At 39.5% G+C, this 105,951-nt stretch overlaps 4 protein-coding genes across 7 annotated transcripts in view; all 4 read right to left on the bottom strand.

The window, feature by feature from the left end:
• Window positions 1-848, bottom strand: part of HSD17B10 (hydroxysteroid 17-beta dehydrogenase 10) — a 6,694-nt gene extending 5,846 nt beyond the window's left edge. The window contains exon 1 of the mRNA XM_026711298.2: window positions 775-848. Coding sequence (XP_026567083.1) covers window positions 775-801 — 27 coding nt within the window. The 5' untranslated portion in view covers window positions 802-848. The remainder of the gene's footprint in view (window positions 1-774) is intronic.
• A 3,129-nt stretch (window positions 849-3,977) lies between these two features.
• Window positions 3,978-10,560, bottom strand: LOC113443229 (uncharacterized). 2 transcript variants are annotated; one of them, XR_015741988.1, is made up of 7 exons: window positions 8,559-10,560; window positions 8,123-8,200; window positions 7,615-7,726; window positions 7,379-7,524; window positions 7,143-7,222; window positions 6,771-7,044; window positions 3,978-5,101 (listed from the first exon to the last, which is right to left on the bottom strand). XR_015741988.1 is itself a non-coding variant. In XM_026711296.2 (7 exons), exons 1-7 carry the CDS (start codon window positions 9,321-9,323, stop codon window positions 4,992-4,994), a joined length of 1,404 nt encoding a protein of 467 aa, XP_026567081.1. In that variant the 5' UTR covers window positions 9,324-10,560; the 3' UTR covers window positions 3,978-4,991. The 2 variants fall into 2 exon arrangements, 1 of the variants encoding a protein (XP_026567081.1); XM_026711296.2 differs by having other exon boundaries at window positions 6,771-6,883.
• Window positions 10,561-17,593: 7,033 nt separating this feature from the next.
• On the bottom strand, window positions 17,594-46,670 carry GPR173 (G protein-coupled receptor 173). 3 transcript variants are annotated; one of them, XM_087925815.1, is made up of 2 exons: window positions 45,835-46,670; window positions 17,594-24,044 (listed from the first exon to the last, which is right to left on the bottom strand). In XM_087925815.1, the coding sequence occupies exon 2, from the start codon at window positions 23,952-23,954 to the stop codon at window positions 22,842-22,844; it is 1,113 nt and encodes a 370-aa protein (XP_087781941.1). In that variant the 5' UTR covers window positions 23,955-24,044; window positions 45,835-46,670; the 3' UTR covers window positions 17,594-22,841. The 3 variants fall into 3 exon arrangements, with proteins under 3 accessions (XP_087781941.1, XP_087781943.1, XP_087781942.1); XM_087925817.1 differs by having other exon boundaries at window positions 46,222-46,670; XM_087925816.1 differs by lacking the exon at window positions 45,835-46,670 and adding an exon at window positions 25,799-26,007.
• Window positions 46,671-54,067: 7,397 nt separating this feature from the next.
• Window positions 54,068-97,024, bottom strand: PPP1R3F (protein phosphatase 1 regulatory subunit 3F). Its single transcript, XM_026711653.2, has 4 exons — window positions 95,839-97,024; window positions 72,687-72,742; window positions 68,928-69,004; window positions 54,068-57,153 (listed from the first exon to the last, which is right to left on the bottom strand). The coding sequence occupies exons 1-4, from the start codon at window positions 96,942-96,944 to the stop codon at window positions 56,050-56,052; spliced, it is 2,343 nt and encodes a 780-aa protein (XP_026567438.1). The 5' UTR covers window positions 96,945-97,024; the 3' UTR covers window positions 54,068-56,049.
• Between the last annotated feature and the right edge of the window lie 8,927 nt (window positions 97,025-105,951).

Raw genomic sequence — 105,951 nt, 5'->3', positions numbered from 1 at the left:
CCCCATCAAAACTACCTGGCATCTGTCTGTATGAGACACAGAAACTAATTCCATAACTCCTTTTTTTTGGGGGGGGGGAGGAAAGGGGAGGCTGTTTTTATTTGCATTTGTTCATCCAACAGTTAAAGGGCAGAGAAACTCACATAACCTTCAGAAAGGTACAAGAGGTGGTTTCTTCCATGTTTTATCAAATAAGTGTTCAGCTGGAAGAACACTTCTTGGCAGCGGCAGTATTTGATCCTATGGAGATTTTCAATCATCCAGGTACTGGTTGTCCCAAAGGTGCTTTTCCAATCCCAGAAGAGAAACGTTTTCAAGGAAAATACCAAAAAAGGCCAGTTGTCTTTTGGAAAAGCACCTTTGGGACAATATTTGATCTGACTAATATTACCGCTGTGCTAGATTAGGAAAAATGCTTGAAATTACTCTACAGTTGAAAGTAATCTATGCCCTATGTATTGTATTTGCTTTGATTGTACTGCACTTCCTACTCTACATTATTTCTTAGGATAATTACATAGAAAACTCCGACTTCTAAAATGGAATGTATCCTTCAGGATCTCCTCTCCGCTCCCCGCGACGGGAAATTAATCCCTCTGGTCCCCTTCCCTACTCAATGATGATGGGGGGTGGGTTCTCCCCCAATTTCTCCTTCCCTACCTACCGCGAACAGAATTAGATCTCCCTCGGTATTAACATGGATCCTCGCCCCCCCCGCCTCCTCCATGCCCAAGTCCAGTCGCGGCGTCCCACATAGTATTGCCTATTTATTACCTTCAGGCTCCTCATTGCTGTCGCCATGCCGCTCCGCAAAGACTCAACTTTCAAGTCCTACCTCCTAATGAGGCGGAGGCGGAAGCGGAAGAGGCGGTTTAAATTTGGTTGATGATAAGGTACGTTAGGTTTACGAAAGTCCTCACTTTGATTGGACTTGTACTAAGCGCTGCCCTTAGCCACAGAAACCCGTTTTTTCTTTGGCTTTATCTCCAAATGTTGATGTCAGGTCAGGTCTCGATGAAGACCCTCTTAATTTGGCAAAAGGGCTGTTTTTACTCTGGTTCTGGACGTTAGGGCGCAATCTTACATAGGCAGCATTAGGACGCTGTTCTTTTTTGCAAGAGTGCCTCTAAAGAGAGAGTTGCGACAGTATTCAGCTAAGCTCAATCGCTCCCTTGGAGTGTGTAAAATTACAGACGTTAAGAACTCTGAAAAAAACAGGTAGGTGGTTATGCTGATGATTGAAGTGGACCTATTCTGATACTATGCAAATCGAGAGCAGTTAGGTATTTGGCTGGGAAACTACAAAGCTAAACTATGGTTAAAAAGTCCAAAAAAATACCCTATAAAAAGGTAATAGCAATCTACTTGTATATTGGTGCTAAGAAAACCACATAGATGAGCCCCAAAAGTAACCAAGAGCGGAACTTACAAGTTACTCTCCATTGAATCCAGGATTATGGATGTGTAAATATTTTCATTCAATTGTATTATTTTTCTCAGCAATATTAATGCTTAATAAGCTTATGGCTAAAGTTAACATAGTAGAAGCCATGATTTTCTTTTAATATATTTAGGTGGTTCTATTGCTTGTCAAGTGAGCATAAATGTGTAACCCCATTTTACATTAGGTATCAGAGAGCAAAGATAACCTATAAATGTCAAACATGCTTTTAATAGCAAATTCAGATTTATGCAAGTATGTTCTCCATTCTGATATCTTCCAGCTATGTGAGGAAGTATGAGACATGAAATTTTAGAATTATGGGAATTCAGGATTTGGGAAGGATGGTACCAGTATTATAAGTTTTAAGAAAAATGTATGTAAAACTTTATAAAAATGTATATTGAGATATTTAATGTATTGTAAACCTAAATCAGATTTTTTTCAGTTTTGCTTCATGACTCCTTGTAAAATTAAGTATTTAGTAGCAATATTCACTCTCTAATTTGCTCAGTTGGAAAGAGGGCAATAGAAAACAACTAAGATTGGTTCTAGAAATTACTAGGTTTAGCATTAAGATAAACATTTGGTTATCAATTTTACGATGATGATGTAAATTTACCACGTTAAAAGAAAAAAATCCATGGTCAAAGTTGCTAATATATACAATTAGTTATGCTGATGGCTATGAAAGAACATAAAAAAGCAGAAAATATGGATAGAAATTCAAAAGTCTTGACTTTGGAAAATCAATATTTGCTCCTAAATGTTAATTATATGCAATATCTAGGAGACCATAAATAAAATCATTAGTTGGGGTCTACAAATTTCAATCTGGATCACAACAGAGAAAAATATCCAATCCAGAGGAATTGTATCACTTAATGGCAACATAGAAATTTTTCTTTCCAGTTTGCTTTAAGTTGTTGTTTGTGTGGACTGAATGTTTTGTATCATTTTATTATCCTACCCCATCACTCTCTAGATTAACTGGAAGTAAAAACAGGTACATCAGTCACTGGCTATTAGCAACTGGCAAAATTTATAACTATAATCCAAATCATTCATGAAGTAGTGTGATAGCTGCAGCTTTCATTTACAATGAGTTTGACCTATGCAACAGATTTCAGGAAATATAACTACTGTATAAATGACAGCTGCTAAATGTAATTGGTAAGCTACAGTATCTATCAATATAGAATTTTCTAGTCATGTATGCATCAAGTTGAAATTAACCATTATAGAGAACAGGATGTGCCAATAATAAATGCACTTAAGTATTCACTAGCCATGAAGCTCCAACACACACATGCTTAAAAACAACTCTGTATTCATAAATATTAACATAAATTACAAGATAACCTTTCAAATGGGAAAAGTGTATTTCAAGGTATCGAAAAGAGTAAATTTATTATTTTGCTTTGTAACCAATTTTTGAATTTTCAAGCAGTCAGATGTGTATGTATGTATTTGTGTATATAATCTTCAGTTCCTCTACTTTATTTCCAAGGTGAATCATTTCAGAACACAGAAAAAGGACTGCATGTTTAAATGCTTCCCATTATCAACCTTCTCATATACTATGAGAAGTTGAAGTTACAATAGTTTGTCCTAATGAGCTAGTCTCCACACCTTTCTCCACACATCAAAAAATACATAAGCATATTTAGTTTGATGCTTAAGAATGATTGGATTATTTCCCCCCACTCCCTTTAAAGATGCTAAATGCAATTTATTCCATAAAAAAGCCACACTGAACCATTTTTAAGTTATTAGGTCCGGACTTTTTACACGAAGAATGAATTTCTCAGTATTTCTTTTTTAAAAGTACTGTTCTAGAATTTACTAATATTTTTTTACCATCAAGGTTTCTGGTGTTCTGCGATTATAAGCGTTTCCAATATAATGTTTAGATTTTTGAGTTCTTTAGTATTGTAGAAATGTATCAGCATGAAGTACCAACAGCTCAAAAGAAAAAATTCTAGTTATATACAGTTAGACCCAGACTATGCTTAACAACTGGCTATTTAGCAATTGTACAAATTTACAACAGCACTGAAAAAATAATTTTATGACCAGCCTGCAGTAATGTGAAAACTTGAATGTTGCACAACTGGGAAGGTATTTACAATTGTCAGTGTCCCACTGTCTTGTGATTGACATTTGTACGCTTTGCTACTAGCTTATAACAAGTAGAGTCAATGGAGAAACCAACAGTAAAATTGCAAGTTGCTGTGATGCAGCTACTTGTCAAACCCGCATTGATTTAACAACTGAATGGGAAGTGACATCATAATCCCTCATGGATGTTTCATTTAGTGATGCAAAATATCATATTCACATTTTTTCTTTCATAACTCATACTCTTCATTATTTACTCCATGCCAGTTCTCCTGAACAGAAACAAAACTCGGTTACACAGTAAAGCATATATAGTATAACTTGTCTGCATACCCTCACTTACATATGCATTATGAGCACAGAATATGAGGCTTTAGATGTCCAAAATAAAAGTCACACGCCATGTTGGAAAGCGCTTTGTACATTAAGTGCTTTTTTATAATAAAAAAAGTACAAAGTCCTGATACGAAATATACAAAAAAATCAGCCAAGGAAAATGGTTGCCTTTCTACAAATATCAGTAGCATTGCATAGAACAGCCTCTGTGGGGTATAGGGAATGGGCAAATCCAACCGGGTATGCTGCTTTAGGAACATTGCTAGGAAATTGTCTGCAGTTATACATAAAGTACACCAGAGCATAAAATCACATATACACACTGTTGCTAGAAACATCTTGCCATTGCTTTCATGGACTGGAGCATTGGAGAAAGTATCAAACACAAAAATAAGCCATCATCACAGCCCTTTTCCTTGCATTAATAACCTCAAGGAAAATACTGTACAACCAGAGAGCTATTATTGCTTCAGCTAAGCCAATGGGTGCAAGGTTGCCATTTAGAACAACAGGAGCTATTACAAAGTGAGTTTGAATGGCAGAACCCTGCATTGGCAATGGATGAGTCCCAATTGATTAGGCCCTACCCTCAATGTGAGAAAAGCAAGGCTGGGATTATGTTTTGATGGCATGAGGCACTGGTCGGCCACTAGCAGGCATACTAAAGCTAAAATATATACAGGGGGAGTCCAATCCTTATAAGCAGAAGTTCAGGGAAGGTGCGAAAAGCCAGCAGCTTAATAATGCTGAATGGAAAAAGGAAACCCTGAGCTGTTTTAAAAAGGCCTCTGGGCAGACAAGACCCTGAGTAGCCACCAGGGGACAGGGCAAATAAGCGTACAGCCCCCACACAGGCAGGTAGGAGAAGATGCTAAGCATCAAACAATTAAGGAGGTGCTTGCACATAGTGCCCCCAGAAGGGCAGAGAGAGAAATGCAGTCAATACAATAAATAAAGATACAAAATAATCTCTGTGACCGCTGCTGATACCCCCCATTTTTGCCATGTCCAAGTGCAACTGGTCAGCATCAAAGTGCCACTGAGGTCCCCATAGGAAAGTCCAACCAAACACATTGTTCTTTTATAAGCTAATCTAGCCATCTTCTTCCACCTCGGAATCCTTCCCATCTGGCTCCTCTGGGGAGGACTTGGATCCAGCATTATCATCTTCTTGGCCACTTAATACTTCTTCCACTACTTCACCTGTGTTAGTAAATAAGATATGTCAATATTTGAAGCAGCTGATGAAAAATACTCCCTCTTTGCCCATGTTTCCAGTATTTAATTGACTGAATCCCAAGACCTCCACTATAAGATATAATGATGTGGAGGTGGAGATACATTGCTCTTCAGTAAGTTGATTGGGAGAAAATCTGGAAATCTCTCCTCTGTGAAACATCTTAGACTCTTCTCCCCACTTTCCTTTAATCTACATGAAACTGCTGGGACAGGTCATTTACTGAAAGGAGATTAGGCATCTGTTGTCTAGTTATATACAGATACTGTATCATCAAACAGATGATGCCATAGAAGTGCTGACTTGATGCTTCGACTTTCTCAAGGAAGGAATGGATTCTGAATTCTTCATTTGAGTCTGTAGGCCAATGACTTCAGGACATTCTCATCTTTGGCTCTGAATTAAGACTATGTGTCCCTGCTCAGAGGTGGGGGGCAAATTGGTAGTCCTACTGAACTCAAAGCTTTTGCTCAAGTAGCTGGTGACAACTCTAAAAGGAAAGGCTATTGCCCAATTAGGGCAAATTAGGAATCTTTGCTCAGTCACCCATTCTCCAGTCACCTCTACTTTGGATTACTGTAGCGCATGCTACATGAGGCTGCTTTGAAAAGCATTCAAAAGCTATTGCTGCTGCAGAATGCAGCAACCTAGGCAGGCATTTATCATTATACCTCAGTGACCACACTGCTTCAGGACCTGCATTGGCTTCCAATTAGCTTCTGGTGGGATTCAAGGTCCTGACCGTCACCTTTAAGATCTTTTATCATTCATCATCTCTATTTGAGATTGCTAATGATGAAACCTAGAAAATGGGCATTTAAGTCACTGTTCCCACAATTTAAAACTCCCTTTCTACAGAGAGATCTGCTCTACATTTTCTTTCTGGATTTCAGGAAAATCCCATTTAGCCCAGGAAGAAGACATGGTTTGAATACAGTATAGGAATGCATTTATGGGCATATGAGTTTGTATGTTTTTTCTTACTTCTTGTGGTGTTGAGGTTTTTCTTCTTTTTCTATGAATGTATTTTTACTGAGTTTTTTTACTTTTATGAAGTCCCTGATTGTTAGCCGCTCTGAACCTTTAGGACTGAACAGCAAAGTAAGCTAGTTCTCAACTTACAACCATTTGTTTAGTGATCGTCTGAAGTTACAATGGCACTGAAAACAGTAACTTTGTAACTGTTTCTCAGTTATGACCGTTGCAGCATCCCCATGGCCATGTGATCAAAATTTGGCCACTTGGCAACCGGCATGTATTTATGACGGTTGCGGTATCCTGGTGTTATTGATCACCTTTTGCAACCTTCTGACAAGCAAAGCCAATGGGGAAACCAGATTCATTTAACAAACGTGTTACTAATAACTGCAGTGATTCATTTTACAACTGTGGCAAGAAAGGTCATAAAATGGGGCAAAACTCACTTAACAACTGTCTTGCTTAGCAATGGAAATTTGGGCTCAATTGTGGTTATAAGTCAAGGACTACCTGTATCAGGCATGTATTTATTTACCTGCTTAAACATTTATATAGCTGCCCATCTTATAACAAATTCTGGATGACTCATAATTATTCTGCATTTCAGATCCAAAGGCTGTATCATTTTATGAGTAGTTGTAGTTCACCATTACTTACCTTGCCCAGTCTCTTCTTCATCTATGATCTCATGGACATCTGCCACCCCATCTTCCTCATCTTCGCCATCATCATCCACAATCACAACAAAGTCATCACCATTTTCTGTCTCACTAAACATAAGGGAAGGAGGGAGTGTATCACCATTTATCTATCATCTTCTGCAGACTTCCCAGCTGTATACCACGAAGCCCTCTCTTCACGAAGTCCACTTCTCCTACGTCTCTTTAGTTCTCTCCTCCTACGTCCTGCTGCCACAAACCTAGACAAAAATCTATATCCACACACAATGGCAGGCTTAGATTCTTGCCAAAAATATCACTTATACTATAATCTCCATAACAAGGAACCAAGCAACTGCCTGATTCTTACCTGTCTTCTTCACCATTTTCACCACCTTCCCCCATCAGGTAGTACTGAAGTGGATTGGGCCACAGGTCTTCTTTAATGATCTAGAGAAAACAGAAGAATGTGACAGGTAAAAAGGCATAAGGATGCAACAAACATTTTAGAGGGTGTGGCCCACCAGTGCTGACAATGGCGGATCCTGAGGCTTGAGTAACATTTGGGGTGCAAGTTTTCATCAATGATACGCAGGATAGTCCCACCTCAGCAATGCGATCTCCTGCAGGAAAGCTGTGGTCACAGAACCAACTGAAGAAGCTGCGGCTCATTTCAAAGTTCTTCTGGCCATGAGCTAGTGGATCCTGGCCACGCCACCAGCGAATTGGTGTAGAATGAGAAACTAATCTCCCTGGAAAGGACGGGGAAAAACCATACAGCTGTAAAGAAATGCATGTCAAATCTGACCTTTCATCCCTCAAAACTATCTCCTTGTGCATACCAGAGGAACCACACTGGAACTCCTTCACAATGACTTCATTCTGGAAATAGGGATTGCTGCTGAAGTAGAACTTGATCTTGCAGCCTGACTTTGCATGGGTGAAATCCATAACCTATGTATCAAAGAACACTATAATCATAACACTAGCAAGGTACTGTCAGAGTGTCTGGAAAAGTGTCAGGATGCAAATAATTACACTACAACATTAGCCTAAGAGTTCATCACCATAATACTAGCTGGAAAAGCCTATACTGACAGAGTAGCAAGTTACAATTTACTACCCTTGACTCACTATGGGGACTTTCAAGTGGAAAGAATTCAGAAATCTCAACAGCAATTTAATTGCTTTCATTGATAAATTCAATTTCAAGCTAGTTTCTAGACTTAGTCTCTTTAAATGTACACTAATTGGCATACATTAAAATGAAATTCATTGCGTACAACTCTCAAAGGGTCACCAGCTCCAATATATACTACATAAATATAAGCAAAACTTTGTTGAAATCACCTGCAAATTAGTCATATAGCTCAAAATGTCCTCATCCCTGTCATTGATCATGGCTGAAAGCTGAGGATGATTGAGAAACTGCAAAATTAATGTCAAGGAAAAAAAAACCATTCTAAACTGTTCAGAAAGAGGGCAGGATACACATATAATGCAAAGACATTCTAAACCTCTATGCAGCATTGCCATGTACTAAAGTACATTCCCAAAGTCCACACATTTAACTTTCCCCCATTATTTCCTCGAGTGTAGAGCCCCTAATAAAATATTTTATAGAGGAAAAATGTGGCATTAGCCCATTACTACATGGATTAATGACCAACTCAGCATAACAGAGCCTCAAAATGTGGTTCATATCCTTTGCAATACTGGATTGTACTGTATTTCCCTCTCATCTCTAGCAACCCTTCCCCAACAGCTAGCAGCAATGACAGGATACAGCAGTGACCCAGAAACCGGGGATGTTTTGGATGATGATGTTGCGCCGCTCCAGATGTGGACGCCGCATGTGACTGAACTTTGCTTTGAGGTGGGCAAAGGCACGGTTGGCCTGCTGATTTACAGCTTCCAGTTCCAGCTGCACAGCCTCCAAGGCTTCCAAGTACTGCTCGGTTTTGCGAGTGGGTTGCTGTTTTCCTCCCTCCTCTTCCTCCTCTTCCTCCTCCTCGTCGTCGTCCTCGTCCTCTTCTTCCTCCCCCACCGAAATGACGGAGCACTCGTCCTCGGCTGCTACCTCAGCAACCCGGCGCCTCTCCTTGGCGTCCTTCCTCTTTCTCTTGGTCTCCCGGCCATCCTCATAGTCGTCGCTCGCCCCGACGGCGGCTTCCGCCTTCCTCCGTTTCGGCCTGGCTGGTTCCACGGCCCCCGCTGCGCTTCCTTGGTCCTCGTCGGAGGACGCCCCCCCACCTCCCTTCGCCCGGCCGTACCGAGTCCCCAACCCCTGCCCCGCCGAAGCGCTTGGCTCCCGGACAGCAGGGCTGGTTTCGCGCGCCCCCTGCGGGCCGGCCGTTTCCAGGCTCCTCGATTTCGCCGCGGAGCTTCCTTGCGCCTCCTGCTGGTTGAGGATTTCAAAGCTCCCGCCGCCCCAAGCCGTCATCTCGGCCAGAGCTTGGGCTGCCTCCGTCTCCTTTTGCAGCTGACAAGCCGGGTCTAAGCGCCGCTGCTTAGGGGATGGGGGGGCCCGGTCCTCACCGCCCTCGCTCATGGTAATTCAACTCCGGTCCCCAACGACAGAGGCAAATCCGAAAGGGGCGGGCAAAAAGCCTCGAGTCTGTCCAACCGTCGGCGGCACGACAGGAGGAGAAGGAGGGTGGGGGAAGGGCGCAGGGAAACGGCCTCTTCCAACCGCCTCAGCGCGAGAATCCTGCGCAGTTCCTCCTGATTGGTCAGCGGCGATCGAGGTCTGGCCACTGGGACAAAAGCTGCCTCGCTCATTTGGATGATCCCAACGCGGATTGGCTGGCTCAGGGAAGCAATCGAAGAAAAGATCCCGCCTTATCTTAACCCCACGTGGGAGAAGTAAGGTTTGATAGGCCCGCGCTTTCTAGATTTCATTCGTCCGCCGTCTGTGGCCTGCTTTCCTTTTACCGACCTTGTTTCGGTCGAGTCAGTCGCAGAAGAAGCAGTGACGCGGTCGTTCCCGGAGTGATCGTCCGAGCGGCGCATGCGCGGCAACATTTCGCCCGCTCTTCACCCCTTGGGGCATGCGCTCTGAGAGACGGGTGCCGCTATCTGTCTAGCATATGGCGAGTGGCTAAGCAAGGAATAGGTGGTGGTGGAGGATTTGGAGCAAGAGGTGGGGGGCCTCCTATACGCTTCTCTCCAAGATAGCAGGATGCGTCAGCAGAGATAGCAACGCCGGGAATTATCAGCCGGCGCCGCCTGGGTGTGGTGTGCTTACAAAACTCCCCAAAGAGATTGGTGGGCGGGAAATTCAGAAACCATTTCGCCATCAACGTGCATGCTAACTTAAAAGTATTAACTACTGGATGATATGCGGGTGGATGTCCCCTTAAATTGCCTGAGAAGCGGGGTAGGCAAATTCGTCTGGTCCTTGTTTACAATACCTAAATGAACAGAACAGAATAGAATCCGATGATAATGCCATCGGCATAGACAAAAGCTCACCAGTCAATTGCAAAAGGCAGCTTTACCTGGAACAGCTTACATTATGTGACTATAGTTAACATCATTAAATAATGTCGAAGAAAAATTGCAAGTCACAGTCATGATTTTTTTGCTTCACTTAATGTTTTAAGAGTAAGGATGTAAGCCCATTGCAGTGGTTTAATCTAGTGCCCAAGCACTTAGCAAATGAGTTGCCAGTCTTAACGGTAGTTCCTACGTAAAAACCACCTGTAATCCAGACCATGAGAACAAAGTGGAGACTATTTGTGCAATTTACCATTTACCAAAAAGAAAAGTATTTTAAAAAAGAAATATGTCCATCCAAGAAAAAAAAACATTAAAAAATACCCAAGGAAAAAACCCAACAGTCTTTGAATACTAGATCTGGAAGAAGATCCAGGCCTTCAGAGACTTGTGGACCATTTAAAGCAGCAGTTGCCAACCTTTCCAGATCTAGAGAGGCGGCGGCGTGGGGCAGAGGGGGGATGGTTTCATGCATGTGAATGCTACTTGCACAAATGTAGCTTCATGTGATCACATGATTACCTGCACCTGTGTGAGGTCTATTCCCACCAGGCCCTGGTTCAGTACCAGGCTGTGGCCTAGGGATTGCCGACCTCCGATTTAAGGGTGGAAGCCATATGTATCTCCAGGAGAAAGCTGTTCCACAACAGATGAATTACAATAGAAAACAACACATTTGCCTTCATTCGTGAGAAAAGACATACTTCCTAGACTTGTAATATGACATTTAACTGAAGGGACCAGAGCATGCACACACTATCCAATCATACTGGATGAGCAGAAACAATTGGAGAAAGGTGCTCCTTCAAATAGCCTAGTCCAATGCCATAATGGACTTTATCACTGAGGATCCGCATCTTGAATTGTACTCAATTCAAGCCAATGTAACCTATACAACTTGGAAACAATGAAGGCACATGAGCATAGTTATAAGCCTCCTTTACTGCCCAGACCTTTCAATCGTTAACGTTATAGTTTCTGAATTTCTTCAAGGGCAGCCTCATGTACAGCACATTGCAGCAGTCCAATCATAAGGTGATTAAGGCATGAGTGATCATCTGAAGGGTACTCTGATAAAAGGATACAGCTGGCACCAAGATGGACTTATACAAAGGGCCTCCTGGTCACAGATGCCACTTACTCTTTAAGGAGTAGTTGTGCGTACAGCAGGAGTTCTAAATTATATCCAAGACCAAAGATGAGAATATTTCAGAACCAGAGGCCCCAGAATAATCACAGCCACTCAGTTTTGAGCCAGTCTATTCCTTCATCTGCACAGACTGCGGTTGAGATGGGCACCATAAACTTACTGGTGATATGTCTAAGAAGATTCTTAATAATCCAAGTCATGGTTGTCCCAAAGGGATTATTTTTTTAAGCCAACTTAACTGTTTTTTTTGGGGGGGGGGGAATGTTTCACTTGTCAGGTTCTGGTTGATGACTGCAAAGAATATAGCAAACATCCTGCAAAAAATCCAAATCCAAATATAAATATAAAAACAACCCGTGCTAGTGACCTGGTAACTGCAAAGAATATAAATTCTTCCTGTCCCCATCATTTAGTCAGAACTGAAAGTTTCTTGGATGAAAAGCAAAACATTTTCAAGAAAAAACTAAGGAAGTTCAATTGCCTTTTGAAAAAAAAAACACTTTAGGGATATACTGGTGATCCTGAACCTTTACCTTCAGATGACCTTACTGAGTGTTTTTACAGATATGTTAAACAGAAGAAGCAAGCATCTTGCCCTAAGTCCTCTCTTGCATGAGGAGATGCAGGTGCAATCTCCCTGTACTAAAACTTACCACTGATGAAGGAGATAAGACACTGTAACAAAGTGCCCGCCACCCGAACACAACCAGTTCAGATGGATACTATGGTCACCATTATTCAAGAGATGAAGGAACACAAGGATGGACACACCATCCTCATCCTGTTTCCGCCAAAGGTCATAACAATTTCAACTAATGTCTCAGTATTGTACCCTGGCTTAAAATCCAACTGAAATGGCTCCCAAGAATTATTGTAGTTTTTGGCATGAAGTTTGGACTATGCAAACATAGGAGGCTCTGAAGGTTGTCCATTGTAGTAAATACGGTAGTACCTTTAGTTAGGTTCAGGAAAAGAATGATAATTAGAAAATGCAAAAAGCCATAATTTCAGCTTGTGCCCTCTCCTGCAAGAAGGTCATTAAAAACAGAACTGGGAGATTCAGCTTTGTTGGATTGTAATCTCCTGAAATCACAGCCAACATAAAGTCCAATGGGGAACCCTGGGCACCAATCTACATCATGAATTCTACAGGAAGCAGCAAGAATTTGCTGTACTGCTGAATAAGAATAGGATGACCTGCAGGCTGACAATACACTATTTCCTATCACTGAGTTGCTATCCATTTTTAAATTTCATGGCATGAAATTGATTGCCTTCATTGCCAATCCTATTATTCCCTTTGTACCCAAGACATCACCAGCCATCTGATTTCCAACATAATGGTGATAAATTCAAACAGTTTTTATACATCTGATTGATGCTTTTGCTAGAATAAGGAAGAAAATGCTACTTTAACAGGATGACTCATGGGCTGGGAGTGAGATAAAGGCAATGTCATGGGAATATGGTAGGAAAAAAAAGGTTGCCAGGCTATGTTTCAGTTGAAGTTAGGTACAAAGAAAGGATAGGCAAAATTAAAACTATTTCCCCAGTGCTATCTTTCTGGTTTCCTCGTGATGAATATAATTGTAAGCTAAAGTATTTCAAGGCATGATGAAAACTGCACATTGAAATTAGATAATTTCTTGTTTCTGACTTGTGGCATACTTACAGAAATGGCTGTCTGCCAATGGCACATAGTTCTCTGCATTTGCTTAGTGAAGCTTTTATATGTGCAATGGAATATGTGGATGACCTTGGGAGACAAGAAGAAGAGATGCTACCTAGGAAACAACAAGAGAGGCAGGACCTCCAGTGGATTAACAATCAGAGGAAGAACCTTAAGAAGGGTCTGCCCTAGTTGTTCAGGCAGTTAGTGGCAACAAGAAGTCTGCACCTTCAGACTTGCAAGATTCTGTCAATGTAGCCTTACAATAAAGTAGATAGTTCATCTAGTCTTGGTTTCTGTCTGGTTCACCCAGGATGTCTGACAATATGCCCAACTGAGCTGTAACAGTTGTCCTGGGGAACCTTGCCCACTCCATCTTACATTTACCAGCCATCAGCTGAGCTGCAGGGAATGTAATATATTTGTTAGGGCAGCTAAAGAAAACTACAGTTTCCCTTCTGCAACTCTAAATGAGATCATTGAAAGAGAAGATGTGAACCTTACTCTCCGCAGGTTTTCAAAATAATGTGAATGGGGAAAAAATGGGAGTCTAGTGTGTGAGGGTAAATATACAATGCAGGTTTATCTTAGCTGCACTGAACATCTGTATCCACTTGTGCTGCTCCTAAAGGGATCCATATGATTCATTGTATTTGCTTAATGATGCTATTCCAAAGTGGATCAATATTAAGAAAATGACAAAATATAAAAACAGGATGATCTATATGTTGACAAGCATAGTAAACCAAATTCTTAAAAGCTGGAAAAGGCATTCATATAGAATTGGTCAAGACTGAGGGTTTAGTTCTGCCTTCCTAACAACTAAAGTGGAGTAATCAAGAAAGGAATTTGTTTGGGCAACAGAGTCCACAAGATGGCAATGTGAGCCCAGGTTGCTGAGGCAGCTCATTTCATAGTATTGTAAAACTTTTGAAACAAATGCACCTGTTGAGAAGATCACTTCTTTGGGACACGTTGTAGAAGGGCAAGGGAGAATGTAGAAATCAAAAGCAATTGACCAGATTCAATATACTGCTTTTGTTTCCTTAGAGAGCTCAGAATTTATTATGCTCATTCCCAGAGGATTTTTTGAGATAATATATGAAGAGCACAGAGCTTTCAATCTGCTAAATATAAATTATTAAACACCAAATAAGTATGGTATTATTTGAAACAAAACGTCTATATGCCCTAGTCAGGTTATAAGTATTCAATGTATGGAGTTCATATTGAAATCGGTATAATTTTAGCCATTTTAAATGTTTTGAAAGGCAGTATTTTTCGCTATTAAGACACTACCACTTGGAATGGCTTGAAAATGAAAGCTTTCCATCTAGCAAAAATTGTTTCATTTCTTCTCAGAATCACTGATGTCTTTTAAGCTATGTTTTGGGGCAAGGCAAAGAATTGCAAAATAGCAAGCCAAAAGCTATTAGGAAATTCAGTAGTACTGATCTGTTTTTGAACCCTGAAGAAGTGACATGTAGGAAATTATGACTGGAGTTGAGGAAAGGTTGAGGTGGCATATATTCAGTCTTCTGTCCTGTTGATTCCTCAAGCACTACTCTGCTAACTGCTCCTAGACCTAGGTGGAATACGTTAGACAAAATGGCCAAAGTAGTTCAGGATATTATGTATTATTTTGCATTTTGTATTGATAGTTCTCAAAATTTGAATTTGGGGCTCATATGCTCAAAGTATTGAGGATTACTGTTTAATCTCTCTGCCTTCCAAAAACTATACTGGTAGTCTTCAATTTACCACCTTTCGTTTATTACCATTTTTCACACTTTTGACCATTGCAGCATCCCCATAGTCATGTGATCAAAATTCAGAGGCTTGGCAATATTTATGACAATTGCAATGTCCCTTTTTGTGACCTTCTGACAAGCAAAGTCAAGGGGAAGCCAGGTTCACTTAACTGTGTTACTAACTTAAGTATAGTGATTTGCGTAATGATAACTGAATGGCGAGAAAAGTTATATAATAGAGCAGAACTCACTTAATAACTGTCTCAGCAACAGAAATTTTGGGCTCAATTATCGACATAAGTTGAGGACTACCTGTACTTTGCAAAACTATCTTGCTATATCCTTACAAAGACTCACATTTTAACCACACTACTAAAGACCTTATCTGAAAATTGAGCTGTTTTTTTAAATTGCTAAATAACCTTGAATAATTTATCTTTGTTGGTGAAAATATTTTTTCAGTGATCACAATTTAACCCATATTTGATCAAAAATTAAATTATATTTGTATAAAATATAACAGCAAATCAGATATTGATGCACTCATTTAGTGCTTTTCATTTCAGGCAGGATATCACATTTTTTTCAAACAACATTAGTACACATTCTGCGGAAATACTATTATTAGATGGAAATTATGTACTGTCATCATACTTGCTTCCTGATTTCCTATTCCCCCACCTCCCTTTTTTTATGCCAATATTGGTTGGTTAGCTTTACAACTATGTACTGGTATTCCTAGTGTATACTCTCTCAACTTGCTATTTTTCATGCAGAAAAATACATCCCATATTACTTTGGAGCAAATGAGGAAAGTTGGAAGGGCAGAGCCATTAGGTGGATGCTAGAACAAAGGGAGCTAGTCCAAAATGTTTAACTCTTGAAGCAGAACATCTTAATGGCACACCTCCATGGTGAATAGCACCCCAAATCTGCTACTTGAGATACTTACTTAATTTGTTTCACAGTAGTATCAAGCATTTATTCCTGGCCTGAGAGGATATAAGAATGCTGGAACCCTTTCTTATCCTTTTCATGCTGGATTCCCTTAAGATAGGGGTCCCCAAACTTGGCAACTTTAAGACTCGTGGACTTCAACTCCCACAATTCTGGGAGTTGAAATCCACAAGTCTTAAGGTTGCCAAGTTTGAAGACCTCTGCCTTAAGACAATCAACACTTCTGTTGAGGTTTCCTGGGTTAATTAAATCAGATTGATCACCATAGCACCACTAGGAAACTAGAAGCCCATTTGCCAGGACCAGATGTGGAACTTTCAAGGTTTTCCAGAATGTTAATGGTGTGAGGGGTAGGGGGAAAAATAGCATATTGGTTCAAGGTACGGTATTTGGCCCATGTTCAGTGTAAGATGATCACTCCCTTCCCTCATTTATTAGCAGGTTCAGAAAACTAAAAAGTTAGAAGAAAAATATACTTTAATGGATTAAAGGATAGTTGAATAGGAAGATCATTGTCCTGTGCAAAGGAGAACTGCCTTTAGTGTAGTGTGTGAGAAAAAGTCTTTGGGATGACCTACATAAAGCAAATTAACTCTGGTTACTTGGAGAAAAACAGCAATCTTTTTACTTGCTTTTTAAAAATTCCCCTTTGGAGAGCATTGGAAGTAGTGGGCTTCCTGGCTAACTGCATTGCCGGCAGTGCCAAAATTGGTCCTTGTCAGTTCAGATCATTTGAAGTTTACTGTCAAGTGATCCCTGAAATCATTCTGAATGCATCCAGTTATCATCTTTTCTAATTGTGATTATGGATACATATATCCATAAATACAGATTGCATTTTTTGTGCTTTTTTGCTATTAAGTTTAACAAAAAATGAATTAAAAACATGAGTGTATACGAAGAACAAGGAACAGGGCAGAAAGTAAAAAACTATACAGTTCACAGCCAGATGTACTGAGGATTCTGTATAGACCTCAGTAGAAATACCTGTATGCTTTTCTTTATGATGAATGGAATTCCCTAGAATGTGCTTCCACCTCACATTTCTCATATTCTCTTTTACAGGTAGTCCTCAGCTTGCAATCACAATTGAGCCCAAAATTATCTTTGCTAAACAAGACTTGCTAAGTGAGTCTGGCCCAGTTTATGACCTTTCTTGCTACAGTTGTTAAGTGAATCACAGCAGTTGTTAAGTTGGTAACATGATTGTAAGGTGAAGCTGGCTTCCCCATTGACTTAGCTTGGCAGAAGGTTGCAAACGGGATCACATGATTCCAGGATACTCCAACTGTCATAAATATGAACCAGTTGCCAAGTATCTGAATTCTGATTGTGTGACCATGGGGATGCTGCAATGGTCATAACTCTGAAAAACGTCCGTATGTCACTTTTTCGATATTGTTGTAACTTTGAACAGTCACCAAATGAATGGTTGTAAGCTGAGGACTACCTGTATTAGGATTTCAATGTTAAGACTTCCAAACAGCTGGGCCTGCTATTACAAAGGATTGCCCTAGGTAGCAGATATCATGTTATCCTACACCATTTCCTGGGCTTGCCTACTGCCTTTAGGTGGAGCAGAGGGCTCTTGATTAAAGGTTTACATGCCAACCCCATTAATGTTTTCATGTGGAATGGAAGAAAATGCAATTTTTCCTTGATCTTAGGCAGGAGATCTTGGGAAAGCCCTTGTCTCCCCACTCTTAGTCTAAGGCCGCATCATACTAAGCTACACTCCTTATTGTGTAGCTCTGAAGTTAAAAACAAAGATACACAAACTTTTTCAGGCTGTGGTGTCAGAGAAAAATTTGATGTAGTTTAATATCAGTTAAACACAATTCATATGATTACTTTCAATATATTTAATAACTTTCCCCTTATATCACATGAAAAATTTTGGAAAAGCTCTGTATGCTGAAGGCTTTGTGGAATTACATGCAGATCTGGAGCCACACTAGTTGTGTACTCCTTGCATAAATATGGTGGGCATATGGTGGACATTTCCTTATCACCTCAACATAGAGCAGCAGTTGGCAATGTTTTTGGTGCTGTGGGGGGGATTTATAATATTGATAATATACTATCATAAGGACACAGTCGAAGCGGTTGCTTTCTCACAATCTCAGTTGGATTCTGGGTGCTTCCATGTAAGAATCTTGTGTAGTTCAGCAGGTTCATATGTGTGTGATCCATGCCAGCAGCTGTATTTAACAATAAACCAATTTATTTTTGCTTCAGCTGCGGATTCTCTGAAATTGCAGTGAAACTAATCCCTCCAATGCTGTAGCTCTATGGAGCTTGTGGGTGGTCATCTCCCCCTTTGTGGGAGCTCCTCTCTCCAGTTCCCAAGATCTTTCAGGGAGAAAGATGGTGTGAAGCCCATCATGTTCCTTCCCTTCCCCCAGGAACTGTTTACATTTTTTGCATATGAACAGACAAATATCACATAAAATAAGAACAGGAATGGGGGTTGGGTGAAAGACATTTTAAAAATTTCCTTTTGCATAGAGTGCAAGTAAGGGCATTTGTATTTCTCCAGGACCTCCAATAAGTAATTCAGGGGTGGGCAGTGATTTCTTATCCCTTGCTCTCAGTTTGGCAAGTCCAGTACAAAAAGCAGGAATAGTGGAACGTTGTGAAAAGAATGGCAGTGTGGAAGTCCTCATGGATATTTTTTATATAAAAAAAAATTAAATGGGTGTAATGGGCTTCAAAGAGAGCCAAAGTGAAGTCAGATAAAAGATCCTCACAGACAATATAAAACAGCAGAGTTTTTCAGGAACGGAATCTGGCAGCAATGTTGGCAGACTTATCAGGCCTAGGGATGAGACATCTTGCCTAAGCATGCTAAAAGGCTTTGCAGCCCTGATTGTACTAGTGAGCATACAGAATTTGGTTTAACTAGTTGGAATGCTAATATAATGGAGCATATTTTAATTCTAGTTTCAGAATTGGGTGTAAGCAGTCTGCCTCTGTGAGAGAAAAGACAAGAAAGCATGTTAATGTAAAATGTTTGTCCTTTCAGAGCTTACGATATATATCTTCTGTGTCTATTGCAATTTTTGTGGTAAAATGTATTGATTTAGTTATTAAATTTATATGCCATCCAAAATGTTCTAATGTGTAGAATAGGACTTCATTATGATTTTCCTCTGTAAAATAACTTACCTAGAAAAATCTATACATATTAAAGATGGGCAGCCAGATCTCTGGATACCCCAAAAGTTTTCCTTCTAACTCTTAATCAAAGTTATTTCTCTCCTTCCAAACAGGCACATAATTAAAGATATCAGACTTTTTAAAGCAGGATGTTGGGCCAAAATGTATTTCAAAGAACAAGAGTAGCTTTAAGAAAAATCTATCTTTACAATGCACCTGGGCAATCATTACCATGTTTAAACTGCCGAAGCTGGGTTCATACATCATATTATTTCAAAACCAACCCAATCCAACTACATAATGGTTAGTGTGATGTGAGAATCAGGTTCAAAGAGATATGAAAGGAAATGGTTGTGAATGCCAAGGTGCGAAGAGGTTTGCCAAAACTACTATTTACTCATACTGTAAGAATAGAAGAATAGAACAACTTTTGGGCATGCTTTGACAGATGATGAAGTGAGTCAATAGAGAGGCCCATCTTGCTAGATCTATTAAATAGTGGAACTCATCTTGCTAAGTCTATTAATCTGAAATGGTTATATTTTTTCAATGTACTTCCACTGATTTTTTTTCCTTTCCCATTTATGAAATGAGATTTAGAACTAAAATCTTCCCTGTGATAATTTTGTCATCCAAACCAAGAATCTAGTTATAAGGTGAGAGGAAGATAGCAGACACTCCTCTTCTACCAGTGAATATCCATGCAAAGATCATTAATATAATTTGATACATATATTTGTTCCCTAACACTGAAATCAGATGCACAGGTTAGCAGTGACAAAACTGTTTTGTTTTTTTTAATTAAAACATGTCTCAGACTGCAAAATATAGTTCGGAATTCATTTTAGAGCTGTCAACTTGCCAATACTTACTGGTGAGCAGAATTGTATAGGACCAGGTAAAATTAGAGGAAATGTTGTGTGTATATAACTTAGAGCAGGGGGCACTCAACTCATACAAATATTCATTCTGTCCGTAAAGGATACTTTTTCAACAAAGTCAGAAGTACAGTACTTTGCATTTTTTTCAACCTTGCTCCACTCTGTATACATTCGGTCCATATAACAATCCTAACTTTCATGTCTTCTTTGTTGACAATAGTGGCAATGTGTTGTTTTTAAAAACAACACAAAGTAATTTTTTTCCAGGATCAAATCAACAAGGACCTTCACTCTGGGGGACATGGAACATTAATCCTTGCCTCATAGTACCACCTCGCTTTTTGCCTCTTAGCTACAAAGAGTGAAAAGGGTGAATACCTGTTTTTTCATGTTAGGGGGCTATTTTCATCAGAGAAACGGTGCTAGGTGGAAAGAAATCTCCTACTTTCACAACTGCCATTTAGATTAAAAGTAGATGTTAGGAACTTGGATCATGAATTTCACATCTGGTTTTTCTTTGTTTATATTTGGTCTTGCTTTTCATTAAAAAGAACCACCCAGGAATTTTGCATTTCATTGCATTTCATATGTATATTTAAAAAACCCAAACCAAACAAGAAAATCCCCAGAAAAAAGGGAAGTGGAAACAATTTTTGACACAAAGGGGATGGTGGTGGGGTAGGATCAGTCTGAATCCTTATCCCAAATCTCAATTTCCACCCACAGAATTAAACCCCCACCCCACTATCCCAAGCCGTCCCATTGGAAAGAAATCCAGAAGCATACATTGCAGGGGACACACATCCATCTGTCCTGTGCCCCCACCCAACCCTCCCTCCCCTTGCTGTAGTCTCAATTTCTTTATTCATTTCCCCTTTAAAAAACAACAACAACTTTGTTCATGTCTCTTTCCAGAAAAAGCATTCTGGAAATCATCTGTTCATCTGCCATATTTTTCAAATATGGTTCTCCATGGGGTGGCCGTAATGCTGGCCAGTGATTAAGGCCATACTGTGGTGGCAGGACTGGAGGGTAAGACGAACAGTCTTCTTCAGAGGCAAAAGTAAACATCAGAGTCCTTTGGAGGGAAAAAGGTGGGGAAAAACCCAATCTCTGCACTAAATTCATCTGGTTCCCCATATCCTGCCCCCAATCCCAGGCTCTGACTCTTCCATCTCCTGAACTAATTTTCCCCCAGTTCTTTCCCTGACATGTAGCCCTCTTCAAGTGTCCCATTTGCCTTTCTCACACAATACTGGCAACAATGCCTCTTCCAGGAATCACTCTCCAACATTTCCTTCCCCCTAAATCTTTTCTCCCAGCCCATGCCTCCCAATCCCATCCCATAAGGAGCATTTCATTTGCAAACAGTAACCATGTCCATCTCAGCAGGATCAAACTATATGGCTAGGAATTGGTCAGGTTGAATTTGGAGAGCTCCTGCTTCAGAAAATGCAACAATGGGGCAGGTGGGTCATATAGCTAAGTATGAACTCAACCAGTCACAGTTTCTCCGGTTCCAAACCCCAAACTCTATTCATATTTTGGGATGAAGAGAATCAGGAATTTTGATTCCTATATTTCCACTGCCCTTGCTACAAATTAGGTGTAACCTTTTCTCCTCAGTTTTGAAACCAGTACACCCATATTTTATTTTACAACTGCTCCCCGCCCCATTTTGTCCTAGGTCTGATTTCCATTTTAGTGGTCAGCAGCAGAACTACGGTGCCTTTTGTCCTCTTTCTATCAATAATCTAAAGACCAATAGCTCGTCTGCTGGAATAATCCTGAAATATGGGATACTAAATTTGGGCAGGTTAGCTTCTTAAACTGTAAACATCTCTCAACAGGAGGTGCAGAAAATTTTGTCATATGTGGCAAGGATAGGATTACTGATGTTTCACGTGTTTTGAATGTTTGCAAGTAGTAAGGGGAGGGGCTACAGAAATACATAAACCTGGTTTGTTGCTTTTCATCTTAGCAGACAGAATATGTACTATGATACTGACATCATGCCTTATGATTGCCACGTAGCCACTCTACATTTATCTGCAGCCCTGAATGCATTCGGCTTTGCCTACGGATATATCGTTTCCCACTCTTAAGGGAAAGGTTTCTCCCCACCACAGCTACAGGCCTCTCCCCACCAAATGCTTCTCCCTCCTTGCATTATTCCAAACTGACATGGTCTACAGGGTCTTGGATTGGTTGCTGCCATGGCAACTGAGGTGGAGTTTCCAAAGCTCCCTGGCTACTGCTTCCGACAGACAAAGAGCTAAGTCATGGCTGGCTCCATGGCATTCCCTTGAACGATTTTGTCCGCTGCCTCCTTTCCTCTGCCCTCTCTTGGCCCATCCTCTATAGCCCCACAAATTCTGAGATCACGGGGAATTTATTTCATTGATGGAGTTACTGGATCAGAAAATTAATCTTCTTTAAAAGTACATTCCATCAATAGGGACCCCTTTTCATTGTCACCCTCTAGCTGTAAAACCAAACAAAACCACTGAATGCAAACTATTTCTGCTCCAATAAGTGGAATAGTTTTGGCTTCGCTCTGGGAGACCAAACCCCAAAATCTAACTCTGGCCTACTTTCAAAGCAATAATGGGTATTAAGAAGCTAGGGATAGAGTTTTATAGGGACAGTCTTAAATGATTTGATAGAGTTTGGGGATTATAAAACCAGGAAAGCATAGAATATTTTTCACCTCTTCTGAGAACTGATGGAATATTACTAGGGACCAAATACTGTTGGCATATGACTCTGGATTTACCCCAGAGGAACACAGACCAGAATCCAGCTCTGGTCTCATAGCAGCTAATGGATGGTTTTGATAATTGCCCTTGGACAACAGAGAGATCAGAGTGTTTGTGATACAAGTACTCTGGGAGACAATGACCTGTTGCAGGGGAAGAAAAACCTCGTGTGACGTATAAGGAAAAAGAAAAACAAATTCAGTTGGCGTGGGTGGGGTGCATTCTAGCCAACCTTTTAGCATTCCTCACATCACACAGTAAGGCTCTCTGGGCAATTCAGGCTCTGTCCTCCAGCAGGGAATGTGGGCAATCAAGCCTTTCTTGAGGTCTTTGTTGAGTAGAAAGCAAACTATGGGATTGACAGCAGCTTGGGCAAAGCTCATCCAAACAGCTGTGGAGAGGTAGCGATGGGGGATGCTACAGGCTTTGACAAATACCCTCCAATAGCAGGCCACAATGTAGGGTGACCAGAGCACCAAAAAGAGCAAAGTGATGACGTAGAACATCCTGCCTAGCTTCTTCTCAGCCTTGAATTCTTCCATGCCCAGCAATCGCCGATTGGCAGCATGGGCGTTCTGCCGTATGCCCAACAATGTAGGAGGCATGGGACCACGGCCAAAGCCAGCAATCCAGTTGGCTGCAGCTTGTCCAGTGGCTCCAGGTCCATGGAACGTCCAGTTCTGGCTGATAGCTGGGACCATTTGGACAGGCTTCATCTTACGATGGCGGTACTCAAAGAGCAGTAGCTTTATATAAACCACATGGGTGGCAAAGATCAGCACAGCTAGCATCAGCATGAAGCCTAGGGTGTCATTGGCTTTGAAGTAGCGGTGCTCAAAGATGCACTGGTCTTCTTCACGAATGAACTTGTAGGTCCCAACATCAAAGACAGGTGGAAAGGCCATAGCCACTGACAAAGTCCATACCATGCAGATGACAGCAATGCACGTCCAGAAAGTCATACGTTTGGCATAGAAGCGGTGGTGAGCCACAGCCATATAGCGAGTGACGCTGATGCAGAAGAGGAGAAAGGCAGCATGGAAACAGAAGAGAACAGCCATGAAGGCCACAATCTTGCAGCTCAGTACACTGTAGGTCCAAGCAGAGCCATGGCGGATAGAGACGAGAACAAAAGGAAAGCAAACAGCTGAGCGGATCACATCAGCCAGGCACAGATCCAGTAAGAAGTAATAGGGGGCCTTGTGGAGACCACGCTCTTTCAACACCAGCAGCGAGAGAGACAGATTCCCTGCTAGACTCACACAGATGATGAAGCCCAGGAGTAGCAACTTAGCGTAAGTGGAAACTGTACTGGGTGCTGAGCCATGGCCCTCTTCAGTCTCATTGGCACTGGCCATCTTTAGGCTGGGGAAGAAAAGGGGGAACCTGGGTCAGCGGCAATGCGCTTGGTGATGGCCCATGTCCCCGGTACTAAAGGGAGGCATTGTCTGTAAGGGAAAAAGTAGGAAAAAATATGGAAAAGAAAGAATTAATCAGTTGTCATAGACATATCGTAACTTTTTCTCACCATGCTGAAATCAAGCCCTAATAACTGTATTCTGGAATAATCAACATCTCATCATTCAAATGAAAGATGACTCAGTCTTTAAAGGAAAAAATTGGGGTTTGTGAATTGGGGTGGGGTTGTTGTTGTTGTTGCATAGATCATGAAAATATCTGCACAAATTCATATTAAAGTGATTTCCAGAACATTTTAATGTTCTGAAGATTTGTATTTGGGGGGAGGGGAGACATTGGTACCAGATGCAACTAGCAACATCAAAATGCTATTTCTGGCCTGCAGAGGAATCAGTCAGTTGTGCCACCCTGAGCACAGTGAATTTTCACACACACACACTCCATTTCTCTCTCCCTCTCTCTCCCTCTCTCTCTCTCTCTCACACACACACATTGTTCCTGCTCTTCTTTTAAAAGCTTTTTATACATAATATCCTCCTTTAATTTCACAATACTGCAATTAAATTTAAAATAGACAACTTATTAAGCCATGTCATTAATCATAGTTCATTGCATGTCATAAACCATGTGGTCCCACATAACTCTAATATATAAATCATACTTTATCAATTGAAATGCTGGGTTCATGTCCAGTTAATCCATAAATACTCCTTTTTAAAAGCAAACCATGGCTTAGTAATATGTAAACCCCGTCATTGATTGGCTGAGTAAGGTTTTACATATAACTATAACTTTACACATTGATTCCTCACTGATGAGGGACCCTCCCTGTCAGCTGCAATTTCTTATTTTATAGATTAGAAGAAGAATTTCATCCATTCACTGTCACTTTAAGCCAGTATTGGGAATGAACCTCATCCTATGTTTATAAAATGAGAAGGATTATTTCTATCCTGGAAGTATTTTGCATTAGAATTCATCTGAGATTGATCAATATTTCCCCCAATATTGATCAATATTTTCCCCCAAGTCCGACCCCATTTCCAAACTTCCCCAAAAAGCCAAGCAGCCTTCAAAACTAGCCATTAAGATAGGCCCAAATGCCTGGTACAGATGCAAAGTGTAAGAAGAAGACTGAGAAGATCTAGAATTTATCCACTCCACACATAAGGTTACATCAAGAACAAACTAATAAAGTTAAGAGAGAAGGGAGATAAAGAACAGTCAGAATTCCCAGGAGAAGCCATAACATTTAAATTGGTGTGGAATAAATATCTGTTTGTAATTTTGGAGTACTCTCTGCATGGTTTTTGGGACATGTAGTTAAAACTGTAGAGACCAGTTTCATTGGATTTCCCATTCTATTGTATGAAGTTAGCACCCACACCTCTCCTAGAAATTTGAAATATCCTGGGAAATATTAAAAAGGCAGAATATTTCCTCTAAAAACAGTAGAAACTCAGAAGCAGAAACACCCCTCAGAAGCAGAAACTCACCCCCACCTTTGTTAATGGCTGGGCCATTAAGGCCTGGGCCACAATACTTTACGTAACAAAGATCTCCACGTAAAACTATAGCAATTGCCCAAAGCCCTTTCAGTGCATCATCATCCAGCAAGGCTCAACCAAGCCCGGAACTCAGGACAGCCTACAGAGTTGCCCCTGCATGGCCCCATGGGAGTCTGACAACCAATCAGAATACAAGTTCCAATTCAAATCCCAACAAAGGTTATAAAACTCAGGCACTCTCAGCATATCAGGCCTTTCTTGATCTCCTCCTTCACCTTGAAGCATGTGATCGTCCTTCCTTTTCACTCTGGAGCTCCAGGCCATGTGGTCCTGCCCACCATTAAAGCTTCCAAACAGCCTCCATGTTTCCAGTGTCTTTTTCCTCACTTGGAACTGAACCCAGAAGGATATTTCTTCCAACACTACCAAGCTGCTTCATATATTTTGAGCTGCATGCAGTCATTAGAAACATAAAAGAGAGGTGTTTTATGTATTCAGATCTGTCTGGGAAACAGTTAAATCTTTATAAATGCAAAACTAGTAGTTAATATATGTTAGAATTGTTGGGCAAATTCCCAATAATTGGAAAGACAATTAAAAGCAATGTCATTAGTCAGTAACAACAGTTTATAATTCTGAGTTTTCTTCCAAATTCAAACCCTTTTTTTCATTCACAGAAGCTCATTTTTATGGTACCACTATAAATAAGCATAAATGGACATGTTCACAGATCCCCCCCCCTCCGCATGTGGGAATTGATCATTTCCTTGGCCAGTGTTAGATTATTAGACAGAAATATTAAGAGGAAGACGGAAACCTGCCTTATATTGAGTCAGATCGTTCCTCCAGCATTAATGTATTAAGTTAAAATTGTCTTTCATAATAATTAGCAATAAGTCAGACAGGTGCCTTTCCCTACCAGTAGAAGATACAATTGGTACTGTTTGAAGTTAAAACCCACCCTTCTCCTTGAGAAATGGAATATTTTAGGATGTACTAAAAAGGCAGAATATTTCCCCTAAAAGAGAAGTAGAAACTCAGAAAGGCAGAAACTCAGTCCCCCTACCTTTGCTAATTGGCCATTAAGCCTGGGCCAGTCTATTCTAAATAACAAAGGTCTACCTCCTTCAGGCAGACCCATAATAGGAATCCCAAAGCCCTTTCATTACATCCTCATCCAGCAAGGCTCAACCAAGCCTGGGACTCAGGACACAGAGTTGCCCCCGCATGGCCCCATGGGAGTCTGACAACCAATCAGAACACAAGCTCAAATTCAAAGCCCAACAGAGGGCATAAAACCCAAGGACTCTCAGCATCTCTTCCCTTTTTGCTCAGGAGCTCCCAGGCATGTGATCCTGCCCACCATTAAACCATCTTTCCAAACAGCTTCCATGTTTCCAGTGTCTTTTTCCCCACTTAGAACTGAACCTAGAAGGATATTTCTTCCAACAGTACTTTGGTGTAAGGAAGGAATTTTATCAGGAACTGCTAATACATGAAGATTTTATTTATTTACTGAAATGCATTTTCTTAAGCAATTCTGAATGAAAATCAGAGGCCAATCCCTGTTCATAATTGGTCACTCCAGAAACCGATTAAATATTTAGCTTCCTGTGAACCCTAAATGTCTGCTAATACATGTGGCTTCCTTTTACATGAGGAATGTATAATTTAAGTTGGCAGTCTTGATGCTGAGGCTACCCTTGAAAAAAATCGATGGGGTCAGGACAAAAGCTAACATTTGTTTTATTTCATTTCCATTTATATTGTATCTGTGTGCGCGCATTTGTATCTCCCCCCCTCATTAAGAGACATACAAAAGATTTTGATGACTTTTCTAATACAAATTTGAAACCATCCAATTGTTATAAAGGGCCAGATCAATCTCTAAAGGATCAGTAATTAGTGAGATGAATGGTTGCCTTTTAAAATGCTTCTTACATAGTCATAGGTATGTACATAGTAACAAAACCGTCAAAATGCCCACAAGTGGAAAAATCAGGAGCCAGGTAACACCTGTCCCAACTAACACCTTTTATTAAAAGACCTAAGTTTATGCTTTTAATAAAATGTGTTCATTGGAAAAGGTGTTACTAGCCTTTTTCTGATGTAAACTCTTCCTACAAAGCAAACAATTATTGACTTCACCTGAAAATAACTGAAATTAGATCTAATTTTTAAGAAATAGGATTTTTTATACACAGCAGATAGCTGCTATGCACTTTAATCCTAAAAGGACATCATATTTTTCATCTTCACTCATTGTTTTATTTTTCCCTCTCCCTCCTCAAACCTCAGTCTTGTCATGTCCTCTAATGGCATATGGACTGCACTTTTTCTAGTACATAAGTACTAAACAAATCTATTTATTTATTCATTAGGGCAGGATGGGGAGAGTTGATGATAGATAGAACTGTGAATCTCCCACATTTTATTTACTTTGCTGGTACATGGAAAATATGAGGACAGGTGGTCTTTGTTAGTCACATTCAAGCCTAGCAACTACAGGTGACAAAACTATGGATAATGAGATCTTGAAAAAAACATATTTTGTGCATGCCCATCTGCTATTTTGTGTGCAAACTAAAAAAACAGCCCCAAAACAAAGATACAGGAAAACATTTAATATGCATACCAAGCTCTGGCCTCTAATGAAAACATGGATAACAAGGGTCAACAATATGTCTCCCTGGGTATTAAATTTTATATATATATAAAATTTAATACCCAGGGAGACATATTGTTGACCCTTGTTATCCATGTTTTCATTATATATATATATAGCTTTCCAGAAGTTTGTTAAAACTTGCCTCCTCCTGTTAATGCCAGGGTGTTAGGAGAGATCAATACAGGTAGTCCTTGACTTATAATAGTTTGCTTAGTGACCGTTCAAAGTTACAACAGTACTGAAAAAAGTGATTTATGACAATTTTTCACACTTATGACCATGGTCAGCATCCCCATCAATGGGGAAACCAGATTCACTTAGCATGTTACTAATTTAAGAACTACAATGATTTACTTAACAACTGTGGCAAGAAAAAAATAATAAAATGGGGCAAAACTCACTTAACAAATTTCTTACTTATCAACATAAATTTTGGGCTCAACTGTAAGTTGAGGACTACCTGTATATATGTGTCTCATGAAAGCATTATATAATGTCTTTTTCCCCTTTTATGAATTACGTTTCTTATGTATCGCTCACTACCCAAATTATATATTCAAGTGGCTATATACATTTAATAAATAAATAATTAAATAATCAAATATTAGATTAACAGATTAATTGTGAGTAATTGAAAAACACAGAATTCTAATGAAAACATTTCTATTAAAAAATTCTTGGCAGTTCAAATAATAATGCCTGCCCACCTCTGTGCTGTTCTATTACTATATACATCATCAAGATGAGCAATGTTATGTAGAATGAAGAAAAAAATTAGAAGTACTAAGCAGGATCAAATCAAGCATGTGGAAACAAGAAAATTAAACGTTATTTCGAATAACACTTATTATATTGCACCATATACAGTATTTCTATTCTTCTTCCAAGCAAGCCTTTTCTCCATATCCATACATTACTTTATAGGTTGCTTTTTATTCTTCAAACATCTTAGCTTTTTTTAGGATCTCATCAGTTCCATCCAGCTATAATGTCCTCAGTCTTCCTATTCATCTCAAAAATCCATTCTTCTTCATGTATTTATTCATACGAGTCTCATTTTTTTATATACAATCAAACCCTCTCAACATCTTCAGTTACTAAAGACTCACCTCTGTATTCAATTCACAATCACACAGCATTAATTCTGGATCCTATTTTGTTTACCACATATGCAATTTTTAATGTTTTGCTTCTATAAGGTAAACTCTCACCATATACCAAACTAAGTAGAGGTACAAAGCATCAAATAGTTACAGTAATAGAACCTTGCAAATCTGAATGTGCTTCCTCTCTCGCTAACTTCTTGAAAACTAGGGAGGCCTTGTTGGAGACATTGTTCAAGTTACAGATCTGGCTAAGACTCAGATTTCTTTTATCTGACCATTGTCTTGTTTGTGACTCTTTCTCCTGTTGCTCAAGATTATTCCTTCTGCCTATTACATCAACTAAAGAACCATTACACATCATTTTCTTGCTTTGTTCAATGTTGAATAATTTGCCATTTATTCATGTAGACTTCACTGCCATCATAGACTATTAATTACATTCTGCAACCAACCTTCAAAATTTAAGCCTATTCACCTTATGTTGTGCTTCCTGTAAATCAACAATCTTGTGCTGTCAGCTCTACCCCCTACACATATAATTAACTTTCTCATATTCTTGCATTTCTCAAAGACTTTAAGTACAAAAATATGATTTGTACATGTTATGTCTAGGATAAGAATGCATTGCACTTACCAAATTTGTTCACTATCTCCTTGTGCCATTTCAACTGGAACTGTGTCAAATGCATTTCTCAAGAACATTCAATAAATAATCTTGTATTTCCCTTTATATAAGGAAAGAATAATGGCATTCTGCCAATAGTCGGATGCAATATTGACACACATGAAATAAGACATAAAGCCATTTAACAAATCATTGATATTTTAACATTGCACCAGTTATACCTTCTACACCTGCAGCTTTATCATTTTCCAATATTTTTTCCGCATTTATGACCTTTCATAATTTTTTGTGAATTCTAATTTTAAAGCATTTATTTCAATTACATTTTCCAACCTAGCACTTTCTTTCCCATGCAAACCTCTAAAATACTTCTTTCAGTATCCCCTGGTGGAGAGTCAGTTTGACATAGTGAAAAATGGTGGTATACAAACCAAAGACTAGGCCACCCTTAGTCATGAAAGCTGACTGGCTGAGTTTGAGCCATTTGCTCTCACTCACCCCAGCCACCCCACCTCCCTACGGTTTTTGTTGTGGAGAACCTAGGAGCCAAGAGTATTAGATGTCAGCCCTGGAGCCATCTTTAATGGGAGTCTTCAGGGCTGCCAGTGGTGGCTGGGCAAGCTATGGGAACGGGAGGGGGGAGGTAGAGATAGTGTGGGGTGTGTAATTGTAACAACATTCTTTCCCTTTGGAGTGAAGGATGTCTCGCCAGCAGCTGGGGAGAATGACTGGAAGGTAAATGGAATTGGGACAGTGATGGGGTGGACCATATGACTCATATGTGAGTGGAGGGGAAGGAATTTTGACTTTACTTTGGGTGGGGAAAATGTGGAGCTTTCAGATTCAGGTTTTCCCAGATGTGCCAATAGGACATCTCTAATAAATTTATACTTTGAGGAAGATGCCTGACTCAGAGTTTTGATTCTGTTGGGGGTGTTACTTGGGACCCTGATATTAGGTACGTTTCTGCCCTGAATTAGAGATAAAAAGGTGGGATATAATAATCATCACCACCATCTATCAACTGAACAAAATCATCATCTGTCAACTGCAGCAAAATCACCATCCATCAATTGCAAAAGGCAACTTTATTTATAACAGCTTACATCCAAGAACAATGATAACTAACTCAATAGATGGATAAAAATGCTAAATCCAATCTAAGCATCTGGCTGACTATGTGATGAACCATAATAATAATTATGTTTACTCTACTGGAAACTTCTTGTGTAGACCTTTTAATTCATCTCAAAGTAATTTTATTTCCATCAAAATGGCTGATTTTCTCTACTTTTTTTAATTAACTGTTCCTGGGTACTGCTGGACGCATTCTCTGCAGCTACCTTTTTCTCTCCATATTTGTTATATAACATTTTATCGAATCCCTTGTAGAATGAGATGAGCTGCATATAAATTTAATAAATAAAAATAGACATTTTTCTCTTCTAATTCTTTCTAATTAATCTTGATCTCACATGCATTTTTTTCTAATCCATAGATTATTTCAGTTCATTTTACCATTCTTTTTGATATTTCCCATTAGTGTAACTCCATAAATTTCTGAGGAATCTCATAGCATAATTAATTTCAGAAAGATTTCATATAATGTTTCCTTTTCACTATTTATCATTTGTGCATTCTTATATTTATTTATTAAACAAATAACTGCCCAACAAACACAATGACTCCAGGCAGTGTACAGCATTAAAAATCCAGTTAAAATAATTATTTATGAAACAAATTTATATAGCCATCCAATGGTTATTGTAAGGATTGTAATTGCAATTACACTGTATTGTATTGTAATCATTCATATTGTAAGGAAATTAATCTGATTTCATTTTTTCATGTTGTACATTCCCTATAGTCGCCTAACTTTGACTTTTCTTTCATTTCTTTTTCTTTCATATTCACTTTGTTTCCTGAAAACATTCTTCATATATCAAATTCACATCCAGAGTTTGTCATCTTGTTTGTATCTTTCATTAATTCTCTTCACTTTTGATTGTAAACAAGTAAATCAATCATGTTTTGCCTTTTGTTCCTTTATCATGCATACATAATAGACTTTCTTTGGCAAATAGGTACAATTTAGTACCTATTTTTCTTTCTTTAATTTCATTTATTTATTCATTCATTCATTTTCTTTTCCATTTGCTCCTTTTTCATGTCAAGCCACAATTTTCCAGGTGTCAATGAATACTGATTTCCACCATTATCTTCATTGTTTCATTCAATTTTCTCCTAATACTTTTTAGTAGCATAAAGTGGATGAGGTTACCAATCTTAGCCATACCAATATCACAAGCAGCATTCCCTACCAACAGTACTAGTTAATGAAATAAGCCCAGCTAAAGCCCACTTTGAGTGCAAGCATGTGCATGCTCTTGTATGCAATCTAGAATTTTCTAATTTGGGGATAACTCTGAGACTAACGTATAACTGCTCATGACCCACCAATTGGGAGATTGGTGCATGTTGACCTACTCAGGATATCAATCATTAACTCCTTACTTATATAGTACAATAAAAGCAAACCTCTGGATAGTGCGTCCTGCATAAATGTACAAGAAGTCCCTCTCATTTATGAAGTTACATTTTTTAAATTCGGTTTTCATGGGGTGAGACTTTTATAAGATAATCTACTACTGTTCAAGTCACTGATCCATCTTTTTTTTTGATAGGCAGCAGTTTTAAGAGTCTCCGGCAACAATATTTTCCATCCTTTGGCAGTTTTTTTTTCCACTTTAGAGTCTTCCACATATATAGCTTGAACTATTTTACCACTGAGAAAAACTACCTCTCCAAGATACTTGAGAACATTCACATTCCTAAGACTCCCAAGAAGTCACCAAAGCCTAGATAAAAAGGGAGAAAGGAAAACAGTCTTTTAATATAAGGACATATAGATCTGTCATTCTTTATTCTGGTACCTTATCTTGGTATTCCTTCTCTCAGTGGGAGATAGCATCAAGTAGCTTATTAGTTAATCACCAGAGCACTCAGTAAGTAGCAAGCTTGAAGTTTATGTTATGGCGAGGGTTCTAGTGATATTCTCTAAAAGGAACCACATCTAGCTGACCCTCTGGTAACCAGTTTGGCAGGACGAGAACTGATAACATACAGAGGCCTTTTCTTCCTCTCTACACTCTTAAACTTACCTTTAACTATTTTCTGTTTCTAATCTTCTGAGTCCTTAAAATGCTAACACTGAAATCATAAGTGGGTAAAGTTTTTTAAGATGTACAGGTAGTCCTCAACTTACAACAGCTCATTTGGTGACTATTTGAAGTTACAATGGTACTGAAAAAAAGTGACTTATGATGATTTTTCACAGTTATGACCCTTGCAGCATCCCCATAGTCACATGATCAAAATTGGGATGTTTGGCAACTGACTCTTATTTACGATGATAGCAGTGTCCTGAAGTCATGTGATCACCTTTTGCAACCTTCTTACAAGCAAAGTCAATGGGAAATCCAGATTCACTTAGCAACCATATTACTAAATGAAGAACTAATTCTGGGGGACTTCTGGTTTGAGCTTCTTCGGCGACAGACCAAAACCTCGTTTCTGCGAGGCTTCAATCCGTACTCGCCGCTGGAGCAGCCTGAGCCGGCTGGTTTCGGGGCTAAGCCACCCCATAGAGGTGGTGAAGAGGGGGGAGACTGCCTGCAGGGTTGAGGAGAGCCACATCTCTCCTCCCCAGCTGGCCATTACCCCCTTTCCCGAACGCGGTTGTAGCAGTGGTCAGAAATCGCCACCACAAAGAAGAACTTGACTGGAAAAGAACGTGCAGGAGGAAGATGAGAAAGTTTTGGTCGACCGGGTCAAACAGCAAAAGCAACAAATAAGGTGCCCTGGAATTGAAACTATTAAAAAAACCCAATAACATTGTTCCCTAAGAAGATTTTTAAGCTGAGAAGGAGAGAGAAAAGGGAAAAGATTTGTTTTTTTTTTCTCCTTTTCCTGTACTGACAGCTAAGAGACTTAAGCAAGAAATTGGAAAAAAATCCACTTTGACATTAGTAGGCATTTTAAATAAAGTGAAAAATAAGTATAAAATCAGAAAGCAACAGAAGAGGGAAATGCAGAAGAGAGAATTAGAAGTAGAGAGACAAGGGGGTAAAAAGGGGAGGGAGAAGATGAGAGGGAAGAAAGAAAGGAAAAGAAGTTATAAAGGACAGAAACAAAATATAGAAAAACAGGGCCTATTTAGAGATAATGGGTGAAAATTTAATGGAAAAAGGGATTTTGCAAAGGTACATAAGATAGTATTGTTATATTAGAAACAGAAATAATTTTAGAAAATATGAAACAATGTATGATTAAAATGTCTGATAAAATAGCTATTGTAATTCAGTGGAATGCTTGTCAATAAATAAATGTAACAAAATGAATATTTAATGATTTATAAAGCATAAGGAATGGAATGAGGGTTTATAATTACATATAGTCATAATCTTTTTTTTTTTAAAGAATATAGTGTGTATTATAAAAATGTACTAAGCAGAATTCAATTGGAAGTTATGTATTATGTATTATATTGAAGGTCATAACCTTAAGGTATATATTGAAGTTTAAATAAGAGTTGAATGGATGTAATTAAAAGATATAAAGGTGTTATTCTCCAATTAGTAACTACAGGAGAAAATTTGTTTAATGAGAAAAGATAATATGAAATTGAAACAGAACAGACAAAAGTATAAATATAATGATTTGAATTGAGATGCGATAATCAAAATAAAATTGAGAAAATTAAAAGAGAGGAAAAACTATATAGAAAATGTAGAATAGTATAAGATATGGAATAGAATACAAAAAGGAGCATGAAATTGAATTTTGTGTCTGTATAAAGAAGTTCAACCCGGGACCATGCTATTTTCAAAAAAGATGTTTTACTTGTATTTTGTATGTGTGAAAACCCAAATAAAACTTTATTAAAAAAAAAAAGAACTGCAGTAATTCACTTACAACTTTGGCAAGGAAAGTCGTAAAATGGGCTAAAATTCACTTAACAAGTATCTCACTTAGCAACATAAATTTTGGTCTCAATTGTGGTTGTAAGTCGAGGACCACCTGTATCATTTTACCTTTCCAAAATATTACAAGGAAATAACATTACTAAATGAGAAAAGTAAAAGAATATTTAGGTAACAACTTGACCATGTATCTTGCATTCTTTTTATGGAGCTCCCACTAGAATTATACTTAGGATTTCTGAAATAATCAGTTGAAAAGGCTGACATTGTAGCCTCTTAGCTTTTCCAGTCATTGTCTTGGTAATGTCTGAGAATGTCTTTCCCCAAAAATTCTTTATTTAAAGCACATTGTTTAACAGTCAGTTAAGAACTTGTATATTTAGAGACTGGATTACAATAAAATAATGGTTTATTGAATATCGTATCTAACTGGGGACACACATAGCATGTGGAAGTACACAACTTAAATGACATCTAAAAATGAGAGGTTAGCATGAATTCCTTGCTAAGGATGTCAAATCAGATCTGTCTAGGTCCCATAATCCATTAGTTACCTCACAAGGAAGGTAACTTATTCACAAGGAAAATAACTTATTGAGAGGCTTCAAGCAATGCTCACATACCTTCTGAATAAAACATGCAAGGGGACTGTGGGGCCACACAGGAAACTACCTCAGAATTCTCTACAGGGTGGTAGGGAATCCTGATCTAAATGGAATTTGGAATCCCAGGTTTTACAAAGGAATTCTGCATCCATAGATCAACATGTATGTGTAGTCTTTTTTCATATACTCCAGATTGATTGATTGATATTTCATACTTTTTAACCACCAATCTCCCTTGGATTCATAAATTGTATGCGGCCTGAGGCATGACAGAGGGGAATGTTTCACCTCCTATGAGGGCATCTACACCTCCCCCCTCCCCCTTAGCTATTAGCAACACTCAGTAGATGATTGACTGGAAGAAAAAGAACTTTTTCAGGAGATTTTTCTGCCCAGTGTACATTCATATGTCTATGTTGAACATGCCATACCACAATATGCCCACCTGCAAATATATTTTCAGTGTCCTGATCATAGAAGCAGAGAAAGGGAGAGTTAAGTGTAATTTGTAAAACAGATTGAGCTGTATCATGCAGTTCCTTCAGACTGACTCATCTACATGGATTCTGAATTAGTCACACACCCTCAAAAAACACTTCTTGCCCATCCTTGCCATACCACAGCAAAAGTATTGCACACATACATGGGGCTGTTTACAAAGCATCAGTGTATTTACAACAATAATTTTAACTCTTTAGGATGCCTGTCATCTGATACATTCCTATCAAGTGTCAAAGACAGCATTTGACTACATTCTGTCTCCAGATTTCTAATCCAAAATATTGAAGCACTGCACACACAATGGGTTGATTCACACCTAAGACAGTAGTTTTACAACTACTGTTTGTCCATCACAATTTCCTGACTTGCAAATATGCTAAACCATAATGTAGGCATTGGGAATTTGGTGCCCATGTATAGGTATTAACTTGTTAAGTGGGTCACTTTGTAACCATACCTGATTTCACACCCTTTTCTGTGATGGTGGTTAAACAAAAGCCACAGATGTTAAACAAATCCATTTTCTTCCATGGGTGTGTTTTTTGCCAGAAACCTGCAAAAAAGTAAAAAATCATGGCCATGTGATTACAGGATGCTGCAAATGGCCATAAATGTGAACTGGTTGCCAAGTGCAATCACATGACCATGGGAGTGGAGGTGAGGGTGCAATTGTAAGAACTCTGGAACTGGGTCATAAGTCATTCTGGGGAAGCGCATCGTAACTTCAACTGGTCACTAAGCAACAGGCTGTTAAGCAAAGACTACCTGTATAGTAGCTGCAATTTCCCTAATAGTACCCACAGTTAACCCCAGGCCTCTGTTCCAGAAACCCAGCAGCATAATAAAGAATTCTTCTGGGGTCCCACTAGATTGTTATATTGAGGGGAACGAGCCCAACTCTGCCTGATGTTACTAGATGGGGAGACTACTGGAGACAGGCAGTCCTTCAGATAACCAGGTCCTATGCTATGAAAAGTTTCATATGTATGGAGAGAAAGAGGGAGAGCCAGAAAAGGTGTCTTGCATCTGCTAGGTTTCCTCTTTTGGGCTTAACATGTCAAACATTCAGAAAATGCCTAAATGATTCTGTTGGCATGCCATACCCCAACCCTGAACAAAAGAAAAATAATTCTCTATCTCACCCATCTATCTAAGCCACACTGAACAGTGGAACCTGGTAGCAGCATTGAGGCTGAGCAGCCCTAGGGCCACTACTGCTACTCAAAATGTTCACCAAGGTTCATGAGCCTTGGGGAACAGTGTGATTGCCCCCCATGACCCAGTGCTCTCCAGAGTGCTGAAGACACCGTACCTTCAGGCAGGGTTCTCTTTCTGTTGAAAGGTCCCTGTGGCCTGTTCTGGATTACAGGAGGCCTTCATTCTAGAAGCAGCTTTGAAGAATGCTCACCTGCTGCCCCTAGACTCCAAAAATTGTACAAAAGCATGCCCTGTTCTCATGTTTCTGAGGCTCTGGGGGTTATGTGAGAGCAAATTTCATTCTCATGTAGTTGTTGTGGGTGTGAGTGAATGCTGGTGTGTCACCTAACACATTGTGGCGTGTCACATTTGACAAATGTGTCACTGGTTTACCATCTCTGGGCTTAACAAATCTGTTTCACCTTAAAATATTACTTCCCTCAAAATCATGGCCAAACATTTCTTATTTATTTTATACCATGCCTTTCTGCTCCATTAAGTCCTGAAGACAAATAATGAAATTAGGCCCAGCTACTTCTAGTTCTGGTTCATATGTCCTGCTACTTTCCCTGTAGCACTAGAAGAAAAGTATGTTGCAAAAAGGTTGTCTACCTGTGGGCTAGACCATCCCAACAAATGACTTAATGAGACATAAGTATCCCTATGAGCTAGGAGAAATGTAATTTTCCTATCAGAACCAAGCCCTCTGATATGTAAAAATCATAAATTAATGAGGATTTTTAGGATCTGTGTTCTTATGTCACTTTGATATAAGGGTCACCTATTCTTACTGCACCTCCCCCATCCCCAACAACACGTCTAATTTTCTGAGAAAAACGTAATTCTCTCAAGAGTCTGTGTAATATATTTCTGGGGATTAGATCCAATCCAACTCATTTGTTGTTGCAGACACTGTACAACAGCGTTGGAGCATTCTGAAAAGTTGATGCATGGAGGATTGCATTTCTGCTAGGCTTTAATAAACAAAGAGATTTTTAAAAATGCATTTTCAAAATGTTGCTAATGTGTACTGCTATTAGGTTAAATAACAGTGGAAAAGTGCATATCTGGGGGTGGCTTGGATAAATATACGTAAAAAACACTAGGACCACAACTTCCTTTTCCTGTTCAGAATTTTAGTTGCAGTCAGCTATTTTGTAATGAAGACATCCACTATGAGAGTTAAACATTAGTCAACAGTTAATATAAACTACTGTAGGAGATACTATGACATTTGAGATTAATGAAGAAAATGGAGAACAGTTTCCAGTTATTTGTAATAGTGGGAAGATGAGAACCTTCTTTCATGGGAATAAGAATATTATCAGCCTATAACAGCATCCTTATTTTCACCTGAAATCGACTTTGTTTCAGGAGTGAAGAAGTAACAGCTGTTTGACTTGAGAAAATGCACAGGAAGGACTCCAAAATTCATGGGCTGAGACAAAAAAATCAAAAGAGCTGAATACATCAAGTGGAAGAGTGGCAGAATTCCTGTTTTCCAGACAAGCCTTCTACAAACCTAGCAACAGCCCAGTATACTGTAAGGTGTAAAACTTGCCCTCACAAGTGTGGAGAAGAATATCTATTACATTCTGTCCCCCAGAATTCTTCTAATAGCACAGAAAACCTGCCAGAAAAAAGTAAAAGGCATGAAAAGGTGGGGAATAGAGTTATGTTCAAAAGCAAAACAATTGCAGATCCTTCCATGATACGTTATTGGAGATCTCATCAGTACTGTAATGCCTCAGCCTTAGATACTACCTAATAAATATAGGACCAGCAACTTTTGAAGCCACTTTGAGTTGTCAATACTTGCCTTGTCCAGTATTGTTTCCTCTCAAGCTACTATTGCTACTCACCTGCATTTTGTTCCCTTCTCTGCTATCCACCATTATCCTATTAACAAATATGACCTTTCTGTGTAGGTACAGGACTGTTAGGACTGTTAGGATTAGAACTGTTGTAGTGCTTTTCCCCAGAAGGAAAACAGTTTTTCTCTTATTCTCTTTGTAAATCTGCATATCTGTTTGGAAAAGGGTTGAACAGTGTTTGAGACAAGCCATTTCTGAGACCAGCACAAATCTTTTAAACATCACCATTTTAAAGGCAGAAATAAGATGAGCTCCTCACCATTCTAAAAGACAGGGTAGACAGAAATTCTGCTGAGAAGGGAAAGAGGGAAGGCAAAAGAAAGGAAAAGCAGGGAAAATAGACTGAGGAAATTAATTGGTGGAATTACTACCTCCAAATATTGTTCTGGAATAGTATTTCTCCGCTGCATCAACTTTAAAATGTGTGGACTTCAACTCCCAGAATTCTTCAACCTGCATTCTAGGGAATTCTGAAGTCCACACAGTCTTAAAGTTGATGAGGTGGAGAAAGATTGACAAACTATGGGAAATCAGTAAAGACTATCAAATATTTCAACCTCTTTCATGCTGCCTCCCAGTAACCTGACACATATGAAGAGGAGAAGAAGATTCAGCTTAGTTTTCCATCCTTCAGCCTTATCAACACCCTTGCTAGTGTTTAGCTTGTTGATCAGAAAGAGAAGTTAACTTTGTAAGGACTTTCTAAATGTGATAACATGTTTAGTGAACTCATTCATGCCCTAACCATCAAAGTAGCCCCTAATCTGAAGTTTGCAGATACATAAAGACCTACTTACATGAAGGCATTTTACCTATGTGGTAAAGATCCATTATAAATTTCAGCAGTTTTATACAATTTATGATTCCATGTTCCATCATTTTCTCAGAAATCCACCCCAAGCACATTCTTGCTGCTGTTCACTGTTCAAGCCTTTTCTTTATAGCAGTCTCCCCCGTCTTGGTACTGTGAAGATGTCTTGGGACTGCAATAATAATCCACAACCATAATGAGCAAAGGCTGGGCTGGGAGTTGCAGTCCCAAGATAGCTGGAGAACATCAGGTTGGCAAAGGCTTTTCTATTTGCACAGTACTTTGCTAGCAGCTGATCAGTGTTCCTGTTGGGCTTTTTTCCTTGTCCAGATTTTCTGTCCTATTGTCCCATATTAAGCTGTTTCAACCACCTAAACCTATTAAAAGGGGCATTTGACTTAAACCAGGCTTTCTCCTCTCCTATTGCATGTAGCTTGGTTCACTTACTTGGATCTTCTGAGGGAAATGTCGGTGTGGTCCATTGGTTTGAATTGCACAGATTGATCTAACAGGGAATTGTGATAATTCTGACTTGCAATGACGTACCTTTTCCCAAGCTGACAGTTTCCGGTAGAGGATCCTCCAAACATATGGTCATCAGTTAGCTTGACAAAAGGACAAATTTACATAGTTTTGGGGACATAAGAACATGATTAGTGCCTGCTGGATACTGGACCGACTAGTCCAGTAATCCATCCTCACAGCAGCTATCCAACTCCATACAGAACCCCCAATAGTGTCTCAACATCTGAGAGAATCACACTGCCATTAATAGACATTAATCCCTACAACATCCCTGAATTGAAACCAGTCAAGCTGGTAGTCAGCACCACATCTCATGGTAGTGAATTCCAAAATTCAATTACAGTACATGTTGTGTTAAAACATCCTTATCCATTCTGATTCTTCCAGGATTCAATTTCATTAGGTGACATCTGTTTCTAATACTTTAGGATGGGAAAATAACCATTTCTTGTCCAATTTATTCACAATTATGCATAATTCTGTATACTACAAACATATCCTTTCTCCTTGCTAAACTAGAAAACCTCAAATGTCACAACTTTTCTTCATAGGGACTTTCTTTAGCTTTACTATATCCTTTTTGAGCTATAGCTCACAATATTCCAGATACAGTTGCACCATTATATATATAACCTATCACCATTTTTTACACATGACCACTGCAGCATCCCTATATCCCAATATTCCAATATCCCAATATTCAGACATTTGGCAACTGGTTCATAGTTATGACAGTTGCAGTGTCCTGGGGTCATGTGATTACTTTTTGCAATCTTTTGACAAGCAGAGTCAATGTGGAAGCTGGATTCATTTAACAACCATGTTACTAATTTAACAACTTCAGTGATTCACTTAACAATTGTAGCAAAAGTTGTAAAATGGGGGCTCTAACATGCTTTTGGCCTTTTTACAACACTGTACACTGTATCAACACCTTCATTGCATTGTGTAATGTTACTCCAAAATCTCAAATGTATTTGAATATAAATTATTCCAAGATCTCTCTCCTCATTAGTCATTATTAGTTTTGATCCCATTAGAGTTTAGGCATAGCTGAAGACAGGAGCCACAACTATTTTAAGTGGCTAGTATTTGGCCCAACTCTTGATCCCTGAACTAGATTTTCCCCTCAGATAGCAAATCATTCTAAATTCTATAATGCAGAGGGTGTCTAAGAACTCTCTTGCACAGATGAGTCCCTGTATATATGAGAAGAAAGTACTGCCACAGTAGTAGAAGGGTGGAGGACCACAGTTAAGGCCAAGCAATTGATACTGTAGGAGTGACACCTGAATGGTCTTTGGTGTTTTTTTTCTTGCAGACATTTCATTACCCAACTAGGTAACATCATTGGTGAAAGAAGGGAGTGAATTTGCCCTCTGTTTATATACAAGTGGCTTGCCCTGTCAATGTTGGCGAGTTTGTTCTTGATCAGAGGTCTTCAAACTTGACAGCTTTAAGACTTGTGGACTTCAACTCCCAGAATTCCTCCTCCAGTCATGTTGGCTCAGGAACTTGCCAAATTTGAAGAGCCTTGTTCTTGATGGTACCTTGATTAGGCTATTGTTAGACTGTTGGGTTGTTTTTTGAGTTGTTAGTTCCTTGATGGGAATATTGTTTACTGCTTGATGGATGGCTTAGTATTAATCCTGGTGTTAATCTCTGCTTATCTGGGTGTTGATAAAACCACAGATCAATAGATCTCTGCAGATCAATAATCTCTGTAAAGATTAACACCAGGCCAACCATCAAGCAGTAAAAAATACTCCCATCAAGGAACTAACAATTCAGAAAACAACCAAACAGTCTAAACAACAACGTAATCAAGGTACCATCAAGAACAAACTCATCAATACTGAGAGGGCAAACCACTTGTACAGTATATAAGCAGAGGACAAATTCACTCCCTTCTACCACCAATGATGTTACCTAGTTAGGTAATGAAATGTCTGCAAGAAAACAAACAAGCTCAGAGACCACCAAGGACCCCACAATTGAGCTATAAATATACTTTTCTGGAGTGGCACCTGTCAGTCATAATGGAAAGTGGGATGTCAATCAGGAGCTGCATTCTTCAACAGTAACACTTCCTGTTATTATAATTGGTACCAACACACTCAAAATAATATTGGTAAAATACATTTAGTAACACAGCTGCAGTTTATATTAGACTGCTTCATTAACCTTTGAATAATCTTGAAGGTATGCAGAAATGCATGGGCCTGAATTCAGGCACAAAATGAGACACATTCATTCTAAATTGAGCCATATAAAGATTTGGGTGTATCCTATTCCATGTGTATATAAAATGATACATGTATAAAGGAGAAGGTTCTGTTGAACATGGTTGACAGGGCAACAAATGTTAATCTTTCTGCCTATTCCATTTCACTGATTTCCCTCATCTGGGTGATGAGAGAATAATTATGCTCAATATGAATGGCAGATGCAACACTGTTAAAAATTATGAAGAATTTTACAATTATGGGGTACAAATAGTTTTATGAAAACTGCATGAATTGTAGAATTTTATAATTCAATGAAATGGCAGTTCATCCAATTCATGAATAAATCAAGAAAAATTAATATGGTTTATAGATTAATACATACATTTATGCAACAATGCACCCTTGTTCACTAAATTAAGTTCATTCATAAAAATGGTTGTATACATTTGGGTGACCTGAAACAAAAGCATCTTCTAAAGAGATCTCAAGCAATGCAAATGTTGCAATAAGAGAAATTTCTAATATAATTAAAAAGAGAAAGTTCTACTGAAATCAGGATTAAACAACTGAATAAACCTAAAGAATTGTATTGCACAACACATTCATTCAACACTTGGACACATATCCTCATACATGCCTCACATCCTCACTTATATATTCAGTGATTATTTACACATAGCTAAGTGATACTTGCAGTGAAATATACCTGCTACAATAAACTAATAAAAACTGATTCAGATACAGTGCCACAATAAAAACACAATTTTTTCTCACCCGTTTTTATATACATAAGCACTTTGTGTATTTATGAGCAAGAGAAAAGCAAGTTACTAAAAAGTCCTAGTAAGATTTTAGCACCTATTACTCTCATAACCCTAGAAATTATAAATCTATTTTAGTGACTAGAATAACTGAAGTTTCTATGTAGATTAACAATTGATTTATTAAAATCTTAGAGAAAAGCAAATAAATACAAATTCTTGGTATTATTTTACTAGATTACCTTGTGACAGACAATTGGTTTACTACTAATTTTAAAGCAGGAATTTGTTAAGTGTAGTTATTAAACTCTCCAGACAGACCAGTAACACTTTCTTTACATCAGTGATAGTGGAGTAATGTAATTATTTAAAGTTGTATTATTTCTAACTGAGTAATAGTTTATTCAACCTTGCAAATAAATTGGCTATAGTTACTAGCACATGGTTAATTTTTAATACTGTAATTTCCAAGTTTATATCCTTCTTATTTAATCTTTGAAATAGAGCTAAGTAACTTTTATGAAGTTTTCTAGCTAAATATATGAAGATTTACTAAATTAAAAATATCTAGATAAGTGGCTATTTATGATTGTGTTATTTATATCTCACCTTTCCTTCAGGTGTTTTATCCGAGGCAAGGTTATATCCATGGCACTCTCTCCTTCTCTTTTCCCCAAAAACAACAACTCTGCGAGATAGGTTGACCTGACAGAGTAAGACTGACTCAAGGGTGAAACACAAATTTACTTCTTGTATACAAGCATAATTGTTGGAATATTTGTTCCAAAAGAAATTTGTCTTGGATAGAACTTTAGATGGCAATTTAAAGATAATAGTATTGAGCTCAATACCTCTGAAGTAACATCAGGGTGACATAAAACAAGGTTTTTATTAATGTTGTTTTATTGTAGTTTGTGATATGGATTTCTATCCAGATGTTCTCAGATGAAATATTTATGTTTTATACATAGTTTACTACCAATTTCTGTTATAGCATCAGGTGGTGGGAAGTGAGGGAGGATCAATACCTTGTCTCAAAATCAATGTACTTCTTTTGACAAAGCAGCTCATCAAACTGAGTAAAGAATCCTTTAGATTCAGTTAACAGCTTGCTAAACACAAGCTAGGCCCAGTGGATGAGAACAAAGGGATTTTACATTTTCCTGCCCTCAACCTACTTCATCATTCTGCACACATTGAACTTTACGCATTTGTTATATTTTTACCACTTATATTATATAAGTGGTAAAAAAAAATGATATATATACTGGGTTAACGGAATTGTTTCAAAAGTGTCTCAGTTTCATAGTCAGGATCAAGCTTAGGTAATTGCTTCTCAAGTGACGATTTGAAGGTGGGATGATGAGCGCTCAGCACAAGATGCATTCAGTCATTCTCCTCTGCTTTCCGTGCTTTTAGAGAAATGCATATATAGATATCATGGAGGAAAAGCCACCACAGATTGAAGACTGGGTGGGGGTTCAAGATCAACAGGGCACAGAGGACCAAAAGATTAGCAAGCAGCAAAAGAATTGGGATCAATGTAGTTATTGCAAAATGGAAATAAGACTCCCACACCCAGCTTGAGCATGAGCAGATGGGATATATATATATATATATTTTGTTGGTACCATATAAAAGCTGTCCCCACCCTTAGCTTCCCCCCCCTCCCATGTAAAGGAAGAGAGGAAACAGGTGGTGGCTCCATAGAGATATGTGAAAAGGAGTGAAATGGAAAAGCAAGAAGGGGAGGAGGCAGGAAGACAGGGATAGATGAGTAGGAGGAGAGGGGGGTTTCCTATTGTGGCGGCTAGAATGCAGGGTGCAAAAAGATAGGAAGCGGATCCATGTGTTTGTCTCTTGGTTTGGGAGATAGCAGTAAGTGGATCTATGAAGAGGTGGAGATAACAGATAACAGGGGAAGAGAAACAGATTTTTAAAAAAGGCAGGAGAGGACTTTGCAAGGAATGGCCATAGACAACAATCCTGCATCACCAGTTTTGAGCATGCGGTTTTGTCTGGCAACTGGGCCTGCTCACCTCCGCTTCTCCAGTCTGGCTAATCAGAGGGGTGGTAGAAATAGTATCCCAACTGGCTGGCTGGGGATACGTGACGGGTAGATGGATGGCACTTGAAGGGGGAGGGGGACAGAAAGCAAAAAGCCTGCCTCTCAATCCACTCTACCCTGTTCTGGTAGCTCAGGGTTCACACCCTATCTAGGGAGGCTGGCTAGGAATGCCCCAGAGCTGTTGTTGCCTTGGAGACAGGGCCAGTCCTTCTCCCAGGAAGAAATGGGGCTAGGGAAACTGCCATTTCAAAGGATCACCCCTTCTCCCTTCCCTCTTCCTGCAGGCCGTGATCTTGCCCCCTCCCTCTATTGTCTGCCTGGATAAGGTATAAGGAGCTGGAAAATAATCCAAGCCTTTACCTTTTTTTTTTTCTCCTTCCGATGATGTTCACTGCTTAGGAGAATGGCAAAATCAGCCCTTGCTGAGGAGGAGAAGGAGGGTTGATGGGGATGGAGAGCAGAGTCTGCCACCAGCTTAAAAGATGCATCCAGAAGAACTGAGCTCCGTTTGCCATGTCTGGACCAAGGTTACTCCATCATTTTTTTCCGGTGAAATTCAGGCTGGTCTAGTCTGACTCCCCAAACAGACAGCAGCAAAATCCAGTCTACTAGGTTTTCCTTCCACCGGGTCCTACCTAGTCCATTTCCACTAAAATCCAACCGGCAGAACCCCCTCCCTTTAAGCAAAAAAAATCTCCAGACTGATCCATTCTTATGTCAAAAAAAAACAAAAAAACAGGTGCTCACCAATTCTTCCGGGGATTAGTTTCATCGGGGTACCCAAGGCATCAGATCGCACTATACCCCAACTGAGTCTGCCCTCAAAATCCCAAGAGCTCTTAAAAACTGGCTGTGGCTCGATTCATTTTTTTCCGTGGGATTCCACCAGGAAGGACCCCAAATTCAACTGCTCCTGTCGAAGTGGAAGTCAAGCCATCTTGGTCCCGTCTACCGGAAGATTCTTTAGCCTGGGAGGGGGCGAGGACTTTTAGGCCCCAGCATCTCCGGGCTTCATTGGGAGAAGCCGTTGGTGGTGATGGAGGTCCAAGGTCCGCGCGACGGCTGCCATGGGAGAGAGAAGACAGGGCAGAGTGTTGCAGGAAACGGCGTTGGATGAAATGGCTGTGGAAGCTAACAGGGAGGACAATGGACAGAGATAAGCGCGCCCCTTCGCGCGCGCCCCGTGTGTGTGTGCGTGTGTGCGTGTGTGTGTGTGTGTGTGTGTGTGTGTATGTGTGTGTGTGTGTGTGTGTGAGAGAGAGAGAGAGAGAGAGCGCGCGAGCGTCTGTCTGTACGTGTGTGAGTGAGAGTGTGAGAAGGTGCGGGAGAGGGGAAGCCTCGGGAATTTCCGGACAGCTTCGGCCCCAGCGGCGGTGGGAGGGATTTGGGCAGGAGGGAAGCATCCTTTTTCACTTGCAAGAACCAAGAGCAGCTGGTGGAAAGCACCAAGTGCCGGGGGGTGGGGTGGGGGGTGGGGGTAGGGGGACTCTGGGAAATGCTTGACAGAAGCCTACCTTAGATCCGGGAATTCGGCTTTATAGGTCATTCACCAGGAAGGAGAGGACTCAAGGCGAGGGCTTCGTTTCTAAACTTCTGGAACAGGTCCGAGGGTCAAATGGGTCAACATTGCTTATATAGAGTCAAGAAGGAAACCCATATAGACATAAAAAGACACGCACCTTGTTTAGTATAATTCTCCTCTTCGCCCCCTCACGGGCTTTTAATACTATATCCCACCACCCTTCTTTCCAATGCAATTTCAACACTCGGTTGCCAAGTCAACCATAGGAAGGAAAACTTCTGCAAATTAAATCTTAAAGAAAGCTCCTCCTTGTCTCATGCTCACAAGTGCACAACAATACAGAGTGTTGCATTGTATGGGGCCACAAAGGATACATATTGCAGAGCATATTTTTAAAAACTTTCACGAATCTTTCCATTGGGATATCTGTAAGGCTGTGGTCAACTATTGGAAAGCTATTTTGATAAGGGTGTGTGTGTGTGTGGAATGAGCACAAGGGCTCCAGTCCCACCCCAAAAAGCCTTGTTATGAATGTTGCTAATCCAAACTTCCCTTTTCTCCATAAGTTATTTTATAAATTTATAGATCATTCACTGCAAAAAAAAGTGCTTAGGGAAGCCAATGAAAAGTAAGACAAGTCCAACATGCAATATTATTGATAAAGCTACCAGCTTTGTTTAAATGCTGTTGTTGGAAGTTAAAACCCACCCACTCCTAGAAAAATGAAAATTTTTAGGATATACTAAAGAGGCAGAATAGTTCCCCTAAAAAGAAAAGTAGAAACTCAGAGAGGCAGAAACTCAGCCCCTCCCCCTTTTGCTAATGGGCCATTACTCTGGCCTAGGCCTGTCTATTTTACATAACAAAGATCTACTCCAGGTAAAGCTATAATAGAAATTGCCCAAAACCCTTTCATTGCATCATCATCCAGCAAGGCTCCACCAAGCCTGAGACTCAGGACAGCCTACAGAGTTGACCCTGCATGGCCCCATGGGAGTCTGACAACCAATCAGAATACAAGCTCCAATTCAAATCCCAACAGAGGGTATAAAACAATTGCATTCTCAGCATATCAGCCCTTCTTTCTTCACCCAAGGTATGTTAATCTGTCCACCATTAAACCATATTTCCAAGCAGTCACCATGTTTCCAATGTCTTTCTTCCCCACTTGGACCTGAATCCAGAAGGCTATTTCTTCCAAGACTGTTTAACGCTATTTTGTTCAACCTTTTGTTCAGTGCAGAAATCCATATTAAATAATTCTTGACAGTGGCTGTAAGGGGAATCTACCATCTACCTAGAAAATAAACATCTTTTATTACTGCATTTTTTTCAATCCAAATCTACCTTGTAATTTATGGCCAGTATTCCCCAATCTGGAAAGAGGGAGAACAGATTGCAGCTTTCTGGATGGTAATTTTTCTGTTTTTTCCTTTATGGGGTTAAGCATACTTTCCCACTAGTATTCATTTTCCAATCTTATGAGTTTTGTTCACATTCACTGTAACTGTTCCAAACTTGTCTGAATCCTTTTTAGGTATAGTGCTCCAGCTAGGCCTAGGATACCAGATGAGTACTCTGGTACTCTGATCAGTACCAAATGAACTGAAAATAGTGTGTAAACTAAGTCTCCAGAATTAGAAAGTCAGCATGATCTGGAGAAGGGTTCCAATGAGCAGACACAGATGTACACATCAACATTCTGAATCATGCTTAATAATTCCCTGATAACCAGTGACAATATTTGTGCATCATTCTGGTCCCAATCCAAAGTCTAGCATCTGTACCTTGATCTCATTCCAGTTCATATGCTGCAATCAAGTGCATGGACAGTTATCTTTGTTCAGTCAGTCAGTGATGGCAAATCTTTTGGGGCTTAGTGTGTCAAAAATTCAGAAAATATATATGTTGCAGACACATTGAGGAAGCTGCATGTCACACAAGGCCTTCATTCTTGAAAGCTTCAGAAAATGTTCTTCCACAGGGTCTGTAGTCTCCAAAAAGTGTGAAAACATTCCCCAATCTCACATGATTCCCAGTGGCTCTGGGGGTAGCATGATGTCCAGAGGCATACTGCCATTTTCAGTGGCTGTGTACAGCCACTGAAAATTGTGTGAGAGTAGGATGTGCTTTCAAGAATAATTGTCAAGTATTGGTGAACATTGGCATGTCATCCAAAATATAATAGTGTGTCACCTTTGACACACACGTCGTAGGTTCACCATCACTGGGCTTAATTATGGTCAGAATATCACTTTCATTGTTTCCAGCAACAAAATTGGACACAGAAATGTTTGCATACTGACACTGTTCCTTTTGTGAAATGCCACTCTAGCCATGAAAATATTGAAAGAACCTGTTCCATTCCTCAGGTAGATTAACAGGGTTAGCCTCAGCAACTAATATTTTGATATTCTTTATACACCTTAATATAGGCTGCTAGGATCAATAATATTCTTCTGGCCAGTTCTCTGCACTGATGCTGTTTTGTCCACCCCATGTTCTTCAACTAGTGACATTGGCTCTCTCCTTGAGAAGCTGCTTCTCCCCATAGCTTCAAGCAGCTGGTCTCACTTTCTCAGAATGCTGTCATCAAAATGCTATGTAATTGAATGACAGCTAGTGATTTACATGAGATTAGACAAATTCATGAAGAATAAGCTGCTAACTGCATGGTCTGTCTGCTATTTCTAAGTTCATAAGTAATGCATTATAGAATATAATGCATTACTGGAAATGTGCCTGTCTCACAGGCTTTCCAAAAACTTATCTACTGTGAAAAACAGAATATCGAATAACCCTTTGTTTTGTTTCAGCTCTGATTACTGTTGCTTTGCCTCTGCTGGATTGGCTGTCCGATTATTTGTTCAAGGCACCTCTTTGGATTGTCTCCCCCTTATCTAGGGGAGACATGAAAGGAAAAACAAGATCTGGCCTAAGGGGCTGCATGCAGCTAATGTCCTTTTGTAAAGCAGAAGATGTTGATTGCAAACTAACCAGAGCAGCAGTCTTCTGCAAAATAAATTCAATGACTTGCACATTCATAAACATGGATATTTTGCTGTCCTAAAATAGTCTTATGCTCCCGTTAGACAGGAAATTTCCCAGCCTTCATTGGTGATTTATTTAATAATTTTCAATAAAGCATTTATTTGCTCTGATATTTTGTTTCTAACCATTTTTTTTTCTAGATGGGAGAATCCCAAGGGTAATGAAGTCCATACACACAAAACCTAATTTTTACAAACATTGTAGAAGAAAAAAAGTCTACACGTTGAAGTAAATTCTTGTTGCTTTGCCTATTTTGGGTTGACTTCTGACACTGAAATCTAATGCCAGAATTGGGTATCAATGTCTGTAACAGAGGTGGTATTCGGAACAGTTCTGATCAGTTCTGGAGAACCGATGGCGGAAATTTTGAGTAGTATGGAGAACCGGCAAATACCACCTCTGACTGGCCCCACCCCATTTATTCCCTGCTTCCCAAGTCCCAGCTGATTGGCTGGGTCTTCTTTTGTTGCCATGCACAGGAGAAGAGAGATGAAAAGCAGGTTAGTGGGATAGGCAGGGAATGGGATTTTGCAGTACCCTTCCCCTGCCACGCCTACCAAGCCACGCCATGCCCACCAAGTCACGCCCACAGAACCGGTAGTAAAAAAAATTGAATCCCACCACTGGTCTGTATCCTGTGACAGACACTTTATTGAACAGATTGTCAAGTTCTCAGATATTACTAAACACTTCTTTCTTAAGCCAATTTTAATGCTTTTTGCAAGAGTCAGTTTAAACCAGAAACTAGGCATTTTCAGGCATATGGAATTGTACTATATTACCAATTACCAGATTTCTCTATTTTTCTCCTGAAATTCATGAGTTTCAAGTGTCACTGAATCCCAGCATCCTTTATTACTGGCCACGTTAACTATATTCAGCAACACTGGGGGGGGGGGGCAAGTTTCCTGCCCTGGCTTGAACTAGAATGTCAGAATTGGGGCAGAGATAAAATGACTGAGGACTACCAACTTTTAGGCATCTTTTTGCTGATAATGACAAGTTAAATAATTTAGATTTCAGTTCATATTATCTATTGGGGAAGAACAGCCTCTTGAAATAGTATTCTTGGGTCATTAACTGAATCAAAGAAGGAAAGGGGGAATATGGAAGCAAATACTTGGGGGGCTGAGGCTTCCAAATAATCACAGGAGGGCAGGTAGCAGTTACCCTAATTCATTTGTTGCAGTTTCCAAAAAATTCCCAAGGACACAAGTGCTATATATAGTCAGGATGTTTATTAGTGCTTCTGAAGCAGGCACAGCTCAAAAGGATGTACACACATACACATATAAACACACCCACACACGCACACATAAGTCCCATCCAATTCCTTGCTCTACAGTAGCAGATATTTAAGATTCCCTGCCATGCTCCCTATAGTCTGCCATGCACAGATCTTTTTCCATAGCAAGAGACCTGGCTGAGGAACATGATCAAAGGCGGCAGCCTCAATCTAGGAGATGGAGTCCAAGACATCTAGAGGGCTCTATCTTGGGGGAAGGCTGCTTAAAACAAATAAGGCTTCTGGGATTGTAATCTAATTCCACACCATGGGGTGATTGCAAAATTGAAGAAAGAATGCAGAGTTGTTGCTTTTAAATCAGGGACAAATGTACTACTGTTAATTCTCTTTAGTGTTCTCTAGCAAGCTACGTTTCAAGGGCTGAACAAGCATGACTTCTCATTCATAAATCCATAGCTTGATACTAATTCAACCTGCACAGCTCCCCGCCCCCGCCCCCAATTGCATGGATCCATAAGAAATCTCTTATGCACAAAGCCATAAATACCAGTGGCCAATGTGAAATCTCCACAATGCATTCTGCATGCATAAGCCAACTTGCATCAAGATAAGATTACTGGACAGAACCAGCTGCTAACCTACAAGAGGTCAGCACAGCCTAAAAAGCTAGCCACAGAAAAGATCAAATAAATCACCCTCTCAACCATAATAAATTAGACATCTGGGCTATCGCTTCCATCTATCTCAGGGGTGTCAAACTCAAGGCTGGGGGGGGGGGGCAGATCCGGGGTGCTTATATCTGGAAAGGACAGCAAAGGACTGGCCCGCAGTGCCTCTGCCAGCAAAAACAGAGCTCGGGAGCCCATTTTTGCTGGCAGAATTCTCAGGCCACCACAGACTCCCCCAAAATAAGTGATGTTGAGATGGCCATGCTCCCCGGTCCCCCAAGGTCAAATACAACACTGATGTGGCCCTCAATGAAATTAAGTTTGACATCCCTGATCTATCTGACCATTTTTAAATAATTCCAAAGTCTAAGCAATATGGTTTAGCTTGAGTAACTACCTTCAGCTAATTTAACTTTGCAAATAAAATATAAATAAATCACTCTTTGACCATTAACAAAACTCTTGAACATGGCAGTTATTCTTACACTGATGGGCTGATTTAACAGTGTAATAAGAAAACACTTGATTTTTTTGTTAAATTACTGATTTCTGAACTATTGGTCAGGATCTAGAGATAGCTTTCGATGTTTCTGACTTTTTTTTCTACCATCTCCATTAATCTAATCTTCCAAGTGGCTGTGCACATATAGTATTCCTCTCTCTACTCTGGATATAACAATGTAGACTATTATCCACAAAAATCTATGCTATATTAAATGTAAGTCTTTAGGATGTCATAGAATTCATTTTTGTTCTTGCTCTAGTGTACTATCAGAGTATAATGTTGTTCTGAAAATTAGCTGGATTTTTGCAAATATAACATTGTAAATATAATGAGGGTCTGTACATAAATGGAAGGAGTTACGAACTTGGCTCTCCTAGTTTTTTCTGGCTTGTATTTTTCATGACCCAGAAAAAATGGGTAACTTGTTAATTTATTATAAAGAGTAGCTGTAATTATTACACATGCTAACCTGTTGCATACAATTATATTTGTGCACTCTTACATCTATTTAGTTTCAACATTAAGTATAAAAATTACCCAAACTTCTTACTTCCTCTGAATTACATTTTATTATTGCTGCTCAGAGAAGAGAAGCCACTGATTTTCCTATAATAATGTTGGTGGAGAATTAGTATACAGGATCCAGTGAGAGCAAAGATGTATACATTAATGCAGATACACAGCGGTGGTTATAGAGGTGGTTTTCTTTATAACAGCCTGAAATCTAGCTCTAATTGATACTATGTTTAAAGTAAACAACACTGAACTTAAAGTAGAGGTTCATATTACTGAACACACTTCATTTAAAAATAAAGTACACGTAAGGAAGAATCTAGTATAGCTTTCTTGCAACAAATGCTAGCTTCCAATATGCAGATAGAGTACCTTGAAATAACTGTACTCTAATTTGGCCAGCTGAATGCTGAAAGTTAACAAAAACAATATAAAGTAAAAGCACTAAAATAAGCCTAGTTTTACAAGACCTAATCCAAAGTACTTTGAAATTGGATATCCCCAAGTCCATAGAAACCACTTATTAATTAACATAAAGACATTCCGCACATAAATTCTCCTGCATATGTTAACTTATATGGCCAGGAGCTGTGCAAAAACACAGGAATGTTTTAAGCAGATATTTTGCATTTCAATACAAGTTGTGCAGAAGAACTCTCTGAAGAGTAATACTCCATTATATATGTTTATGTCCCACTGTGTAGTCCTTAATGTTATTCAGCAATCTGCCACCACAGGCACCCTGCTCACTTATGAAGATTTTGGCTTTGACCAGTGTTTCTATAGACATGTGAAGTATAATCAATGCTTGCTTTGTAGCCAAGTGGAGGTACCAAATAATTTTCAGAACTTATGTGGTGTGGAACATGTATAAGACATATTTGTCTGATGAAGGATCTGACAGTTTGAATAAGGCAGAAGGAACAATAGTAGGACATCAAATAATGTTAACCGTGGGAGAATTAAGAAAAGTATGTGTACTTATTCATTCATTCTCTCTCTCTCTCTCTCTCACACACACACACACACACACACAGACAAACAGACACACAGACACACACACATAGCCGTGACTGCTAATTACATTCTGATCTCAGCTTTTATCTGGAAAATACAGGTTTTTCGTAAGATGACTGATGTCAGGACAGATCTCTCTTCATGAAGCACAAACAGTATTCCACTTTCCAAACCTCCCTACGTTCCTTAATTAAGAGCATTCACCAATGGATGGGGAAAGCAGGACCATGTCTGGATCTGCAGACAGAAGTGGCTTCAGAACCCATACAAATCATCTCCACTTCCTCCACAAGGCCCCACAAAGCTATATCACAGCAGCTGCTGACAGTACAACATTCAAGAGGAAGTTAATGAAAAACATTTAGCAGCATGAAAGCGGGTGGGCTTTCTTCTTACAGCAAGTTCAGTGCCATTTCAACCTATTGCACATGAAGACACAGGGTGTTTCCAATCTACTCCTTTGCTGCAGACATCAAACATATATATATATATATAAATTATTTTAATCTTCTGCAAACCCACCTGCCTGGGTTTGTACTGCTAGTTGTTAATAAATAAAATTTCTATATTGGGATGAATTCTACGGTAGAAAAAATCAGCCTTCCCACCAGGTACAAAAATAAATACGGGGCCATCTGTTTTAGGGAACTTTCCTGTAGTCCTGTATGTTGGACCCTGCCAGTGGCAGAGAAGTGTAGGATCCAGGAGTGAAAAGGGGTCCCAGAAGCACAGACAGCCAGCAGTCCAAAGTTTCTTCCTAAGAAGCTGGGTATAGGGGCATGAATGGAACTTGGCTGTGCGATTGTTGAGGCCATATCTGGAATGGTTGTGATTGTATTTTGCAGAAGCTGTGCGGGCAAAGAACTGAAAATGCTGCCATCTTCTTTGGAATGGAAAACTTCTGTCTGTCTCCCTGTTTCATTCAAATAATGGGAAATTACAGAAACGTGGAGCACAATCCAGGATTGCACAAATCCTTCTGAAATCAGGTGCTTAACAAAAGTGCTATTTTGCCTTTGGACTTTTCTTGTTAAATTCACTTCGAGGCTGGCACAGGAGAACATTCTGAAAGAAAGTGCTTCATGATATTTTCAAAACATATTTACAATTTCCCAGCCTTGTAAAAATAAATGGGGATTAGGGGTCATCTATTAATTAGTCTTTTTCACATTGATAGACTGCTATGTCACAGGGTAGTATATTCAGGTCTAAGCCTGCATTCTTTCCCAAAGAGCCAAAGGAACCTCTACAACAGATTAGCACTAGGTGTGGGGTCATTTTTAACTCAATGGGTTTGTTTGTTTGTTAATGCAGAATTCACTTAATTAGTAATCATTTGTACTTGCCATGAGAAAAGCAAGATAGAAACTGAGCTAGCTGGTTGATTTCTCCAAATCTTACACAGAACAGGTTGGTACTTTGTAATATAATAAAACCAGAGGCTCCTCAATCTTACTAGGAATTTAGTTACCAAACTTTGCACTAATATATAGAGAATGGGCATAAAGAACTTAAATAAAACATTCTATCTTCAATTTTACATGGGCCATTTTGACTTTTCCCCCTAGAAATGTACATGTTTGATTTGTTAAGATTACTAAATCATAACAAGGGATTTTGTTTTTAAAGATGGAAAAGGGAAATATTATTCTGGCTCTTTGAGTAGGATTTGAGGCCGTTCAGAAAAGGCATACTTAGTTGCCTCTCTATAGTTGAAAATGACAGGATGGACAATGCTGTTGCTTCTAACCTTCTTGAATAAACTGTGCAAAGGGAGAGTGGGAGGGCTATTGGGGCTTTGAGCCCTCTGTCACCCACAAATGCTACCTCAGATCCAATTCATGGCAAGTTTCACATATAGCTCATTTTTATTGTCCAAGATGATTTAATAAAAATAAATAGTTCTGAACCTTGGGAAATTTAGAATGGATATGCCATTAACTCTAAAAGATCTGACACTATTGCCAATTTTTTAGTTGATCAGGTGAAATGGGAATAGAGCCAAGTTACAGATCTTCTCATGAGCCTTTGGCACTTCTGAGAGCCATACCAATTATGAGAACCAATCCAAAAGGAGGTAAAGTGTAACGGCCACCAAAGGCATGCAGCTGTTGAAAACCACGGGAAGGAAGACAAAGAGGCTGAGGAACCGCAGGGAGCGTGTCAAGATCTTTTCAAGTTCATTATGAGGAACAGGACTGGTTTCAGGGGGCTTGTGGACATGAAGGCCCTCACCCAGCCAGAGGCTGCCATGCCCTATCAAGAAGCCCTGGCTCTTGCCTTGTCCATGGGCATCAAGAGGGCTGGATGGCAGGTCTGTGGGCCGCTTTGGTAGGGGCACTAGTGTCCGGGCTGGAACTACAAGGGGCATCACCATAGCCTCTGGAATTACTGGCCTCAAGGTGTTAGGTGCCACCACTCTCAAGCTGGGAAAGGGGTCAGAGTCCTTCATTGGACTCTGTTGGACATTTCCCTCTTCCAGATGATTTAGAAAGCAGCCTTCTAGTAAGACTGGTGGGCTATCACGGCCTGGTCCCACCACCTCAGGCGGTCCCTGTGTTGCATATCCTGCCATAATTCCCTCCTCCTCACTATCTCTGGAGTCATCATCCCGTTGCTTAGCATAGTACAGTGTGATCTCTTTTGCCAGGGAACTGTTGAGTGCTCTCTCTGGGCCTGTCCAGTTGACTATCAGGTCACGATCAGTCAAGACACTCTGTCGCAATGCAATGAGAGATGGTACAGGACTGGTGTTGCTGCCTGAGCTCTCTTCAGACCAGTCTCCTCTTCCTCCAAGCTCCTCTGCTCGAAGCCGGCTCAGATGGGACAAGTAAAGCTGTTCCAGTTCTCGATCTATGGCATCTTCCTCCAAGCGATGGGGCAGCTCTTGGTATCTTCTCAACTGTTCCTCCATGCATTCTTCCATGAAAGATCCCTCTGTGGTGAGGTCACACTTGCTGAATTCAGGAGCATCCCACTGTCCCAAGGGATGGGGTTCAGCACCTAGCATGAAACCCCATGGCACTTTCAGCTCCTCATGAGATGTAGTGTGGACCCTGATAGCATGTCCCTGTGGGGAATCAGTAAAATCTACGAGATGATCTTTAGAAGGGTCCTTCTTTTCTGGTGAGTCAGTAGTGATTGTGAGTTCTGGAATCTAGGCAGTGAAGGAAAAAGCAGAAAAAATAGACAGAATGTGAAAGAGAGTAGCAAAATAATATATTTATCTACACTGTGATGAATGCTCATAGCTACCTATGGAGTGGTAGAAACAGAGCATTAAGTTTCATCAGGAGAGTAAGGAATGTGCCCTTTTCTGCCTTAGGTGTTATGGCATAATAACCACAAAATTGCATGCCTATAGAGGAAACAAACAGCACACTTTACTTTCCACTTCCATTTGCACCATCATGTATTGATTAAATCTCTTTTTCAAGCACATTACTTGGAAAAAATATGCTGTAGGTCAGAAAATGTCTACATGGTAATTGAGTGATCATTATTTTAAAAAGAGGTATAAAAATCTGAAGTCCAAGCTCTTTTACTACCTATTTTTAATTGTTCATCTTTAAGAGGAGAAAAATTATGTTTCATTTATTATATTTTAACATCCATTACTTCTCCGTGCTCAAGGAGCATACATTGGTACGATCACTGTGGTATCCTGTAAGTAGTATGAATCAAAAGAAAGTGACAGACCAAAATCACCTAAATTTCTATTATCAAACCTGGTTCATCCCTGTCTAACTATGCAATTTTAACCACTATGCAACTGTTGTTTGCTGCCAAGATTTGGTAGCTTGTGTTTGAAGATTGAGGGAGCTACAAAAATTGAGGATTAGATACAGCCTACAGATTATAGGATCGTGATCTTATTAAAATTTTACTCTCAGTCTGTATCAAAAGCGTTAATTTTTAGGATAAAAATGGTTACATTTTAGCAAGAACCATGGGGAAATAAATGTTTATAGAATTAATGATACATTCATTTTAAGTATATTTGTTTAAATGAATGGACACCATATATTTCTGCAGGCAATGCTGATTAAGATGGTTATGTTAAGCAACAAGATAGTAGCCAAACTATGTATGATGTACTTATGAGAACAGCAATTTTATTATAAATATTCTTCCAGCCTCTGTTCTATTATTTATGATTTTGATATTGTTCTTTCCAGAACTAGTGCATTTTTCCCCTTTTTGTTGGGCTTGATTTGTAATAACAGATTACAAATTATTACAAATTATTTTATCATTTCTTCTTATATTTGCAATGGGCAAACCATTTTTCTTCCAGTAATCCTGCAGCTGCTGGCCCTGGTTTCTCAACCAACATTTCAGAGTCCCATTGACCAGCCCTCCCCAACCTTTCTGAGTTGGCGACCTGGCACTGGGGCGTTTGGTGGAAAGAGCAGATTTTGGGGGGCAAAGGGCAGGCATGCACACAGCTTCATTTGTGTGAGCGGTGGGTGCACGTACCAGTGCCCACCATGCACATGAGTGGGGCTGTGAGTGCAGCCCAATTGCAAACAGGCCACAGCCCAGTAGTGGCCACGACCCACAGGTTGGGGCCCCCTGCTGGAGACCATTTAAATCAGCGGCCGCCAACCAGTGGGCCGTGAGAAAATTTTGGTGGGCTGCAGAGAAATCTCACCCCCAGAGCACCCTCCCAAAGCAATTAATCCAGGCTGCGCAAAAACACAAGGCTGTGCCCCCCACATGGCCCGCTGGAACCCTCCCTGCCCACTCATTCCTTACCTGGCAAATTTGCCTGCTGAATTGCTATTTTTCCTTTTCTCCGACCATCATCTGTTCTGCTGTGCCGAGGTTTAGATTAGCTAGGAAGCAGAAAACAGTTGGATTTCTTGCTTTCTAGCTAGTCTTTAGATCTTCGGCTCTGCTTTTAAGTACAGCCAAACCTCCCTTAGGACTGAAGGTTTGCTTGCAAGCAAATTCAGTGCAGACTCATGGCAAGCAAATTTGAGAGACTGAGCTAGCCGATGGCAGATAGATAGAATGATTCTGTGAGCAACTCAATCTGCCTGCTTTGCCTGATTTTGGGTAAAAGTTTATCTTTTTTACAAAAATATTCAATATTTATATAAATATTTATAATGTTTACATACAAGCCATGCCCAGCCAGTCACATGACCACCAAGCCACACCCACAAATTAGGCCACGCCCATAGAACCGGTTAGTGGTCCCTGGGATCTAATATTATGAGTTTGGTGGTCCCTGAGGTCCAAAAGGTTGGCGACTCCTGATTTAAAGAATAACAGAGTTGGAAGGGATCTTGGAGGTCTTCTAGTCCAACGCCCTGCTCAGGCAGGAAACCCTATACCATTTCAGACCAGTGGTTGTATAAACTTTTCTTTAAAACTTCCAGTGTTGAAGTACCCACAACTTCTGGAGGCAAGTCGTTCCACTGATTAATTGGTTCTCACTGTCAGGAAATTTCTCCTTAGTTCTAGGTTGCTTCTCTCCTTGGTTAGTTTCCATCCATGGCTTCTTGTCCCACCCTAAGGTGCAGTCATCCCTGGTCCTTTTCATTAAACTGGATATACCCAATTCCTGTGGCCGTTCTTCAATTGTTTTAGTTTCCAGTCCCCAATTGTTATCAGATATCCAGGAACTCCAACACCTACCATGCCCTTGTTGACCTAGGCAATAATCGATCCAGCATATAAATCACATCTCTCCATATTGATTATGGGAGAGGCCCTCTTTGTGCAGCTTCTCTGATGAGACTGGTCTGGTATGGTTGAAGCTCTGTTGTAGCTCTTAATTCTCCACAGAGCATGCAAGACCCACAACCATATTAAGGGTATGCGTCACTGGAGGCATTATTATACATGTGTGAGCGATCAAAACTAGTGGAAATTTAATAATTCAAGCCCTAATCAAGGATCTATTAAGCTCCTGTAGCATCTAAGAATGTAGGCAGTTCCAAGCAGGATGGGTTGGGGTTTTGTGTGTGTGTGTGTGTGTAAAATTGGGATTTTCAGAACTGATAAATTCAGTATTTCCCAATATTGAGAAAGTTCTTTTGGTATCACTCCAAGTGCTCCAATCACAACTGATATAGCAAAGGATTTATTTTTCCATAAACGTTCAATCTGTAAATTTCAGTATTTTGTAACTTTTTCCAATTGTTTTTCCTCAATCACTTGAAATAGAGCATCAATGAACCAGACTTTCTTCTTTTCAATATTAGATATGCATATTATGAACAAGATGCCTGTCTGTTTGAATCTTAAGGTCTCATAAGATCTTAAAATTGCCAAGTTTTTCTCAATTTGATGGTTCCTATAGTTTTTTTATCCATTAAGATACAAACTCCCAGTAAAATCTCTAATTCTGGCAATTCAGTCATGATGCTTTGTCAATTTTGAAGTTTTGCTGCAGCCACTGATCAAATGGTCAATTGTTTCATCCTCTTTACTACAAAGATGACATTTGCATCTTACATATTGCGTCTTACATATTGAATTTTACCTTCATGCTATTAGTTGGCAAAGCTCGTTCTTGAGCTGTTAAAATAAGGCCTTTGGTTTCTTTTTATAATGCTCCAGATCTTAACATATGGGCTTTTTAAACTGACTTTTTCTTCTATATTCTTCAAGTATTAGCCAGGCATTGGCTTGTTTTTTCAATTAACACATCAGTTTTGCTTCTTTTCTATATTCAGTGTCACTAAAGCTTTCACCTTTGTTGTTTCAAGTGCTTTTTTTTTTTTACTGACTTCCTTCAGCAAAGGCTTTTGGCTTTTCTTAATTCAAACCATATTTTTCTTCTCCCATAGTTTGCTTCATCTGTAACAGTCCTCTATCCCCTTCTCCTTATCCTACAGAATTAGGAATGACTTTCTAACCGTTTAATCATTTTCTGGTTTTTGGTTCTTCCAAATGGAGTCACCAACCTTTCGGACCTCAGGGACCACTAAATTCATAATTTTAAATTGCACGGACCACCAATGTGATCTGCTAATGACCAGCTGGTTGGGCATGGCAAGGTTGTCATGTGACTGGGCGGGCATGGCCAACTTGATGTCACTCCTGTTGAGGGGCACCTCGCCAACCTCTACTTGCCCCTCCCCTCCCAGCCACTCCCTTGCCTGCTCGCTCGAGCTCCTTAGGGCCCCAACAGGAAGCAGCTGTTAGAGCTGAGTAGCCACCACAAGAAAGAGTTGGCAAAACAGCTGGTTCAGTTTAAATTGGATCTGACTGAGGAGGCTCAGCAAAAGCACCTCACTGAGGACTATGAGCATAACCTTTCCAAGCAGAGAGAAGACCTGCAGGAGTGCAAGGCCAGGTACTGGTGCCTGGAGGCTCAGCAGACTGAGATGGTCAGCCAGTTTCAGGCCATGATATAGTCCCACTGGAACAAGGCCCTCTGGCTCTTCGCCACCAGTGGCACTTCCCTCCAGCCTTCACTCAAAGCCCCACACCAGGAGGCTGAAGCAGACCCCAAGTTGGAATTTATGCCTCCCTCAAAGCCGCACAAAAAGTCCCCGAAGTGGGAGACTCTCTGCAGCAACACATTCATTGCACGTATCTGGCCCAGGAGTCGTAGTTTAAGGATTTAGTGCAATATGAAAAATGCAAATAAATTTTCTGCGGACCACCAAAATTTTCTCACGGACCACCAGTTGGTGACTGCTGCTTCCAAAACCCTCTATTCATCTGGTCTGCCAACCTCAGTTGTAGATTAACCTGAATCCATGCAGCTCGTCTGCTCTAGAAGCATTCCAGTTTTTACCTTCTCTGATTGCTTTCATACCATTTCTTCAATTGCCCTAATGTTTTTCCATACTGACTATTTCCGATGCATGTTCAATTTGTTTGAACCATACTGTACTCCTACTGTTTTCCCATAAACATTTCCAAAATTTTAGGGTCTCTGTCAGGCTTCATTTGTAGTTAGTCCTTTCCCTTTTTCAAGCATTTTGTGGAATTTAATATTGATTTGCTTTAAATTGCAAAATCTGCAGGAACTGATTTATTTGATTCTCATATTACGTGATCTTCTCTGTAATAGCCATAACACTTTCTCTCAACTGTTCTGCAGCCTCTAAAATTCCTTTACTGTCCAGGTTGTACTTCACCCATACCCACACACAGTTTTGATTTTTTTTTTCCCAAGGTTCCTTGCTTCAAATTCTTTAAATTAGTCAAGTTTATGTAAATTTTCTTTATTTTCAATTCTATTTGCATGTACCATTTAGGTTTTCCTTTCTTAATAACTTCATTCCTTCGTATTTGAAGCCCCAATTTCTCAGTAGTTACATACTATAACTATGGCATACATCAACTGGCTCATTTGGGCCAATGTTTCAATTGGAATAATTTTAACAACTTCTTCACTGTTTTAACCAAAGTTTTCTTGATAATTTGATTCCATTTTAGTAAATGTATTTTTTTTTCAACTTCTTTCATTCTGTCTTTGATTGAGATAGGCAGGATAAACAGGTGGGAAGAGGTCAAGAGAAGGCAGTCCCTTACTTTATCAAGGCTCTGGGCTGGAAGGGAGCAAGCCAGGAGGGGTGGGTCCTATTTCAACAACCAGCGGGATTTGGTTAATAATGGCAATGGGGACTGCCTGGATTGCTGTTGCCAAATGATGTGGTCATGTGATGTCACACTTTACAACTGCATCACTTAGCAATGGAAATTCCAGTCCCAATTACAGTCGTCACCCAAGGATTACCTGTATACCACAATAGCCTTAAGAATTTTTTTGGAAAAATGGATACTGCAATGCAAAGATACTGTTGTCATTTGGAAAGGATTTCAAGATGCTGAAGGAAAAAAAAATCTAATCAAAACATTAATCTCCAAGCAATAATGGTAGGATCAACTACTAATTTCATACATTTTGGGGGAAATGCTATCAACTCCAGATTACTGTTGTCATGACACCAGTTATAACATGCTAGGTGAGGAACTGTTTATACAGGACACATTTAATAATAGAGGTTTGAATAAAGCCACTTCCCTGAAGTGATGGAAACAGTCAGCAACCTGCCAACTTTTCACAGGACTGATTTCCTTTGCAAGCCAAGATTATTGTAATTATTTGGTATTATTTGCTCAAAACAAACAAATCTAAGCGCTGAAAAAACAAGAATAATATGAATAAAAATAACAGTGTAATGAGCAATATGAGATCTAATTTTGTAAATGTTAAGGATATATACATTTAAAGGTGTGGTGACAGGAATATTAAGAATAAATAAAATTTAGGTGAAAAAAGAATATAAGGAAAATTGTCAGCTAAAAAATCAGAAAACTGCTCAGATGGAAAAGGGTGTTGGTACTTACCTGAGACGCCCATTCTCTGTGAGGTGTGAAGAGCATCCAGTAGTGGGAGGTGCTTCAATCTCTGTATGTATAGGCTTGGTTTAATTTGTGGGATGCTCCTCCTCTTCCATGGGACTCCTCCCAAGTGTCCCCCAGTTTTGGCAAAGAGGAAGTGATGAACACCCTTGCCCCGTATGCCTGATCTAATCGTTGGCCGGAACATGACCCCACCAGACGGAAATTGGGTGGGGCTGGATGCTCTTCACAGCTCACAGAGGATGGGCGTCTCAGGTAAGTACCAACGCCCTTTATCCCATGAGCTGTTCAGAGCATCCAGTAATGGGACATACCAAAGTTTGCTTATCCTATGGGAGGGTCTCCGTCTGGTTTGGAGTCCCCTCCTGGGCCTTATGGACCCATTGCAAAACTCTCCTGCCAAAGGAAGCCTCAGCTGAGGCAAAGATATCTATTTTATAGTGCCTAATGAAGGGCGATGGAGAGGCCCAAGTTGCCGCCCGACAAATTTTTGTTATTGGCACTTGTGTGGCCCATGCTGCCGATGTTGCAGCGCTTCTGGTCATATGCGCTGTTATAGCACTGGTAATGATTGAGCCTCATATGTTTTAGCTATCAGAGCTCTTAACCATCGACCTATTGTTGAAGATGAGACTTTGCATCGTTGAGTGGTGGGCTGAAACGAAATGAAAAGATTTTTCATTTTTTTGAAAGGCGCTGTATGGTGAATATACATACATAGGGCCCGTTTTACATCAAGTCGATGCCATTGGTGTTCTAGCCCGAGTTGGCTTCGGACAGAAGTTCAGGAGTACCAATTCCTGTGCCCTGTGAAAAGCCGAATTAATTTTTGGTATGAACATAGGGTCAGGACGAAGGACTACTCTGTCTGAATGAAAGATGCAGAGATCTTGTCTGCCAGATCGATAAGGCTGCCAGTTCCGAAATACGTCGAGCAGATGTTATTGCTACTCAAAAAACTACTTTGTATGTTAGAAAGTGGAGACTTGTAGTCTTCAAGGGCTTGAAGGGACACTTCGTGAGTGCTATGAGAACCTTGTTATGGTCCCAAGTCGGATAACAGTGAACCACCAGAGGGAAAACTCCGTATGTGTGGGTGATGAGAAATAGATGGTAGGTCTCCACAAGTAACGACCAAGGCCAGGGCCACTACCTGTCTTCTCAAAGTATTTGGTGAGAGACCCTTGTCTAGTCCTTCTTGTAAAAACTCCAATATTTGTGCCAGTGATGGAGAGGTGGAATCGATGCAAGATTTAACACATCATTTACAAAAACTAGTCCAAGTGGCATTGTACATGCAAGTTATTGAGGGGCGCCTGGCCGCTTGGATGGTGGCAATGACTTTGTTAGAGAACTGCTCTCTTTTCTGACATCTCCGCTTAACCTCCATTCGACAAGGTGTAGCCATTGAGGGTCTGGATGTTGAAGAGGGCGAGCGAGACTCCATCTGGCGGAATTCTCCATGGTTCTGCTAAGGACAGATCCCAGAGATCTGCAAACCACGGCCACCTGGGCCAGTATGGTGCCACCAGCAAGAGTTCCACTCTCTCTTCCAGAAGCTTCTGGATGACTTTGGCAATCACTGGAAGTGGATGGAATGAGTAAAGAAGACCCGGAGGCCAGCAGCAGCAGAGCACATTGATGTTCTCTGCACCTTGTGAAGGGTATCTGGACACGAATCTCGGGAGCTGAGAGTTGAGGGGTGAAACGAACAAGTCTATGACTGGCTGACCGAATCTCCGAACCGCCTCTTGAAATAGACTTGGGTGCAGGCGCCACTACGATTGATCGACCATAGCCCTGCTTAACCAGTCTGCCTGGGTATTTGACAGACCCAATATGTGCTCTGCCCTGATGGAGAGCAGGTTGTTTTCTGCCCAACGACACAGTTGCTCCGCTTCCCGCATGAGTTGTTTCGAATGCGTATCCCGCTTGTTTATGTGGGCCTTTGTTGTCACATCGGTCAAGATCAGCACGTGTTGGTTCCAAATCTGTGGGAAGAAGCTGCGAAGAGCCAGATGGACTGCAGTTTATGCTGCACAACTGTTCTATGGAGGACCAACGGCCTTGGGTTGTGAGGGACTGATAGTGTGCTCCTCATCCAAACAGGCTGGTATCTGTTGTGATGGTAAGTCTGTCGGGCTCTTTGAACTGGCAACCTTTGTTGATGATTGGCCTGGTCCACCAGTGGAGAGAGATGAGGACCTTCGATGGTATACTGACCTGGACTTGGAGTTGCTTCTTCCTGACCACTGGTACAGAAGGAGGAACCACTTCAGTGATCTAGTGTGGAGCCGAGCCCAGGGAATAATAGATATGCATGGGATCATTTTGCCTAGTAATTTGGAGAGATTGGCCAAGGGTACCCGCTTGAGCATTCTGATCTCTGTAGCTAATTGAAGTATGTTCTTTTGTCTATCTGGTGACAGGAAAACCTTTCCTTCAACTGTGTCTATAATTGTCCCCAGGTGGAGCAATCGAGTCGATGGTGTTAAATGACTCTTTGTCCAATTTATTGAGAAGCCGTGTTGTTCTAGTGTCTGCAATGTGATTTGAGTGTCTCTAATTGCCGTCTGATTGGAAGTTTACAAAATTAAGATATCATCGAGATAGCACTGTAGTCGGACAGGTCTACCTCTGAGATGGGTGGCCAAGGCTGCGAGAACCTTTGTAAAGGTTTAGGGGGCAGAGGCTAAGCCAAAGGGAAGGGCTACATATTCAAAATGTTGACTGTTGTAGCAAAATCTGAGGAATTTGCTGTGGGTTGGCCTAATTGGAATATGTAAATATGCCTCCGTTAAATCTATTGACATTAGGACGTCACCCTGTCTAATGCCGAGCAAAATAGATTGTAAGGTGGTCATCTTAAACTTGCGAGAGACCAAGAAACGGTTGAGGATTTTAAATCTAAAATTGTTCTCCACCCCACAACCCCCCAAACTCTTTGGAACAACAAAAAGGTGTGAGTAAAAACCCTGCCCACGCTGGCTTAGAACCACAGGTTGAATGGCTTGGATCTTTAGTAAATGATAGATAGCTGTTTCCATAAGATTCCTTTTAACTGAATCTCTAGAAAGAGGGCATGACATGAAGAAGTTTGGGGGAGTGGATTGAAATTCTAGAGCTAGGCCAAATCTATTGCTAGTTCCACCCAAGTTCTCATCCTCACGGGAATCTCCTCCGGGAGGGCCTCCTCCTGTCGAAGTCCCACCACTGTTGGAGTAAACATGGCCTTTGTGTGACTGGAGCTACCATTGAGTTACTTGGTTGTACTTGAGGAGTCGCACTGTGCCTGGATGGTACGGACAGATCCAGGGGAGGAGGTGGAGGGGGGCTTATGGCCAATTCTGGTTAGGGGGAGACAAAGCTTGAGAGTTTATCTCAGCCTCTCATGTGCACTTTTTCATGTGCTTTTCATTTTGGCGCCCCTTGGCATCTTTTTCCGCAGCTTTGGAAGTTCCCTTGGGCTGTTTTGACTTGCTCTGGGATTTAGACATAGCCTTTGAGGTTGATGCTCGGGAACTATTGCCACTTGCCATTGTTATTGAAAATAGTACAGTATGCCCATTAGTGGAGGCTGTAATATTTGGGCGGTAGGCATGCCCAGGGACTTGTTCCAGGAATGGACAGGGGACCCTGGCAACACTACTCCCCCTTTTTTGTAATAATATGATTTGTATTGTTGTTGTTGTTGTTGTTATGATGATGATGATGATGATGATGAATATGGTTAATTGTGCCAATAATGCAGCTGATTAATTAAATTGCCAGATTAGCCAAATTAAAGACATCTATCAGGCCAGAATGAAATAAAAAAACTGAGAATTCAGTGGCCTGCAACAGCTTCCCTGCACAGGCGGACTTAAGCCTTGGTGCTCACTGTTGTGCTGCTGGATCAGATGGGCTGTGAGGGTTGGGCCAACAATCTTTGTTGCACAGAAAACCCCCCAAAGGCAGACAAACGATGGTTCTGAATTTCCCTGGGTTCCTTAAGCAGAAACTTCTAAAGGGGAACAATGCTTCTCACAGCCTGCAAAGAATTTGGAGCTCAGCGCTGCCACCTGGTTTATTTATCAAGGGAAAAACAATGCCGCCAGACCATTTACTTTTGGCGCATGCAGACCAGCAGCAATCTCCCGCTGTGCAAGGGAAATGCCTCAGACGGCTTCCCTCAACCAACTAGGATGGTGAGGAAGGGCACAAATGGATGCTTATGTCCCCACCCCAAAACGGTGTCTTCTGAGAGGAGAGTTAATCTAGCCTCGGGCCATTTGAACAATGCTGCAGAAGCTAAATCGGGTAGATAGGAGAAGCACGATTCGAGGCCGGTGTCTCCAACCACCCCGGGGTTGTCGGGAGCGCTCCCCAATAATAAGACGGGCTCCATTGGCCAGATAACAGGTGATGGAAGCTCTGTCAGCTGTCGAATGTTTGGGGGATTTGAAAGATAGATTGGGCTATTTTCAAACCTGAATTAACTGTTTTCTCCTGTTTCGGCCAAGGAAGGAATAAAAGCACTGCCTATTCTCAATGAAGCTGAGCCAAAACTGGGGGACACTTGTGAGGAGTCCCGTGGAGGAGGAGGAGCATCCCACAAATTAGGACCAGCCTTTACAGAGACTGAATCACCTCCCACTACTGGATGCTCTGAACAGCTCATGGGAGAATATGAAATATATATAAGAATATGAATATGTATATATATATGTGTGTGTGTGTTTAAAATATAACTGAATGCTCTTTGCTATTTATGTCTGCATGATTTATTATTCCTCATATATTGTCATTAAGTATATTATGTATCATTTGTACATTAGCATAATTATTACCTAAAATATTGCACAAAGTATACGGGTTGCCCTCAATTTATGGCCACTACTTATTCAGTGGCTGTTGAAAAATATACCAGATGGATTTACAATCAGTTTATGAAATTGTGGCCTTTGCAGGATCCCCATGGTCATATGATTGTGATTCGGGTATCTGGATGCCATTCTTGCAATTATGATGTCAGAACGAGCTGCAGTCATGTGATCACCATTTACAACCTTATTCTGTAGTACCTGCTCTGTGGTGGCCCCCACCATCCCACTTATGCCCTGTAGTGCCTGTCTGTACTCCCTGCTGTCCCATTTGTGCTCAGAATTACCTGCCCACAGCCCCCGCCAACCTGCCTGCATTCAAAAGCACTGGCCTTTGGCTCCTGCAGCTTGCCCACATTAAGAAGTTCTCTCCCTGCCAATCTGCCTGCATCCTTCTCCAGCTGGCCCATGCCCTGTAGCATCTCCCCACAGCATCGCCCCCTCTGCAGAACCCACCTACCCACTCACCCTGCTCCTTGCCTGGGACTCTTGCCACTTACCTTTTAACGACCCACATGATCTGGAGGCTATGATGGCCACTGGGACAGTCATTGTTAAGCGATGCAGACAACGAGCTTTACGACTATATTGCTTAGCAATGGAAATTCTGTTCCCAATTATTATCATAACCTGAAGACTATCTTTACTCTTATGTGCTACACAAATATATGTTGATGTCTATGAAGAATCAGTGTGGCAAAGTCAGGCCACTCTTGACTTTGTTGCTCTTTACCTGTTTTATTGGAGTTGAAGGCTGAGTCACAGAAGAGTTTGGAAATTCCTTGGATAGATTTCCTTCAACACTTGTTTCTGTGATGAGAGAAAGACAGAGGAAATGTATGGAGATAACAGGGAGAGAAAGTACAGAATCAGCATTCAATATGGAGGACTATTTATTTGCAAGTCATCTACTCAGAACTGCTGGGTAGAATCAGTATTTTGTACTTCTGTGAGCTCAGAATGGGATCCTGGACATCCAATTTCTTAATAATCTTAGTTTATACATATTTTAAACATACTTTTAGAAACCTCTACAGTCAGCATTGAACTTGTATAATGATTGCATAAGCACCAATTTTACTAACAAATCTCAGGACTCAGTTAGCAGAAATACCCCCAATTCATTGTTTCTTCTTATTCATATCATAATGTAAAGCAGGCTTTCTCAAACTGTTTTCTTTCAGAACTCCGTCCTACTTTTAAATTTTATGTAAGTTTTTGTTTCTATGGCTTATATTTATTGATATTTATCACAGAAGTAGTCCTTGACTTACAACCACAATTGAGCCCCCAAATTTGTTGCTATGCCAGACAGTTGCTAAGTGAATTTTAACACATTTTATGACTTTTCTTGCCCTAATTAAGTGAATCACTGTAGTTGTTAAGTGAATCTGGCTTCACCACTTATTTTGCTTGTCAAAAGGTCACAAAAGGTGATCACGTGACCCCAGGATAGTGCAATCGCCATAAATACATGCCACTTGCCAAGCTTCCAAATTTTGATCATGGGACCATAGGGATGTTGCAACAGTTGTAAATGTGAAAAACAGTCATAAGTAACTTTTTTCAGTGCCATTGCAACTTCAAACAGTCACTAAACAAATGGTTGTAAGTCAAGGAATACTTTTTATTAAAAATTAAAATTAATGCATCTACTGCCACTGTCACTTCTCATGATTTTAATGGAATTTTAATATATTATTTTTCAACAAATAATTTTGATTTCATATACCCCTGAAAGGGTCTCGGGGAATATAGATATAGATCTTTAAAATATGTATCACTGCAGAAGGACTTTGAATCCAAGCTGATATAAAATGAAAATATTCAAGTTTAGAAAACACAATATTAAACGTAGTTCTAGGATGCAGAAATACCTTACTTGATTGTTCAAGTTTATTGTACTTTTGGGTAGTCTGTCAAGCCATCAAGATATAATAGAGGAAAATTTTGACTATGAAATTACTTTTCATTTTCCATTGACAAGATACAGTTTTCAGTTTAATTAAAAAAAAATAAAAAAATAAAACTGAAAATCATTTGATTTCAACAATAAAATAAACCATAGAAAAAAACAATTCAAAAGAATTGCTTATGTGATTTGTTCCCCCAGAAATGTGTTAATTATTAAACTACAATAAGGTTTCTCATTACAACAATCTGAAGAACAGCTTCACTCATCAAGGACTGTGAAACGTATTGTGGGAACTCTTAAGCTCACCACCATCTTTTGAATTGCTGATCCCAATTGCTGCATACTTTTCTGCTGATACCCTTGTTTCTAGTTGCTCACCTTGATAGACAAGGTCAGAGAAAAGAGGAAGGAGAGAAATAAGTTTCAAGAAAGAGAAATCTAAGTTTCTCTTCGAGGCAAAGTTGCTTTTTCAGTCTTAGCAATTGGCTACAATTGTACCTACAAATTACTTCCAATTTACTATAATGATATGCAGGCAGTTTGCCTGCCATTATTACAACTGAGATTATTACAACTGAGAATTTTTAAAATGTAACAATCAAATTCCTGTAATGTTGTTGCACTATAACCAAAACATTTGTAGGATTTCATGCAGCCTTAATTGTGCTTGAACTCTGTAATAATTCCTTGCAATCTTTTGCTAGAACTACCTCCGTTCTGTTGCCTAGCCAATATTTACAGGATGAGACACACCTTCCTTCTATTTTCTCTGGAACAACAACCCTGTGGGGTGGGTTCGATTGAGAGAGAGTGGCTGGCCCAAAGTCAGACTTTCATGGCTAAGATGGGACTTGAACTCACGGTCTCCCATTTTCTAGTCTGGTGCCTTAACCACTAGACAACCTATTTCTTTTCTTTCTTTTGTATAGAGAGAAAGCATTAAGTCTATGAAGTTCCACAAATGAAAAAGGGCAAACTATGAACTGTGGAACCTTCTTCCACTTTTGGTATCTTGGAGGAAGATACAGCCGAGTGATTAATTTGGAGGACAAGGTTAATCACAGAAATGCCATGACTTGCACCAGGCATCAGAATACAAAACTGCATTTATGTGAAGTTGTCCCTGTACCAAAACTACATTTATGTGAAGTTGTCTGCTTTACCAAAACCATATTTCGGTTTCCTCATGCTGGCTTATTGAAAATACAGGAGTCCAAGTATTGTCTTTTCCTGGATATTGGCTATTCACTTGCTTTGAATTTATAACTAAAACCTAGGGGATTATAGCAACCTGGCCAATGACATCCTCTTAACTTCTTGACTACTATGAAAATTGAGTCATTATCTTTCCTGTACTCTAGAATATATATAAAACACACAGAACTACATACAATTTATGCTTCATTTCTTCTCTTTTCTTTCTCTACATGTTTCCAATTCTTCCCCACAGTCCAGCATTTTCACCAATACTTGACTTATTTGGCATCCCTCTGAAATGGCTTTGCTACCAAAAAATTACATTGGGAAAATTCTGTCTGCCCCTCTGAAAAATGGCCCAGAAAATCTGATCTCACATTAATTGATCTGTCTAAGAAATCATAAGAAATGATCATATGTGGTTTCAGGACTATCTGCTGCTAATATACTGATGATATTTAGCTATATTTGTCCTTTTATTGCATGCTGAATTTGGATGTCTCAAGATCCTCCCCGTGCCGATCTCTAAAGTGTAAATAACTGGTTATGGAAAAACAAACTGAAGCTAAAATTGGACAAAATTGAGGTTTTATTGATCCAAAGACTTGACTTCTTTAGATTCCAATATTGATATGCTTAACATGCCAATATAAGATTATCTTACAGCTAATTTTGCTTTTCCACAGTGCAGCCCAGTCTCTGGAATTACTTGCAGTTAGAGCTGACTGTTCCTTGCATTGTTACAGTTCTGAAAAAGTCTCGATATGTTTCTTTTAAGTTTTTCATATGTTTTAATGAGTTTTAAGCAGGTTTTTAATCATCTAATATTTGATTTTTATTGATCATGTTTGTAATCCAAGGCATATACAGTTTAAATACACATTCTTTCCATGTTTGGCAAATGCTGCTTTTCTAGTCTCCAAGTGTTTTCTCTTTTGTGGCTGGTAGATGTCTATATTAATTATTAAATTCAATGGTCGTTGAACTAGTAATCCCAGTTTAACTTTAACTGTTCCTCTTTCTGTTTTTTTTTTATGTATCTGCTGAGTGCATTCCATGCCGCTGGCAAAATTACATTCTGGCATCCATCTGTACACATGTAAATTTGAATGGAACTGCGAATGGAGGATCTGTTGTAACATTCGTAATTTTAAAAAACTCCAAAAGGGGAATTGAAGATATTTTCCCAGTTTAGTAGTTATAACAAAATAAAAGCTCTCCTGGATCTAACCCAAAGGTTTCATGTAGTCCAGCATCCTGTCCCAATGCAGACAGCTTTAAATGGTCAATGGAATTATTTACTTCATCCATATTGATTACAGCAACATTTTCTTCTTTGCCCTCAAATGCCAGACAAAGAAGATCCAGCAAGCAACTTACCTTCAGAATAAATATACTGAGCTATGTCTTCTATTTGCAGCTCATTTTCACCTGACCTGCAACAAAAAGACTTCATGAATACTGGCTGTTAGGAGACACATGAATTGTTGATATGATCCCCAAGACAAATAGGTATCAAATACATATTGCACAATAGGCGCTTCTGATGCAACCTGTGTTCTCTGCAATTTAAAGTTTTCTAATTAATCAATTTTATAAAAGCATTGATAATGTTGTATTTCATGTGCTAAAGGACACAATGGGAATACAGAATAGGACTGTTATGCACAAGTTCTTGATAATAAAGGACATGGACAAATTACTTGAATTCATTGCTTAAATGTATTAGACCAACATAGCATATTTCTTTATACTGTATATTTCATTGGGAGATTTGAACTCAGTTGGGACTCTTTAATAGGAGTTCAGGATGTGCTTCTGAACTCTAAGAGTCCCAAGTAATTAGCAGCAGGTCCCATTCAAAGAACAGCTATAAATAAATACTAATATGCTTTCATCATATTAATATATATGCAGGATAGCATTTCTATCTATATCTCTCTTCTATTTAAACAATGGCTCCAAGAGAGAGAGAGACAAGAGGGAGAAAACAAGTAGTTCTCTACTTTCTTAAACATAAGAGTCTTATTTTACTACCTATAGGCTGGATGACAGACAGACAGACAGACAATGAAAGAAGCCTTCCCCTTACCCACAGAGGTGCTTAAAGGTTTGTGAACGCATTTGAATTATTAATATTCTTGCACTACCGTATCTCTTGGCATTAACTTTAGTGGTCCAAAGGTTCATAGATGGAAAGCGATGATGCAATCTCCAACACCCCTAATCATCATCAGGGACACACACTCACTATTTCTATCTTGTTTGTGTGACTTGTATGGTTGTGGCTTGGTTGGCACATTAGCAATAATTTGTTTTACAGGATAGTACTGAAATCCTTGACCTTGTATATCCATTTTGTAGTGTCAAGAACTATCTGTACTCTTATATGTAACTTCCACTGATGTACCCAAATTTGGTCTAGTTATTGTTGACATATATAAGCTTTCCAAGAGCCTCCTATATTTACTGCTACCAGATACGATTTGCTCTTCTTCCTTTAGAAATTTATCCTCCATAGGTTGTTGGCTGAATTGGTCACTCAGCCATAGACATTTTTAAATGACCATAATTTTCTGTTCCTGGCTGAAGAGATTTTTCTTACTCATCTTTTTCAAGCTATCAACCTTAATTCAGGATAAAGGTCTCTTTATTATTTATAAATCTCAAGTTTAGGCAGGATCAGCCTTGCTTTGTTCAAATCCTTCCTTAAACAACATTTGGTTTAGTTTCTCATTTCAGGCATTGATAGCTTGCTTTAGTTCATAAAAGCTTTTCTGTAGTTTGCTCATCAGGTTCTGAAAGAATTCTGGGGGCTGTTCCATGTGAATCTCTCATTCTCCCTATAAGTCTTTAGACCCAGTTGGTCACCATCGGTGCTTCTCCTGCTGCTATACCTAAGAGTATTCTGACTAAAGTCACTCTGTGAGCGAGATGGGAGATATCTAAATTTGAGAAATAAATTTTAAAAAATAAAGTATGCTTCATAATAGAGGCAAAGTTCATCATAGTCCTCTCCCTAGTTTGGGATTATTCCTAGTCCAACCATCTGGCTCTGTAGTGGTATACTTCTCCATTTCCACTACATTTTGTCTTGAAGCCTCATCTGCATTATATTGCCTTTGTACTGGCAGGTATTTTTTATTTTATTTTTATCTTGCCTTTATTAATTTTATAGATAACTCAATACAGCAAATTACATTAGATGTAATTAGTACATTAGACTTAGATGAGGGAATAGAAGGGGAACTTATCAAATTTGCAGATGATACGAAGCTGGCAGGAATAGCCAACATACCTACCTAGACGATAGGCTCAAGATCCAGATGGATCTTGACAACACTTGAACACTGAGCCCTAATTAACAAAATGAAATTCAATGTAAAGAAAAGTAAAGTCTAACTTTTAGGCAAGAAAAACCATATATATATATATTTGTTTGTTTTCTTAAGTTTTCGCGGGTATCTATATGTATGGTATTCAGCTTTGCTTGGGTATTTTCCCACGTCATTATAGTTGTGCTTTTAAAGTTGTAGCGACATTTCAGCAGAATCTCATCTGCCATCATCAGGCTTCTGTATTGTGTTTGTCTGTGAGTCAGGCTTGCACAGCCGTTTCTGTTTTAAATTTGGTGCTAGCCTTGTGCTGTGTTAGTATGGTTTTTTTCTTCATCCTGATTGGTTGGGAGTCTTGGTCTGTGTTTATTAGTCTTGGAGTTTGCTATGTTCTGCTTGATTGGTGTTTCTAATATCTTCTGTCTGTTTTGTAGCGTTTTTTTGTCTTGATTGGCTGGCAACATTGTGTTTCCTGTATTGGAGGCTTTTAGTGTGGCTTGGCTTTGAGTAAATGGACAGCTATCATTTATTAGGAAGCTAGGTTTCATCTGGGTGCCTGGTTGGGGTGTGTTTGAGCTGGAGGTATCGGGGGGGTGTCTGTTTGTGCCCAGGTGTTTGCTTGGCTTGTGGTGTGGAGATTTTTTTTGTTTGTGAGTACAGGCTTCCAGATAATTGACAGTCTGGTGGAGTCATCTCTTCTATTCATGCTTTCAGGTCTTTTTTCAATCTCTATGGCTTCACTGATGATTCTGTAGTTGGGGTTTTCTATAGTGGCTAGGGTTTTGGTGCCATTGAAGTCGATGCTATGACCTGTGGCTTTCATGTGTTGGACTAATGAGGAAGTGTGTTCCAGCTTTTTTACTGCATTTTTGTGTTCATCCAGGCGGGTACTTATTCTTCTATTGGTCTGTCCAATGTATGTGGCAGGGCATGATGCGCAGGGGACTTCATATATGCCTTGGTTTTCCAGGTCAATTTTATCTTTGGGGTTTTTTAGGATGGCTGCTATATTTCTGTCTGTTTTGAAGGCAGTCTTTATGTGATGCCTCTGTAGTATCTTACTGATTTTGTCTGTAGTATCTCTTATGTAGGGCAGAACAGCTGTTCCATAGGTCTGTTCATCTTCTAGGTCTCCATTATGTCTCAGTGTGTTTTTGTGGATCAGCCCTGTGATTTTGCTTTTGTGGAAGCTGTTGGCTGTTCAAAGACTGAACTATGCACCCTGACTAAAAAAGACTGAACTATGCATCCTGACTAAAGTACTGACAGCCAATGGCTTTCACAAAAGCAAAATCATAGGCCTGATCCACAAAAACACACTGAGACATAATGGAGACTTAGAAGATGAACAGACCTATGGAACAGCTGTTCTGCCCTACATAAGAGGTACTACCGACAAAATCAGCTGAATGCCAGATAAGGAATAATGAGAGTCAACCTAGAAATAAGGAGAAATTTTCTGACAGTGAGAACGATCAACCAATGGAACAATTTGCCTTTAGAAGTTATGGGAGCTTCATCACTGGAAGCTTTCAAGAAGAGACTGGACTGCCATTTGTCATAAATGGTGTGGGATTTCCTGCTTGGGTGGAGGTTGGGCTAGATGACCTATAAGGCCCCTTCCAACTCTGTTATTCTATTCTACATAGTACTTCTTCCTCCTCCAATTTTCCCCACAACAACAACAACAATGTAAGGTGGATTGAATTGAGAGAAAGTAACTGGCTCAAAAGCACCCAGCCAGCTTTCATGCTAAGACAAGATAAGAACTTGTGGTCTCCTGGTTTCTAGACAGGTGCCTTAACCATTCGACTAAACTGGCTCTTGTTACTAAATGTTATTTATCTAGTTGCCAAATATTATTTTTGGGAAGAGATCCCATCTCTTCACTTGCTTTCCAGTTTCCAATTTCATGAATTGGTAGTTTTTAAATACCGCTCAAGTCTTTATCTCTTCATTTCTTTTCTTTTGACCATAAGGAAGAGTTTATCTGGGAAGAGAGGCATGTCTCTTTGTTAGGTGTCTCTGAACTGCATCTCAACTAGTGCTGAAACAGGGTATAGTGCTGGTTTGAAACCACAGGCAAGGGACAACTGTGGTAATGTTGCATACTAGTGGCTGCTAAGTTCAAATTCCCAATTGGCTTTATTTTCTCATTAAAGTAAGTCAGATTTATTATTTTAAGCCTTCCAGTGGACAGATTTAGGATCCCCATATTTTTTTTGTGTCAGCTGTATACCCATCCTTGTTCAACTATACTTGTTTCCTTCTTTTCTCTTTAGAAATATAACCCCATACTGTAAATCCAGACATTCTAGTATGATTTAAACCAAATTTTCTGTTGAACCATAGCTAATAAGAATTGGCTGTAATGACTAGCCAGTTTGGAAGATGGCAGGAATAGTTTTTTCCTGCCATTTCTGATCCAGACCTGAGTCAAATAGCATACACCTATAGAGAATGATGCTTTCTGTTGATCCATTTTGTTCTAGTGCAAAGGGAACAGATCTCTTACGAATAAACCCATTTTCCTTTAAATAATTAGATATCTGTTCACTCAAAATTCAATCATCAAAATATAAATTATCTTTCTTTAAAAATTTATTTTTTTATTTAAAAGATTCCTATTTAAACTAATAGCAGTACCACTTAGACTTATATACCATCTCACAGAGCTTTATAGCCCTCTCTATGCAGTTTACAGAGTCAGCCTCTTGCCCCCAACAATCTGAGTCCTCCTTTACTGACTTTGGAAGGATGGAAGGCTGAATCAACCTTGAACCTGCTAAGAACTGAACTGCCAAACTTCTGGAAGTCGGCAGTCAGCAGAAGCAGCCTGCAATACTCTAACCACTGTGCCACAACAGCTCAAAAGTGGTCAGTGTGGATTTGTTTATTCAGAATACTGCTGAGGTGCAGTATTTCCTGTGCTCTCAGTATTTTTTCTTATGTGTGTGCTTCTTAAAGACATTTACTATATAAACGTACAGGGCAGCATAGATTGGCACATTTGTTGTGCATAATTTTGAAACTGATGGTTGATTCTTCCCTCTGTACCTGCCTGATTTGCTCTATATTCTGATGTTCTAGTTTTCTACGCCAACATTCAGTGCAATTTCTCTCTCCTCCTTTTCAAGCTCAGTTGGTTGCCTCTTATCAGAGAATTACTCTGAAAAGTTTAGATTCTAACAATATTCCTTTCCACAACAATATCCACATCTCTTGTTCTTATTGAGCAATTTCCATCAGCAAATTAAACTCTATGTATCTTTCTGACTGCGTAATTAACACTCAATCATTTGGAGCTCAGAACTGGAGACTACAGTGCAACGTGTAAAGCAATTGTCTTTTCATCAGTCTACATTTTATTAGCCTTTCTAATCTCTGGTGAGCTTATTTCCTGTCTGTTTATTCCTGTATCTACCCTTTGCAGCTTGTTTCAAGAGTCACAAAGAATCCTTATTTTAAAACAACAAAGAAGTTGCTCCTCTATGTAAATAAACTGAATTCAGACCACCAGTATTTTTCTTACTCTGAACAATTCTTTCACAGAATGCATTATTTTTTGCCCTTTGGATTTAGCTCTGTTCTCTTCTTTATCCTTTTCCCATCCTGACGATTTTTCCTTCCTTTATGAGAAAAACCCTTGATTTTGGCTTGAACTCTCTCCAATTCACATCTGTAAAGGCTGGCTAGACCTTTTCAGGCAAAATATCCGCAACTGTAATCTGCTGTTGCAAATAAAACAGGATTTTTCTCCAGTTTTCAAATTATCTCAGATTCCTGCACTTTATTTTGGATATTATCTGATCCAAAGTAGGCTTTCTTATGGCTTGCTTCAGCATATCAAAACATTGGGACATAAACATCACAAGGAAAGCAACTTCTATATAATTTCATCTTGCAATACAAATTATTTTAAAACAGTTCTACTTGGATCAAGCATTTGGTTCACATAGTCTGAGATGCTTGTGCCATCTTAAATAGCACATTGTTTTTCATTAAGCAGATGGAACAATGGGACTTACAGAGATTTTACTGGTAAATGTTTTTAATTAGTCCCAAACCTCACTCACAGTTGTCAGTTCCTTGATATGAATAAGCATATCGCTATTTCCATTTACATGTTCCTGGCCTCCCAAGATCTTTGGCTCTTATCTATGGGGAGATTTTCGGTTTCTAGAATCATTTTCCAAAAGTTTCCAAGAACATACAGGAGACATTTTTTCCCAATCCTGGCTTTTGAAATTTAAAACAAAGTAAGAGGTATGTTATCTCATTCAGCTGCATTTTGCAATTTGCCACGTGTCAAAATTGAAAAAATCAATTGAAAATCCTAACTGGGCATTTTGCCATGCTAGTCCTTGGATTTCTGTGCTTATTTTGGTAATCCTTAACTGCAGATTACCCAGTAGTTCATAGCTTGGAAGCTGGTCTCAACCCATAATCCTGTTTGAAGTCAGCATTACCCCTTGTTAGAAGATGTGCTCCTGAACATATGCAGAGTACTAAACAATACTGAGCAGCAGGTCCTATTTGTACCAAAGTATGCTCATAATATATTTGACTTGAATGCAGAATATAGATTTAGCTCACCTATCAATGAACAGGCATAATAACTGAAGTAAAAGAGAGATTTCTTGATACATACAGTAAGAAAACTACATCTTGAAAAGAAAGAGAAGAAATTCTCTTATCTCTAAAACACAGAGGCTAATAACAGGCTAGGTGAAAGAAAAACTTATGGAGAGTACGTAAAGCACTTCCCTCACATTTATGAGAATTGAATGAAAAGTACTGTCTTCAATGTTGTACATCACCAATAGATGGCACTCCTGATGGGATAGAAGCTGTAACAGGTTCTTTAGCATCTGTTCTTTCATTTCTTGGAGGAAATTTGCTATGAAAAAAGTTGCACTGCTACTCTTCATGAAAGGGAAGCCTGCAGTGGGTACACATTGGTGCACTTTTAGCAACATGCTGTGATTGAATTGACTGCTGAAGAAGTCTCTCCAACTGAAATTCACCACGAAATGTAGATTATTTATGGTGATGTCATGAATACTGTGCATTGCTGCATAAAAATACAGTTAAAGCAATAAACTGGGAAGAGCTGATGTGTATTATTGAGAATGAAATGGAAAACTTGTGATAACAACCAACTATTTTAACAGAAGAAATACTTGATGAACTGATTAGGGAAAATCAGTGGATCATTCTAAGGGAAATTGCTGACAAGTATGGCATTTCACAGGAATTTGTGGGTCATATTACAGATGTTCCTCAACAACAGAAATCTTTAGCAAGAAAGTTCCTTGCATGCTGAATGCAAAGATGAAAGCTTCAAGTGTTGAAATTTGTCAACAATTGTTATTATACAACAAGAATGAGGGTGAAGAAGTTGTTCATTGTGACAGCCAATGAAACATAGGGTCATTGTAGCGACCAAAACCAAAGTATCAGTCCCTTCACAAATCGGCACGTGAAACAAACATTCAAAACTGAAGGGGTTTTTCCGATGCAGATGGTATTATTTACACCAATTTTCCGAACCTGGCACAAGTAGCAACTCAGAGCATAACACTGAAAACTTTAAAACAAAATTAAACACAAAAAGAATTTTTGCTGCAATGCTGACTAGGCTTCAAACCTGATAAGCCATTCAAGAGGCAATTGTGAAGTGGCATATTGCTATCTTACCCTATCTGTCATAGGTCCACACTTGATACCATGCAATTTCTATCTTTTCCTGAAATTAAAAAAATATCTTCATGGGCATTGGTTTGATTTAAATAAAGATATAGAAAGAGCCTGACTGAAAAGAAAAAGTGGGGAGTTCTTTTTTTAAAAAAAATTGCCCATCATTGATAGAAGTATACAGCAAATGGTGGTGATTATGGGGGGAAAGAAATAGAGAGTACAAAAGAGCTCATTTCAACGATTATTTTCCTGTTTCGTTTATTAAAAATGTTAGATCTGGGAGGACGGTTCAAGAACGGAGGCAAGACTCAGATAGCAACAACAGCTCTTTATTTGTGACTTCAGATCTGAGCAACTAACCCCACCCAGCTGCAGCAGCCCCTTATATAGGGCTGGCTGCGGCTAAGCAGCCAATGAAGGCGATTTGAGTTTGCCGCTCTTGGCAGGGCCAATCGCGGCAGCCCGTTTACTGGCCAATCGCATCAGTCTACGGCGACCAATCACAATCGGTTATCAGCGGGCCAATCAGATTTGCAGGCTACGAGCCTGCTAGTCCGGAACAAAAAATATCCCTATTTAAACTAATAGCAATAGCACTTTATACCGCTTCACTGTGCTTTACAGCCATCTCTAAGCGGTTTACAGAGTCAACATACTTCCCCCAACTATCTGGGTCCTCATTTTACCGATCTCGGAAGGATGGAAGGCTGAGTTGACCTTGAGTCAGTGAGAATCAAACTGCTAAACTGGTGGCAGCTAGCAGTCAGCAGAAGCAGCCTTCAGTATTGCATTCTAACCACTGCGCCACCAAGGCTAATATTATGGAAGTGGGAGAATTACTTTTCATTCAAGTCTGCATTTGCCTTAATGGTCATCAATTCTCTTAACTGTAAAGAAATAATGTAAACAATTTCAAACTCTGGATTCAGCACTCAATCAAAAACATGGAAATCAACTGTCATGATGAAATTGTGATTTGTGGACAATACAAAAGTGACTCTACCTTCAGCATGTGGGAATGTGATTTGTACAATATTCAAAAACACAGCTTTACCAAAAGGCCTTTGTGGCAATATATCGGTAATAACATTAAAAGTCAGGAGATAGAATCCTCTCCCCTGCAACCTCTGCTTTGTCTTTTTATTGTCTTTTTAAAACTATGTTTTACTTATTACAGAAACTGCAAATGAAACTCTGAAAATCTGATGCTAAAACCAAGAGATTGACAGAAATCCAAAGCAAAGCTCTGAAGCTGGCATATTTGCATACATCCCCCAGATTGCAATTATGTCACACAGCTCTCATAAGTTTCATACTGTGGTTTGTGGTAAAAGATACAGGTCTCGTGTGTCTGTGCAGACATTTTGCCGAGAAGTCAATCCTTCAGAAACTCCCTTCACCTGAGAAATACGGAAGCAGAAAATGTAAGGTTTGATCTCATCTCATTTCACAGCTGCGTAACTCTTTAGTTCTTGCTTCCGATTTAACCTATAGAAACTGGAATCAGAAGCTGTGAGTCTCTACATAGAAGAGAGCAGGTTACTTTAAAGCAATGGAAAGTGCTTTGAAGTATGCTAGATAAATTTTGGATGGCCCAAACTAAAGACAATGCCCCGCCATAGAAAAAATATACAATCAAAAACCCAGGTTTTTTATTATCTTTGTTATTATCTTATTATCTCTAAAGCAGTAAATGGGATTGAAGTAGTGATCTTGGTTTGGAAAAGTTGGGTGTGGGCTGGAGTCACTTGTCCCTTCTTGTTCCTGGTTCCCCTCCACATGGGATAGTGTATGTATGGATGTGAGCAGTAAACTGGCCCAGCTGAACCACATTTTTGGCTGCTGAATGATTTGCTGAATCATCCTGGTGCCAGATACAGTCAGCTATTTTGGATATGTGTCGTTGGTCATAGCATCCCCCACCCAAGAGCCCACTGGCCACAGCATCCCGCCAGAGAGCCATATGCTTCCCCCGCCACACTGATATTCAGAAAGTGATTGAAAATTCAGCTGTTCTCTCAGGCCTTGGGATAGAGTACTGATTGAGACCCTGTCAGATGTTTACCTTCTGCATGCTTATGACTTTTTTTTAAAAAAATCTTTTTTTAAAATGTAAGTCATCTAGAATCATCTGGAATTGCCAGCCTCTAGATTGTGTTAAATAAATACCACTCTAGTTTGGAATAGTGCAAGTCCCCTTTTGAAGGGAAAGGAAGGGTTAGAGGGGGATAGGAATTATGAGGAAGAAAATAGACAGTAACATTACAGTGGTGATGGGTATGAAATAGGGTAGGTGGGGCGCTCTTGGGGAAAGAGCAGTCACTGCTTGGTTGCAGTGCAGTGTTCTAGCCCCTATGCTTAGCCCCAAGGCCTAGTCATCAGCATTTCACTAGCTCTGGCCTCCAGCTGCTGTTACGAAATACAAAGCCAGCCTGTAATAATGCCTACCTCATTCATTTATTTTCCTTATTTATATAATAATGCCTTCCTCATTCCTGATTTTACCCAAGATATCATACCAGTTTTGGTAAGGCATACCGGGTTGGTCCTTTATCATCTTACCATTGGATGACAAAACCCATCTGATATGTATCACTAAAGCTGATTTGGAGGAGAAAGGAGGTCCTCTTTTGGAACTATTCTCATCTGGATTTGGCATCAGGGTGTAGAGGCAGAAAATGGCTATAGTCATCCCCAAAAAGTGGTGGCTTCCAGGGATACTGCTCCAGAGACAATGGAAATGAGATCCTGTTTGTGAAGTGAGTCTTAAGGTTGAAATGTGTTAGTGCAAAGTAGTACAGAGAAGAAAGTATATGACAACTGTTACAAACACGTCAGCTTATCCTGGAAAGATAGGAGGAGGTCAGGAAGAAACTTAGGATTAGCCCACTTTAACACTCTTTCATATAAGAGGAGGGGAAAAGAAACTCTTGTCAGGCCTTCACGATTCTGTTATTATAATCCATATCACTGAAGTAGCATTCTAGTAGTTCTTGCAATGTCTCTTTTTTAATCTTATTTATCTCAAAAGATAAGGTGACCAACTTTTTTACAATGAGAAGGAGACACAAATAAATTGAAGAAAAAAAACAAAGCCACTTGTGCACGGCGCACTCTTGCGCACGGCACACTCTCTCAGAACAATTCTCCTGTGTGGAGAGCATGCATCTCATAATCGTGTCTCGCCACACTGTACCGAGCCTTGACGAATCATCATGTCAAATACAAATACATCACATCATACACAATGGATCAGCTCATCATCTATCAAATATGGAGATTTACAGATTAATTTTCAAATATCAAAAAGGAGGACATGTAGGACGACACTTTTTGAGGGAGGACAGAACTTACAAAAGGAGGACTGTCCTCCCTAAAGGAGGACGGTTGGTCACCTTACAAAAGACCACTTTACTTGCCTATCTGAGTTACTCAATGCTGTGGCCAAGTTTTTCCAGGAGTTCCCTAGATCTATGATTCTAGGGAACTTTAAACTGTCTTCTCTGGACTCAAAACCAGAGGCAGCTTGGAATGTCGTAGATATCATGGATTAAACCGAGGTTACTGATGTCCTAGATCACATACTAGATCTGGGTTTTGTCTTGGAATTGTAATAACATGATCTAAAGTTGTGGATGTTAGGATAATTCTGTACTGGGGTTATCAGAGAAGCCACAGAGATTGAAAAAAGACCTGAAAGCATGAATAGAAGAGATGACTCCACCAGACTGTCAATTATCTGGAAGCCTGCACTCACAAACAAAAAAATCTCCACACCACAAGCCAAGCAAACACCTGGGCACAAACGGATCCTCCCTGATACCTCCAGCTCAAACACACCCCAACCAGGCACCCAGATGAAACCTAGCTTCCTAACAAATGATAGCCGTCCATTTACTCAGAGCCAAGCTGCACTAAAAGCCTCCAATACAGGAACACAATGTTGCCAATCAAGCAGAACACAGTAAACTCCAAGACCAATAAACACAGACCAAGACTCCCAACCAATCAGGATGAAGAAAAAAACATTCTAACACAACACAAAGCTAGCACCAAATTTAAAACAGAAGTGGCTGTGAAAGCCTGACACACAGACGAACCCAATACACAAGCCTGATGATGGCAGATGAATTTAAATGTGAAAGATAAGTATGAAACTAAAGTCATGTTTGTATGGATATGTGATAACCTGGAATCATGCTGTTCACTGAAAAAAAGATGTTTTTAATATGTGGAAAACTGAATAAAATTTTATATATATAAAAAAGTTTTCTGTGGTTATCCATTGATACAGGGAGAAAGTACCTATTTGGTCACCCAGGCATTTGATGGGGGATGGGGGCCGTGGGAATCTAGAGGGTTGTCCCTGAAGCTTTGTTGCATAGCTCAACTGAGGCCTTAAACATTGTTTAGAATGAGCAGAAGACAATGGTCGTGGATCAGATCATGCCTATATGGATTTGGTCATGGCCTAAGGACTAAAATCTAAATTGTGGGTGAATTGGGTCTGCTAGTGCTATACCACGGTAAGCAGTATTGCAGGCTAATTTTGCCAACTGACAACTAATTAAGCCTTCCATCCTTCCAAGGTCAATAAAATGAGGAATCAAATTGCTGGGGGCAATATGCTGCTCTGTAAACCACTTAGAGAGGGCTGTAAAGCGCTGTGAAGTGGTATATGTCTAAGTGCTATTGCTACACCAACATCAATGGCAGGCCCTTCCTCTGCCACCACCTGTTCAACCAAGCACTTTGCTCATGTGTGCTCAGTTCAATGCCTTGCTGCAATCTCACTACTCTGTTACTCCAACACTTTCCCTGCAGTGATCCCTCACTTCCCCATCACTGCATCTTCTGCCAAGCCCTCTCCCGAGTTTGTGCTTCATTCCTAGCATCTCTTTAAGCCTTACATATGATTACATGCACTGCATCTGCCACTTACCAGCCTGCTACATGGACATTTGCCCCTTTGGTTGGAGCCAAGACATGTATGTGGATCCCAGAGAATCTCCAGACTCTGAGAAATTAAGTGGCATAAGAGACATCTAGACCATCACTGGATAAAGAAAAAAAAATTACAGGCCAGCTTATAATACTGACACAACACTGGTCAGACTTATGAATTACTGGCAGGCTTCAAACAGGGGTGGTGTATATGTACAAGCCCTCCCTGACCTCTCCGTTGACACCATCAATTATGGTACCATCTGGGCCAGCTAAGGGAATTGGGAGCACTTCCCACACAAGTGTGACATTTACCGGAGGAACTACCACCACTGCCCTTCCCTGTCCCTCACTGGTCTATTTTGCTGCACTCTCCATGGTCTATAAGCTATCACTCCTCATGCTGGTGGTGGAAGATAGGGCTCCTCCACCTGCACTTCTGCCCTGCCTCCTCCATAGCTCACATGAAGTGTTATTACCACTTTATAATGCCTTGGTAAAAATGTGGAATATTGCATCCAGTTTTGGTCATCACAATATAAAAAAAGATGTTGAGACTCTAGAAAGAGTGCAGAAAAGAACAACAAAGATGATTAGGGGATTGGAGGCTAAAATGGTTGCAGGAATTGGGTATGTCTAGTTTAATGAAAAGAAGAACTAGGGGTGATATGATAACAGTGTTCCAATATCTCAGGAGCTGCCACAGAGAAGAGGGAGTCAGCCTATTCTCCAAAGCACCTGAAAATAAGACAAGAAGCCATGGGTGGAAACTAATCAAGAAGAGAACAACTTAGAACTTAGGAGAAATGTTCTGACAATTAGAACAATTAATCAGTGGAACAATTTGCTCCAGAAGTTGTGGGTGTTCCAACACTGGAGGTTTTTAAGAAGGAATAGGACCACAACTTGTCTGAAATGGTATAGGGGTTCTTGCTTGAGCAGGGGATTGGACTAGAACAAGGTCCCCAACCTGCAGCCTAGTACAAGGCCATGCAAGCTCATGAGTGAAGCTCCACTTGTGCTTGCCTGCTGCTAGTGCAGAACCATCCCCTCTCCCGGTCCTGTTGCTTCCGCCAGTCCGCAAAGCCAGAAAGGTTGGGGACCACCGGAAGAGCTCCAAGGTCTCTCCTAATTTTGTTATTCTGTGCTGCTGCCCCCTGCTGGCCATGCCTTTTACACCATCTTCAGTAGACAAGGCTCCACTACTCAGCCACAATTATTGGATCCATCCCTCTAACCCGGCCCCTGGATCCCAGGCCAGCAGTAGGAGGAGGAAGAAGAAGGTGAAAGTCAGCTATGGGCAGCAAGGGGAGGTAGTCAGGTGGAGTGCAGGGTGATCAAAAGGGTAGAGATAGGCAGTTGGGGAAACTGAATTAGAGGCAGTTCCCACAGGGAAGAGAATAAAATTGAGGGATGCTGTGATAAATCATAACAAGAGATTAGACAACCATTTGTCTGAAAAGGTATAGGTTTCCTGCCTGAGCAGGGGATTGCACTAGATGACCTCCAAGATTCCTTTCCAATTCTGTTATTCTGTTACAAATGTGGACATGAATCCTAAAGAAAAGAGGAAGAGAGGGATCAAAGACAGGGAAAGAGCAAAGACTGTTTTCATGTTACTAAAAAGAACTCAACATGTGAGCAAACCCTCCCAAACTGTATTTGAAAATTAGCAAATAATACAGTCATGCTTTTCAGCAGGGATATCTGCAGTCATGTACTGTATACCTTCTGCCCATTTGCTCTTCAAAGTTTAAGCAACCTAACCCTAACTAACATGCATTTGGAGAATTTTTTCCCCTATTAATATATAATACAACATGTCTAAATATAATGGGAACATATCTCTGTCCATATTCTTATGTAATTGTATAATGAAACTTGTTATAAATGCTATGCCAAACAAAATATAAAGTATATTACAGTGTATCTACTCTTGAGTGTAGTAATATTTTGTATAACATCTATTGGAATAATTCATGAATGAACAAAAATATATTAATCACACTGAATGTAAGTGATTATCTCAGATCTATAGTAAGGTATTTCTATAAACTCTATACATGTAGTCCGCAACTTATGACTACAATTGAACCCAAAATTTCTGTTGCTAAAGTGTGAAAAATGGTCATAAGTCACTTCTTTCTATCTGAGGGAATGATTCTATGATTTTCAATCTGCTTCACTTTAAACTAGGGAAAGAACATAATTCCACCAGTATTGGCTTCTGTCATTCATAATGTCTTTGTTTGATTGTTGTGAACCACCCAACATTGTTGATAATTGGGCAACATACAAGTTTAACACATTATTAGTATAGCATTGCTAGAAATTACCGGCATTACTAATATGTGTCAAGTATGAATGTGTAATTGATGCATTTATTTTTAATTGACAACTGCCTAAATCTCAAGGGAATTGGACTTGATCCAGAATTCAGCACATTGATAGGTAAGTGGGCAAAAAAAAATTACTTATATACTTTATTTATTTGGCCAAGTGTGATTAGATACACAAGAAATCTGTGTTGGGTGCAGAAGGACTCAGTGCACTTGGAAACAATATAATGTAATAATAATGTTGATACTAATGTATACATCCAAAAAAGGGAGAAGTAAAAAATAATAAAGGGGATAAATAATAATACTGCAGCCATACCCTATGGTTTAATGTACATACACATTAGGCAAAAAAAGCAGTCATTGTATTTTGTATGGTTCTATCAACTGCGAGAATTAGGTGTTAAATCTACTAAACTATAGTCACTTCATAAGTAACATACCATAATTGCCATAAACATTTAGGATAAATTTGATGCACCAAAATCACCTTCTAGTGGCTGAGAATCCTGGAAATTATATTCCAGTATATCTGCAGGGCTCCAGAAGGGAAGGTTAGAAGAGACTTTTCCATAATTTCTTCCCAGAACTGTAAAGTATCACCTGACAAACCCAAACTTTGACAAAGACAAGGTTACAAAGGTCATCACTGAACCCGCACATGAATGGTGGGTGGGGATTTCTGCTGAGAGTGAAAAATCAAGATGCAACCTACTCATTTTAAATACTAACATTAGAATAGCAACAGACCACAATGAATAGTTGTTCCCACTTGAGGGTGGGAAATTAAACCATTTCTTGCTTTTTATTTTTTTAATTCTTCCGTTTACAGAAACACCTTATAAACCACATTTAAAAGTTTTTGCAGACATGTTTGCAATTCTTTTTTTACTGCTTAAAAAAATAAAAAGTATTTTTTCTTTAGATAATAATAGGTAAATTTCCATGGTTCTTTTTCTATTTAATACATTTTCTTGCATTTTAAATTGTATAAAAATTGTTATATACCTTAGTACAGGAGTCCTCAACCCCTAGTCTGTGGATCAGCAGCATGCCAGAAACTGGGCCGCGCAAACAAGTGAAGTCCCATCTGCAGGAAGCAGGAAGCACCCGAAACCACGCCCCCTCTGGTCTGTAGAAAAATCTCTCCACAGAACTCGTCCCTAGTCCCCAAAAGATTGGGGGCCACTGCTCTAGTATAGAATATGAACTATGACAAGTGGCAGAAAAATGTGCTAAATTCTTTATCTTTAAACTAGCTACATAAAAATCAACATAATATACGGAATTAATAGCTCCTTGAAAAGCCTCTCAAGTTGTGATAGTTCACTTAAAATATTTAACTCTTTCCTGCAATCTACTGGTCAACTGGATTTTTACAGCCTAGATTTGGCAGTACTGTATTGTTTGTATTCTATTAATTTACAACTATTTCTGTAATCCTTGTGCCAAACTGTTCTATATTTTTCTTAATGGGTGAACCTGCTTCCTAGAACACCCATATATTGATCCTTCCCTTAAATCATATGAATTCTGCCTTAATATCCATCTGTTCCATGAAGATTTTGGCACTACCCACTTGTTCTATGCTGTCATGCCCTATGTGAAGTTGTTTGCACTTTATATATATTGTGAATGAATCCAGGTGGCTGTACTTGTATTAATGATGATACTAAACAAACCACAGAAGCTCCTTTCGAAGTATGTTTAAGGTAGGGCTAGGCAACACATGTCATTGCAGCCCAAAGGCTACAGAAGGCAAGATGACCCTATGAGGTGGATGAAGCTGTCTCTCAGATGCAAGTGCAGGGACATAATTTCCTTTCTTTTCCGCAAGCTCTCATGCTTCTTAAAGTTCTTTTAATATATGTAACTACAAAACTGAAATAATTGCTACATGGAAGAAATGAATTTTCTGGACTAAAAGAAAGAGAAATTATTTTTTTTGAGTAAAACATCAGCAACCTCAGATATGCTGATACCACTCTGACAACTGGATGTGAGGAAGATTTGAGGAATCTCTTGATGCAGTTGAAAGAAGAGAGCACAAGAGCTATTCAATTATTTAAATAATCCTACCATTATGTCAACATGCAATTATAACCTAATGAAAAGAGGCAGAGAAGTAAGTGTAGCAGAAACAGATTTTTATTTTCTTAGGCACAAAAAATTGTCAGGATGGTGACTATGGTCATGAAATAGATATCTGCTGCTTGAGAAAAAGATTGAAGATAGATCAAGGCAAAATACAAATGTGTTGAAAATACCATGAACTGTATGAAGCAGTGGTGGGATTCAAATTTTTTTTACTACCAGTTCGGTAGGCATGCCTTGATAGGCGTGGCAGGATACTGTAAAGTCTCCAGTCAGAAGTGGACTCAAAAATTCCGCTATTGGTTCTCCAGAACTGGTCAGAACCTGCTGAATACCCACCTCTGGTATGAAGAATGAATAATTCAGTATTAAAGCAACTAAATCCAGACTATTCATTAGAAGTACCAATAATAAAATTAAAATTTAAATATTTTGGGTGCATAAGTAAAGACAAGAATTACTGGGTGCTTAGGATCCTTGGAAAAAACAAAGGGAACTGAAAAAGAGGGAACCACAAGACAAGATGGCTAAATACTAACAGTGACGACACAGGCAGGAATTTAAAAAGAAGCAGTTATCAACAGACAATCCTAGCATAATCAGGTTCATCACAGTATAGAAATAAGAAAGCAACTAAACAACAACAAATTGGTCATCCAGATTTTCACAAACCAGAATATGAGAAAGTGCTGCAGACTCCATCCTGGTATTGAAAACAAATTCCTGGATTAAGATTGTGCTCAGCTATACTCTGATGCTTAACTCTAAGAGTACACTGATTATTGAGGGTTTCCGTAGTACAAAATACTAGTGGAGTTGGTTTTCTGATTAGGTCAGCTAGATGCAGCAAGCCTAATTGATACTCATGACTCCTTTATTGTTGCCATTGACTTGCAAAATAAACCAGAAGAACAGAGATGATGGTGGGTATAGCCTGAAGGCTAAAGTCTATGAAGAATGGTTAAAAGAACTGGGTATGTTTTGCCTAAGATGCCTTAAAAAGTTCTAAGGAAACTGACAAGGAAACCCAAACCCATAGCAAACCTAAACCAAATCTATCTAGGGCTAATTGCAAAAAATACTTGTACTAGCAACATAGAATGGTGACAAACCTCCCAATGAGATTACATTTTTAATTGCCTTCTTTAGTGGATAACATAAAAAATGTCAAGAGAAATAATATCAACACACCAGTCTCCAAAGTTAGAGACTCCTGGGGTCCATGACATAATGGATTGTTATGATTTTAGAAATAATACTGAGGACTTTATCAGAAGGATCCCAAACTACCACAACAAACCTATGCCTCGGCAAGGAAACACCTGTTTGAGTTTCTTCAGATATAATTACAACATGGCAAAACAATAGTCCCTCTTATCATCCACACTGAATGCAACAGATACAAAATTGTCAAAATTCAGATTCTCTTTAAATTTTAAAAGAGGGGGCGGGGGCGGAATCTACATTTCTATCCAGCACTTCACATGCAGACAGAATAATATTCATAATAAATAGACACTGAGAGTTCAACCTCCTCTAGTCTTCACCAAACAGAAAAATGCTGTATATAAATGCTACATTGCATCAAGAGCATAGAATTGAGGAATACATATATTTTATCCATTTTGTAAGTTATGTTTTATTATTTCTTTGTAAAGCAAGGTACCCAGAGTCTTGGGGAGGCAGGCAAGATCATTCTTCCTCATTTTTCCATGTTCTGCTCTTTATATGGGGCTTTGTATCCATTGTCAAACCTATTCCATGGTTCCCTTAATATGTTTGTAAGAAAACTCTTTCTTGGACTGATCAATGTTCATGAGCGTGTAGTTACTCGTAAGGAACTTTGCCTTGTCAAATTCTCTTAATAACCCTAGTGGGTGTGCCTTCCTTTCTCCTGGATCAATAACTAAGAGAATAATCTGCAGCTATGTTTATTACTTTTTCATACCAAACTCTATCTACCTAAGTACATGTTCTAAGCCTTAGTTTGTAAGCCTTTATTTTAAGAACATAAGGGGAGAGAAATCCTCCTAATTATGCACATTAAATAAATGGAATATGGTTCTATGTCAGTATCATAAGAATCAGATATGTTGCTTCCAGACTAGAATGCCGACTAAGACTACTAAGCAACTTTTTATACAGCATTTAGTATAATATTCAACAAATTCCCGGGTATAGTGGGCTTTCTTCTCTTTACTTTTGATCATAGGTAAATCTGATTCAGCAATAGTCTTTGCAGATTCTATCCTTTGTGTTCCTCCCTGTTAAAAGCCTGGGAGGATCAATCATCAATACCCTCTTAACTGATCTTTGAATAGGCTCTCTAAAGTAATGCAACTTTAACTATCTCTATGGGTTGAGGAAATGGAACTAAGTATCATAGAGGAGGAAATAGTGTGAGCACTCAACCAGTTGCCTAACTGCAAAGTCCTAGGAGTTGATGGAATTCCTGGAGAGCTGATGGGACCAGAGCCAATAAAAGGACTGACAAGCACTTTGCCAAAGTGTATGGAAGTGTGGCCTGGAGCCAAAAGAATGGAAAAGGTCAATATTTATCCCAATACCAAAGAAAGGTGATACAAAAGACCATTTCAACCACCAAACCATAGACTTGATACCACATGTGAGTAAAATTCTCTTGAAGATAATTTAGTATCATTTGAATTCAACTGCCAACAGGGAACTGCCTGATATACAAGCAGGATTTCAGAAAGGAAAAGGAATGTGTGATGATATTGCCAATCTATGTTGGACGGTGGAAAAAGCAAAGGAATACCAAAAAGGTCTTCTACATGTGCTTCATTGACTATACAAAAGCCTTCAACTGAGTATAGTCATTGTACTCTGACCAGGCAGCCACTGTAAGAATGGAATATGGAGACACAAAATGGTTCAGAATTGGAAAAGGCATTCAGCAAGTTTAAATCTTGTCACCTAGAATACCATCCAACAGGTACACAAAAATAGCTATGAGAAGTGCACATTTGGAGGAATCTATCATTGGGGTTAAAATCGGTGGTGGGAATATCAACCTCTGATATGCAGATGACACAACATTGCCCATGGAAAGCGAGAAGGACCTGGAGAGGTTAAACCTGAGAGTCAAAAATGAAAGTGAAAAAATTGAACTGCACCTTAACATCAAGAAAACAAAGATAATGACAACTGCAGAGAACACATAGGTCAGAGTGCAGATCCACAATCAGACCATCGAAACAGTAAAGAAATTCATCTTCCTAGACTCTACAATCAGCCAAAGTGGTGACTGCAGCCCTGAGATCAGAAGGCGTATAGCACTTGGAAGAACTATAATGTCTACCATGAATAACATCTGAAAGAGTAAAGACATCAGCCTCGCAACCAAATGCAGATTAGTTAATGCAATATTTTTTCCAATTACTACTTATGGCTGTGAAACTTGTACTCTAGAAAAAGAGTGGATGCATTTGACCTGTGGTGCTGGAGACGACTACTACACATCCCATGAGCTGCAGAAATAAAGTCTTAGACCAAACTTCACCAAAAGTATCACTTGAAGCCATGATCTCCAAACAGAGGCTGTTGTTATATTTTGGTCATGTCAAGAGAGCTGATTCACTCGAAAAGTCAATCATGCTGGGAGTAATCAGTGGAAAAGGAGAATGGGCCACCCTAGCACCTGCTGGCTGGACATTACAAAAGATGATACTGGGATGACCATTGCAGCTGTGAAGGTGGCGGTGCGAGACAGAGGGGCATGGAGAGTGCTGATCCCTAGAGTGGTTGAGGGTCAGATGTGACCGAATGGCTGATGATGAAGACTATGGGTTGAGGAGATAATCTCCTATCACAATCAACAGAGAAGAAATATGGACAAAACCAGCAAACAGGAAATCTTTAATTAAATGCAAAGAAGGATTAAAAGCTGCAGTAGTGTTTTGTCTACCATGGCTAGGCTGATGCTAAAAAATCAGTTTATTCCTCCTCCCATGTGTACATTCAAGTATCTATAACAGTGATAAAATAACACCTTAGAACAAAAAAGAATACTAGACGGCTGAATTGTAATGATTTTTCCCATTTTTCCCCAATATAGGTTTATGAACAAAGTAAGGCAATTCCAAGAAAAAAGACTACTGCAGAATCAGATGGAAAAAGCTATGGAATGCTATGCTTATAAAATATTCACCACTGATGATAATCATTTGTAGGTGACAATCTTCTTTATTACAGTACATAGAAAATGAGTTGTACTTATGTTGGTTCTCAATTCTGGTCTAGAGTGGGCTGTTTTCACAAGTGGTACTAAAAGGAACAAACTCACTTGCTGTGTACACACCAGTATTTCTTACAGCATAATAAAAAAAAATCTTTCCTACAGTAAGAAATTAGGCTGTTTGATCAAAATAAGGTATTCAGAAATTGACAATTCAGTATCCTTAATGACACATCAAAAACTCCTGCAGAGTTTATTAGGTAAAGTGAGCAAGATTGTGTCAGTCAGAAAATCTGGGGCTATCAGTAAGCATAAAACATGTGAACAGGAAGCTATAAAGTGGTGGTGGTTCATATGAACCCCTGCCTTGACAGCGAATTGGTACAGTCCTTATATAGATTTACTTTTGAAATGAAAAATATTTTAAGAAACCTGAACCAATCAGGGCCCAAGATGCATACAGGTAGTCCTTGACCTATGGTCACATTTGGGATGAGAACTTAGTGATATAAATGCCCAATTTGATAACCTTTTTGCTGTACTCATTAAGCAAATCACACAGCTGTTAAGCAAACCTGGCTTGCCCCATTGACTTCACTTGTTGGAGATCAGCTAAGGTTACAAATGGTGATCATGTGACTTGGGAGACTGCAACAGACGTAAATACATGCTGGTTGCCAAGCACCTGAATTTTGATCATGTGCCTGTGTAGACATTGCACCAGCCATAAGTGCGAGGATCGGTTGTAAGTCACTGTTTTCAACACTATCATAACTTCAACAATCATTAAACAAATGGTCCTAAGTCAAGGATTACCTTTATGTGCATTTTTAAGCAATCCACGTTGATACATTTGTTGCTGGAAACAGTGCTACATGTGCAGCAATCTGCTTTACTGCATACATAAAGGTAGGGAACCTCCCATAAAACATTTTTTTTAAATAATCTGAATAGAAATTACTATAGTATGCATTTGCCTTAAAACTATCCTCTTCAACTTTCTCTTTTTAAATCTTCATACTTTCTATCATTAGCAAAATGATGCTTTCTGGATCATGTGTGAAAATATATTGAAGATTAACTGGAATGGGACAGGAGGAATCTCACACCTTCTTTGCTGATTATATTATTTTCAGTAATACCCATCTCACAATTTGAGAATGTTCATGTATCAGGGTAAAACAAAAAGTTCCAAGAATTCTGCCTTATGGTGAATATGTGTCTTTTCATTATGCCACTTCTAACCTTTTACTAAAAGAAGTACCTTAAATCCAGATATCTCTCTTTATTTATTGCTCTTCCATCATTGCCGATTCCTGATTTCAGTTCGATTACTGAGACATATCCCAAAAATCTTAATTCATTCATCACCAAAAAAAAAAAAAATCACTGTTCAGACACTCCCACTAGCAGAGGACTCAAGCAAAAGGGATTAAGCAGCATGCATCAGCACTCTTTTTCCTTCATAGTAAATTAGATTTCTTTGGAATGCTGGCTTCTATCACAACTAGAGTACAACTAGTAAGTGTCATTTGCATAACTGAAGGAAACAGAATCTAGAAAATGGGCAAGAATTTGAAACAAACTTCTCTTTAGTTCCTAAATACCCATTTTTTTTCTTGTCCATTTGTGGTCTTAAGTCTATGAAAGATACCTGAAAAAGAGACATAGATTAACTGATAACAACGTAATATTAGATTAAAAAAAGCCCTGGATATAAATTTTATGGGAATGGAGTAGAAGAGCAAAGATACTCAGGTCTTGGAGTACAACTACAACTCACTTCATCTTTGGGGTTGATGGGAGTTATAGGGCAATTGTTCTGGAGGGCACTGCATTGGAGAAAATTAGATTACAAGAATGGAACTGATAATTCAAAGATGCACTTTCTTCAGGTATATGAAGGGCACTGAAAGCATTACCTGATTTTGACTGGCCTCATACAGCTCTTGAGCCGACGTGATTCACCTTCTTTAGAAGACCTCGTGGGTAGAACTTGGGTAGCCGCTGCCCCCTTCAGTACCACACTATAATTCTTGCCCTGGTTATTGGCCCAGTAAACTCCTTCTTCGGTCTGATAGCGCACCACAAAATCAAGCTGGGCTCCTCCTCCTTCCTCATCTTCCTCATCCTCATCACCAAACTCCAGGCAGAAGGCAAAGCGGTCAGTCAGGCCTCCATCTGGTGAGCCCCCTGAAATATAGAGGGCAGGGTAATCCCGGTGACTTTGCCACCGGTCTTTGCTGGCCCGCACATGCACAGCCTTGTGGTAAGAAACGTTGAGCACACGCACAGTACCACGAAGGACTCGTGGCTCTCCAGGCTGTGGTGGCAAAACTTCTTCCAATTCTACCTTGGCCTGGCGCAGCCGTTCAAGCTTCTCATCCTCATCTTGCCCCACTGGTTGCAACACAAAGGATGGCAAAAGGTAGGGGGTACTTGGGGAGGGAGGGAGGGAGGCCAAGAAAGGCACCACCTCAGGGGGAGACTCTGGCGAAGGCGGTGGCCAAGGCTGGTAGCGCCGCCAGCGTGCCAAGGGCAGGCCCAAGGCATCAGCAAACAGCACATGCCGGCCTGCGGTGTGCTGACAGGGCTCCTCCATGGGGGTGGCAGCTGCAGTGGCATGTTGGGAAAACAGTCCAGGGTGCCCTTGAGCATGCTGGGAGGGGAGCCCTCGGCTGTCCTGCACTGCATGCTGGGAAGGTGGCCCAGGCAGGCCTGGGGGATGCTGAGAAAGTGGCCTGGCCAAGTGCTGGTGGTGCCCGTCATCCTCCCCGTCGTCCTCTGACGAAGAGCAGTTCTCTGGGGCGCTGGGGTGCTGAGGCCTGGGCACCGGGGAGGAGCGTGGCATGAGAGCCCGGGCTGGGGGATCTTCCTCCTCCTCCTCCTCCTCCTCTCCGTCTTCTTCGCCGTCGTCTTCCTCCCCCCCCTCCTCCTCCTCCTCCTCCTCGGCCGCCTCCCGAGTGAGAGGCAAGGGAGGCTGTGGCGGCGGTGGCGGGGAGGAGGAGGAGGCCCCCGCGCGAGCCATGGCGGGCGGCTGGGAGGACGGCGGACTAGCGGCGCAGACAGCTGCTGCTGCTATTGCCGAAGCTGCCGGGCGGGGGGCGGAGGACGAGGAGGACGACGACAGCGAGCCGGGGTGGAGCGAGCCGGGAGAGGGAGGTGGAGCGAGCAGAGCAAGGCGAGGAACGCGGGAGTCGCAGGCTGGTGTCAGGCAGGCTAGCGGCTGCGCCAATCGGAAAGCAGAGCGTAAAAGCGGGGGGGAAGACCCTCTCCGTCTCCTTTACCCGAGAAAAACCCGCAGGCGGGCGACCCTCGCCGGCAAGCAAAGCGTCGGCAAAGCAGTCGAGACCGAAGCACATCTATGCCGGCCGACACGCAGATGCGGGAGGAAAGGCTGCGCACGGCGTCGCCTCCCTCCTCCCGAGCCCCCTCCGGTCGGATGAACTCATTGTGGCTGACAGAAAGCCAGGGACACAATTTGAGCTTGATTGCTTGGTGGAGGGCAGTTATTTTATAATCTCCGAACATCTGTCAGAGAGAAAACGGTGGGGAAAGAAAATGATATAAGCTGTGACGTACGCCTGCATTTTTATATCAGGGCATAGATCTAAGAGGAGGTAAAGTGGCAGCGTAGCCTATCCCAGGAAAGGCACTCTTGATCCATGTTTTTTAAAAATCATCTCTATCCCAGGCCATGCGAAGGGAAATTGGAGTATCCTCACCTGTAATAAATGCATGCTTTTTATTGCACCACATTGTTTGTTCAAAATAAAAGAGTTACAAATCCAATATGGAGAATACATTCATTAGATCAAGTTTTCAATCAGATTGATCTGAAATATTTTAAGCCAACTGTATATATGTTACATATAAATGTCAAGATTAAATTCATACTTATTGGATGACAGCAGTTTAAATTTATAAGAATTAAATATGGTTTACTTTAACATTTAAAGTATATCCAATATGATTAATTACCATAAATGTATTTGTGTTGTTCAGATACAAGTATGATAAAAACAGCAGTTTGGGTTGCAGAATTCTTGAATAGGTATGCACAGAGATGTCTTAATATGTCACATAATTTTCCTTTTATTTATTTAGCATATTATACAAGGAAACAGAAAGGGGTTTGTTTTCTCAAGGAACAGGTGTTACTTGGAATATGGCCTTCACCATTTGCCCATCGCTGAAGACTAACAGACTAATAGATTTGTTAAATTTCTTGGCTGACATAAATGTGGAACCCCACTACCTCCCTCCACTCATGTAGGATGGAATACATCAGGTTTCATCACTGCTAGTTTTTAAATATTTTTGCTCTGTATATAAGAAAAAGTAATTAAAATAAACATAATAATATTAAAATATTATTCCCAAAAATTAACCTGGAAGTTTATAAAATGATTATATTTGTTGACAACACCAAATTATTTAAAAAGTTAAAACAAAAAAGGCAGCAAAGAATTGACAAAGACTCAGTGGCAGAATAAGTATTAAAATAACAAATATGATTCCACACATACATATAAAGTAGAAAAGGAAATATCTTTCTTCCTCATACTACTAGAAACTAGGATCTCCCAATTAAACTGAAAGTGAAAAAGTCAGTAACAAATGATGTTAATGATTTATTAAATGTATATCATGCTTGACTGCCTAGAGAAATACACATTCATACAGTACATAAATAATTAAATTCACTTTTATATAGTAATTGGAGAAATGAATGAAGCATAACATTAGCAAATCAATCAGAATAGTTGTATATGGCCTTCAGTATCAGTGTGAAAATAAAAGGACTCATGTCCTTTTTATAGACTTCCCGTAGTCATCTAATTCATTCACTCATTCAGTGTTAGCAGTGGAAAAGGATAAGCAAAAAAAAAAAAAAGAATGCTTCTCTTAAGACACTTGAAACTGGTTGATAAGAAGGAGACAATGAGAAGAAGAAAGGGGGGCACTAAGGATGCAGGAAGGAAGAGGATTTAAAACAGAATTATATAGCAATAACACTTAGACTTATATACTGCTTTATAGTGCTTTATAGGCCTCTTTAAGTGGTTTACAGAGTCAGCATATTGCACCCAGCAATTTGGGTCCTCATTTTGCCCACCTCAGAAGAATGGAAGGCTGAGTCAACCTTGAACCTGGTGGAATTTGAACTGCCAAATTGTAGGCAGCTGGCTGCAGAATTAGCTTGCAGTACTGCACTCTTACCACTGCGCCACAGAGGCTCCTCATTTATATATACTGTAAAATAATCCAATGGAAGAGCACTATGCAATCTAAAACCATCTCTATCTACTGGACCGGACGGAATATGTGCCTATTTCTTAAAAAAGCTATCCACTGCCATAGCTGATCCTCTAAGCATAATCTTTGAAAAATCTTTCAGGACCAGCTCCTTGCCAAAACTATGGTCACAAGCCACGGTCATCCGCATCTTCAAAAAGGGAGACCCCAGCCTAGTTGAAAATTACAGACCAATCTTTATGCTGCGTCACCTGTAAAGTCATGGAATCAATTATTAACCCATCCAACTCGATCAGGGCAAAGCAATAGACACAATCTACATAGACTTCTGTAAAGCCTTTGATTTAGTGATACACGACAAACTACTCCTAAAACTAAAATCTTACGATATCTCTGGACACCTGCATAACTGACAACAAATGGTCAACATTGGGAGTGTCCTATCAAATTCTGTACCTGTCAACAGTGGTGTCCCCCAAGGCAGTGTTCTAGGATCAACTCTTTTCATACTCTACATAAATGACCTCTGTGATCATATCAAGAGCAACTGCGTTCTTTTCGCTGATGATGTAAAGCTATTCAACACCACCGACAATACTGCTACACTTCAAAAAGACCTCGACTATGTATCAGAATGGTCAAACAAATGGCAACTTCAAATCTCAACAAATAAATGCTCTGTCCTACATATTGGCAAAAAAAAAATCAGAAAATAAAATACAAGCTGAATAGTCAAGACCTTGTTGATGATCCAAACTCTGTCAAGGATCTTAAGAGTACTCATCTCTAATGATCTAAGTACTAGAGCCCACTGTAATTACATAGCCAAAAAGGCGTTAAGAGTTGTTAACCTAATCTTGCGTAGCTTTTTATCTGGTAATATACTAATAACTAGAGCATACAAAACATTTGCTAGACCAATACTCGAATACAGCTCATCAGTCTGGAACCCACATTACGTATCTGATATTAACACAGTTGAGAAAGTCCAGAAATACTTCACAAGAAGAGTTCACTCCTCTACTCGTTGCAGAATACCTTATGCCACCAGACTCGATATTCTAGACCTAGAAAACCTAGAACTACGCCGCCTTCGGTCCGATCTAAGTATAGTATATAAAATCATACATTGCAATGTCCTACCTGTCAATGAATACTTCAGCTTCAACCATAACAACACAAGAGCAAACAATAGATAAATACCCCTGTGTTTTAGTTCCCTTATATCAGAGGAGATGTGCTATGTTCCTTCCTGCTTCAAACGTTCTACCATCATTCCAGTGCCAAAGAAGCCCTCCATCAAGGAACTGCCAGTTGCTCTAACATCTGTAGTTCTGAAAATCTTTGAAAGGCTTGTGCTGTCCCACTTGAAAACCATCACGGAGCTGCTGTTAGATCCCATGCAGTTTGCATACTGAGCAAATAGATCGACAGATGATGCTGTTAACATGGCTCTGCATTACATCCTACAACACCTTGAATCTCCAAATGCAAGGGTCCTCTTTGTAGACTTCAGTTCAGCATTCAATACCAGCCACTCTTCTAAGTAAATTAAACCAACTAGCGGTACCTGAACACACTTGTAAGTGGATCATAAGCTTCCTAACAGACAGGAAGCAGCAGGTGAAGCTAGGCGGAATCACATCCGATACCTGTATAATCAGCATAGGGGGCCCCCAAGGTTGTGTGCTATCTCCACTTCTCTTCTCCCTATATACCAATGACTGCATCTCAAACGATTCATCTGTTAAAATACTGAAGTTTGCTGATGACACAACAGTGATTGGTCTCATTCGAGACAACGATGAATCTGCAAGCAGACAGGAGGTTATACAACTTGCCTCGTGGTGCAACTGGAACAATCTGGAACTGAACACACTCAAAACCGTAGAAATGGTGGTAGACTTTAGAAGAAACCCTCCTATACTACCACCTCTTACAATACTAGACAACACAGTATCAACAGTAGAGACCTTCAAATTTCTAGGTTCTACTATATCACATGACCTAAAATGGACACCTAACATCAAAAACATCATCAAAAAAGCACAACAAAGAATGTTCTTTCTGCGCCAACTCAGAAAGCTCAAACTGCCCAAGGAGCTGCTGATACAATTCTGCAGAGGAATTATTGAGTCTCTCATCTGCACCTCTATAACTGTCTGGTTTGGTTCTGCAACCCAACAGGACAGAGACAGACTTCAGAGGATAATTAGGACTGCAGAAAAAACAATTACTACCAACCTGCCTTCAATTGAGGACCTGTATACTGCATGAGTCAAAAAGAGGGCTGTGAAAATATTTACAGACCCCTCATATCCCGGACATAAACTGTTTCAACTCCTTCCCTCAAAATGACGCTATAGAGCACTGCACACCAGAACAAATAGACACAAAAATTGTTTTTTCCTGAAAGCCATCACTCTGCTAAACAAATAATTTTGTGCTAATTCCTCTTTTTCCATTAGTCCCATTTTATGTTTAGTTATGTCCATTTTAATTTTAATGTCTTTTTTTGCGGGAACTTTGTAATTCTTTTTCCAATCTCTTATAGTCATCTTCCAATATTTTGAAAGTCTTTTTCTGTTTTCTGTTTCTTTTCCTTGTATAGTCTATTATCAAGCCTCTTGTGTAGGCCTTCATCATGTCCCAGAGATTCTGTAAAGATGTATCTTCTTTTTTATTTTCGTTAAAAAAGAAAACCAATTCTTTCTCTATTTTCTGTTTGAAGTCTTTTTCCTTTAATATCATATTATTTAAAGTCCATCTAGATCTCCTCTTTTGTCCTTTCCAAATGACTGTCATTGGGTTGTGGTCTGCCCAAGTGCTTGTTTCTATTTCAATTTCTCGTATATTAGCAAGTAATTCTGCTGACATCCATATCATATCTATTCTAGACCATAATGCATGTCTGTTTGAATAAAAAGTATATTGCTTATTTTCCACATTTTTCTCTCTCCATGCATCTTTTAGGTTTGCTTCTTCTATCATTAGAAAGAAAGATTTTGGTAGTGTCTTTCCATTTTTCTTTTTGATTTCTGTGTTTTATAATCCAATTGTTCATTAATTATTCCATTGAAATCTTGGGGACCCATATTTCTATGTGTGTCCCATACCAACAAAGTCAAATTTAATTTGATTAGAATTGAAATTAGTTTACTTAAATTTGAAAATAGTTTAATTAAATTTGGAATAGTTAAATTAAATTTGAAATTAAAAATGGAAAATTTTGACTAAACTTTGGAAAAATCAACATAGTTTTTTAATTCTTTCTGGATTGTATGTAGGGCAAATGGGCTAGACTGTACAACATAATTAATTGTATCTGTTAATTTAATATCAGGACTTTAAAAAATCCTAAAATAATATCAGGGCATTTATTACAGATCTCAAAGTAGTTTGGAAAAAAAATATCATCAAAGTTGAGGGAGAAACTCAGCTCTGAATTTGTTTTTTAACACATCATGAAATGCTTATAATAAAATGCTCGTAAAGTGTCTTACATGTGATCCTGCAACTGTATAACTACCCTGTCTTTCTGTCTCTTTAATTTTCCATCCTTATTTCAACTGTACTTCAGTCTTGTTCCCTCCATGCATCTGAAGAAATAAGCTGGGGTTGAGAAAAGCTTATGCCTTTTAATAAAATGTCTTTTTATATAACTTTTATTGAAGAAATTTTAACAAAGTTAAAATTTTCATTATTTACTATTTTCATTATTCACTATTTTCATTATTTACTATTTTTATTATTCCTTAATAAAATGTCTTAATATGATTGGGGCTAAAGTACTAGATTTCTGAAACCAAATTTTCTTTCAATTTCTTAACATCTTCTTGTTTACAGTGTCAGTGAAGTCAACCATCATCTAATCCATAAAATTATTCCTTTTGCTAGTGTATTTGTCCATGTATGTTTATTTAATTATTTTAATTGTAATTCAGCTATAATTATTGATTTAAAAATGAGATACCAACATGAGTTGATCAGTAATGTGTGAGTTCTTTGGGGAGATTATTTTTTATTTGATTAAAAAAAAACAAATGAAAAACTCTAGGTTTAGGCAGGCACAATCATCAGAAAATGAAAATGCCACATTGATCAAAGCCTGAGGAAACTTTAGAGTTTCAGAAGCAAATTCTATTTTGCTGCTAATATCTTAAGAATATCAATTATCTCAAGTTCTAGTATGATGGAAATAACAAAACGTTATAATTCAAAGTAATGAACAATAGTCAATTATTTTATTACTATTGCTTTAGCAAACCAAAGATTATGAGCAATTGTGCAAAAATGAGCACATCCTCTTTGTCAGTTACCATTGTATTCTTAAACTATTTCCTCCTAACCCCTAATACTAAATGAAACATCAATGTATTGCACCAGCATTAGAGGCTTTAGAGAATAAGAGTTACAGTTCGGAAAACCAAATAAAATTACTTTATTAAAAGAATTTTAATTTTAAAAAGACACAGGTACTAACTAGTTATTATAGCAAGCAGAGAAAGCTAGTTCAGTTGGATTACAAACAGGATTAATATACACTTATAATAATATATTTATATAAATATAAGTATATAATTTATATTTATTCACAAGTTGAAAAAGTTGAATTTCCCAAAGGCCCAAGATGAGGAGATTTTGAAAAATGTGTAGAAGTTAAGCTAGTAATCTCATGAGTCATATTTTTAAATTTATTTTTAAACCACCTGACTCCTAGTGGCTCTGGGTAGTTCACAGTTAACAACACAAGAGGAATAAAATACATAATGCCACAATAGAACCAAAGAACAGAACATGACATAAACCAGATAACAACCAAAGCAAACCTGCAATACCCAGAAGGAAGCTTCAGTCACCCTTGCCAAAGATCTGAGTAAATAGCTGGCTCTTCAAGTTCTGAAATACCATCCAAGGGGAGGCTATCTAGATCTGGGAGGGAGGGGAGTTTAATATATTTGTTAATATGGTGATCAGCAGATAGAAGACACTAAAAAATAAATAGACTATTTAATTGCTAAAAAGAAGTGGAGCAATCAAAGACATGATCTGGTGCTGGCTGTGGAAAAAGGTCAGGAATTGCTTATCTGTACGTTCTAAATTAAGCTGGAGGAGAAGAAAGAAGAAGGAGAAGGAGAAAATTACTTCAGTTCCACAACATCTTGAGCATTTTCAAGGAGAATAGTAGAAATTGCTTTGAAGTCCTGAACCTCACTGGTAAGCAAACAAGAGGGATTGTGAAATTAACTTAAAGAAGCTGCTAAGGGTGAATGTGAGAAGAAATTGCAAAAGATGAAACTGAAGAAAACAAACTGGATGTCAGAACAAACCATGGAAATTGGTAAGAAGAGAAGAGAAGCCAAAGCCAAGAAAGACAAAGTCCTCAGGAAAGAAACCAACAAAGAATTTCAGAGAGTTGTCAGAAGAAACAAGAAGTAATATGATAATATCTATATAGACACTGAAGAGGCAAAAACAAGGAAAATCTTCAAAATGATCTCTAAATTCAAAACGAGGTTCCAACCTCAAATTGATAAGCCAAAAGATGGATAGTAAGTAATTCAAACTAGATCAAACAAAGATGGAAGTATATTGAAATACTGTACAGTAGAGATGTCAACATCCAAGATAGCTTATAAGATAATTCCCTTTTTACAATTATCTCTAGCACTGTAGTTTAGAAAATGAAATTAAATCTGTACTCCAGTCGTTACAAAGTCAGAAGGCTTCAGAAACTGATAGAATACCCACAAAAATATGATAAGCAACAGGAAAATAAATCAGTAAAAATTCTAACCAAATTGAAAATAATACTGTGGTCAAAGGATTGGAAGAGATTGATCTATATTCCAATACCATAAAAGGAGACTCAACAGAGTGTGGAAATTATCATATAATATCCTTAATTTCATATGAGAGCAAAATAATGCATAAGATCATCCAGTGCAGCAAAGGATGCTCTGTATGGAAAAGGAGATGCCAGATGTTCAAGCTGGCTTTAAGAAAAGCTGAGGAACATGAAATATTATTCCTGATAAATGCTGGATAATTTGGGGGGGGGGGAAGAATACAAAAAACAAGTCAGTGTTATTATAGAAAGACCTTTAATTCTGTGCACCATATCATGATGTGGAATGTGCTTAGAAAAATGGGAATCCCAATACATCTTTTGTTTTCAGGGGAAACATATACACAGGTTAGGAAGTCACAGTACAGATAGCATTTGGTAAAATAGATGACACTATGTTGGCACAGATATGGCTGTATACTTTTCCTACTTATATGCCGAATATATTAAGGGAAGCTGGATTGAATAGGGATTTAAAATTAGAGAAGGACATTAATAACCTGTGTTGATGGCCAAAAAGGCAAAAATCTGTAAGCTGTAGTTAAAACAGTCAAAGAAGACAATGACAAAATGGGACTAAAAATATGTATAAAGAATACCAAATTAATGATAACTGATTCAATAACTATTCTTAGACTTGACAACGAAGATATTGAAGTGGTAGATAGCTTCAACATTAACCATCAACAGTAATATTGTAAGCTGCCCAGAGTTAACCTATTGTAAGATAGGCAGCCAATAAATTTAAGAAATAAATAAATAAATAAGAAACCATCAACAATAAAGAACAACTTATAGAACAAGCAGTCAAGAAATATGCTGCAGAATAGCACTTGGTAAATTAGCCATGATGGTTAGATGGTTAGATAAGATGTATAAGAAAATGTATAAAATGTATAAGAAAATGTGATTATTGATTATTTTAAGA

Source organism: Pseudonaja textilis, chromosome 2 (assembly GCF_049901715.1).
Source record: "Pseudonaja textilis isolate UNSWEBS1 chromosome 2, rPseTex1.2, whole genome shotgun sequence".
In the NCBI taxonomy this organism is placed as follows: Eukaryota; Metazoa; Chordata; class Lepidosauria; order Squamata; family Elapidae; genus Pseudonaja; species Pseudonaja textilis.
Note: the sequence above shows the minus strand (reverse complement) of the source record. Positions and strands in the feature narration are given on the sequence as shown.

Bases quoted from the DNA above. Each gene is read 5' to 3' on its own strand.
- LOC113443229 (XM_026711296.2), bottom strand. From the start codon at position 9,323: ATGAGCGAGGGCGGTGAGGACCGGGCCCCCCCATCCCCTAAGCAGCGG. The intron at 7,727-8,122 runs GTGATTTCAACA...TTTGATACATAG, and splicing joins GCTATATGACTAATTTGCAG to GTTATGGATTTCACCCATGC. The intron at 6,884-7,142 runs GTAAGAATCAGG...CCTTATGTTTAG, and splicing joins GAAAATGGTGAAGAAGACAG to TGAGACAGAAAATGGTGATG.
- GPR173 (XM_087925815.1), bottom strand. From the start codon at position 23,954: ATGGCCAGTGCCAATGAGACTGAAGAGGGCCATGGCTCAGCACCCAGT.
- PPP1R3F (XM_026711653.2), bottom strand. From the start codon at position 96,944: ATGGCTCGCGCGGGGGCCTCCTCCTCCTCCCCGCCACCGCCGCCACAG. The intron at 72,743-95,838 runs GTAATGCTTTCA...TTTTTGTTGCAG, and splicing joins ATGAGGCCAGTCAAAATCAG to GTCAGGTGAAAATGAGCTGC. The intron at 57,154-68,927 runs GTAAAGAGCAAC...TTCACTGCCTAG, and splicing joins CTTCAACTCCAATAAAACAG to ATTCCAGAACTCACAATCAC.